Genomic DNA, 144,179 nt, shown 5'->3' with positions numbered 1-144,179 from the left:
CTACGGTAGTTTTTAAGTTTCTTGAGAAATACGCACGGAGTTGGAGCATCAGGGTTAAAACTATAAAATTACCTTTCTCCCGTCAATCTAACACTGCCATATCACTCCGAGTTCAGCCCTAGATAGCATTGTGCTGTATGATTCAGGGTTGAATCGGATTCTTCGATTGAAATAAAGAGGAAAAACTGGTGCTATATACAGTGTTCTGAGGGTTGAATTACCGCCGAGTGGGCCTACCGAGATGTGCCAATCGATTACCCAGCTTATCTTGCTGTTTCTTGCAATGGACATCAGTTTCAAGTACCGTCGTCTAGGCTGTAGACGCCACGGAAAACTCGGCCCTTTTAAACCCAGATTCGGGCTCAGTTGTCATCGATTTCCCGTTCTGCTACCAAAATTTCTTCCTGAAATGACAGTTGCTTTTGAAGTTCCTTTTTCCTTTATTTGAAACGCACAACCAGCAATGAAACGAAAATCACGTGCTTGTTTCGTACGGTATGACACCACGTCCTCCGTCGGAGAGTATTAAACAACGCCGTACTTGGCTTACAAAGTTACATGAGATTGATTTGAAGCGCTTGAAATAAGATCCATACGGGCATTAGACTTGCTTACAGTGTTACAAGTGTAATTGCTCTGTACTGACATATGATAATTGAATCTAGTAGCCAAAAATCAAAACTCAGGCAAAAAATAACCTTGTTGATATCATATTCCACTAAATTTATACAATTTTAGCTTTTACAGAATGGAAAGCACTGGACAGTTCTGACCACGATATTCGATTGCCGTTCGTGCGCGTATATTCCAACTTCATAACTCGATTCCAAACGTGGTATATAGTTTTCTCCCGTAATAGTATCCGGACCAATTCATAAAATGTAGACGAACATTTTCAGAGCAAGTAAAGATTGCATTATTGGAAGGTGTGACACGCTGGAGTCGTCTGGACATAAAAAATTCCGAAGGTTTTGTGAAAAAAAATAAGTCGTTCACTACATGCACGCCTTTTGGGGTGTATAGGCCTATCACGCTAGTGCCAGCGGAAATTATAGCGACTCTTCCTCCCTGAATGAGAATTGATCTAGCCGTCAATCAGCACCAGAGCGGATGACGAGAAGCCAATTCGCGAACAGCTTTCGTCAGGTACCCGGGCCGTGGAAGCTTCTGGACAATGATGACAGATCCTTCAATCAAATATTCACGACTTGCTGAGCAATTGAGCATGAACCGATGGATGCAGCGATCGTCGATTTAACGGACAGGGTGTGTTTGCTTTGCGAGTTTGGGTGGAATGAAAGTTACAAGGGAAATGAAAATAACACATGAATTGTTGCAAAAGACACTATTCTGGAAGAAAAATATTGAAATATAAAAGCTTTTCATCTGCACAGATGCAAGTGACTTGTTTTCTTATCATGTAAGTAATGACCTCTTCCTTACCACAGTCAACAATGCATATCAGCAGCTAGGCTAAGGCTGTGTCAAAGTTGCAGTTGGAGGTAGGCCGGCGTTTAGGGGCTGCCATTTTGTCATCATTTTCAAAAGCTATGAAATGTAAACTGGGCAGATGGTTTGGGCAGAAATTTAAGAAAGATTCTGGCAATAATACGTCTTTTTTCTTCGTCTGTACGCTCAAGGAGGGTTCATGGGGGAAAGTTGTATCTTCGTGAAAAGGCACGTCTGTCACTACAGAGGGCGCTGTGTCAGCCTTTAATGCACGGCTCTGCTTTAACGTAGATTGGTTCTCAGCTGAATCAACAAAAATTAACCCAAGTTAGCTGTTGACTGTAAACATAGAGGATGGCATTGCCTAGGATATCCCCTTTGTTTTAAGGTGCACCGTGCTCATGTCTGTTAGGTTTAAACAGTCAGCCTAATGAAACTTTCGCAAAAGTTGAGGTCGATATGCAGAAAAATACAAATGGAAATTTATCATTTTTTTTAATATTGTGAGGCATGTTAAGGAATCTGCAAAGAAAAGCTGTTTCTGTACTCCAATTATTCACGAATATGGAAGACATTGCCCGAAAATCAACGAAATTGGCTTGGAAATTTTCCGCTTGGAAATTTTCCGTTGTGGAAAAACCTTTGATGTGGGAACCAGGGTACCTTCAACGTAGGCCAATGAAAATGCAGGTTGGAGACCAACCTCATCTGTTACAAAGGCCCATGCATCATTAAACACTCAGCAAGATATCGAGATCCCGACGGAACCATTGGTGAAATAAATGGAAAAGGGCGAAAGTATTTGCATAAAAATAGTGCTAACGGTCAACCATTTGCCAGTGGTTTTAGGTGATTTGTGCCTCGCGTTTCAACGGCGAGTCTCCAGTACAAGCCTGTATTTATATAAATCAGTTAAAGCCTGTTTTGAATATTGATTTCCGCAGGACTTAAAGCCTACCAATTAAAAGTTGAAGGAACATTTAATAGTTTCCTTTCTAAGAAATAGCCCGTTCAGCACGTGTGCCTTCTGTGAGCAAGCTTCATCGCCTTTACACCAAGGAAAAAAATGCAGGCGCCAGCTGGTTTTAGAACAAAAATAGCATGAATTCTTCCTTGCAATCCCAAACAGCTGCCAAAATCACACTCCAAGGGACTTGTGAATTCGGTCTCAAAATCCAGGAAAGCCACTGACAACTCCAACGGGCCGACTTTAAGCGTGCCGCAAACAGCGAGACACATCATCGCTCGCTTCCTAATCAGTAAAACGAAACCATGGGCCGATCCTCGTAATCCGCCGGACCCGTAAATATATTGAACAGTCGTCGAGCTTCGTGTGCCGTCCCTGTCTTCAGCATTTGTACCGTGTGCTGATGCCAGGCGACGGTATACTGTCTCGTGAGCAGCTGCGTCAGAGATTGGGTTCTCTGTCATCTCTGCGGGTTTCCAGGTACAGCCGGTCGGTAAGCGTCACAGATCAAAGGACGTTCTATCTTTATTCCTTTTTTCGCTGTTTCTTTCCCGAGGTGTCGCGCATAATGCCTTCTACTTGATGCAGTGCACCACGAGAGAGGTGCATCGTGTTTCCCGTTTCTTGTCGAATCTCCTTGGAGTAGTGATTAATTGGTTGAAACAGTTTGGATCAGTAGCTCTTTCTATATGAAACACACTTATTTTCCAGCAGGGTTTGTTCTTTTAACGTAACAGCCACATTTTTTGTCCACCAGTGATGAGTAAAACCGTGGCTGATCATCAAAAGCAAAAGAACAACTCTCTAACGCGTTTAAAAAAATCTCACGCTGCTATCACACCACAAAAATTATACAGGTTTTGCCGGCTATGTTAAATCGTCTGTCACTCAAATTCACAGATACATACTTTCAAAGTTATCCTATGGAATCGCTTTTTTCAAGCCCGATGTTTAATTTCGTCTTTTGTCTCACAGTTTCCACTGTTATTCAGTCGAGCTTAAACCATAAGCACGCAATTCTGAAGAAGAACGTTCGGTATCATTTCATTTTGCACGGAGCCGTGCCAACAAGGAGACAAATCTTTGCTTCTCCATTTTGTCGAACTTCATTGTGGCATGCATAAAACAGCATAATTGACTGCAGACGAAGTCGAATTGTATCTCTCTTCTAGTTTTCCTCGCAATTCATAAATGTCTTATTAGTTTCTTTAGAATAAATTTTCCTGGACTCATTCGAGTTGCACACAAAAGTAACATGGGAAACTAAGGGTCATTGACTGGTTTTAATGTATGCATTGCTATGTAAATCATCAGTGCGCATTAACAGGTCAAATCCGATCCTCTCCTTTTCAATACTGGTTTCCCACAAGGTTCAATTCTTGGACCTCTTCTATTCATTATTCACACCATGGACATTCCCTCTGTCATTCCTGTGGACTGCAAATTACATATGGACACTGACGACTGCGCTACACAGTTCATCTTCTGCGGAGATCCAGTCTAACCTTAACGAAGCTATGGTCAGAATGAACAGTTGGGCCATGAGAAATAAATTGAGCATTGATGCCTCTAAAATACGGTTGCTTCAAATTGCTTGAACATACTTATTTATCGATGGCTCATTAGTGGAGCTCAGCACATTCAAATACTTAGGCGTTGTCACTGATGAAACGCTGACTTGGTCTCCTCATGTTGATTGTGTTTTCAAGTCAATCTGTGCAGAATTAGGCATGATAAATAGAATTCGGCATTGTACTCCCAGAAACCACAAACAGCCTTCGCACGCTGGTTAACTGTCTGGTTCTGCCTAAACTCGATTACTGTTGCACGATATGGGAAGGCCGATATGAATGTTACAATGACACACTCCACAAATTGCTTTAATTAATTAAAGAGCAGCTAGACTGATTTTGGGGTGTCCATTTACCGCTTCATCTGCAGATATGTTTGCAGCCCTAAAATGGTTCTCTTTATTCAAAGAGGATAAATTTTATAGGAAAGGTATTCTTGTCTTTAAATGTTTAAACTCAGTGGCTCCAAAACATAAATGCAACTTCAAAAGTTAAGGTTGCCAAAACCAAATTACTATGCTCCACGTTTTGCAGTCGCTGGTGCAAAGATTTGGAATTCTCTTCCTGCCAAATTAAGAGTGATTCATTCCTTTTGTATTAAGAAAGATCTTTTAACATATGAACACGTTTAAATTTTTCCGTAAGTTAAGATTTTAGCACCTTACTTTTATTGTTTGTAGGTTTTTTTAATTTTTGTGTTCTTAGCGTGTATTTTTCTGTTGTTTTGCATGGTTCGATTTTGTCCATTTTTAAGCTTCTAAATTGTGTTTAGCTACCTCTTACACTACGGTTTTTATCTGTTGATCGTTAATTCATTCTGAAACAGCATGGCTTTGCTCATGTTTTTAACCCCGTTCCTAATCGGCTTTTAATTCATCTTTTGTTTTAACTTTTCTATTCTATTGTAATCTTTAAATGAGTGTTTGTATGTTAAAATGCAGTTTCGCAATGAAAACCAGCTTGGAATGTCTCGGCTACCCTGGATAAACAAAGGAATAAATCAATAAATTAAATTAATAAATAAACGCCACTGTTTACTACCGGTACTGTTTTCAAGTTCCCTCTTTTTTTTTACTAAAGAGCTTTATGTTTGGGAGATACTGTTAATATATTCACCATAAATGTAATTTTTCTGAGCCGAATTGTTCCCGAGGACACGGGACATGCTGAATAGGGGGACTTTGCAAAAGTTTTAAAATGATTGCTGCAAATCACAGCTTAGACTATTACATATTTGTAACAACAACTTTCTCAACACGGTGTTCAAATGTGGTGACAAACTTTAAAACTGAATGGTTTTTGGCTAAATTACTTTAGCACGTGCAATTTGTCTTTGACAAATTTGAATGCATGTATTCGAAGTCATAAAGTGAAATGAAAAATGTTTAAAATAGCCAGTAGATTCTGTGGTCAAAACTGAACTAATAATACTAATAATATTTATTAAAGAGTAATTATGGCAAATGTACATTTCCAGATCGAACCCGACAAAAACCAAGGGTGATATTTGTGCAAACTGTGGCCACCCGTACAGTAGCAGTCAATATGACGGGGTCTATACGATGTAGACTGCTTGCAAGCCATCTTTTGGGGAAGAGGACAAACAGTTGAATTAAAGATTAAGTCGAGTATGAGATGATGAAAGATGTTTCTAATGGGAGAAAAATGTGCTCAATGTGACGAAGTGGCTGAAATAGTCATTTTTGTTCCCAATGGAAAAATTTTGTAAGGTCAGATTTGAATGCCAAGCTAGCGTTTGTGTCTACACATCCGTTGCTGATTGGGTACAACTTGAACTGACTCACTATTCAGATTGTGGTGTCGATTTTAAACAAAACCTGTTTCTTAGCTCAGGATCAGACTGTGCGGCTTATTCATCTGCGAAAAAAACGACGAAGCTCACCCATGCACAATGACCGCTGACGGATTTCGAACTCATCCAAATACAGTGACTGAAGGGAATATGAGTTTCCACAGGGACCAATGGATTGACCACATGTGAGAAGATCAAAACAGCGGCTCGTATAAAAATAATAACGTACACCTTCACCGATGTACAGTCTTGAGGACTCGTGCTCGCCCCCCGAAGAATGTAAAATCAGCTTTCGCGACATGGTTGCTTGGTGCCACTTCAGTTACCATATGCATAGGGTTTCGCACCATCTTGGCCCACTGACACAATTCATGTCGGCACTCTATTTTGGATATGAGAATAATGATCCTGTCAAAGGATGTATCCGTTGGTTTGATTCATATGGCAAGAGCTGCACTTAGCGAGGGATACCTGAGTCGAATATACCCTGTCTTTTTTTTTAATATGAAGTGCAATGTGGGACTGGCATTATATAGTGGCGGGAGAAATAAAAGAGGAATTTTTTGGCCTCTCGTGGTTTGATTTTGGCGTGCCGTGTCGTTATATAAATGCCTTGAACTTCATTATCCGCTGTGAGAAAATAACGAATTACATGAAGTTACATAACGCCAGGACGTCGTGCGATGATATGCAAAGACATTTCCCGCATTCTCAGCCCGTGAGCTGTGGCTACACATACGGCCCAACCTGACATTTGCTGACAGTTCAAACTATTCCCAAACCTCCAATTTTTAATTTTCACTCATGTGTCCAAGATATCCAGAGATGTTTGAAAGTTGGCTGCTTTTCAGGCAACTTCTCAATATTATTGCTCTGTGTTCACGAAAATGGGCTGGGGTTTGATAATCCAATGATACAATGTAATATTGCATCGAGGCTAATATGCTTTAAAAAGTGTACAATTGCCGCCTTCAGACTGTAAAAACAAGTGATCACCTTTAAACGCCTTCCTGGTAACACTTTATGAAGATGTTGTGGTGTTAATCCAATGCTAAACACTTGTGGTGTTTATTTTTTAAACAAATACATGTTGATGTGTTAATAAATTTAGACAGAGTGACACATTTGAGTGTCAATAGCAAAACGAAAAAACACGGTTCTTTCTGAACAGTGGAACACGTTTATTTCCAATAAACCTGTTTAATTTTTAAACAGTTACATAATTACAAGACGCGTTGATAATGGGAGTTGGTTTTTACCGTGCAATAAAAGATGTAAGCTCTCATCATGAACAGAGGCAGGATAATGTAACTCGATTAATTGGGTTTGCCATTAGTAAAGATGAAGATAAATATTCACTTCCAAGTTTCATTTCTTACAAGTCCTCGGTTGGCAAAGAGACCTTTCGAAAAACAGATGGGAACATATCGTTGGTCGTATTAATCACACCCAACCCTCCCTTTGGAACATCAGCGTTTAGCTTTGCCCTCAGACACATCCATTCTTTTGAGGAAGTGTACACACAGGCGTGTCACGCGGCTTTTTTTTTTACCGCCCCAGCCAAAACACCCGACAGCATTAAAATGAAAAAAAAAGGTAAGACACAGTAAACACTCCATCGTTGCAGGGAGCGACGGACATCAATAATAAAAGCACGAAGGGCTGCTCCTCATCTCAGCGGATGATTCATTGTGAATTGTTAAAAAGTGCGTATATCAAATTTCAGTCCGAGCTGTTGTATGCTTGCTTTACACTTACACTTATGGAGCGAATCTTGCTTTCAACATAAGGTGGCCAAAAAATCGAACATATGCATGGGTATGCATCGGCAGTGGCAGGTTAAACTGGTTTAAGTTACTGCCTACATGTCAAGTTAATTTACCGAACGTGATTTTACAAAGTGCGTATTCGTTTGGGCGGATGCACACTTTCGCACCCATTTTGTGAACTTCCGGTGGGTAAGTGGATAAAAAGTCGATTTGATGTGGTATCGTTCGGCGTATGTAATGTTGATAACGTGCCCGACCTACCTGACGTTCATCATACAGTCCCACCAATCACTGATCACCAGGCACACCGACCTTGATGTGAAGGCAGACGTTGCCTCGCAACGTGAAAATCAGTATGTGATTAGTCGCATAAATCGTGATTCGAGGATCCAATCTCATTTTTTTGACCTACATCTTGCCAAAGTATATTTCGCGAATGTATTTTAGTTCCTTGTTAAAGAAAGACCCTTTCCTTTTCCATGTTAGCCTTTGACGAATTCTGTAGTGGACCTCATATGCATTTTGTCTTCTGGATTTTAACTTTTGAAGCTGTAAAAGTGAAAGCTCCTAATATGAGTTCAGGTTTAGCTCCACTTTTGGTTAGTCGTCAAGGTAGGATGAACCTAATCCAAATAAAAAGAACTGAATATGACAGAGAAAAAAATTATGTCAGTAAAGTTTTCAAACCACACCTAAACTGGTTGACATTTCTCACAAAAAGAACTCAGGCAGTTGTTATGAGTCTCCTCACCATTTTTGTCCGTACAATTCAACGCAATATGCATAGTACAAACAGATACGGGAACGTCCTTTCCTTCAATCATCATTAATTTATCAATGCTACAAATATGAAAATGCTTTGCAGATTAAGTGACCTGCCATTTGGTTTGTTTGTTTCTTTCACTCAGCAGCTGTTGATAACATAAATTGCGTATAAAGGTCATTTTAGAGCCAGCATGGAGTAGGTTTCAAGTGTCTGGTGTGTTTGTAAAAAAGCATTGAAATTATCATAAAGCCCTCTGCACTTGGGATGGGGCCCATTTTGATTTAGAATTCGTGTGGGCCACAAATTTTCTCAGCGAGTTTACAATACGGCGGCAAAGGAGCTTAAAGTCGAATAGACGAGCAATCATGTTATGCCCTAAGCCCAATTTTGTGGGTTAGTTATAACCACAGAATTCTGAGATTACGATCAACACTCTGCCCTTACAGGCTAGCAGATAAATTCCGCGCTAACCGAGTAAGCATGGAATTCTTATTTCCGGGATATAGGCATGCGCATGCGCTTAACCCACATTTCCTTGCAAGCCTGCTGATTCCGCTAACCGCAAAGAAATTTGGCCGAGGTAGCAGTGAGGCCTGAGGCCGATCGAGAGTGTTTCTTGTGTCTTAGTGAGGGCGCCATACTTGTAATGGTGGGCCCACGCACGTCAAAAAAGTCTGGAATCGGTCATTGAAGCCACCAGCAACCATTTCACCTCGCCGAATACAAAGCTAATAACTAAGTGACCTATAGTGGTAATCAAATATCAACAAACATGGTGTCCTCCTATCGCAATGTGTGTTTTAAGTGTTTTTTACTCAAAAAAGCCGATTTTTGGTATAAGACTCATTACATCAGTAGTCTGAATACTTAACCGACCGTCAGCTTTTTCTTTTTTTTTTTTTTTGGTAAATGACACTTATGACACACTTTGCTATCAGGGACACCTATGTGTATATTAATGATATTTCATACTGTAACAATTAAAGTTATTTTGTACCAGCCTTAGCAGCTTTCAGTTCAAATGTTTTGCATACCATTGCCTGGCTTCGGCCAGAAGGGCCCCTGGCTGTGGCCACACAATGGGATACCACACAAGATTAGACATTCTTCATATTTATACAACTGGAATCTTCTTTTTGTTGGACCCCTCATTGCTTTCCTATAAAACCATTGTGTGACCACAGCCAGGGGCCCTTTTGGCCGAAGCCAGACAATGGTATGCGAGACATTTGAACTGAAAGCTGCTAAGGCTGGTACAAAATAACGTTGTTGCAATACCCACTGTAGGACACGTGACTTACTGGGCGCAATCAGTTCATACTTGCGTTGCCAATGGCACGCCAGCCAACGATCACCTTTGTAAGAGCCTCAAGCTCAAGATTTGGGACGGAGAGAACCTCCCCCACCTTTATGTTGGTCATTGTTTGATCGGAATCTCAGGAATTCTTTGCAGATTTCTAGGGGGGATAGGTTAGGTATCAATAGTCTAGAGTGTGTATAGGGATTGGACAGGTAATGGGGGGTACCCCTCCGTCCCATATCTTGCCTAGTATACTCGAGCTGGTCAGAGATATAGGACGCAATTTTCCTAGTAACGGAGACTCCTTTGATGGGGACTGGTCTTCACTGGTTTACAAACGACTTTAAAGGGAAGAGTCACTACCAACAAACAGAACACCCCTCACCAACATCGCTCTCTTCAACTGATGAGGGGGTCTTTCAACTCGAGGCGTATTAACAAGGGATTGTGAGTCAAGATTTTTCTAATAGGACCTACGACGTCCGTGAAATGATCAGGGCACTTGCCTGGTATACGATGCCTATTTGTACTTGAGGGAATGTCTAGGCAAACCAGCGATGTTCGTGTCTCATTTCACCATATACATTCATTTCAAAACCTGTGCATGAGAAACACTGCATGGAGTCTTTTTTTTTCTAAATCCCAAGTGTGTTAAATTCACGCAGCAATTTTATGTCAATTTGTCCCTTCATTTAATATGTGCATGAAAACTCGTGTTCAGCTATGTTGCCAAACTTTGTACAAGCCATATCAGAGCGTATTGCTGTCTCAGCTCTCTCCGTGGCAATTAGTTTTTGAATTGTTTGCAAAGTTTCTTACCCGAACTTGCTCGATTTGCGAAGACAAATGATGACATCATCCTCGGAAGAAAGCAAGTAGATTCAGTTCTGTCAGCTGTAACCAAAACAGTCACAGCCGAAACGACTTCGGAGTAATGACTGCTCGGAGTGAAGGGCAGCGTACGTGTAGATAAATTCACTACTCGAGCATACCACGTGAGTGTGCATATTGGTTTATCAATAGCTTGAATCTATGTCCACGAGTAGGTGACCCGGTGGCAATATCCCCAAATTGTCCGCTGTGTAAATTCGACAATCGGGCATAAGGGGGACATAACGTAAAACCAGGGGACACTATTAATTCACTTTAATGACCATTTCTGCTTTGTTTAGTTTATTCCCCTTTTAATTGGCTAATTTTTTTATTTTATGAAAAATTACCCAAAGTACCCAAATAATTTCAAAACGTGTGGTTGAGTTGATCCAATGGCCCCTTTACCAATTAGTCACCTTTCCCACACACCCCCTCGATTTATCATGCCCATGCGCGAAGCTGCAGCAAGTACTCGCAGCAAGTATCAAAGCCAAGTCAATAAAGGGTCCATTCACAGGAAGGAAGCCATTCAGAGGGCAGGCCTTAGAGACTTCGTCGATCAGTACCGAGCGATGACTTCAATCATCCAAGCAATCTTCAACACCATAGTTGGTTGACTGGGCATAAATGCCCAGGATTAAGACTGTGCAAACACAAAAATAAATACACTGGACAGAAAAAGAAACTCACCACTTCTGTCAAAGGCCACACATAAAACTTCACTCAATAGAAATAAACAATTTTTGTACACGGGTATGCTGCAATACCCCTTACAAATCACATGTCCAAAAGCAAGTGATTATCTTTATAACAAAGAAGAAGTTGACATGCACAGCAACTTGGTTACTGAATCAAAAGTCACAGAATGTAACAGAATGAGCCTTAAGTTTTACACAGAACTCAACGTCACGGGACGAAATAAAGAAGTCAGAATCATTACTTTTCATTAAACCCTTACATTCCTCAATCCTTCACCTGTTGGGGTTAATGTTAGGGTTAATGTGTATGCAAAGTTAGTAAGGATGGCGTCCCTATACAGAAACGACTCATGCACATCATTTTGACAAAACAGGTGTTCATTACATGCACTTTTCAATAATATGTATACATAGTCAATAAGGATGGCATCCCTTTACAGAAACCACTCATGCACATCATTTTGACAAAGCAGGTGTTCAATTTGTCATTGGTAGTTTAAAACGTTGTACATTCATGGATCATTTTTGCTTGGTGGAGAGTGCTTTTGTGCGTGATTTTTGATTCAGTAACCAAGTTGCTGTGCATGTCAATTTCTTCTTTATTATAAAGATGATCACTTGCTTTTGGGCACGTGATTGGTAAGGGGTATTGCAGCATACCTGTGAACAAAAAATGTTTATTTCTGTGGAGTGAATTTTTATGTGTGACCTTTGACAAAAGTGGCAAGTTTCTTTTGCTGTCCAAGTGTGAATTGCTTAGGATTGTAGACATCTTGATTCGAATCGTGCATCATTGATATGCAATTCAACAAATTTGATGGGTGATACATTGGCGTCATGTGGATGAAAAGCAAAGCTACCAAGAAAAATTAATGATTAAGAAACAGTAAGAAGGTGAGAGACACGAAGAGTATAGGGAAAGGGTGGAAATAAATTACTTGTTGGAAAATACCTTGAATGGACCGCCTTCCACTATTAATGGTTTTGCTGATGAGCCCCCCCCCCCTCCCCCAAAAAATAAAAATCCAGGGAACGCCCATATAGTCATAGCATTGATGTGATTGGATGAGAGTGGAACTTTTCATGTTGGAGGTAGCAACTAGATAGGTTTGCGGTAGCACCACGGATATACGAGTATCTTTTTTGAGTATGTGAGGTTCTGAAAAGGACCGGTGGTACTCAGTGACGATGGACAGAGCATACTGTCCAAAACGATGGACAGAACATATTGTCCAAAACGTTGAGCACCACCGGTTCTTTACAGAACCCCGCATACTCAAAAAAGGATATATCTATGGTGCTACCTCTAACCTATCTAGTTTAATAGTCGTGATTGGTTGACATGTAGGAGACGTGTTCACCAAAATCACTGGGAGCAGTAATTGCCGAGTTGACACTGCACGCATGTCTGTCATTTTTAGGTGGCAAGTAGCTTTATCTCAAGTATGTGCAAGAAGTGGTGTGATTAAAAAAAAAGTCCGCTCGCAGCTGTTAAAAGAGTGCTGTCAACGCGCGCGCTTTCATCAAGGTTATGAAAGCGAACTTTCCCGTCACCGATACCAAAGTTGTTGATGGTCTGGCAAAAAAAAAAAAATTAATTAACCGTCTTCGCGCACAGACTGAGACCGTGTGTCACGTGGAGACGACCTGAAATCTGAGGCTGCAATCAGATACGATCATTCGAAGGAAACCTCGAGAATCACACCAAGGATGAAGCAGATTACCGAGTGATAGTATTCAAGGGCTGTTCTAGACAATGCAATTCACAGTCAGTCTTGTTTTGATCCATCCTTTGGCAGCTGAGCTAGCGTGCCATAAAGCCTTCTATCCAACCCGTCCTGAATACATTATTTTTCGAAGGAATGATTTTGATCAAATCTAGCGATATGAAAACAGTTGTTCCAATAAATTTGCTTTTTTACCAGCAAAAAGCCACGTGTGAGGCCCGGAGGCTTGTTGTTATCTGAGACACTGTGATTTTTTTCGGCTGGGTTATATTTTAAATCCTGTGTATGTGTTGTTTTTCCCTACGTGCCATATCTTACTCTGACATCAATGGAATGAACGAATGCTCTAAATGAACGAGCAGGTAATGGATGCTGTTGGATTTTAGATAGCAAGAGATCTTATACTAAATATCTTGGTAAAGTATTGGTTTTAGTCTACATCCCAGGGACCAAAGCCCAGGGACTTGTACGTGTTACTGACAGTAACACGTCTACAACTGTCATCCCTACCCTGATAAGAAACATTATGAGTCAACTGACCTCATAGGCTCGCGCTTCGTCGTTTGAAATAGCAAATGTTTCATGCCTGTAATGTTGTATTGGTATTTTTTAGGTAAAAAAAATCTTTTCATGAGAATCTTTGATGTCAACATAAGAAAATATTAGTTGATCCCGAAGCTAATCAATAAAATGTCGTTGTCGCAGTTATCAATAACAAAAATGTAACCGTTAGGCAGGTGCGCGGTTTCTGCAAAGAAACGCGTTTGTGAATTATGTACATAGCAGCTCTGTCCAACCTGCCTCACGGAAAACCACACAGCGACTGATGTCAGAAATGAGAACTGTGTATATAAGGCCTTTTGGTCATTTGCCTTTAGTGCCTCCCAAATAGGCAAATTTCATCTCAATTTTAGTACCGAGCAGGGAGCAAATGAAAAAGCAGATGCAAACATTTAGTCTTTGGATTAAAAAGTCGTCAAACATTGATACCATATTGTGTTTACGTCCGTCAAGACACGTCAGCTGGCACTCACCGTACTTACAACTGGGCAACCGCTGAGCGATCCCTACAGATCTGGTAGTGGAGAGTTGAGGCGGGCTCATGCAATTTCATATTCTCAAGCAGGGACAAAAAATCAGGGCTCATTATCTGTTACTCAGTCAGATCAACAGAGCTCTAATATCTGTCAACCAAACCGTTGACAGAAGCCTTTCGAAGTGAAATCCTATACCGCTTTCGAGAGCCTAAAGCCGGCGACTGACTGTGAGAAGCGTTTTGAATGCCTGCTTTGCCCTTGCACTGAGTTTGCACTCGCCCAAATGCTCATTGCAATGGTTATTCAGTAGGCACAGTACGCACTGTGTCCGGAGACTTCGAAAATGTGGGGGCCTATATACGAACACCATGAAAATTCAGGGCTTGTGGGGAAACTCCACTATGGTGTACTTTTTACGACAAACATTTCTCTCTCTCTTTAGTCAGGCGACGCAACTACATGACTCGACGGCACGACGGCTCCCTTGCGTCGGGCCGTCGGGTCGCACCGTCGCCTTCTTGCCATTACATTTGTACACACACGACGCGTCGCGTCGTGCGTCGCGTCGTGCCGTCGCCCGTCGCGTCGTGCTGTCTTAGGTCCTTTCCTTGTTGGCATGTACTGTGCAAGCACAGGCCGGGGGGAAGGAAATGAAAGAAAACAGTAAAAGCGCCCTCTGTAAACACCATGAAGTAAAGGGGACAGCACAACAGCATGACGCGACGGGCGACGGAAGGGGCGACCTGTAGGCAGAAATAAATGCAACATGGAAAGGACCTAAGGCAGCACGACGCGACCGGCGACGGCACGACGAGACGCTTCGTGTGTGTACAAAAGTAATGGCAAGAAGGCGACGGTGCGACCCGACGGCACGACGCAAGGGAGCCGTCGTGCCGTTGCGTCGTCTGGTTGCGTCGCCTGGAGGGAGGCAAGAGAGAGAAAGAAATGTTTGTCGTAAATAGTACACCATACTCCACAGCGTGCTTCCGTTTTTGATTTTGGAAACACTTCATGCTACGGAACAGAGCTTATTTGCACAGCTCAGGATCAACACGAATTGTTATTCCACGGTCATAGATAGTGAATTTTAAGTAGGTGCAAATTGATCACGGGATACGCTACAAACGCGCATGTGTCATTCACGCGTCCAACGCACTGGCGATGTTGCTGGGCCACAAAAAATGATGGATAACAGTGATCTTTAACACAGTTGATATGTCCTGTCTACTGCGTTGTAATTGCGTACTCATGGGTACGAGGGTGGATAGCCGCAGTGGTACTATACACGACAAATATTTTAGGGGATGTGCACTGTGTGGGGAACATTGAAGCACTGAATGTGCTACGCTCTTCACTATGACCATGACGGAGACCTGCGGGTTATTAAACTTCAGTTTGTGCACCCAGCTATGCCCATGGAACACGAGTATGCTCTGATCACTGTTTCTGCTGCGATCGCCTTGCTATTTACGTAAGACACTCATGCCGTTGTCTCTTCTCGTGTGCTCTTCAATCTTATTAATACTTCTCAACGGAATTTGGTGTAAATAATGTCTTGAAATTCAACCAGTCGACAAACCCCCCAGTGCTTTATGAATCCCAGGTTTGTCTAGTAATCAAGTCGGTTATAAACCGTAGACCCCCCAAAAAATTGTCAACAAAGAACCCCACAATAAATGATTTTCCTTGAAATTGTATAACTTAATTAATCTAATGTTCAAGTGTTTCAATTTGTCAGACTGTTTCAATATATCTTGCTATAAATATGCTAATACACGTATAAGACCGTTCCAGTGAAAACAAAACAATTATTGCCTTCTGTGATAGGGTCCATGGGTTTTGTACATCCTTGGGGGCAAATGGCACTCTCTATATCTATGTATCTACATGTATCGAATCAAACCGAATCCGTTCCATTCCATTCGATTTTCTATTTATTCTGTAGTCGACTCGGTACACTTTCTAAATCGAACCAGGGTGGAGTGAACAATTTCAATTTAACGTTAACGCAAACGTTAGGCCTACGTGTCAAACTCCTTTTTCCCTTTGCTTCAAAGACATGTTATGTTCTTCTTCTTATATCTTTTATCCTTTATATTAGTAATCTTCTTTTATTCACTTACATATGTAATTCTTTTCTTCTTTCTAATTTTCTAAGTGGCTCATGAGTTAGTGCGAATAAAGATATTATGGCACCATGAAAATGGGCCGCCTGCTGTTTGAACTCGCCCCGGGTTTCCGTGGTAACAACTTGTTTGCATAATGTTGGCATTCGTCTGGTCAGTGTTCGCATATTTATGGTTTAATGACCAGCCAATTCATTTTGCAGCATTTTGATCACTTGCCTGTCTGCAATACAGTCTCATTTGTCAAGTGGCTCCTGAATGATGAGTACATATATATATGTGGAAAAATAATCTGCTGCTAAATAACAACTGGCGGCAGGACTGCTTGCAATCGAAACCTGCAGTGACGTCATCAGTGACGTGACTTCAGATGACAAGGGGCAAAAAATCAATGCAGAGTCATCGAAGTACTATATCTCATCCTCGATGGAGGTATCCCAAAATCAAACGTGGAGGAGGAAAGAAGGGTTTAAAATATATTCAATGTTATGAGGTTAATCACCCCACTGGAAACAGAACACCGGAGCCGTAGGCGTCTGCGAAATCAATACTCCTATAGCGGGCTAATTGACTTAGTTTACGACCAGGGCCGGGTGGTAGTAAATAAATGGGCACAACCTTGCACTGATTGGATCCTACTGATTGGGCAAGCGCAGACGCTTTATTCTGTAATATTCCGCCGCTTATACAGCAGCATTTCCAGCTGTTGGTACGGGAGGGGGTAAATTCAAAAGCGAATCCGGCTTCGGGCTTATTCAACATTATGTTGGGGGTAAAAAACTATCAAAAGCCTTACTCAAGCAAGTTGGATGTGTTTTATTTCTCTTTGATTTATGTGACCATTTGCGGTAGGAGACAACCAACTTCTCGTTTCTCTTCGGACACGTATGCTCGTGAGTGGTTGTGCTTATGGAGAGAAACGACCAAGTTGTGAAATTATCATCATCATCTCACTTCTTTATCCTTTAAATGTCATCGACTGGCAGACATTCTGAGAAGATTGAGTCTCGCAGGGAGCTACATCATGAAGACAGAATCCTGCTGTAAGTTCGCAGTCGTAGACTTTGACTTTTTAAAATGTGAACTGTCTCATGCAGACTGCGGCTTCATCATCCTTGCTTGAAGAGATTCCAGCGTATGATCACCACATTGTCGAAGCCTAAGTTTTTCTGCAGCCTCTGTCGGGACTGTCAGTTAATTTCGATTCAAGCCATGCTGAATTAATAATAATAAATATTTTAAGCAAGTCCCTGAAGTACGATAACATGTCATTAAGCCAAACGGCATGCACACAAATGAAAGGCACCGCTAATCGGAGTGACCCTGACGCTCTTTTTCCCAGATCGTTTTGACCGTCATGCCCTGTCTTGATGTTGATGGTGCGGGTTCGTTTTGCTCGTCGCCCAGCGCCGCAAGGGCTGATGGCCTTGCGAAGGTTTCAGTGAAGGAAATACGTCACACGATGTCACAGCAAACGACCCGCAGCGCATTGTGGGTAAATTTCTGCCAGGCACGCAAGCTCGCTCAATGCGTAACACGAACGCCGGTGATCAATTCGATGTTTTTCTTCTTCTTCCTCAATACTTAAAATATTCTCACTACAATTTATCCGGTCATCCAAAATTGATCAAGATAACCAATTATTTGAAATATATCGCAAAAAGACACGTGATCGGTGTGATACTTAGTGAGAAGATGAATTACTACACTATGATTGTACTACGGCCATTTTTTTATCATAAAGCCGACAGTTTGCCTGTACCAAAACATTGCCATTGGCGAATCAAAAAAATATAAATAACGCTTTGCTAACAGAAAGTGATAACCTCGCTGTCACGGGTCGTGCAAAACGTAGCCAACTACAGTGCAAAGCCATCGACCCTTCTCAGCGCCCTGTTCGGGCTCTGGCGATGAGGGGAGAGAACTCGTTCTCAATGTGCAAGCCACTTGCTTTCAACGATCAACTGCATGGATCGTGCATTCCCTGACATGTCCTGATGGATTGGATTGGCTGACCCACGTGATCTGATACGATGTATCCACCATTATCACATAGGCAAATACTGTTGCGCCGGGCACAGCATCAAGAAAGGCAAGCCTCGAAATTCAAAGCTTTGTAAATAGCAAAGAGTTTGAGCCAGCACCCAGAACTGGTTTGGTTTGACAACGACAACCTTACATCGTACAAGCGGTGGCCATTAAGAATTCGTGGAGAATTTGGGGGTATTTTACGTGAAAAGAAGCTTCATCGCTGTAAAGTCCGTGACGGAAACCGTGAGGTCATAATGTTACATCTTTTGATTGGCTCGACCCTATTTCAACACAATGGTGTATCACACTTCGAAAGATGACGCTATTAAGACCACATATAGGAATGGTACCAGGTGATGCAAAGAAGTGTCGTAAAACTTTGTTAAACATGCTCAATCGTTACTTTTCACACGTGAAACGCTACAGGTAGTAAGGGATCATTCATTTTTTGACCTTCTCACAAGAGTCCAAAGCATACTCCTTCCCTCTAACCCCTCACTCAGAGAAGTATTCAGGCAAAGGCTGATGGCCAATTAAGGTGACGCTTGAACTTCCATGTTGATGGTTTATGTGCTTGATAAAATGAGCCCGATTTGCCGGGCAAAATTATGATTATACACTTCCAGTTACTTATGCAGTTACCTGTGTATTTAAAAATCATATTACTAGTAAAGCATTTAAAGACTGAATCTCTCAAGCCTTTAAGTCTGTGCATGTTTAATAGTCCAAGTATTCTTGACACAAACACATCAGACTGTGTGAGGCAATCTCAGTTTCTGACCTTAAGGTACACTTCAATTGTCAAAGGTTTTTATGCTCACGCTCAGTACGCGTAACATACATAACAAGCAAAGTATATTCCGTGCAATATATCTAGCCTGACTAAGAATTGCCATCATCACCATGCCAACACAATCCCAGGTTTAGTACTGCAGGAATGCAAAAATTAATTAAACCCAAGAATGTATCCACACAACAGCAATGAGATTACTTCGGCCTCCGTCTCGCGCGTCAAAGATTTCACTTTGTTCCACTTTTCTATAGGCCGGGGTCACTGCAACACGTCTCTTTTGAATCGCCATGCAGAAAGAGATTGCAGATGCAATGTAGTCTTTTATGGCATTTCTTGGTCGCGGATTCTTTTAAGTCAAGGAGGTTAAGCGCTTTTGGGTACTGAACGCCATTTGTTATAATTTGAATTTACATGTGAATTTATTGTGGTAGCTTCAGCACACATTCTTTCGTACATTATTTCGAGCCCTATTCACACGGCTGGCCGAACAGAGCGATTTGCGCATGGGAGTTTGTTTCTGCGTTCAATTGGGGACCCTGAACAATAGAGGACAATAAAGTCCCCCATTGACAGAAAGTCCCTGATTGACAATTGTGGGAGGTCTTCCAAAAAAGTTAAAGTACAAACAAAAGAGGAACAATAGGGGGTCCCCAGTTGCAGGCAAAATCACACTTGGGTGTGTGTGTGGGGGGGCACTTACAGAATCTGAAAGCCTACGAAGGCTGTTACCCCTCCCTCTTTAGCGTACGTTTTGTGTGCGCTCGTGGAAAAGTCTAGAAAAGGTCGAGAATGAGCAATCCCAGAGTCTGATATTTTGCTTTTTTATTCCAAATGACCACTGTGGCATATCAGCTAGGGAAAACCTCTGCAACATGCATGTTAGAACATAAAAACATGCATCTATTGTTGTTAAGGGAATCACTTTGCATTATGTTTGGCGCCAGTATGTCTTATAGTAACAATCTGGCCAATTGTTAAAGTGTCACAGCTGTTAGGTGGACTTATACGTCAAAGAAGACCTCTCACTAAATCGGGTACATTTGCGGTATTTTCTATATTATCTAATGGAATGGCGACAAATGGCCGTTTTGCAGACTACAACCGGAACGAAAGTGCACAGGTTAACTCCCTCGGATTCATGAAACAAGTGGATCGGTATCTATCGGTTGAGAACTATTTGTCGCACATAAGCCCCGCCACAGTATATTAGGATTGGCATTCGATTACTCTTCAGAGGGTCAGGGTCAACTCCTGTTAAACTTGTGGTATCCCTGGAGGTATGATTCCCTCCCCCCCAAGGAATTAGATGAGGCAGAGAGATTTCAATTTCGGCATAACAAGTGAACGTCACCGATTGTTCGAACCCTTTCTCTGAGTCAGTGTCAGAAAGTTGACAACCGGCCACAGGAATGCCTTGGGCTCTCCTTAGAATTAGAGTGACTGACAGTTTTAGCCTTCTGGCGTTCAGATGTTACTGCTCGTTGCTTATCACATGCCTCGTGCTCGAGCCTCGACTTGATACGCAATCACGCTGCCCGCACACGCATTGAACCAGATTTTATGACATGTAGTTTTTATGTACGTGAATACTGAATAGTGTTTTGCTGGGAGTTTGGGCATGTATATTGCCTGTTCAGGACCAAGGACCATCCCGTACACAAACCTCCTTCAAATACAAAATAATCTCATAGGAAGAATTATTGGAAACATTCAGCAAATTGTAGATGTAAGTACAAAAGCAGAAGTTGACTGTTTCAAGAATACTGTAAGGAAAACTGTGTAAAAAGTTGATACCTGTTCGAGTTAAAGTGAAGTGGTTTGAAGTTTTCGCGTGCCGGCCACGCCCACGAAAAATGTTCCCTGGCGTTGCACAGAATTGGTGTGTACCACAATTTCAAACGCTGTCCTAAACCCTTGCAAATAAATCTGTTTCCGTTAAGGTAACAGCCTCCAACAGAAAATGCGTTTGCACCAGTGCAAAAAGCACCTCTCTCTGTTTAGAGATTGCCGTCCGAAATCGATCCCTTTACCAGCCTTGTCTCGTGACCTGTGGAGGTAAGAAATCGAAGAATCTTCCAGCGGATATCACGCTCATGAAATTGCTGTGCCTATTTTTCTAACTGACGATTTGAATCTAAATTGACTGGCTCATGACACTCAATACATGCAAGTTAGCATACGCGAACTGGTTAAACTGATGTGACGTTATTATGGCTGGCTCCCTGCGATCATTTGAGAGAATTATCCTTTTCCCCCATCAGAGCAATTATTGTAGAGTGCAACTATTTGGGCGCCGTGATTTTTAAACTTCGTCCGCTCCCCACCACACCCCACTGCTATAGTTCTTCGAGCTGAAGTTGCTGCTGTCATAGCTGCTGTGCACGTTGAGCTTCAGCTCTCTCGTTAGTGTCATAATGCTGCTGAGATGCTGCTGGTACCACTGTTGCTGCTTTTATGTAGGCAGCTCTTGCTGTTTTATTCAATGTTGCTTACGTGCACTTTTTGCTCCAAAATGGCCGTGGAGGAACAGTTTTTGGCTAACCGATGGAACTGTCTTGGCCAAAAGGTGTCAATTACCAGTATTATTGTGGTATTTTGGAGCTGCACTATATTAATCTCAGTTGAAAGATTGTCACTTTGTCATCATCACTGCTGTCGCACCATTGTATCGCATTTAAGAGTTTGTTAGGTTAATAAACTTTATGCGAAAACAAACTGAACCCAACGAATACTTCAGCCCCTCATCAAAAATGGCAGACTGATTTGTATTCTTTGGCTCAGGGCATGTTTCTGATAAAATCTTGAGTTCTAGATTCAGGTGGGGATTTGACTTTCGTCGGACATGGCATATTAATTCCTCCCATGTATATATATTCAATCCACAGCGACAGTGCTAATCTAAGGTCTAGCTTACGGCGGGCTCAGTGTAAAGAGGTCTGCTAAACAATTTGGGGCAAGTCCCAGGATCATCTTCTAACCCTCAGTACATTAAAGTGGCATCTCTGTCAGACAGTTAAAATGTCAAGCAGCACTTTTCCCCAAGCAGAAAGGATTACCCCCAGATGAGTACTTCGTTTCCGATGCGTACAGACGTTTTTCTATATGTGCCATTTTCCAGCTTTCAATGCAAAAGAACTGTTGCCTTTCAATTTATGAGGATTGTCTCGATGCTTTTAAGTCATTACCTTTTTCCCCCTTTGTGGGGTAAGAAGAAGTGTGTAACCCTCACGTTATCGTCGCAAATCGCAGACTGACAAGCTTAATGTGGAGAACCAGCGCAGTCAGGAGTTGTCGTTAAGTCATTTTCTTCGCTCAGTTCCCCTTGTCAGTGTTTGGATTTCGCAGTAGGGCCAACTGGCCGCACATTTTACGTCCATCGTTATTTAATCCCGTGGGCTTTACACACCCAGGAAATAACGTCACATTAATGAGGAGGGGAAGCCATATATCTCGTCTCCTTCAATCAAAATGCTTGACCCGCAGCCATGGTGGCTGGACAATAATCGGTTTATAGTGGTTTCATTAAGAAAGTGCGCACTCGGGGAGGCGGAAGTTAATCATTTTCTCTATAACATACATACACCACTGGTGTAAATTGAAATGGATGTGTCCGAGCGTGTTTGAGCGGTCTTTTTCCTACCTCCATGCTTTAAAGGTGATACTCGTGGCTTTTCTGCTCTAACCGATGCTTTCCGAATTAAGCACGTATTAGCCTCAGCTGGGGATATTCAACTTGTGTTTATTCAGGACCATTTCAAGAGGATGCAATCACTTCACGAAGTCTAAACAATGTTGCGATTCGATTCGTGTGCACGGAGCAGGGGGAAATTACACCGAATCGTGATTTCGGAGGGGGAAAAACAGACCCGGATACGCCAAAATTAAAAACTCACCCTCTGTTAACTGTTAAGTCGGCAATGAGTGTACGTGGAGTCCTACCCATAGCTTTCTCAGCTCTTAGTCATAGGTGTTTCTTGCCGGCCATGCAGAAAAAAATAATAAGTCTAGGGAATCAGTGAAACTTAAGTACAACCATAGAGCTACAACGGTACAACTAAGAGCCACAAATGAAAATGATCAGGAGATGAAAACATTCTCCAATGATACTGCAATGAAAAAAATACTGAAACGCCTCACATGCCTCAAGAACAATGCATCAGTAGGGCCTAAGTGACTGCGGACTTTCTTGTCTCTGTATCTCTATAAGCATAACGACTGTCAGGTGACCGTCACGCGACTCTTCACTCATGTATGTCTCCGTGATAATCTACCATTTGAGAAAATACAGGTTGTTAAGCGGTGGAATGTACTACTATTAACGACATACGACCCTTACGACATACTCATCGTGTCTCTGAGACGACTTTGCAATCATGAATGCGCACTTAAAGGTCGTTTTCTCCCCCTAACGATGCCATATATCAAAGTGGAACAAGGGTTAATTTCTTCTGTTTTGTACCGCATTGGACTGTGCATATAGCCTACGTGACTGCAATGAAATTTCCTTTTACGAGGTGGCCAATTTCTCACTTGGAGACAGGCAAATTTGTACTGCCTAGATGGTCAAATATGTACCGGGATATGCCGGTGCGCTCTTGACCCTCGATACACAATTCTTGAATCGGCATTGCTCCCATTATTCCCATCCACGTCACCTTGTCTTCCAACTTGCCCGGAGATCTTGAAGTCTCTTCCCTGACCTCACAATACCAAAACGTTATGTATTGCACGGTTTAGGTATCCCCAAAATTCATGAACAAAACAATCCGGGCGATGTCCAAGCTCCCTGTTTCCAAGCATGAAGCTTGCATATCGGCTTTTGGAGAGGTTGCATAATATTAAAACTTACACCAGCAAAACGCTTGATGTTGTCATTAATGAACTTCAAAAAAAAACTGGAATCAACACCAAGAACCTTTCTCATTTTGTTTTGTTTCAAGCCCGTAATCATCTTAGGATGAATTTTGCTGGAACCAAATCGAACTACTTTAAACTTTGGCCATGTTTCATACAATTTAATAAACAGAGACGGATTGAGCTGGAAGGTCTCAACTCACCATTTCTCATTATTCGGAAAACACGAGTCGATTCAAGGCAGCTTGTAATGAACTGCAAATTCTAATTACGAGTTCATCAAATTTCGGACAGTTTTCGGAATCAGCTTTGTTCACCTTATAATGACGACTGCCTAACACCCGTTTGAATTGGTTTGAAGCGTCATGACAGGGTATGTCCAAGCTATCGTACATACGCAGAATCCAACTAATCATTTACCTATGTCGCAATTAAGACAAGCTGCGTCCAAGTCCTGAGTTCATCAGTACTGCTGTGGCATCTCAGTGCCAGGCGAGGTTTCAGTGCTTAGCAGTGCCACGAACTTGTTAGGGTATGCCTGATGCCCAGGAGTAAGGCCTACAAGCCCATGGGAAACCAAGGGTGTACGGCACACTTAACCCGGCCCTTATGCCTAGGGACTGAAAAGGCGTGCTAGACATCTTTTACATTTTTTAAGCATCCCTGTACCTGATATTGTGTTTTACGTTGTCACTGAAACTCAATAATGCTACGAAGCGACTGGAATTCTTAAATGTCTGGCGCACAGAAAACAGTACCACGGCAAAAACAATGATCGTGGCCATTACATTCAAATGGGCAACACAGTGTCATTGCACATGCCAATACAAACCAACGTTTGTGATACCAAAATGGCCGGTGTATTATGTTCGAACATGCAGTACATGCCGAGTGTTTGGTTTTTCCCATATTTTACATTAGCAACGTAGAATAAACATCGGCCATGGCAGCATGAAATAGGATCCTCAAGTATTTTAGAATGTTCAGTAATAAATCCCATCGACTGGAGAATCCGCACGACATCGCGTTGGCTTCCTGTAATAACATCTGATCTTGTCATCTTTGGTTTCATGTGGAGAGGGACTGTACGGTACATTTTCGCCAAAAGCCCTGCTTAGCTATAAAAGTTCAACCCGAATAAAGTTTTGTTTTTAGATTGAGCAAAAAGTTTTGTTTTTATTTTGAGCAGGGGGAATTGTCGCCAGATTTTTCGTGTGCTTGATAATTTGTAATGCCGTAAGTCAGTTCCTATATCTCCTACTCATAAGTCTGAAGTCGAGTCGGCAAATCGATTCAGTAATTTCTTTAAGATAAGATCAGCAACTTACGATGTACGAGTAGTGTGGGTCAAGGATATTTTGATAGTCAAGATCCAACCCTCCCTTAAGGATGTAAGCTTAATTTAGGATCCACCACTTGTGCCACCATAGGCGGAAACAGCTCTCGCCCGCATTCAAAATGACATTTGGAAAAATATGGATGAGGGCAAAGTTTCCATTTTGCTTCATCGATTAAGGACACATGTTGGAGTCTCACAAAATACCTTAGATTGGTTTTCTTCTTACCTTAGAGACCGTTTACAAAGAGTTCAGATTGGGTCTTTATCGCCTGATGGTCGGAGTAGATCGGATGTCGGAACCATGAATGACGCCTATACACTTAAGTACGGTGTCCCCAGGGCTCTGTACTCGGACCACTTTTATTCAGTGTGTATATGTTGCCATTAGGGGATGTTATTAAGCATAATGGATTGAGTTGTCATTTTTATGCAGATGACACTCAGTTGTATTTGTCAGCACAGCCAACTGCCAGTGACATACAGCAACAAGTGTCCATTTTAGAAAAATGCTGTGACGACATCAGATGTTGGATGGCGATTAATTTTTTGAAGCTAAATGATGATAAAACAGATCTGCTTATCATTGGATCGCATATGTCGTTGAGCAGAATTCCTAGGACTGTTGTGAATATAGGTAATCACAATATTACCGCACGCTCTGAAGTCAAGAGTCTGGGTGTGATTTTTTACAACAAAATGAATATGCAATCCCACATCAAGAATGTCTCTCGCACTGCAATGTGTCACCTGTACAATATAAGCAAAATTAAGCGTTATTTGGGTCAGTCAGCCAAGGAGCAGATTATTCATGCACTTGTTACGTCTCGCATTGACCATTGTAACTCTGTTTTAATTGGTCTATCAGCGTCAGCCCTTGCTCCTTTGCACAGAGTCCAGAATGCTGCAGCAAGACTACTCACTAATGGCAAGAAATTTGACCACGCTACTCCTGCGCTGATGCAATTACATTGGTTGCCAGTAAAATACAGGGTAATTTTTAAAGTGTGTCTCCTGATATTTAAATGTCTTCACGCCAGTGCTCCAAGTTATTTAAGTGATTTGCTTGATGTTAGGATTCCCAGTCGATTCACCTGTTCCGCGTTGGACTCGTCTAGGCTTAGTCTCCCAAAAACTAGGCTGTCTTCTGCTGGCGAGAGGATGTTTTCTGCGGCAGGTCCCCGTCTCTGGAATCAGCTTGAAGTTCAACTTAGACAGTCTAGGAATGTGGAGAGTTTTAAGACCGGGTTAAAGACGCACCTTTTTTAAACAAGCATTTTTAGTTTCTTAGTATTGATTTTAACTTTGGTACATGTAGGTTGTATTTATTTCTTATTTATTTATTCATTCATTTAGTTATGTATTTCTTTATTTATATGTATACTTATACTGATGTACAGCGCCTGGGAGCAGCTTGATGGATTAGGCGCTTTATAAATGCCAATTATTATTATTATTTTATTATTATTATTGGCTCTCAGATAAAGACAACGCTCCCAGTATCTGTGGAGGAAAATTCCAATATCACCCACGGCCTTCTCTTGAAACAATGCTTTCTGAAATCTGAATTATGTCAAAAACTGAACGAATGTAATTCTTTTTGGCCTCCTCAAAATTTGCTAAGAAAATAAACACATTCCCCTCAGTAAGCACATGCAAGTGCAGCGTATCAACGTGAAACGTGTCTCCCCACCCTTTAATAAGCGGAAATATCGATTTCCCGTAAATCAACACCAGCTCTGCAGAAACATCTCAAGTTACCTCTAGCATGTAGCTCTGCATGTACTCGGATTGAGTCTGAATGTCTAAGCCTCTTAAAAGACACCTCAACAAAGACATCCGATTCGGGAAAAGCAGAGAACACGTTCGCACGGGAAGACTAAGTTTCTTGTCATCTGGAAATGAAATTCGACGGTTGTTCCCCTTTGTGTGGAAAGGGGATTGCCTTGTCGTTGACCGCGAAGGGAAATCAAACTTGGATTTTCGTGGGAGCTTTTTTTTCCTAGACACCCTAATCATGTGTAATGGAAAACATTGGAATAGTGTGTTTGTTAAAAAGTAATCAGCCGAACACTACTCTGTCGAGAGTATGCGGCGAATGCTGACTTTTCAGCGACAAAATCAAGCAAACATGAAAAAAAAATCTACTTCTCCTCGGTTTAGGGGGTGCTAGCTTGTTGTTGCATTTTGACAACGAAGCATGGGCTGTCTAAGGGGACTTCTAGAGTTACGGCTATGTCTAGTGTCAGCGTATTCCCGGCGTGTATTCCTAACAGATGAAAGCCTAGCCTAGACCTGTACCCGGCAGAAGAGCGTAAGCGCACTGACGCCCTTTCGCCGGAAAACATGATCACAGCAGAAAAAAATATTCCCGGCAAAAGGGCGTAAGAAATACACTCTCTTTATTTAGTAAAAGCGGATATAATTTACTACAAAATCAACCTGGGCTGTACAAAAAGCAACCTTTGAACACCTTATTAAAGGACTTGGGCTTTTTTTTACTTTTTGCCAAGAAATCTTCATATTTCATTATACTTTCGTCCTTTTGCCGGGAAAGGTTTTTTGCAATGATCTTGCTTCCCGGCAAAGGGCCTAAGCGCTTACGCCCTTCTGCCGGCCACATAGTCAAAAATCAGAGGAACCAGTCGCAAGAGTCATGACACAAGACAACTTGACTGGTAACCCACTGTTTTAATAACTGATATGCTTGGCAAATATTGTGCATAGTAGTCATGTGATTATTGGACCCGAGCTAGAATTTGTTTTCTGTTGGCTTATCATGTGAGCACGAACACTGAACTGTTCAAGTTCTGGTTCATTTCTTGACTTTATTTATACCTGCTGACAAGCCCGAAGCTGGGGCACTCTTCAAGCCATATGACATTTTAAGGCCGTTTCTGAGGATTTCAACTTTTCCTTTTTTCCTATCGTCTTCAGGTCCTTATTTTCTCTTTTGCTTGGTCTTTTCAGGAAGTAGCAACGTTTGAGGAACAAAGATAAAGGGGACCCTCGTATAGTAGTGTCGCTGCTACCCCTAATAAACATAAAAATTCATTCATTAAAAAGAGACAGAGTGAAGACTCTCAAATTTTCTCGTTAGAGGAGAAAGGAGATATCATTAAGGGGAGGGGTTGGAAGATTGCTACATATTTCCAAAATTATTTGAGTTCTCAACACAGAAGTGTTAGGAAAACATTGAATGATACACAATATATGCGCTTGACACCTGGTAACTATACTCATCTCAGGTTGGGAGTCAGGTCGCTTTCCACCTCTGTGGTCCCGGGTCCGATTCCCGGCCCGGTCCCCATGTGGATTGGGTTTTCAGTCCCTACCTGACGCCGTGGGTTTTACCCAGAATATTCCTCTGGGGTTTTCCTCCCACTTCTAAAACTGTAACTGCTTCTTACTGTCTCCCTTTACTGATGTCGGTGAATGTGGGTCGTTTGGCGGCTGCCCGAGGCGCCTTTGTATTTCATCGGCTCACAATTTAAATGTATTCATCGTTCCATGCTTAATATCTTCATTGTACAGCGCATTTGAACATATCTATATGAAATTTGCGCTTTATAAATGAATAAATTATTATTATTAATTATCTCGGGCTGTGTGTGATACTTTGGATGAAACACAAGCATCATACGCCTTTTTCTATTCCGGCGTAAGCCAGCAGTGATAGATACCATCGTGTCCGAGGCTCTTATAATCACCCAGCGAGTATATTTTTCATCCAAAGATTTTTCTATCTCAGTTGTCTCCTTTCATTTCCTTTCCTTTTAAACTACCCGGCCCGACGCGCGCTTTGGCCGGAGTCTTTCCGCAAATGAAACACTCGTGCTTGCACTGCCAAATCGCTGGAGCGAATTGATTGTCGCACTGACATCTTTGGGCGCTAAAATCGAGATATCTCGGCGTGTATATAGTGTACACGCAGCAAAGAAGCGTATCCACTCGGAGGTAAGTGTCGAATCCGATTTCTTGGCAGATTGACACGGACTCGGGAAGTTGTTGGTGTGGGTGAAAATTCAACGAAGGATTATTTTGCATCTTTCTGAAGCCGAGGTCCTCAGAGGATTGCAACACCGATTTCTGATTATGGCTAAGAGCAACTTGAAAGGCAACATTGCGCCCAAGCGATATCTAAGCGTGGAGGAGGTAGGGAAGAGTTCTGTGCGTCATGTGTTGATGGGAAAAGGGGGTGTTCAACCCTCAACAGGGTCGCTGAACCAGGAAAGCACGAGAGGACATGGGGGAACACGATGATGCGGTCCGGGAAAATGCCTCAAGGGGAAGTCCTGGAGATCAAAACAAGTGGGTTGATGTTACGAGGATGGTAAGATGACAATTTAGACGAGGGGGGTTTAGGTAATAGTGATGGCTATGACACGAAGACGCCATCCGGCAGGAAACCGCCGAGAGTAGCCCCCCCCCCCCACAACCACACACACACAAACACGCTCCCCTTCTCCTCCTTGAAGGGTTCAGAAGACGCAGGTGCAATGCACGGGTTGATGGGCATCCTCTCGGTAAACATTGCAGCATGTTTTTTGGCTCGAGAAGGAAGGCTTTTTCTGACCGGAAACGTTGCTTCAATGATATGGACGGGGGCTTGAGCGCACCTCACTCTCATGCGCCCCTGGGCTTGGCAATCAAGGATCAAGACAATATTGATCGCTTTATGAGGAATGTGCCTTGGCTTTCGTGTTATTCTTCATACTAAGCGTCATTACGGCCTGACCCTGTATTTTAGGGGAAATTTCTTGGAAAAACATCGATTGAAGTCGAAAAGGTAGATCATTCTAAGATATGAAATACGTAGAATTGTAACTTCGTGTTATCAACGCAACAAAAAACCGTTGAACTAAGTTTTCCCCTTTTCAGGAAGAAATTATTTCCAACAACGTTTGGTCGATCAACAATGACAAAGTATAAAGAGACAATGGAGTACCGTTTCTTAAAGATGACCGCTCTTTTTTCTCAAAGGTTTTATTACTATTAACTATCAAATTTCTGAACATCACTGATTATGGACAAAGGCACAGGTCTAACAGTTTCGGCGACCTTTTGTTTTCTGCCATGATTACAGTTAAATTTTGTAAATCAGAAATTCTTCACAGGAGTATTGTACGTTCGAAGCCGACCTACTTATACGATGTTTATTTTGTTACTCGCGCAGCTGCTCGAAGGCGACTTTTTTTTATTCAAGATGGCCAAGGACTTTACTTTGATTTGTCCATCAAACCTCGTCCTGGAATCCAGTGCCTTCCGGTCAACACAGCCAAAAATTCAATTTGCGGAGGAATTTCAAGAGTAGGGCATGTTGAAATTGGCAGGCCCGTAGGTTGGCTCTGCCAATTGACACAGGAAGGCAAATGGCAGCTTGTCACCCGGAAATCCGCGTATAAGTGGATTTTTAAAACAAAAGTCAACTTTGAGTTGGGGACAAATATACGTGAATCGAATAAGATACGAGGTAGGTGGCGTGGAAACTAACCAAGCCCACCCGCCACCAGGCCAAATATTAGACACCTTACAACGAATGGACTATCTGGAAACAGAAATGCACGACATTCAAATATGGATAAAATACAATATATATCATATAACGTTTGTGTCTATTTCTTAAAAAAAGGTTTGCTTTGTTTTCTTCAGATTGTATTACATTAAGTGTATTCAATTGACCTGCTGGCTTTTAGTCCTAATCGAAAGTTGCACAACATCTTTAACAATGTAAACTCTTCAGCGTTGAAAATTGGGCTACACTTTCAACAAGCTTGCGCGGAGAACGCAAGCTGGAGAGTAGTTGCCAGAAAGGCCACTGCACCTGGTGAAAATGAAAAAAATAAAAAGGTGAATGATGAAAAGGGGGGAAGAAAGAACGAAAAGGAACAGAGGAACGTAGCCTGTTTCCGTGCAGTAACTTTGTAATTGATGCCCCCTCCCACTCTTGATGGTTTGTCAATCTGCCACTGTGGAGTGTCCCCACCCCAAAAGAGCTACGTCCCCCTCCTCTTGGTGACACACTCCTGCGTGGTTTTAGTCGACAGTTGTCTCAAAACAACTGGTGTGTCATCTGTAATAAAGGAAAGAAACTAACCGCGGGTCACAATAACTGGTTGAAAATGATTGACATGTTGCAAGACAGCAAAAGCAATCGTCGTGATTCTGAACAAACATCCGGTCCTGAGCGTGCCACCGGAGAAGTTTATTAGCAGTCGCAAACGCACGTCCCATATTCAAGATTGACATGTGGGTATATCATCATCTGATGGCCATGACGCAAAATAGGGAAATGGAACACGAGTTGTGGCGCGTCCCGTTTCGGGAAAATGATGTAGTGTTGATGGTTTTACCACTTGCATCCAGAAAAAAGTCTTCAGCTCCCGATACTGTCATCGCCAAACCAGTTTAAAGAGGACTGGCGTGGACACGCCCGTCGCATGCGTCCAGCTACGCCTTCAGTACCTCAAGTTATCATGATGTGAGGAACCGTTATGTTTATTATACCGTGGCGCTGAGATCGTAAAACCCTACGTGATATTGATGAAAGTCTTACTTAAATATATCAGGAAGATCCTAACCCTAACCTCAAGAACCCCTACATGATCGAAGTGGACTATCCGTCACGCTAGCCCAACCAAACACGTTGCTTCGCTGTTTAATCAAGTGTTATCACATCAGTACTATTAGTGCTGTCGACTGATCGAAGCTTCAAGGTTTCAACCTACCTTTCAAGGTGTTTGCTTTTTGGATAAAATAAACTTTTAAGTCTTTTACACTTTTTTGAAAGCTCTTACAGATGGCAATACATCACTGTCATTTCTAAGCGCTCAATATGATTTAGTGGTAAAAACAAAAGTTGTAAACACTAAACAGAACAAGAGTTAGAAGAGAGTTTCGAAATTTAGAAAAGTGGCTAACGCCTGGACATATGATGCATTGGAATCGAAAGTGGGCAGAAATCCAGCCGAGATCAATCATCAAGTCCGGCCAAACAGGGTAAAACTGAAAGACACGGTAAGCTGAACAATCAAAATTCAGGTTTGGTGTGAAATGTGGTTCCAGCTTGAACTTCAAACCACAGAGAAGGTAATTCTTCAAAGGATCACTCGGTAGTTGAGGATTAGAAACATTTGATGAATTTAGCAGCTGACGAATTTTATTTCGTGAATTCTGCTGAATTTCATTTCGTGAATTCAAAACTTTCTATTTTGCAAAGAGCAATAGACGAAAAAATGTCACCGACGAAATATGTTAACGAGGCGAATGGCACAACTTGATGCAGTCAGGTTGCAAACAAAACGAAGAGCGAGCTTGGATTCTTGTGAAGCGTTTAACCCTCACAGAGCCAAGACAGAACCCACCCTTCGTTTATTTTCTCCAGCTGAGACCATGGAGTGGAATTTACTCACGGCTATGAAAAGGTAAAAAAACAGCCCTTTTTAAGGTTTAGTTCCAGTAGGGAAACTACAATTTTTAAGGGGCCCTATATTTTTAATCTAGGTCTTATGGATGCTTCTTTGTGTTCTATTAAACCTATTTTTCAATTGTGTTGCCCTGACAGGCAGTTTCATGCGTTGTAGATTTGTATGCTGATGTAACTTTGCTTATTTATGAACACTGTCTCATTCAGGGCAGAAACCCTGTTCTCTAGCTATTTCCACACCAAAATGTACGCAAATTTAGGATATTTTGCTGTCGTTAACATTGCTTACTTTTGTGGTTTGTTGTCCGGCAAGCAAAGTTTTTGCACGAGTATTATTATAATGCAATTTCTTGATGAAAAAAGGAAAAGCAAACCCCCCAAATGAGCAACGTCTTTCTGTAACTGCACTGAATTAGAAATGTTTAAAAGTTCACTTTCAACAAGAGCAACCAATGTCTGGTAGTTTTGTCGCATTTACGAGAACAAATTTGTACAGAAGATAATGCATGCTTTCATATTATGAACCCTTTGAGCTAGGCCTATGTGAAATTCATTCCTCATAAAGAATAATGATAAAGTGTATCTATATTGGAAGAAGTACGTTAGTGCCTCGAAATAATTACGGTTTGAACCTCAACCTCGTATGAGCTCGTTATGTCTCTTTAATAACAGCGAATGATGACGTGCAAGGCGTAAAGATTTTTGTCTAGAATTATGTTTGAAAAAGATTGATGTCCGACACTGTGGTTGCAGCTGCATGCAGAACGACTCATATCACTCAATTCCTCTGCCCACAATGAGCTCGAAACATCGTCCCCCGATGCTTTGAACTGTTCACCTGCGCCAGTTCTGTGATTAGGAACTGGTTTATTTTTAAACCTAATCGGGCTGCTCGTCCTCCCGCAGGGTGTCATCATGAGGGATTACTTTCTTTTACTTTCTTCATGTCTTATAACTGTGTTGCCTGGTAGACCAGCTTGTCCGCGGTAAGTCCGTTGCAATTGGATAGATGGACGAGATATCCACACGAGGGTCGGCTGCAACAGCTCACAAAATCGGCTAAGCGGTGGGCATTTATGCTAAGCAGATGTGAGCGTTTTGCTTGTGAGCAGATTAAATGGCGTACAACTTGAAGGGGGCACCAAGTAGGGCCTCGTTTTTGGGGGGGTGGGGAACTCAGCGGAATCGATCAGAAAGTATGAAAAGGTCACGTGATACAACAATTCAGAGGTTTTCGTCTTCTTTCCCAAATGCATGCTTCTTTTAATTAATTGGGGTGGTTCAGGGGAAGCTCTGCATTTAATCGGAGTTGTTTATAGAGAGAGTTGCGACACGAGTGTCTCAGCGTTGGAACCAAGATGGTGCACGGCTTATGCGCCAGAGTGCGCATAGTCAATTAGCACACAATAGCTGCATGCTGTACTGCCACATACTCATAACGAACAGCGATTATTTTTGGTTCCTAAGTCTGAAGTTGCCGCGACTCTTTCTACATACAACTTTGTATTTAATATGTCATGGGCGCCGCCTAGGGACGTTTCTAAAATTTGAAATTTGGATTTTGACTGAAGAAAGGAAACGCCAACGTGTTTATTTTTAGGCGAACCTGTCCAATAATGATATTTTTTTACATGTAAAATGTTCCTATACGAAACCCTTTTATTATCACTCATCAGGACCCGGAATGAAAAACCAGAGATATCAAATGACATTCGGTGGCGACATACACTGCTCGAAATCGCTGGCAGAACCATGGATAGACGCCGTGACGTGTCTTCTAGGCTAACTGAGGGAAATACTCGATAATCTTAAGTACAATTTGTCGAAACAGTTTTCTCATGTGTCACTTTGATGAGCAGGCGATGATTCCTTAGAAATTCGATCCAACCATCACAAAACAAGTCTGGAAAAGTCTCCAAGTCGTGTTAGTGTGGCCAGTCTTTGGGTTTCCGAAACAGAATTTTTTTTTGGGGGGGGGTTAATTAGCATCTTTCAGGAGAAATTCCATCTACAAGCCTACGGCCTTGTCCAGAAGATTTGTTTTTGTAAGTGTAGTGCCCAGGACAAACCTAACATGTACTGCTAATATTGGGAAAGGCTTTCCGCTCAAAGGAAATACGCAAATTAACCAAATTGTGATTGAGGTTTCGATTTTTTTCTCAAGAAAAAGGTGGTTCGCGAATCGGACCAAAACCAAAGATGCCTGGAGCGTCAAGCAGCCTCGGTGCTGAAATTCAAGGTTTTTTCTCAAGGAAATACAGGCGATGTGAAAATTGCCCGAGATTTGGAGTCGGGCGCTGAGCGAACTAGAATCCGTAATTTCATAAAGTAACAAGGAAGGACCGAAATACCGAATGGCCCTGCGATGAAAAAGGTTTCCAAGGCAAGAGGAAACTCGTCGACATTAAAAAAATTGGTAGACATCTCGCAAAGTATTTCATTCTTCATGTGATCTTTTTGGCCCCTTTGTCAAATGTAATCTCGGCAATGGATACTGACATTGTAAACGCTGTTATTTTTAGCGTCATGGGCTGACTACGAGGAAAGATCGATAATATGGATTTTCATGAGACGAGAAGTGGATTTTAAACTGGAGACTTTTACACGGTATGCGTGTCAAGATGACAGCATCCAGTGGTCACAGTACCAGCTGGATAAATAGGAATGGGTAATCGTCGTGTGTCCTCGAAAAGCATGGTGCATGACAAAACTAAAAATAAATACAATTATACGAAGATTGAACAGATAAAGCACGCTGTGAAGACTGACATGGACGACAGAATGGACACCGTTCTACGCTGGAACTATTTCGTCACCGTTTTCACGTACAGATTTTGAAGAAAAACTGGTTTTCGAGAAAAACATCTGCTAAGTTTCTCTCGAGGAAGTTACTGCTTTTCCCCATATTCACGAGCAAAACTGTGATGTCATCTCAGGAAGAAGCCTCAGTGTTACTCTGGTTTGTACACAAACAGTCTTTCAGTTTGGTAGATTTGGCTGGACTCAGTGTCTCTTCCTTACTGATAGCTTGTTTATGTGAATACCTATCAGCAAGCATCAATCCCTTTCTCCGAATTTTTTTCAGTTAGTAAATTCAAATTCACAATATGAACAGAAAAACCTGTGCACTAAAACCATTTCTTCCCTAGATGACATCATGACAACAGGTTGTCCAGGAAACCATGGATAATTTTAAAAGTTTTAAAAAGTGCGTTTTTCAATGCTTTTATCCAACTGAAAAGAAGTACAAAGTTGCAGCAACTGGTGTGAAGATACCACAACTGTTTATAAGGCTGCATTTAGCCAACTTCTTTTGTCTATAACAGACTACAGTTGCTTGTTTAATCAAAGCTATTCTGGTTGAGCAGGAGTTATCTAGCTCTAGCAGAAAAATTACCCGGTGACATCCGTGGAAATCCTTTTAATACAAAGCACTGGTTGATAACGCCAGAGTGTTCTCCTCCCCTGCAGTTTTTGGGAAAAATGTTTACAACAATAAGTCTTCTGCGGTCTTGCAGGTCAAAGGCATAACCCTCACGAGTCTTTCCTGTGTTCTTTCCATCTTTGGGTCAATTTTCAAACTGAAGACTTAAATGGTCCACAGGAAAGCAGAACACACCCAATCAGAATTTCCAGGCTTTAGTGACGGCAGCGATTTCCCTTTGTTTTTGTTTAGTTTTGTTTGAATTTTTTTCTTTTTTATCTTTCACTTTCCTGAGTGGTACATCGATCAAATTAAGACAAGTGCTAGGGAGTTTGTGCCGTTATCATGCACTTTGAAATAACGGTGGATTGAGGATGGTCCTTCCGAGGTCCCAATTCCGCGGACCGTGACACTCAGAAAGATGGCATCTGTCAGATTTTATTTCTGTGCGGCGTCAACTTCTTTTTTGTGCGCTGCGTTTATTCCCCCTTTGGGAATTGAGCTTAGAAAAGAAAGAAGCAATCTTTTCTCCCTAATATAAAGGGTGCTAAATTAGACGCCTTGCTTGACTCCGTGCAGCCGTCCCCGACATTCTGATATCCGCTCCATCGTCGGCGTCAAACACCTTTTGCCGAGCGGGCGACCATCTTCTTTCACACCTAGGAGGTCCATCTCGTTGAATTGGCTCTGATTAAGTCTGGCTCCTATCAAGGGACTCTTTGCGGTTAATTGATGGTAATCCTTGAGGCAATGCGACCGCCACTTAAGATACCTAAAGTGTGCATTTAATATCTTTGTTTGACTTAATCGTTTTATACCTTTTCCCAATCAAACAGAGTTTCCATCACCATTGCCTAGACGTTACCACGTGACCTGGTCACTTGAGACGTTGCCTGGATATTCCGGGGGTTAATTGTTTCTTCTAGGAAGCCTACGGGCAGCACTAGCAAGATTTTAGGATCTCGTGCACGCTCAGGTTACTTGAATGGACTGGTTCCATCCTTACTAAAGTTGAGACCGATTAAACTACAAGCAGGGGTACGTGGCTCTACCAGTTGCCTCTCCCGCCCAGGCTCGAGCATAAGGCTGCATCCGAATCTGTTGTCTAAAGAGCTGTAGGTCTAGGACTTCAATCCATTTGAAATACGCAGAGACGAGCAGACAATAGACCTGACCAACTCTGGAAGCCGGTTTCAGACACGTTTGACGATGGTCTCCAATCATACTTTGTGACACCTGTCTAATGTAAAAAAAAAAAAACACCTGAGACTTCCAGACTGAAAAGGAAAGTCAAGAGGGAAGGGGCATTGGGTCCCAGGCTAGCAAAGAATAGTTAAAGTTGGTCCCTCGCATATCTCCTTCAAGAATTTCGAATGCTAAAGTTTGACACTGGCCTTTGTGTTGATTCACTGATAAACTGCTGAAAATAAACGTAGTTTTACCGCTATCGATTGATATTAAAAATGGACTAATGATCGGTTACTCAGTGGGTGTGTTTTATGTTTCAGTATGCTCCCCAAATTGCTTTGACCATGAAACCACGAACCTCTCCCAAGTTGGGCATTGTGCACAAAGTAAAGGAGACTTCCTACAGTGATTCGCACTCACACATGCGAATCACTGTAGGAAATCCTTGGTTTACCGAAAGCAACACAGTGTAAGTTTTGAAGATTCAAGTTTGACTTAAAAACCAGAAGTTTGCAACCCTCATTTGGCCTTTTTTCCCTGTTTATTCAAATGTATTCCTGGTGGTTGTCTCGTTGCCTCTCAAATAATAGAAGTCCATTCCAACTCCAAATTTATTTTTATTCAACCATATTAAGTTAAATCGAAAACAAATGAACAAACAAATGCGTGTACTTTAGGAGAACGCAAGGTTTATATTTAAAAATCAAAAGGAAAACACCACTAAAACAGAGGCATGGCTTTTTGATATCTGATAAAAGTTGAGCTTTAATTGACTTTATGCAACAATGGATAATGTATAGAAAAGACCAGAAATTGGTGCAGGCAGTCAGCCATGAAATTGTAAATTAAAGGAAACTACATACGGTCTGCTTAATGGTTTGATGTCCATAATCCTTTTAATAATTCGTTTGCATAATAAAAGTGCACGCAACATACCATGTATATATGTACAGCGAATCCTAACCGACCAGTCGTGCTTTAAATTCTGTAGGTTATTTCATCTGGTTAAAGTGTTCTTTTGTATACCTTATTTTTGTAATTTTTCGATGATTAATGCTGGCAAATGTTTTAGATGTTAGATTTGATTTTCTAGTATCTACTTCAGCGGCTTTACTACTGCTCCACTCGTGCGCAACCTCCCTCCCATAGTTTCCTCCACAGCCGTTTATTCTCCCATATAATGAAATGCATAACTCGATGACCAGCACTATATACATCTTCAAACGTAGGGTTCGAGCTTCAGTAATTTGCTCATCTCCCGTCTGCTCCTTTTCAATAACTATAAGCGGCTAATTTTTGATGAAAAACATGCCATCACGAAAATACAGAGAAAAACCTCGGGAACTTAACCGTCCGTGAAATTACAAACAAGAGAGCTAAATTGAAAACGGGGAATCGTTTCGTAATGTTTCATCTCCGGCTCTTGGTCGCTGCTGGTAGTAGCTAAGTGTCGGTGCAGCTGTTACAGCCAGTAGTCCCTATGGACATTATACACGTTATATACACGGGCATCCCAAATGCGCCCCCGCTGACATGTTGCCAATTTTCCCCCAGCATTTTAGATACGGTACTACCACCTTTCGGGGGGGGGGGGTTGAGGATTCTCCCCAGGATGGAGATAAGCCTCTTTTGAAAACAAAATACATTTTACCTCCACCCAAGATCTGGATAGGCTGGCTACAGTCAAAGACTATCGGGCATACCCGAATTCCTTCGCGTTCCGATTATGCGCCGTCTGGGAATGGACACGTGCATCAGGCTTCGCGTCAAACCCCCTACAGCTGGTGGCTTCCACAGGTGCTTGTGTTACTTCCAGTCCTGGCAATTCGTCTAAAGCCTCCTGACATGAATTATCAGATCATTCCCTTGCTTCAGTCTGGTTTCGGTATCGGTCAAGGTCACCGCCTTCCTTTTATCGTCGTTATAATGAGTAACAAAGATAGGTGATCGCATTGGCGTTTTGTCTCGAGCATGCTGCCCCTTATACACAACCATAATGGATAACTTTATTAATTTTTGTTTCATTATGAAATTGCAAATAGACAAATTCAAGTAATTACCCTCTTGTTAACAATCCCGCCCGATGGTAATTGAACACGCGAGGTTACATCAACCATAACACGGCCGCGCGACGCCCAAATGGCGCCTGTTTCCCGTATACAGTCATTAACGGTTTCTTCCCATGAGTATTTGTGTGGACATGCATTGTGTCGTTGCCGAGGGCCAACGAGACCTAGCTGTACCAGAACTAACAGAGTACAAATGGACCTTTAATGCTGTTTTTTTTGGGGGGGGGATATGCGAAGGCCAGAAAAGATTCTCTGAAAAGAGTTCTAGCTCGCAAATTTACATTTAGCATACAAGAGTTGCAACAAATATTGAGTCTTTTGACCTTGGCAAGTAATCAGAAGCAGCAGACTCCCTTTTTTAATTTTAGCTATACCTAACTACTCTGTTTTGTTTAACAGAGTGGGATAATACAGTGAATTTATCATGTGTTGCAGTATATTTACATGCTTCGTAATCATTTTGTACTTCCAGTGATTAATTATGACATATTCGTCTTCGTTATTTTCGCAAGCAGCTTGCAATAAAATCGCATATGCTGTTCTCGTCAGTTAAAGGTTCAACTCATAAATTTTACATTTCACAGGGACAGAGCAGTTTCATTGAAATCTTCATAAAGTATTTCTTGGTATAAACATGCAACCAATTATAGGCAGCGACAGTAAACGAAGGGACGTATAAGCCTATACTTGCAATTTCCATGCACGTAATTGCCTAGATGGGATTAAATGTATAGCCAATTAGAGTAATTAAATTAATATTTTGAAATGGAAGTGATTAGTTCATTTTTTGATTTGGCTAATGGGCCCAGTGGTGCCCACTATAGTGTGTTAAAATACAGATAATTAGAATTTAACACATGAAAACAAAACGACACTCCAATGTGATACACTCTGGTATTAAAAAACCATGTTAAAACGATTGGCATTGAAAGATTTTCTTCTTTCTGTTTTCGCCAAACGACCAGAGTCGAAGAAAAACGTAAAATTTCTCTCCAGACATGGAATCTCAAGACGTGCGTTTAAAGGCATGTTTTGTATTTTATTCAATATATACAGCAATAAATTACACATTTATGATCAGCAAATATCTGCGGATGTCCTACTTTTTTTCTTCTTTTTTCTTATACAAATATATACACCAATTTTGCCAGATGTTACAAACCGATGTAAACATTTTTCAAAAGTTGATAATATCCTTGCCCTGTTGAAAATAATCCCTTTTGTGCATGTTTTCCATGCGTGCCAATTATTGAGAAACATAAAAAGGCTGAACTACCGTATAAGCACAGTCATCAATTTTGTAAATGTAATATTCATTGTATCCCGCATTGTTCCTTTGGATGTACACGCGGCTGAGCTAGACAGACGAATATCGGCTATGGCCAGAAATAATGCATGAACCTATGGACAGGAGTTACCACCAGCTGTTGTCAATTATTTTTTTAACATGACTGCTGAAGACAGCATTGTAAACTTCGGCTCTGAAATACATTACTGGAGTGGCCAATTCAACCTTGAAATGCATTCCTCGGGTTACCACATCAACAACAGCAAGGACATGGCCAACCAAGCAATCACCACAGTGCTTTGGCATCAGGGAATGAGTACATAGTTCATTATAATATGCAAACACATGTTCTGGTGATTATTCAGTATACATGTACATGTTTTACATTCACCTCACTCGTGACAAAAATAATCTCTGTGTGCAGGTGGCGAGGCAATGCTTGCAGAGGGAGGGATACATAGTGAGAGTAACGTGAAAAAAAGTTCAGTCGAAACCTTTCTTTGCGTTAATTATGCCACCCAAAATATGGGAGAGTGTAAAGTGTAACTTTTAGTATGACCCTTTTCAATCCTCCATCAAAGAAAAAATATTTAAGAGGGGAACATTTGTTAATCAACGGATCTAAAGAGCAATGGCACAAATCGTCCTTTCTTTGTTATATTTCAGGAAACTGCGTTTAATTTATTGGCTATGCGCCCTTTGTCCTCTGCAAGCCATGCCTTGCTATTATTCACAATTCTTTACAAACAATATTGTACAGCGAAAAAATAAAGAATCTTAAATGTTACATACGGCCCTGTTGGCCGTTACAAATAAATACAGCCGTTTTGGAAAAGGGAAACCAATCGGATGAACATGGTAATGTATTACAATGAGGTGTTATCAATTACAATGCTGTTAATATTTATCAATCATTTTATTCTGAAATATCTCTAATTTATAAACTAAATGGTGGTTGCAATTACTTTCAGATTTTGCTTGTCGTAGGGAAATGTGTCTCACTCGGATCATTACTGTCTCACAATACCATCAATCATCTTTGCAGTTACACCCACAATTTACATATATTATGAATAAAGTTTAATTTTGCGACCACTGCATATCGCCCGCGCAACGATTTGGATATTTTTAAATAGGTTTTCCCGGTCACTTTCGGAAAATACGCGATCTAATTTGTAACATAAAATTCCATTTAGCGGAGATTTTGAAAACGACTTCAAACAGGCATTCGACTTTTTGCATCCTTCAAATAGAAGAGCATCCTTCAAAAAGAAGAATGTGCATTGCGTTTTATTAAAGAGACTAAAAAATACGTGACAGGGATTTCGGATTGAAGTATTCCTTGCCAATTACGATAAATGTGCATTCTTATTCGCTGAAAATCTGGTCTGTTACCGTGACCCTTCAGAAGTGAGTATTCATTGTCTTTTGCTGTAATTCAAAATCGCAAAATATACGTTCAATTTGATTACAATATACAAGGTTACACAAATCATGACATCACTTTGATAATAAATGTCATGTTACTCATAAATGTTACAGTGTGTTTTTATCAAACTGTAAAAAAATAAGGTTTCTGTGATTGAAACGCAGCACAAGAAGAAGGTTCCCTCAGCGCCGGTGTTTATAGGTTTCCTATGGTAGTCGGTAGTTTCCATGACATTATGAATGTTTTATTGCCATCATGAATAATCAAGCATTTAACCAATCAAGTGAACACTTCTAAGAATGTAACTTCCGTTTAACACTTCAGGCGAAGTCGTCTACACATTTTCCGAAAAAGCTTGAGTTCAAATTAAGATGAATGCAGGTTTGAAGAGAAGCATTCAATTTCGCGCAAAAATGAATACCAAAATACTAAACCAGTGTGATATCAGGAAATTGAACGCTGACTCCATACGACTGAATGCACCCTCCTTAAAATAGAATTTGTATTTGTTAAATTTAAACAAGGATTTGAATGTTCGTTCTATTTCGCTTGAAAACGAATGCTGCTATAACAAATTCATTTACACACTTTCCAAAATCGGCCAAGAAAATCCTATAGTAAGAAGTTGAAGCGCACTTTGAATTACAAATAATATAAAGTGTATGCACAGAACAACGTCAATTCATCAAAATTGCGAGTTTCGGCATTTTCGTTTTGAAAAATTTTGGACCTGTCACTTTTATTATTAGCCTTATTTTCAAAATGCACATTTTCACAAGCTCCAATAAGCAAACTCGTCTCTTGGACTCTCTTTTCAAGTTTCGGGGAGTTTAAGTTAAATAGAAAAATACGTATTTTTAATGCTGGTGTAACGTCCAATATCAAAGATATAACCGAATATTGGCTGTCGATGCCAACACCCCTTGGTATTCGCCTCAGTTAAACAGAAATGTTTAATTGCTTGTTTAACAGTCTTATTTCACCCATTTTTGTGGATTGGGATACAGTGAAGAATTGACTTCACTTATCGCCAGGAGAACTCTGAAAGGAAATTTTCAAGTGAGTCTGCCCAGCTGGCGTGCTTGCCATTACATGGAGCTCACATACTCTACTCACATGCGGGCAAACTGAAATCTCAAATCCTCCAACACACAGACACTTCCCAAAGGGGAGCTGAAAGATGTTATCACGATGGCATTTATCTTGATGTTTTCAAAGCGTTCAGATGGTCGTCCAAATCAATTTATTCAATCGTTTGTCAGATTTATGCTCATTATATGAAGCCCCCGCAAAACAATCCGAAGTTATTGTCACTTGTGGCTTTTAAAGTTTATCATGATTTCAAATACTTACTAGATAACGTTAGAGGCTTTAAAGAGTGTTGACAATACGAGGAGATGAACGACTATTGAATCCGATCACGTCTTCATGGAACGACACGAAAGAGCAATCCGCCGAGAGGGATTTCGATTACAACGTACACGTGATATATCTTGTATTCTTTTGAATGCAAATGTGCTTGTTTTGTCTACTGCTAGACCAACCGATGAGGTGGGATTATCTAACTGGAAAAGAGCAGACAGGGTGAGTGTCCTTTTGGTTTAAGCTGTTGCAAAGTCAGCTGAATAGTGTATTGTCAATTAATTTGGTCACGCATCACAGCGGTTATTACAGCCATGTAACTTGTCATGCAGGCGACTGACTTTAGGACGAGTAAGCCTATATGTCAATGAACTGGTTTGTTTCGCATGGTTTGTGATCCATCCATGAATTGCGATTCAAAAACACATTCAAAACACAAGTGGTCTAGACGTTCACACGTCAGCACATCCAAACCATGCCAAAGAAATCCATTACTATGCGCTAGCGCGGGAGTAAAGTAGATCAATATTATAGAACATGTCAACCTTTGCTGAGCGTGCCTTGGGGGTCACAACCAAACAAAGCACGATAGGAAGCCCTCTCGGCATTGAAAAGGGCGAGAGGAAATGAGCATCGATATGTCCAAACGAACGGGAGTGCCTACCTATAGCGGTCATGTGCCGTCTTGGTATAATTTCAACCCTGCAAGCCGCGCTGATATTGAAACACGCATGCGCGTGAATGCGTGGTTCGCATAACATTAACGTCAGAAAAAAGAGGAGTAGGTCTGCTTTCCAGCGCGCTTTCTCTGCACGTGTACATTGCGCTTTTGTCAGCAGAAGGTTGTAAGTCTGAAGCAGTGGAGTTTATCTTTCATTGCAACACACACGTCCATCATTGCACTTTCAATGGATGCGAGGATTATTTCTTGCAGCCTTGATTATAGTCTTACATTAATTACATTAATTTTCAAGGTAAATTCTGTGTTAAACAGTCATTATAAGGGCTGGCTTACAGCCGATGGATTTTACGCCCCGTTTACTTCTGTTGCTGGGCCTTCGTAGCGACAGTAGTCGTCGACTGATGCGGTTTGAGCACGTTACGCACTGGCTCGAACACCTCTTCCCCTCTGTACGCATGGTGTACGCAACGGCACCAACCCCCCTCCCCGTGTGTACGTACTTTATGGACGGCCCTTTTTCCATTTAGCTATTAATTCGTTTTATATCTCCGCACGGTTCGTCACCGTTTTGACGAAGAGAGAAAAGTGCCCCAAACCATGTTTTTTTTTTTCAAATTGCTTTTTTGAAGCAAATCAGCGAGGTTAACTGCTGCCTGCAAGGTGGTGTAATCATTTTTTACCATATTAACTCAAATCAGCCAAATCACGGTGATCTCGATGGGCAAAATGGAACTTAATCCATATTTACCGTTTTCACGAAGAAAGAAAGTAAATTGTGAACGTAAATTGTCCACAATAAACGTAAAGTGAATTTACGTTTAGTAAAGTAGGTGCATTTGACTAGATTCTACGTGTTGACTCGGGTTTAACCTCGTCCTCACTTTCTCGCTTGTTTGACACCGCCCGCAAAGCCATCCCCAGGTCAGGGATGCTTGGCGTAAGCTGATGGAACGCATCCCCTGGAATATTTTACATATCACAACACCAGGGGTTAGGATGGCATATGCAGCAAGGTATGAGACGGAGAGAACCCCCCCCCCCTGCTTTGTGTTGGTCATTGTCTCGCAGGAATCTGGGGAATTCCTTTCAGACATCTTGGGGGATGTGTTAAGTAACAATAGTCTGGAATGTGTATAGGGGTTGGACATGTTGGGGAGTACCCCTCGGTCTCATTTCTTGCTGGGTATATAGGATGGCGTCTCTGCAAGATAACAAAGCGCCCCCTTTCCTCTGAGTTCGGATCCTGTTACCATCGACCTTCATTGACAAGCCACGTTAGCTCTTGCCATCTCAGCGTGGAATTGAGCTGCAAGATAACGTTATTATCTGCCGGGTATCTCCTATGCCCCTTTGTGATGAGTATACTCATAATTGAAACGGTAAACATACCATATTCAATTACTTGGGAGAAGAATAAAATGCCAGGCCAGGATCAGCATAATTCATTCAGGCGACAATACCGATTCTAGCCCTGGTGTGGATTGTTGTGTCCTTTCTCCGGACATGACAATGTGCGGGCCATTGAGCTGATAAAACACAGGCCTGGCCATTACTGCGTCCACGTCAGCACTGGGCAAGACGAATATGAGGCATGATTACACTATGAACTTTCAACACCGTGAAAATGCAGTTTTACAATTAAATCACCGTGAAATTTTTGTCAAGGCAATGTAAGCCCGTTTTCACGGTGGAAAGTTGATCAGCTTGGGAGCGGATTAGCTAACAGCAGTTTCACGGACTTTTCACGTCAACTTCTTCGTAGCTTATGGTCCTATTGTTATTCATAACGTACACCCCCAGTCCAGCTTCCCACCGTGGAAGATGGGAAAACAGCGGTTTAACTGTCAAAGCGTAATAAAAGATTAGTGTGATAGACAGCCAGGAATTAGCGTACCGGTTACCAACAGAAGGAGCGATTGAATACCCCTGTTTAGGTCTGGGCCTCCGGGAACCAGCGGAAACCTTGCATGAAGCAATATTGCGTGCGTGTTTTCGAACTACCGTGATTAGCGAAATGCGAAGGGAACTTGTGAAAACCACAAAACTTTCTTTCCACATGTTGTGAATGTAAAGCAGGTGTTTTGTGAACACAGGATCCCGTCTTTCCTAGAAAAGACAGGATTGATTTTTTCTTTTTTGAGCTGTGAGAAGAGATGGATACACGTACGATGGCTCAAATTTGCCGGATGCAGCTGAACAGTTGATAAGCACATTTTGCTTATGTAGAACCATGGAGGAAGGACACAAGTTTTTTTTCCCCAGCTCTAAACTGTGACACGATTCATAAAATTCCACGAAACTTGGTGTTAGATGTCACAACACCCCCCCTTGACCACATACCAGAAGACATGTGAATATTTCCAACTTTTGTGGGCAAAAGGCACATTGAGTGGTGAAGTTGTGAAGTTACCACATCGAATTATGGAATTGCCAAAAGACTGTGAAACTGTATACAAAGTGGTGGAATAACAAGCAGCAGTGATGGCTTTTTACTAGTCTTTAAGCAGAATTTTCACTAGTCTGCGTGTTCCCCCAAATTTCAACATTCTTTTTGGCACTAGTGTTTTCTGCTCCAACATCATTCATAACAGTGTGCACTCGGTGCTGACTGTTGTTTAATTGTCGATGAGTAATCATAAATGGCCATGGGAATTATGAATTTCAAGAATATTCATGAGTATAACTCTACTCAAGCAAATTAAATATAAATCACAGATATGCCCCAAAATTGAAATAAATGTTTCTGTGAGGTGACATAATTCGTGGGGAGTCGTTTTGCTGAAGTCCCTACAATGTTCTCATTCAGCTACAGGCCATGATGTAGTGTATGAACAACCTGGCCGGGATTACATGTACATTGCAAGGATGCGAACATTGTGATTGGGGTGTTCAGTGTACATTTACACCTGTCACCACCACAGTAAGAAGACAGATAATGGTACTTTTTATGAGACAATGGGTCCTTAAAGAATTTAAAGGATTAGCCCCACCGCAAAGTTAATGAGGAAGGCCCCCTAGATGGGCTCACTGCATTTTCATGGTGTTTTCACTTGACCTCAAGGTGTCGGCAAGGGGTCATATCCGGAATTATTTTCACGATGTTTTCACCACGTGAACTGCCATAAAGTTGCAGTGAAAAAACAATTTCACAGTGAAACTGCAAATTAACTGCAAATTCATGGTGCTGAAATTCATAGTGTTAGTGGGTTTGTTTGCGCAGAGCCGCATTCAACGCAATACTCTTAGGCCCTGCATTCCGTGCACAAACTACACTCACTGTGAAATAGGCCTACTCGGATCGGTCGGGCCCTGGGCAGATTTTCATACTGCGGTTTTTAAATGCCTGTATACCCAAAAATTTCCTCGGAAGCATGCTTTGAGAGTGTATGTATACAAATCTAATTTTTGTCCAGTCAGGAATTATTACAAGTTGCGTCAACACTGCTTGCTGCGACCATTAAGTGATCGCAGATTTAAGTGAGGCTGAGGGATATCTGCTCAGTTCATGCTAGATAGAACAGTAACTCGGTTTCTGTAGCGTGCATGTCAGGATAAATACACGATAGACGTTACCATTTTGTTCAACCTCACAAAGAGTGAAGCTAAATCACCCAAGTGTTTGGAGATTTTGTATCTTAGCTTGATTTCGCGCCCAAAATACCCGCGGCATTTGAGCTCTGTTTTACGCCAATCTCTATCATGCGAAGCGGAACAAAGCAGCAGCGCGCCATAATTCCCGTGTGGCGTTTGAATTCGCGCCCTGTGGGTGCTATTACGCGCTCAATTTCTTCCGTGAAATCGAGGGTGAATGGTGCTCCAGTGCTCAGGCAATAGCAGCATCCGGCAGCGCAGAAACCCGCGCTTTTTCGGATCTTTGGAAGGAGGAAGATGGATCGATGAGGTACCGTGCAACTTGGCTCTGGCCGGTCACAGATCCAGACGTCCTCGGGTGGCTGGAACCCGGCTGAGGATCAATTGACTCCTCACACCACGACAGGCAAAAACAGCCCCAGATTTCTCGTTGGGAACATTTCAGAAACTGACCTCTGGCAAGTGAGCGTACCGATCCACTCCGTTCGTACGATCTTCGGTACATAACTTAAGAGGAAAGGTGTTGAACCACGCACGGATATATTGAATCAAGTTCTTGTACTACATGCACGTAATACAGTCATCAATGCTGTAAGGGTACATTTCTTTCTTAGTAGAATTAAGATTGATAACGATAATACGGAAAGTCACACAAACATTTCTTTCACGTACGCGAAATATCACATACGCACTCAATACTTTCACATACGTACATGATAGTTTTAGTTTCACGTACGTGAAAAACATCACGTAAGTGCAGGAAACTGTCACGTAAGTGCAGGAAACTATCACGTAGGCCTACGTGCGTGAAACTATCACGTACGTACGTAATTTACGTACGTGCGTGAGACTATAACACGTATGTACGTGAAATATATATGTGTGACGATAATACGTTTCCGTATGATAATGCCATCGTATAGCAATTGCAACAATTTTGACGTAAAAAAATAAATCAACATTGGAACAAATATGTGGCTACCACCTGGGCCTGTATTCCACAATCTAGAGGACTACAAGGTGGAATTTAAAAAAACAAATACAGTTCGGGTGCTTACGCCATTTTGATATAATTTTGTTAATCTTTAAAAACGCGTATCATTACGACCATGTCTATCACCATTTACGCACATCAGTCCGGTCCGCCACACCGATCTAGTACCATGCATCGACACATTGTCAAATCGACTTCAGGGCTTAGAGACATCAGGACGCCGCGCTCAAAGTGAACTGACCCTGGGACTCGTTTAATTTCAACAAAATGCAATCCTCCGTATTAACACTCAATCATTGTAAAGTCTATTATTTTCCATCCAATTTACACTTAATTGATGTTTCTGTCACAAAAGCCACTGTGCGTCAGTCCGTTTGTCTGTCTGCGTCGTCTTTTTTGTCGAGGTCACGATCTCAGTTTTTCCGGGGGGGAACCAAAAGAAATGCTACAATCGAAAGTTTGACCCTGGTTTGTGCACCTGACATCTCAAGGTGATTATTTCGACCAGACCAAACCTCTAGGGAACAACGCGTGGCGGAACGATTACCCTCTTTGGTTGTGATACCATCGTTTGATTCGAGACCGCACGTTGATTGCCTATAGGTACGCGTAGATATCTTCCTCATCTCTTACAAAGGCAATTTACGTCGGGGAGATGTGAATTTTTAAGAACGGGTTTTTTCCCTTACACTGACGTATATATGAAACTAGTGCAGACGTCTTAACCACTCGATCGGCAAGCTTTCTGAGGTCGGCTGGCCGGGCTAAGTCAGATGTAGCAGCCGGTAGCGCAAACGAAAGATGGTGAATTTTTCGCAAGCTCTTAGACAAAGACTCAGTATACGGTGTTTATATACATGTATACGTCGGTGTAGCGGCAAACCCTTAAATCTCGTATGCGTCTCTAAGAACTTGGCGTTTATCTGAACAGTACGCCCAACATGCGCTTTAGCACATACTACTGTAGAAAACGATATGAACAGTACATTTCGTACAGTGGTTCTGTGACCATTAGGCCTAAAGTGTCCCAAGGATGTTGGGTGGTCACATGATCAGGTTGGTTTAACCATTGATCTCTAACATATCACTAAATAATACATAAATACATCATAAATACACAAACATTATTTACATGTTTTAAAAATCTGGCACAAGTCTGTTACCAAACATCAAAACGCCCTGGAGAGAACCATGGCATCGCAACATCATGAAACGAAGTCACTTTCAGGCCTCGGTTTCAACTTCGTGATGTCACCAATGTCAAGATGTCCAGTTACGTCCGGTCGTTTTCTTCAGTTTTTGTCAACCTGTCACGAGTTCTTAACTAGGATGGCTTGGAGGAGGCATTTTTACCTAGATTTTGTTGTTAATGATGCTGCTTGTTGTTTCTGCTCGGCAAACACCAAGTGAGAGATCTTTAGATACATTCTACCTGCCTCAATTTGATTCTTGAGGAGGGTACCGTAAAGTTGTTGTGAGCACCGATTTCAGAAAACAGACGAATTTTTTGTTTTATACTACATTTCATTTGGTCAGTCCAAAGGTCACATGTCCACGTCATGCATGGATGCAGTATTAACAATGGGGGACACGAGCTCTAGGATGTGACCTTTAACGTAGATTTAGCCCTTAGAAAATGTCGGAAGGCAACGTCAAATGTGTCATGTATGCAACAATGTACGAGTAAGGTTTAGCTACGGAGGCCCTTCCCTGTATAGGTAAATTTGACGAGTTGCTTCCACTAAACCCCCATTAAAAATTTTCCCCTATGTTTACCTTCACTTTTTTACTTCCCAGGGTGACGGATTGAAAATACAAAGTTAATAGCAACAATCATTTTGATACTTTATGTCTTGCAGGTTGTTTTCTACGTTATTGCAGACTTCTTTCACATTCCGTATCGGGGCTGATGACACAAGGAGTGACTTGAACGGCATAATACGAGACATTTTTCTATTACGCTTGAAGGATTGGCCGTGTCATTTCAATTGACAGTTCACTATATCAACTATTTCTTTCATTTGGGATTTAGACGGTATCACACATATAGTAAAGATAAAGGTATTAAAAGAAATACCACCGCCAAGGCTCGTTTTTTTGGAAGCTGATTCTATTCCGCCTATCGTTTTTTGAAATTTGCATATCACTTGACAGTTAGAGAGTAATAAAGCTCCCAGGGAATATGGCTATCGCGGTGTTGAGAAGACATTCCTACTGCGAATGGAGTACATCTGTTCAGACGAAAAGGAGACGGGAAGTCGTTTATTGCAAATGGTAGAAAGCAATGTGGAGACAGGATAGGACATGGAAGTCGGCACTTGAGGCCGTAAGTGGGCAGTGTATGCGGGACGTCGACGTGTGGGATGACTTGAACCCTAGAGGACAACCGTTGGGCGTCTTCATTGTGTCCGCAGGGTGGCAGCACTCACTCACACAAAAGATGGCAAGTGAGGAGATGAGTCTAGCCATCTTGAGGGGTATGCTTGCGTTTAGGACGCGGGACACATGCAGAAGCCGAAGAAGAAAACCGTTTCTCGTCACAAGTGCGGCAATTTTTATGGAGACCAAAATCTGGCGGGCGGTAATTGACAGTCGGCGTAGACTCTTTTACTTTTCAAGAACTTGTATCTTGCCTCTGAAACTGGTACACTTTCAGAATCGATCGGACCTTGGCCGATCGGATATAGTAAATCGAAATCACAGGTGTAATTAGTGCAGTGTGTTTAATGTACCCGTGGATGTCTCGTTCCCGATGGATATGCTACCCTAACTAAAGCCCAAGATTTATCCTTGGAGCCACATGGATGGTCCAGATTGTTTAATGCCATTCCAATAGAGTCATGCTGTGAACACATGGTGCGTTTTCGCAAGGCAACGGCGTCCATTTGGAGCGACACAATTAGGGCAGGTGCGTACAGGCTCCCGGTCGCGATGTTTGTTTTTTTCGGCCCCACATATTTTCTATACTTAATTTAACGTACTGGAAGGACTGCGTACTACATTATACTCTACATGTATAATGTATCCTGCATGTATTATTCGTGATCTTCTGTGCACATCTCTATACACCCATAGTGAATAATTATGTGGTATGGAAACAAAAAAGCGCCACCCAGTCCGACTATACCCACGGCCAATGAACGAGGCATTTAAAACAAAATGCTATGTACTAAGCTTGCCGGTAATATATTACAACAGGCAACTGAATTGGGTAACAGCTTAAGCGTTATTATGAAAGTGTCGTGGGCACAAAAAGAAGGGCAAAAAGAGAGTTGGATCAAGTTGGTTTGGAAAGTGTAGTGAGAAAGGAAAGGGGTTAGTACTGAAGATATCCGTAGCTCGAGTCCCAAAGGATACATAGTTTCCTGCTGGCAAAAATCAATTTTGCAAGTAAATTATATTTACTGCCCGTGTTTGCAATCTGAAAGTTTGTTTTATTTAAGGGAAGAAACGCTCACTTCAACACGCTATCGACTAGAGCCTATCTTATTAGCATGGCACCTATTTCACATAATACATGTACGATGTCCTAAATATTGACGCTGTGCTGTAAAACCCCCGGTTTAGTCAGGCGGTGGGTAGACAGATCGGGTGGTACAGGTTGGCGTGCGAAGTCTGAACGGTGGCTTTCCACAATGTGCGATTCACTCGATGCTATCTACAATTTACGTATATACGGGCCACGACTCACGTGGAAAACTAGCCCATGATGGGGCGCCTTAAGGGCAGAAGACAAGTTAGAAATAGAAATGTATGATTTGGTTCCCTGCCCCATAAAAAAACAACAAATCTCGACACCTCTCTTATGCATGGACAGATAACATATGCCGCGGGATATCGGGAGGTCCATTTGAACATACAGAAAGAAAAAAAATTCCAAAAAAGTTTTGCATAAGCGGCAACACGTGCTAAAAATAAAATGTAAGAAATAGTGCACGTAACTAAATCAGAGGAGTAAAAGGCGATTTATGTAGATTTGAGAGCATTTCCAATTATTAACATCAAAAGCTAAAAATCTGCGAAAATAAATTCGGAAAATTTCGGAACCTTTTGATCTTGGAACCAGACTACAATTGAAACAGTCCCTGCCTCGTTTTCCTTTGCAATGGAGGGAGTACTTGCATACACTGAGAGGGCACATGCGATAACAAACCAATATGGCAATAACTTTTCAACTGCGCCGGGACAATGGCTGTTTTTACATTTTACGTCATTTAATAGTGATCGTGTATAATTATATTCAAGGAATGTGTAAAATCCACTCCGAAGTCTAAAAGTCACGAGTTGCCCGTGGCAAAAACTTTCATCAAAAGCTTAATGTGAGAGAGGAGAGAGCAAGTACGGAATCCAACCACTGCCTTGAAGTTTGCATTTTTGAAAAAGTGAAGTGTAAATTTTTTTTTTAACGTGGAGTAAATTTATGGAGGTTCATTTTTATGATATATATCTTTTCCAAGTTCTTAGGCACGATGTTTTTAAAACTACAACTCGTTAAAATGAACTTGTGAAAAATATATCTCACACAGACGAACTTGAAAAATATACCTAATTTTTTGAAAATGGCATAAGTGGGCTTTCGTAAGAGAGACTGATTCCAGTAACGTTTCCGCAGGGAACGTCAGTGAGAGACGGTAATCATATGGTACGCACGTGCACGACGCACGCACTGAATGTCAGACAGCCGTCTGATACAAAACCTATTTCTGACGGACGAAAAATAGGCATGCTGTCTTTCTGCTTTTATGTGTTTCGACCTTGCTGCGGATTAAGCGAGGTGTTACTTGAAAACTTTTCAGATCAAATGCTGGAACTTTTTATCTGTACAACAGCTCACTGTTTTGCACAGGAAATTGAAAGTCAACAAAACGGAATTCGGCGAGATGAATCCGTTTACGGATCCAATTAGTCACTGACTTCACTTTATCCTCAAACATTTATTTCGCTCTAGTATTGCTCCATCGTCTGATCTTTGAGCGGCCACAAAATTTATCCTTTGAGCAAAACACATTTTCTAGGTTAATGTAACAACCAATGACCTATGATGTCATAAATCCATTGTCAAGTTCTTCCGCGCGGCTTTACATTGTTATTCATAACCTATCGCTGGCGCAGTGCAGGAGAAGCGATGCCATACCCCTTTGATTGAATTCACCATCAGTTTTCAGGCAAAATCCCGCAAGTGTAATCAGCCGTCTCGTTTCCTCTCGTCAACAACAGTATACTGTCTGGTCAATATCAATGTCTAAAATGTGGCTGACATTCGTAGCTCGCCGTCTGGGCATCGTCCAGTTTCCCGTTACATTTAGGTACGTGGTTTCTGAAATTTTACTCACTTCCCGTTTGATTGACTTTAAATTTAAATCTCATCAATGGTACGTCTCCATTTGCTATAATCCATGTGCATGATAAAATCTATACATATGGATATTGGTTTCAAGAGCAGGCGAAGTGTTATTTATGACAATGAACACCGGTGCGGCTACTGACAGGGTTTTTTATGTGTAAAGTGCTTTAGTAATAAATCATTTGATGTAAATGTTATATTTTAGAAGTTATTTTGGAAGGGTGTGGAATTTTATAATTTGAGTGAACGAAAGGTGTATATCGCTGCCTTGTAAAATGAGAATTAAATATATATTTATATAGTTTTTACTATATTTCTCACAAAATTTTATACCGTATCATAATTTTATAATTTTTACACCGCCATGCAGCAATTTAGCTTAGAAAAATGATAAGTAAGAACAGAAATTCAGATCAGTTTTCGGTGTAAACCTGAAATCAGGTCCAGTTACCTTGTTCCATGTTTAGTTTTAATATTAATCTCCAGCTTGGCTTGTTGATGTTGCGTGCAGGATGTTTGTTGCCAAGTACCGTCCTATTTCATTCCAGACGACTCTGTCAACTCGCTTGACGTCGAAATATTTTTAGAACACTAACAACCATGCCATAAAATCATAACCGAGTACGGTTTTTAATATATCAGGCATTTCCTTGTTTAGCAAATTGATTCAATTTTCCAGCTAGTTCACGGACGAGACTGAACGACGATGCCATCTAGTAAAGTACGTATTAGAAAACTTTTTTCCCAACAAACGTCTACGACAGAATCATTCTATTTTCAAACAAGCGCTAAGAATGCATGATTGGAAACAAACACTGACCCAGGTTACAGCAGTCAATCCAGTTGGTCATGGCGAAACATACCTTTGGCTTTGTCCTCGAACATTGACAACTGCAGACGCCGTCGTCGCAATCAAATTTCAATTTCAGGCAAATAGCTGTATGTCGCCGTTGATTCTTCAATTCAGAATCGCTTTCAGTCTTTCTAACGACAGCCCCTACTAATACCTATGGTGCACCAATACAGCCTGATATCTTGAACGCTTAAAGCCCTCCTCTCGTTTTCAGCGAGTGACTGAGGATTTTATCCGCTCCCGTGTAAATATTTTGCCTGCACTGCATGAACATGTATTTACATTCACTGTTTCAAAAAGTAACTGTCGATGGGCTGCCCCCCCCCCAAAAAAAACCAACATTGCCGCAGCAACGCACATTACTGTTTTCCAGCAATCGGTGATTTCATATAACCTGTCAAGACCATTAGCGTGATACTTCCAGAGTGACATTACACTGCTTACGGGTTAGCTTGATGGACAGTGTAACTTTAACTCACAGTTAGCATGAGGTAATCTCAGGTTTTGGCAGACTTGGATAAAATTTGATCAATCTTTCAGAGGAAGTGATCCCAGAATGTAGTGAGAATTTACCGTAGTTTGTCTGTTTTACCGTGTACCGTAGCATCCAATCGTTGTGATGAAAAATTGTAAACAAAAGACAAATAGGCCTAGTCCCAATGGTATCGGTATTGCCCAAAGACTGTGCTCTATCGCACAGCATTTTTTAAATTAAATTCAATTAAACCAACTGTGCTTTTAATGGATTACCGTGTTCATTATGTGGCTTGAAATCCGTGTATGTACTGGGTAGCAAAGTCTACCGAATTAATAACATTTCCATGTTTGGTCAAGTACAGCGTCCCTGCAAAACGATACCGATGTAAAGGTTGTGACGCTACATGACCCCCCCCCCCCCGCAATGAATTTTGTACGGTCGCGGAGGAGAGGAGTATGCCTTCCATTGATAGTGAAGTGTTGATACGAGGTTGTTTGTATGAGTGAGATGGTAATGGTCAGTGGGAAATGCCAAGGCGAAAGTGGATCCGTGCGAGTAATAATCATTAGTACCACACTCATTAATAAAAAATAATAATACAGTCGTGTCCTTCAGGGTAATGTGAATGTTTTTGTCAAAGCCAAATTGATCCCCGCCGCAACCAAAGAGGTGATGACAGTTTCGGGCTAGGCTTGAAAGATTAATTTAATTTAAAGTCAGTTTGCCCCCCCCCCAAAAAAAACGTATTAGAATGCACATAAATCGACGAAAGCACAATACCTTGTCCTTGGAGTACCTTGCTTATGAATAGAGGTTGTGCATGCATGGCGGCCATCAGAGTCTTTTGTTCCGGAAAGATATTCATGCATCATTAGTCGACTCTTTTGTGTTATTAATCCAAGACAAAAGCACTTACTTGAGAAATGGTTGCTATGCGCAACCTTTATAGCAAAGTGTTACCGACATTTAACAAATGTGTATTGCGTATTTTTAAAAACAAAACAACAAACCCTTTCCTCTGACATCTGTGTTAAATCAAAAAACAAGACGGAACGAAAATTGCAGCCGCATGTCATTATTAAATCGTCACCGTTCTCACGAAGTGATGCTAATGTCCAGTTAGTTTTGTCAATTTCCTTTTTTTTCAACATTTCCTTCAACAATATCGTTCTTGACCATTTTGACATGCTCCCACAAAGAAAACATCATTAATGCCATGGTTACATTAATGTTTTCAAGGTCAAACATCTTGAAAACAGCATTTTGCGTTTACACGAAGAGACGCAATGCATAACGTCCTTTGAACATGCACGAAATGTATTGCAAGGAAACGGCTGAAAAGTAGGTCAACCGGGATTTTCATTTTCACCAAGTGACGTCAGCTTTGTTACATTCACAGTTGTTTGCGCATAAAGACACGATCACCTTCCCTGTGATTATTATACATTGAACAGAAGGACGTTCATGTACAAAAACGTAATTTTGTATTCACAAAGTGACGTTAACCTTTGCTAAATAATTTTGGCCAATTAACCCGTTTTCATACTAATTACTCGGGTTAAGTGAACGATCAGACATCAGAGAATCGTTTAAGGGATTTTTGTTACATGAAGTTGTCACAAAATACTAATTTTCTTAGTTTTTATAAAGGAAGAACTTCTCTAGCGATTATCTCGAAAACCTGTTTTTCCTTGGCAACACAAGCGAAACTTGGTGGTGGCGGTGACGAAATGACAAAGTGAATGCCGCATTGATCATTTCTGATCCATTTACAGTCCGAGGAGTACCAGGATTTCAAAATAACCAATTCCAAGTTAGGAGATCACGCATTTTATAGGCTAAGCATTGGGTAAGAACTTCGAACCCTGCTTATGTATGGTAGGCTGTCATGTTTAAATACATGAACATGCAAAGCTGACCTTTACACTTTGCAGTCAGTGAATTACATTGCTTGCGACTTGTCTTGAAGGTGATACTTGCACTTGAAATGGGTTAAATACTGAGCTGAGACTACAGAAATTGACATCAAAGGCCTAGACCGATGGTCGTTTATGGTAATTGAAAATAAATACTCAACAACAGTGGACGATTGCAGACGGCGTCTAAAGCTCGCTGGCTGACAGCAAATCGTTAGTCGCATCTGGCAAGTTGGCTTCAGCTACGGTCAACTTCAGTCTTCTTGCCTTTCCGCCACAAGGGGTCGTGTGCCCCCAGCGACCGTGCATAATGCATGTAAAGTGCCCATTTACAAAGTCTGCCCGTGTGAGAATGCGTTGTCTTTGACTTTGCTTGTCCCTGTGTGTCCGTGAGTTGGGAATCGTACAGAGATCAGTTCCGAAGGAGTGGGGAGGGTTTCTTGGTTTTGTTTTCGTTTCTTTTCTTTCAAGTCACGTTGGTCACAAACACCGTTGAAGCTATGCTTGTGACTTTATGAAGAAGTAAAAGTGCACGCAGTTTTTTCCAGCTGTGCAGAGTATTTACAATTGTACTATTTAAACGTTCTAGGTAACTGTCATCATTTTAATGCGGTACGTTGAGAATATAAAGCATTGGCGATCACAATGAAAACTGTTGATGTTCTCAAGCAATGGCAATCGCAGTATGGTCCATCTGTACCTGCGCCAACTCACCATTTCTCGGGTAATTAGATTCGGACATGGCCGAGGTCACTGCAGTGGCCGTCAGCGGGTACTGGTTATTCGTACCAGAGATGTTCTCGTCGTCTCCCTCGTCGTCGTGCAGGCGGAACCGGCCGCCCTTTTTCTTCGGCCTACCCCGCCCCCCGTTCTTACCGAACTTCCAGCGGCTGGCGTGGGAGGCCAGGCTGATCTCGGAGCGGCTGTCGCCGTCGCAGCACCACGCCTTCTGGAAGCTCTTCCGGAAGTTGTCGCTCAGGAAGGCGTAGAGGAGCGGGTTGATGCAGCTGTTGAGGTAGCTCAGTCCCATGCACATCTCCGTTATCACCATGCTGCCTTGCCAGCCCCTGAAGTCTTTCCAGTACAGCGACAAGAATCGGAACAGGTAGAACGGCCACCAGCACACGACGAAAGTGATGACAACGATGAGGACCATCCGGTTGACCTTACGAGACTTCTCGGGTTTGCCCGTCTTCTTGTTCATGTCCCTAAGGCGCACCATGATGCTGGCATAGCAGGCAATAATGACGATCAGCGGCACCACGAATCCTACGATGAAGAAATAAATCAGGAGATATCGGCTCATGGTAAACATCTGCCCTTCTGGGAAGGTGAGAAAGCAGTAAGCCGGATCGAATTCAGTTTCCTCGTGATATTGTGTGAAATAGATGATAGGGATCGCCGCTAGAATCGCCAACACCCAGATGCCGCTGTTCACGGCGGTGGCCACGCGGAGGTTCCGGAAGGCTCGTGATTTCATGGCGTGGCACACCGCCACGTAGCGATCGATGCTCATCGCCGTCAAGCAGAACAGGCTGATGAACATATTCATCCCGTCGACGCTGAAGACCACTTTGCACAGGACAGGGCCAAAAACCCAGCCCTGATCCTGCAAGCTGGCGACAGCCAAGAAAGTCAGGAAAATGAGGAAGAGGGTGTCTCCCATAGCAAGGTTCATGATGTAGCAGTTGGTGACTGTCTTCATTTTGGCGTAGCGCAAAATCACATAGATCACCGTGCCATTTCCGGCAAGACCCACGACCGTGATAAGAAGGTACAAGGAGCCCATGACTATACCGATTACACGAGTCACACTGTGGCCGTCCCCCTCATAGTAGGAGTTCGACCCGTTGTTATCTCTTCCCCATTCGGTCTCATTGATGGGAACGAGGCTGGTGTAGGTCTCGGTCACGGTATCAGCCATCGCGTGGTTGAGTCAGCCTGCCAAAATCCCCTCCAATATCAAAAACCAATTATTTAAGGGGAAAAGCAGAACTTGTCCCTCACCGAGATGAGGGAAGAATCCAAGACAATATCTGACAACTTGGATGAGATGTCAAGCTCTTAGGAGATGTATCGGTTGCCTATCCCCAAGCCCCAGGGAAGCACGGTAGCTCTCGCGTTTCTTCTCCACGGCAACACAAAACATTTGCGGCTCGGTTACAGTCGCGAGTCGGCAGTCGTCACTCCACGCTGACAACCTCCAGCTAGCTACACGAGTTGTTGGCGAATACAAGCAGTGTCTCCGCCCGCTAAGGTTTACACACACCTCGGGTGCCGTGCACACGGTTGCAAATATAGCACTACGCAGCACAGCGCTGTTTGCAGCGATTATATCAACCGTCCAGGGCTGGGGAAGAGGGTGGTGCAGTGAGGTAGCGCCACCACGGGCATGCGCAGGCGTTGGGAGCAGGTGCGATCAGCTCCGCACCACATACTACTAACGCAACGGTCCGTCATTGGGTGACCGTGTACCCGCAACGTCTGCCGCCGTTATATAAAACCCGTCGACGGCCGTCCCCGATGGCTGTGTTCCAGCGCTGCCTGCCGTTAACTAATAGGCCTTCTTCTGTAATGATAAGCGCGGCGAGCTTAAGATGTAAAGACTTTATCACTGTCAGACAGTCAGATATAGAAGGGAAAAAAGGCCGGTTTTGAAAAAAGTATCAAAGTAGACACAGGCTGCATATGAAAGTCCGTAGGGACTTGTCCGATGTCTGTGCTAGATATATCCAAGGACATTTTGAGAGTTACGTCCAGCTGTCCGAATCGGGCTGCAAATTACGAGGACTTTTCCCGCCAATTTCCCTCTCGCAACACTCAATTTAATTGAGGGAAAAGGTCAGTACATTAATTTACTCTAACTTTTTTTATTTAATTCCTTGGTTATTTTTCGCAGACGTCGATAGAGTGAGTCCCGCGTGTAATTAAATCAAGCACGGGCGGACAAACAGCAAAATCGCCTTGATTAAAAAAAGAGCGTGGCATGTGCGCAGGATATCGAGAGAACGATTTGACCACGCTTTACCACCTCGACCGTGCAGGCTCAATCGATCCTGTTTTACCCGTTGGGATTTTTTGCTGAATTTCAGATTAAAACCTTATCAGCAGAGTGATTTGTATGTCTTAAAGAATACCAAAAATGTTAAGCGATTGTGGTGTTTTGTGTCTGCTTTCAAAAGATACTCAACACCATCTATTTTTTCCTTTCTTTCTTTCATAAATATAAAAGTAGAAAAATGACAGTTCGGACCTTGGGCAGCTACGAAATGGAACCTGTCATTTGGTACGTGCCGTGCCTTGGGCACCCCCCACTTGCGCCCTCTGTTGGTAAATTTTCGTAGCAGGCTGTTTGTTTATTATTCCTCTGTGTGATGAAAAGTCGTCGACGAATATTTATTTTTTCCAGTACAGACCATTCTATTCACAATTTTCCCTTGCTCTCAACCAATAACTCTCGCGAAAAAAATTAAACGCTGAGGGCGCTGCTTGCCGATTCAGCTCGCAAGGTGCAGTCCCCCCCCCCCCCTCGTTCCCCGAACTAATTTGTCCACCTTAATTGAACAACCCGAGTATCACCCCCAGAGCGTAGGCGTCCTGCTGCTCTTTTCGGTGGGCTTCTAAAGAGCACTTAAGGGTGATAGGTTAGTTCAACGCCCGGATGAGTATGAGAATCTTCCCGCCAAGAGAGCCCTGGAAGTCGGTACCAGCGCATACACACAACCCTTGATTCCCCATCCCCCCTCACCCACCCTGGGGTATGCTTTGATCCCCACCGCCCCTCTTATTGGATCGATGCCACTTCACGCGATCCTCTCTCCTCTGTCGTGTTTTTATTTTCATCAGCATCTGATTCCCGAGCCGATGGCCATGGGTTGACCAGGCTTGTTTGGTTTATTTTCCCCCCTTGCCATTCGAAGAGAAGTCAGAATAGCAGACAGCGGATTTAAACCCATACACCGATAATGGTTGGGGTGTTGATTGGCCTGTTTCCGTTAGTGTTTGACGCCATAATGGATCAATTGACCGGCCTTGTAGGTGCACGTGCCGGGTCATTTCTCCACCCTCGTTAAAGTTATGAAATGTCAATAAATATTGTAATTAGATTGGACAAATCATCGGACAACAGTACTCTCGGTGATGCTCATTTTGAGCCATTTTTTTTTCATCGTTGGAGGCGGTCTAGACACCTTTACATTGAAGTCACGCAGAGGAATAAACGGTACCTTGAGAGACCAAAACAACATCACAAGAAGATGCAAAGTCCAACTCGGTAGGCTCCTGTCAACGAGCCAGTGGATCGCCGAACAAACAGGCGAATACGTGTATTGTGGTAATGATTAAATTGACTCAATACATGCATACAGCACAACGGTTCAATAGCGAAGAATTCAGGCCTTCAGTCAATGTCCTCTGAGGATTGTACACCACGCAAGGAATCGTGCAATGTCTATCGATAACATATTTACCACACGGAGCTAATGAAACCCTGCATATTTTCAGCAAATTACTTACGTTGTGATATTGTCTAAAGACAGGGATGCCATGATGGCACTTCAATTCCTTCCCAAAGAATTCTGGAAGAGCGTGGACGCAAGCAAGCTGATGTGAATACCATTTTCGGCAGTTCTTTAAATGGCACTGGAGCAAACCGCATGATAAATTAATAAACAGTCATCACAATCACTAAAACCTTTGTCCAGATCACTTGGACAGTAAACATTGCCAGTGTTAATAAAATGGCAGTTTCTGCGGTGTATTGCCACACAAGACATTTCAGATGGACAGATGGTCAGACCCACAGAGCTTTATCACTGACCACAGATTCGGAAGGATATACATTTCTTCATACTTGCAAAGTTAACTCTGACTTAAACCGTGGTTCACATCCACGGGTGGCACAAAAGGGGATAGGATGGGGTGTCACCCCCCCCCCTCAGTCACGGTACTAATGATAAGAATGTTGAAGGATGGGAAAAGGATGGGAGAAGTCACTTAAGTGTCACGCAGGCTGAGGGGTCAGACTACCATTGCACTCGTGAAATTTGCCGACGGTCCAAATCGCAAATTTTAAGATGGCACCTCCTCCCCTCTTGGAATAGTCTAGCCACCCCCACGTTCACATCTTTGGAAATCTTTGGAAGTTTTTTGTCACTAAGTTCAAAGGAAAGTCTAGATAACGATAACATGCAATTTTGTAAGCCTGGCGACTTGAGTGCTTTTAATCTCTGCATCTTTGACCTATGCTTTTCGGTTCGTTTACAAAACACCAATTGAAGTGACGCGTCGTGTATTAATCTGCGCAGTGGTAGTACCTTTATCAGCCTTGTGGATCAGCTGGAGGCGTAATGAGAATTATTTACTCCAGGGTGAGGCGTCCTGGGATCAGTGCGTGTCAGATTTGTGTTTTGCTGCAACGGGCATGCTCTCGCGCCCGCTGTGGCTCGATACAATTGAAATAGCCTTGTGTATTAGAAATAATAGCAAAATGAGAATGGGGGTAATCCCAGAACTTCCCACTGATGTATAAGCAGCTTTACAGCGATTACAGTACCTCCGGAGACTACTCAAGCAGAGCGCTTTCTTCTATCATTGAAAAGCAGCTGCTCACAGGAAAAATTGCCATTAAAGATTAACACCCCGTGATAGACTTGTTTTTTAAGCTGCGGCGCATGCGTGGCTGTAGTGTATCCGTTTTCAATATCGATACTGGGCACGTTCTATGGGCTTTCAGCGTGTGAGTTTGCATGATGGCTCAGCAATATCCCGCCAAAATTGATGAAGTTAAATGTCAGCATGTAAGTTATTCATATGAGCACAAGTCAGTAATCATTGAGATTATCTTGGGGGTGATTCATTTTAATGCATGCACGTGGCATTTGCGTGTCATGTTGTGACTTTTCATATATTAAGGCAAAAAGCTAGGTGATTAAAAGACGTAAATCCAGCAGAAATAGCTCCCAAACAAGTACCGTAGAGATGCCTTTTGTGCTTTGATAACCAGCGTTTTAAAACAGAAGTTGTGGTTCCAAAAAGTGTTTTGATTGTGTCAGGTCGATTGTCTCATGTAGTACTGCGAGCTATCTGGGATTCATTAGTTACAGGGGAAATGCTAACATTAAGGCCAATTTAGCTGCACAGTTATGTAATTTGTTATTGTTATTTAAACAAGGAAATGAGGGGAGTTTTTAATGAGAGGCAGTGACTCTCCAAAATGGCGATGAGAGAATCGCCGTCAACGTGTTCATTCATGCCATTCCGCTGTGAACAGTTGATTAGGTTCTCCTGAATCAATAATGTCTTATTCTTCTCACTCAAAAGCTCAAAAGCTTCCAGGAACTGCGTGTTATTGCTTTTTTTTTTTAAAGTGGAATCGTGAAGGTGTTTTGTTGTTATCCTTTCACACTTTCACCAACCACTTCAGGCGTCAATTTGTTGCAAAAAAGAAGCCACTCTCCGCGACGTGCAGTCCGTGGAGATTTCAAGATTTTTTTTGGTCCAGTTCTGCAGTAAAAAAAAAAGTGGGAGTGCTTGGCTTGGTGGAAGCCAGCCTTGTCCTCCTTACCCGTTTAGAATTCCCCCGTTGTTTCCTCGACTGCTCCCTGCAGCTAAAAGTTCCATCAGTACTCGAACTTTTTCTGTCCCCCTTCCTTTTCCCTTCCATCTGGAGAATGGTCTTGTTTTGTACGGTCTTTCCGGGATGAGTTTCGGGCCCGGAGATTCTTCCAGCGTGAAGAAACTCTTAATGTGTCTTCAGCAGCACAAGAAATCGGGTTAGACTCAACAATTTTGTTTCATCAGGGACCGGACAGCCCGAGGACATTTTTAGCCGGCGACACGACGTTGTCTTACGTGGGGGCTTGTTCCAACAGCTCTCCCCCGTCGAAAGCTCATCAATTTACCGCCTCTGTTCCAGTTTCTCAGTTTTTTCTTTCCTTCTCTCTCCTTTTTTTTTTTTTTTTCGTGTGTGTTTCACGTTGTCGCGAACCATTCCCAGGCCGGGCTGAGAATACCCAACTGTGAATTGCGCAAGCGCACTCAAGCAGTTGGACGTGTAAATACGTCACGTGTAAGGAACTTGGTCTTTTCCTTTGTCAGTCACCGATTTCTTAACTATCTCATCTCCGGCCTTGATCTGGATTTCGACTATGGTTATTTGTCCTGGCCTTTCATGTTCCTGTATATCCTTCTTTAGAACCCCCATCCCTCCTCTCAAATCCCTTAATGCTAAGAACACAGAGACGCAGGAGTGCCATCGTGTGATCTTGCATACTGAGTTGACGGGCTTCGATGATATACAAAGCCACACATTACAAACTAGGGCGTAGTAAGTCTTCAAACCAAGAAGCCTCACACTAACGTGAGTAGGGTTAGATTGGAGGGGAAACTTGGACCTCCCGGGAAAATATAAGTCACTGTTACCATGGTTTCAAATTTAAATAGCAATCTGAGTAAAAGTCTCCAATTTTTTATTTTTTATGGAGCGATTTATTTTGGAGATTTGTATCAACAGCAAGGCGGCCATGCCTCAGCGCTGCGCGTTTTATAATGTTACCAGGTTAGCAGGTTGCTCTCTGCGTTCTTCAAAAGAATGAAACAAGAAGACTATAAAATGAAAAATAGGGACTAAAAAATTATCACGTCAGTCGATTTCACATTTATCGGTGTATAACTTCAATGTCTGATAACGAACCTGGTCAATTTATCTTGACTACTGATCGAGAAAATTTAAATATAACTGAGAGTCGTTTATATGGGTGAGCCCTCGCGGTCTTAAATATGCCGTAAGTTTGGGCTTGTACAGTTCACTGTGTTCGGTACAAGGGGAAACCTGGGCTAATACACAAAAAATGCATGGCTGGATCGTCTACACCATGTAAGTCTTCAATTCCTTTCAAGAGAGAGTTGTACATCCTCGTGGTGTTAAATTGGTCACAGTTGTCTTGGCTGTGCAAAGATTTTTTGAAAATCGGAGATCATTTACAGATTTTGGAGAGGTTGGAAACAGAATACTTGGTCCTTTTAAGTGGTCGAATCGGAGTTGTGTATTTTGTCATCAGATGACGTCCATTCATCGACAGTATAACTGAAGATATGTCACTAGCCCCCGGGGAGCTTCGTGCTTCTGTCAGCAGCACGAGCAACTCCGGATCCCTTCAGACGGGGGCTTTCAGCGCCGAATCCCCCGTATCAAAAGGCATTAGAAGCACGCCGGAATCTTTGGGGTCGTCGCCGGAGGCGCACGGCGGATTTACCATTTAGCCCCTCTCGCGATCCATCCCGATATTTGGCGGGATCGGGAAGCCCTTTTTTATTGAAATTTAATGGAGAGCGGCCGGTCTCCAGGGAGCATTGCTGGGAACTTGGCGGCTCGCAGAATGGCTTAAAGAGACGATACATATTCAGCCAGCGATCAAAAATTCTTGACTGTTTTCCCACATTCACCTCTGGTGCACTTTCCCCTTCTAATGTATATACAGCCCCGTAGGACCGCGGAGCCTTTCTTCTGTGCATCTTGATCGTTCTTTATTAATGGTAAGATAAAAGACAGATCTGAAAGCCGGTGGTTAAAAGGTCTGCCGGCTCCTGATACTTGTAATTTCTTTTGTGCAAAATGGCATGAATTGCTGTGAAACCAAAAAAAAAAAAAGTAAAAAACCACCAGGGGAGAGGTAATGCTCCCATGTGATCTTCATCGGCAGCGCCAGTGGAGATCAGAACCGGCCGTGGCAGCTGGGTTATAAGGGGCCGTCATCAACTACAGCAAAGGACGTCGATAGCGTGCAGCTTACGTACAACACAGTTTCCAAATCTGTCGCTCTTATAGGTCAGTCGACGGCATTGTTAAAAAAAAAAACCAAGCAACACTTGCAAGCAAGGTACAAGGACCATGTTCTTTAATTTCTTCTCTTGTTATTTCAAGTACCTAAGTTATCATTTCGGTGGCCTCTTTAATAGAAGATGGTATAAAAACTCATTTCGAGAGACCCATTTCCAGAGAACAGAGCCATAGCAACACGACCGCGCATCTTTTCGATCGCTTCTTAAAATGCAAATTAAATCACTCTAAACATCCCCTTGTATCCCAGCGGTGGTTGGGGCGTCCTTTTCCCCGGTCGTCGGGCTCAGCAACAACAATTTACACACCATATAAATCTAATTAGTTGGCCTCTGTGATAAAGTAGGAACGGCTGTTATATGGGTTAATTGGCATTCGAGAGTTACGCAGGCCAAAATTATTCGTTCATTTTTTTGGGGGGGGAGATTTGGAATGTTCTCTTTTAACCTTTCATGATCTTTTCGAGAGTGAGGTTACACTTGGGGACATTTTTACACGAGGAAGGGAAATAAGATTAACAAAAATGTACGTTTCTTTCATTTTTGTTCTAAAAATCTGCTAGTTTTCTGAGGGGCTTGGCCTTGTGGATCCAATGGCGAAAACGTGGCAAACAAATATTATCGAAATCAGATCAAGCCAAATCAACTATTTCTGCCAAATGCAAACTTACCAACTGTAAGCCCTGATCACATTCACAACTGATCAAACCGTAGATCTATAACTGGGAACTGGGAATCAAACACACGTGACGATCGGCAAATACAACCTTACACTGTACACCATGGTTCAAACCAACCGCCTGACCGAAACCAGACATGAAATGAAACATTGGCAAAACGCGCATATTTTGCCAATTGGATGAGAAACATCCTAAACTGACCTAAATCCATTTCAGTTTAGGACATCCCGGTTGGGTGTTAATGGGGAAAAATATCTATCACACGGAAGATGTGTGCAGGGACCCAACTACCCAAATATCATAAATAATTTCCAAATTTCGAATTTGTTCTGGGAGTGGCTTCTTTCCGAGTAAATGTGGTTTGACTTTCAGTATTCAGTACTTTAGCATTTATTTCTGCAGTGTCCGTATTCAAATTACATGTAAATCTATGTAGGCCCATAGTTAGCAATGTCAAGTAGGCCTATAGATACTGCAGGGAATCGGAACCCATGAGGAAGCAAAACTTTTTAACATGAGCACGTTATTAAACAATAAACATTACCGTAAATGGGAAATACAAAAACACCTTTATGTCTATTCTGTCCAAAGCTGATTTTTAAAAACGTCGATTTGGGGTCAGTAGGATTTATTTTTATAATTTCTTGGCAAAAATACTTTTTATTGACCTAAACCCACAAAAGTCGGGTAATCATTGCAAAACCTGGCAAACCACAACAAAAGCGAAGCCTAAATTTGGAGGGGAAAAATCGCACAAGAGGACACTTGAGGGCGTACTTATTTAAAATGGCGACAGTCGTCGCATCAGAAATGTTTATGTTCGGATTTTCATATGGTGACAGTTTTGGGGACTTACCTGGTGTATTTGTGGGCGGAAGGACAGTCTGAAATAACTGAGTGTTCTTTTGTTAATCAAACATGAGTGCTTCGGACTTAAAGGAGCAGGGTAACCGGTTCTACGGTGCTCACAAATACGAGGAAGCAATCGCTTGCTACTCCAAAGCAATTGTACGTAACGTACATGTATATGTAGCCTAGGCCTACATCAACATGTCATGTCAATTTTTATTGGAACAAAAAAAATAGTACTTTAGTAGGCCCTAACGTGGACTGGTTCACGGCACGACAGAATATACATTTGGTATGAATTGTCCTTAGTATGAGCATCATCTGCTGAAGGGAGCCACCTACATGACCTAGTCTCCATCATGTCCGGTCCTTCCTCTTGTTCATTTTTGCTTAGGCCTAGTTTAAAAAATGCTGTGGCTGTTGTTATGGCAGCCGTAACACATCTCCCATTCTCTATCGTTATGGCACTGCAACTACGCAAGCGCGCCAACTTAAGCGCAGAGTTCGGACTTTATTTCCCTTTAGAAAAATCCTCCAAAGCCTCCAATGAGAAAAGAAAAAAGATACCTGCTTAGGCCTATACAATTAGACACCAATATAAAAAAAAAACCGATTATGGTATAAAACATGAGATTTAGGCAAAATAAAATAAATGGTCCAAGCACGGATTCGAACTCACACACCAGTGGTTCCATGCCTTCCACCTTGACCACTCGGCCACAAGCATTTAGCGATCAAGGTAATTTTAAAATATATAAACCGTCGTGATGATCAGCTATGTCATCGCACATGCACAGTTCAGTGCCGTAATGATAGAAAAGGAGAAATGCGTTATGACTGCCGTAATGATAGCCACTTCGTTTAAAAAATCCTGTCGAATCAAAAAGTGTCATGCCTGAGTTAATTTTGTGTGATTTTGAATACATAACATGTTCCAGCAAATGTGTGGTATGTGGTTAATTTAACATGGTCCTCCCTTCATGCCTTCAAAACTGCTTGACTGCCCACAGTTAAAGAACCCTTCAGATGTACGTTTTTTCACCAACCGGTCGCTATGCAAGTTGAAGCTTCGGCGCTGGGAGGCGGCAGCAGCTGACTGCCGGGCAGCTCTAGAGCTGCAACAGAACAATGTCAAAGCCCACTTTTTCTTGGGCCATGCCCTGATGGAGCAAGAGTTGTATGATGAGGCCATCGCAAGTCTTTCAAAAGGTGCTCGGCATTTCTGTACTTTCTTTTTTGGCTTTTGCCCAAAACGAATTTTTTGTTCTCTGTCATGTCAGTCCCCCCAAGAAGAGTGTGTTCAGTTTTATATTGTTGTTTATATTTGGTTTTGTGTTGGTTTGGCATTTTTGTTTTTTACATGTTTTGGTTTATTTTATTTTAGGGGGAGCATCATTTCAATATAAGAAGTGAAGATGCTGGGTGCGATCAATCAATCAGCACAATCAGGGATCATGTTGCACTATCAGTCAATCTAATTGACCTGCTTTTTGTAAGCGTAGAATTTGTCGGGTGTTAAAATGTAGAGAAGAAAGAATTTGAGTTGGAGACCATCTGAAACTAACTGAAGAATTTATTGCATGAAACAGCTCAGGATCTTGCCAAAGAGCTGAAGTTGAACTATGGAGATGATATCGCCGGTACCTTGAGGCAAGCCAAGAGAAAGAGATGGTCGTTGATGGAGGAGAAACGGATACAGCAAGAAATCCATCTTCAGTCGTTCCTCAACAAGCTCATCGTAGAAGACAAAGAAAGGTCAGAAGGGGGACATGTGGACTTTGTGGAAAAGAATATTTTTTTATCCTTGTGGGAGTAATTGTTTCTGTTTATACTGACCCTTATCTTGGAAGCATTTGGATGGATAATTCTGACAATGCATTGCTCATCTTCAAGTGTATGGTAGAGGTGCTGCCTACATCGCACTCTGACTGGCTCCCTGGTGGGCTTGTTGACAGACTAACTGAGAGACCGACTAGCTGACTGCCCAACCAGCAGCCCAGGCAACTGTCTGATCAACCATATGACTGACTGGCCTTCTGACCAACTTTCTCACTGACTGTCCGACCTATGGTGTTCCATATGTGCCGTCTGGTCGGATTTTTTAGCCGGTGTTGCATTTTAGTTGGGCGTGGTATTTTTCAGCCGGCGTCGCATTTTTCAACAGGTGTCGCATTTTTTGACCGGCATTGCATTTTGCAACCAAAGTAGAGACACTGCTGCGATAAACTCTCCCTCAGGCAGCAATGTGGAGGCTTGTTTCAAGGAAATTCAAATGAAAAGTGATGAATCTTACATTGATTCAAAAAGTACATTATTCATTAATCAATTTACAAGGAATAGAAATTTACAACAGGGCATGAAGTATTGTTCATCTCTTAAATCTTGGCTGGAGATACTCCCAGATGTGAGAAGCTATTATAGTGATCATAATGTACAATTGTGTGCATTATTGCAACTGATTTGGTATTGTTGGTATTGTTCATCAACCATCTGCCGGTCGGTACCAGATATTCGATCAAATTTAAGGTCGACTATTCAAATAGTGAATTATTCAAATTGACTCAGCCCTACCACATACACACGCGCATAACACACATATACCATAGCGAACCAATTTGAACAAGGCAGTGTTGCATCTGCTTCCATCACAAGTCCAGTCAGGAGTCCAGTCACAAGACCAGTCCTAAGTAACAGCATGCACAATGACAGAGGAACGCTTTTGTCACAGTTCACTGAATAGACTAACTTGTAGCATAGCTTAAAATTGGATGATTGTAGGGGTATGAACGACCCAATTGCAACTCCGGAAGAGAGGCCCGACTGCCGATTATTTATTTTTTTCTCTGTGTCTGTTCTTTGCAATGTACGGGTCTGTAGTACAGTGCGTTCATAGCTGATCATAGCATGACCAAAGATAGTCATTCTTGTATCTGAGCACTCCTTGCGGATTATTGCATTTCCAGAAAAAAAGCCGAGCTGAAGCTGGACAAGGAAAACGAAGATTCCAAGGAAGATATTGAAAAGAAGAAACAAGACGTGGAGGCAGATTATGTGAGTATTCCTCCGCAGTGTTCTAGCTAGGACCATTTTAGTGCCGGGTAAATTTTTGGATTACAAAGCATAGTGAGTGCAGTTCTTAATGCTTTCTGATGCTTGAAATACGATGGAATTGGTACATTTAAATTTTCAGTAATATTTCAGTTCAGTTTTTGGAAAATCTGTGCTGGGCGGCACAGCCATTTTCAACCCTGAGTGCTGGGCGGAAATTTGCAGTACCGGGTGGTGCCGCCCGGCACCAACCCCCGCAGCTAGAACCCTGTTCCTCTGATATGGAGGTTACTTACTTGCATGCAGTGAGCGCAGACTTCAGTGTTGTAATCAAGTCATTCTTCTTCAAGTGAAGTCACAAGTCATTTTTGAAATTTTTTTTAACTTCCCGTATTGATGGTGTCCCCCATAATGCTTTGCAAATCAGGTCTGACCTACATGTACAAGTATCTGCCTTTTTTCTATCATAATGATATTTTTTATATTTTTGATGATAAAATGTAGTATATGAAAGGAGACAGGTTTGCTTTTGCATGTGAAAAGTTACACATACATATACCTTTTATTTGTACTTGTTTCAACAAAGGTTGGTCATTTCAACAGGTCAAATTTATTCATATCAAGTCACTAGGCACTCTCATTCCAAGTCGAAAAAAGTCTAACAAGTCCGAGTCAGCAATTCCAGCCAATAGCTTTGCAAAACCATAATGCATGTGACGTCATCTCTCGGTTTCTTCCCCGAACTAACTTTCTTAAGTAAGCTGTTTCTCCCTCAATTGTCCAGAAAATCCTGATATTAGCAGAGGCTAAGTTTATATATACTTCCTGGACTCGACCTTTCTAGTTAGATGAAGCTATTTACCAGGGAGACTGTTGAAAGGTCCATATCATTACCCCTTGTGTGCACACAGGTGGTAACCCTCACTTTCCAGTCTCTGTTGGCAGGTCGTATTGCCTGTAAACATACGATGTACCGGTACCCATCAATTCTGTCAGTGCTGGTGTTCCAGCACTTACATCTGCCTTGTTGCACAAATGTGAGCCACTCTGTGAAAACGAGTCTTAAGTCGCCAGAGCCACTTTGGAGTAAAAACTCCTTTAGAATAATTTGCGCAATGTAAATCAATAGGAACCCACAGCATATTTAACCACGGAGTATCCACTTTCATCAAGATGCCAAACTGAGTGATACATCAAAACAAAAAGCTCAATTTGCTCTTTCCAATACAGATGAAAACTCAAAAAGTGGCTCTGGCCACTTGTGACTCATTTTCGCAGAGTGGGTCACAAGTGACCTTTCAAAGAGGCACATGTATGTTGAGGTGTAATGAGCGGTTCTGGAAAATGGGTGAAACAACAACTCATGCATGGTTTTGGAAGTCTGGCAACCGCTGTAATCACTGTAGAATTAAACGAGGGAAATTTGTTATGAGTGTAAAAGCACTTTGAACTGTCTAACGAATGCATCCATGTGCAGGCAGTGATAGAAAAGTGTGAAGGCATGCTCATTGGTGCTTGAATAACGGCATCGGGAAACACTCTGCACTTGTGTATACATAAACACGTAGAGAGTTTTATCTATACACGCGATCAGTTTCCCCCAAAAGTATCTGTCAGCGATATCCAACGGCCTGTAAAATATGACGCTGCCAGTGCACATTATAGCTAATCCTTATTCTAATAATTGCTTCGCAGAGAGAAAAGAAAAAAAATCTGCAGTGTGTAATTGTTGATGTGATTGAGTTGAGGGCATTTAGGGGCCACCAGTGCTTAGAATCAATAAATAAGATTGCCGTTAGATTGAAGTCTCCCAGTCTGAGCAGATGTTGGATATCAATCAACTTACAGTGCATTTAATTTAACTGTGCAGCAAATGATTCAGTAAACATTTACAATAAAGTAAACAAAAGAATGGTTCAAGGTTGTAACCCAATGAAAATTATTATACTGAGGTTTTTCTTCAGTATGCTGGGTCCTTGTCTTTTTTTAAAGCAATTTTCAGTTAGATTGCAATTGTTTACCATGAAGTCAGCCACCAGCTTGAAAACAGTACTTCATGTTCGTACCGTATTTCAATTTTCCGTTTGAAAATTTTGTGGAAAAACAAAGCCAAACAAAGCAAAATTGGAAAGTGTTTTCAACGTCTTTCAGTTTCATCAGAGTGGCAAGTTTTAAAGTTTTCTAAGATACTGTTGCGTAAAAATAATCATTTCGCTTGTGTAAGGAAGATACAATGTATGTGTAGTTTTGGTACGTCAAATGCTGCACTTGTGCAATGTGCAGTCATTATTTGGGGCTTCAATTTCATTCAGGGGATGTACAAGCAATCCTGACGAGCATGGTGTCTGAGATCCAAGCTCATCCAGCATGCACAGTTGGATACCACAGACGTGGTCCAGAGACACTGCTGTGGACAGTCTCTCAGGCAATTCTCAGCCAGTAAGAACTTTACAGGTTGTTTATACAGTCGGTATTTTGTCCAAATTCACATTTGCCCAGCGGTCACGAAGTTCCACTTATTTTAGTTTCCCCCGAAAATCAACCTCAGTGGAGTTTAAGAATGTCTGAAGAGGGCCTGTGTATGAGGTAACCGGAGTCAAGAGGAGAGGGCCTGTTCTTTCTCTTTGATGCATTCTGTCATCATTCTCAGAAATTACTGAAGCACCACAAGTACAACTTGTTGTTTGAACCTATTGATATTCACTCATGTCAGTGTTGAGAAAAAAGGCAGGCGTGCTTCATTGGAATGCAACAGCCTTCGATAATTGTTCCACTGCCGTGCAGAAGGGCAGGGAAGGCGTCACGGTGTCTGGCTGGGCGATGTTGTACTCTGCATGTAACTGATCCCCTCCTCTTGATCTCATATGAATAAGTGAATGTATCGGTCATACTCGTCCCCTACCCCCTCCCCCCCCCCCCGCTCCCCACCCCTTGATACATGACAAGTGGGACATTCCCCTTTATTCCAACTCTGTCTCTCCAGGGGTGTTAGGTGACACCCCGGAGGTGAACGACTGAGTGTGACGGGCACTGCATTATGCATGAACACTCCGGCAGTAGCTGTTTGGATTGTTGTGTCTCTTCAGCTGAGCAGGATGTGTAAGCTTGAGCGATGGGGGAGAATATCTAACACGGCTTCACAAAGACGACCTTTTCCACGCTCCATCAAGAACAGAGTGGACTACTAACCCTGACCTAAGGCTTTGAGTTTACTGCGAATGAGCCAGAATCTGCCACAAAGTAGCCCTAAGGCATTTTTTTCTAGGAACAAAATTGGAACAGGCTCTCTTTTGTCTGAGGATCAAATACGAGTATTTTGTACCACAGTCCTGCAACAAACAAACAAACAACCCAACAAACAAACAAACCCAGAAACCTGTAAACCTGGCTGTGGACTTGGATGTACTTACTGACGTTGTAGCTAAGAAATGCAACAAACGTCAGAAGCATTTCAAGGATATACTTTCCCCAGAAACATGGTTAACCACTTCCTGCCGGGGACTCCGGAATCGGAGACGTATGGTTTATATGTGTGGCCGGGGTCTCCGAACTCAGACAAAGGAAACAGGGCCCTGTAACAAAAGACCGTACTCCGAACAAAAGACCAGGCTGCTGGGCATTTCCGACATTTTTCACTCTCAAAAGTGGTGATAATCCAGCCTTGGTTTGAAACCATATACCAGGGTTTGGGGCATTTATAGCATGCGGATTACCACCGGGGACAAAGGCGCTCCACCACCGCAGCAATGAGCCACACAGCACTGCTGCACTCTAATCTGGCCCCTATTGAGAAGAGGTCAGCAGTGCACTGAGCCAGGTTCGTGAACAAAAGAAAGTTGCATAACACCGCACAATCTGGGCTCTGTTTACAAGGCTGCAGGCCTGGCTGAAATACTCGGGCATCAATGAAGGTCACCTGTCAACTTGGAGTAGTGCCTAAAGATTACCTCGTGCAGCTATAAATGACCGTTAAATGAAATGATGAATTTTTGAAGGATTTTGAAAACGGAAAAAATGATAGTCATGCCGGCCCAGCATCATCAACATTGAAAAATGCCCCTGCATGAATTGGTTAATGTGAATTTCCTCATCTTCACATTTCTTGAAACCCTACTCCCTGGGCATCTTTTGGTCACACAAAGTGCATGCTGAACCCTGCAATATTTTAATGCTCCCATGTAAAACTTGGATGCAACTTCCCACGTCTTCATTTTCTTTTATACAAACCGTGTCATGGGTGTAAAGACAAATGGCCCATCTGTACACACAGCTATGGATAACAGAATGAACTGCCGCACATGCTTGCTGGATGTTTCAACATGCTAATCACCCATTTGTGTTTGTACATGTACACGTACACAAAATCATGAAAACCAAGAAGCTTTTGGAGGCGGACCATGTGTTGAATTCCATTTTCTCACCCCAGAATGTTAGACAAAATTTAAAAATGAGGTTGTGGTAAGAACTGTGGCACAAGTACTGTTCAAACGACTCTTGTGAATCAGCACTTGTGGCATTTGGCTTTACTGTTGAAAATTGGCGCTTAGATCTTCCCTTTTTCTTTAAGTTGAAATTTTTGGCCAAAGATATTACCCGCTGCAAGTGGTTTGTGTGTTCTTTCGTGGATGTGATCATCGCTTCCATCCTTCAGAATCCTCCAGCACTAAACTGTCAAAATGTGGAGGCGGCATGAATGACATCATGGAGCCATACAGATGATTTGTAACCCAATTAGACCGTTATTTATGCATGGCTGAGCAAGATCTGGCCCGAAACTTTGATGCAACCTATCTCTGTAACTCAGCAAGTAGTTTTTGTCACATGCGTGTCATCTTACTCCTCTGAAATCCTCTTTTTATACACGGAGGATTCAGGAGGGTTATAAATTACCCCAAGTGTGTGTGTGAAGGCCATATGTTAAAGCAGTGAGCCGAGAAAGGCCATTCTCAGAAGCAGTTTAGCCTGTCATTAAGATGACACCTTTTTCTCAATTCATCAGTAGGCGTGTTGGAAATCAAGGGAAGCCAATAAGGAACACTTATTATTTTTCAATCCTCTCGCAATTTTCCCTCGTTATATCACTACAGACACTTGTTTTTGACCCCTCTATTTCTTGGAATATTTCCTGAAATGGCATTCTAAGTAACTTTGCATATGTAGGTCACAAATTTTTGTCAATTTATTCAACAATAGATTCGTCAGTTGCTTATGTTTCTGGGTAGCCAGTTAGTTTGATAGGAATCCAGTATCTAATTAATCAACTGACGAATCAGTCAGATCCATTGATATATATATATTTTATAAAATCACTTTCCTCAAAAAATGGAGGACTCAGAAGAATTTGGTGATACCCAGATAGGACGAGGCAGCTCAGGTGATATTGCAAGTTTTTTAAAGTTCAAATCCAGCCCCACTTTTGATTAATTGATTTCCGTTTTTATTTTTCTTTTGCTGGATTTCAGGATCAACATGTGAAGGAACTGAATGAACTATTTGCTACTGTGGACGAAAGGCGAAAAGTAAGTTGGCTTTTCGTCCGACCAAGTTTACATTTCAAAACCTTGTCGAACACAGCATATCCTGTTGTGATTTCCCCCAATCAGAACAGGCCAATCCATCACATGCAACATTTACCTGTATGAATTCTTCAAGCGTTCCTGAGGAGACGGTGTCATCCTGTTTGGCACAGCTACAGTGGACCTCACACATCAACCCCTTGCCTTCTTACGTCTGAAGTTGGCCGTTAAAAAGAATCATATCAAATCAGTGAAAATACCTGTAATCCTTGAAAACCCATTCCCAGACTTTGCAGTATTTTGTGCGCGTGGGGCTTGGTGTGGATAGAATATGCCAATAAATTACTGATAGGGGTTTTTTTTCAGAGACCTGGAAAGCCCCTTAATGCCTTTGGATTTGTGCTTAGAAGCACACCTGAGTTAACCCTTAAACTTGATCCCAAAATGTTAATTTAGGGGAGCTCACTGTGCACTCCAGACAGAGAAAAACTAACAAGCCAAACATCATAACCCAGTTTGAATTCCTTCATAGGAGTCTTGGCAACCTATATTTCTTACTGTTGCTTTAAAAGTTCAGTTATTAAAAGAATCTTCAACTTTTAAAAGAGTCGTCAAATGAGAGATGTCTCCCTTTCCACATGTGTCATCTGAAGTACCGCAAAGTGTTTTCTTTCGAGCTGGTCCTGAGTGACCCACTTTTAGCCCCATTTGTCTGGCCCGCTGATAAGAAATCAAGGTTGGTTCGCCGAACCTAATGTTCCCGGTGTCACTTTGATGTTTTAACAATCTGTGAAACTCAAATAAAGGAGGAGATTCTTCGTTTCCTCCTGATGTTGTCGCGGGCGGCTGCCCTCAAAGACGGGGGAGCCTTGTTTGTCGACGGCAATGGGGGTGAAGCACTCGACACACAACTTCCCGGCGCAATTGCGGGAACCACTCAGGACTGTTTCCAGAGATAAAGGGAAGGGAGGCCAGTCTCCAGTCAACGTAAGGTTAATGAGTAATTGGGGCACATATTAGCCAGACCGGCATATATCCGCACTAATCACAACATGGGAAGACAAATAAGTGATTAATAACGTAGATTGTCACATTGTCGGAGACATGGTCAGAGAAATTTGCCCGCGATCTCGCAAAGCAACACTAGTATCCGTGTTACCATGTTAGATGTTGCCCCCCCCTCCAACAGAACCAGTAATTACACAAACCCCCGTTTGACAATTAATCACAGTGTGGGTGCCAAATCGAACCAGATGATTCCCCGTGTGGTTTGTCTTTGTTCAAGTGTTGTCTTTCGCAAGTGAACGTTGAGCTCACAAATGAGTTCAAAAGTTACTAGCAACTGGTTCACTGCCTTGCTGGGAACAGCATGGTGTTACTTTGCGTATTGTGGAAGAGGTTAATGCAGAGTCATCATTCAGAATTGAATGTCCAGAAGTTTTCAATACTGTCTTGTAAGGCTGAGATAAATACTGAAATAAAAATTACCGCTAATGGGTCATTAGGGAGACATTCCCATAAGAACGTGCACAAAATTTTTCCAACTTTACTGTCCTATAATTCAATATTCCCTAATCTGATCTGAACCAAACTTTGTATGTTTTCATTTTAGGCCCTAAACTATCATTTCTCAAAATATGGACAAGTAAAATTTGGCCTCCTTCTGGTAGTTTGAAAATAGGGAGACACTGAAATGTCTCCCTAAAAGCCAATGTCTCCCAAATGCTGAAAAATTTACCACAAAATGTCTCCCAAATGACCTATTTGTAAATATAAATGTTTCACTTTGTCAGCAAACAGGATGGACACAACTCGTCAATAGTGTGGGACAGCTAAAATGGTACTATTTAAATTAAGAAACAATGAAAACTCAAACCTGATGATGTACAGATAAACTCTGAGTCCCCTGCCCTTTCTGAATGCCATCTTGGCGTGCTGCACTTTGATAAACATCAGAACATAATGATGTACACTGTATGTATAATACGTGTACATGCAAAAGAAATTTACCATCGAATCCTGTCAGAGCGTAAATTATTTAGCTTATTTTCCACACAACTTTTTAAATGTTTCATGGCCGTCGCTTCATCGTGTGAAAATCTTTCTTTGATGCATTCAGAGTATTAAAAGAAAATTTAGTTGTCCATTGCCTTTGTAACAATAGTTATTTTAGGCTTTTTATGGCCTTTTGATCAGAGAATTTATCCATGAATTGAATTTGTCAAATGAAAGGAGAATAAACTCTCTGTCTTTTGTCAAGACCAGGAAGAAACCCGTTTCCTAATTCCTCCTCAATTGTTGGTTAACTTTACAAAGGTTGATTCCAACACCAATGCAAAAACAACTTTAACGCTGAGACAAAAATAACAGAGTAGTTCATATCAACCTTCCCTAAAAGTCAGAAGTGTGATTCATTTAGAAGTGTTGGCGTACATGTAAGTACTGTACTCTAAAATAGGAAAAAAATCCCTCAGACTTCAGTATACAAACGTCACTTGAGATTCCCAGCAGAAAATGTCAGGAAATTCACCCTCAGCTTCACCTCTACAATACCGAAATGTCAAAGCTTAAAACACTACCACAAATTGGGGGGGGTAGTTTACAATTACACATACGCAACCTGTACTTTGGTCCCATTAACTCTCAACTTGGCCTATTGCCCGTATCGTTGGATATTCCACTATCCAAGGGAAAGACAAGTGATAAATGGAGCCGGCGTTTGGTAATTGTCAAGACTTTTTATGTCCCTCCCCTTCTCCTTTTTTTCGCCCCCAGCATCGGGAGCATCCATTCAATTAATTCTTTGCTTGACCCGAACATCTTTTTTCGGCCTCCCTGGACAAATATATTTACTCTAATAGTTGAAGCATGCCCGAGCATCTTTTCCTTAGGGAGGGGAGGGGGGTAGTATGGAGAAATCATGGGCTGATGGATCTGTCTTTGAGGAGGCAAAGCAAGCAATGGGGCCGAATATCTTTGGAAAGGTAATGCCCCAAATTCTTGATGCTTCAATGCAAAAAAAAATTCTGAAATGTTTATTTTATTCTGTTGACTAGATGAGGAGGAGGATCAGATTTGGAAAGGAATATTGAAAATTTACGTTGCTACGTATTTTCATAAATTTGGCAAAAGTGTAAAGAAAATTGTGTCTTGTATTGTTCAAAATTAAATGCATTTTTTAAATTTGTCAATATGTTAATCTCATTGTACATTTAGTCATCTGGACTGGGGGGAGGGTTTCCATGTTTTTGCCAGTTTGCATGTATCATTTTCTTTTCTCTTTGTTTTTCTACTTTTCAATTTCCTTTTTTAATTTTTCTCCATTCAGTTCCCCTGTGTCAGCTTTTCCATTTCTTGGTGTTGCACTTCATTGTCCATTTGTACGTATGTTTGCATACTGTGTACTTTATCACTCAAATACGCAGGTGTGTCTAGATTTGCCTTTTTACCCTCTGCATTTGTGGCAGATTTTGTTTTAGGTGGTGCTTTCTTGCTGGGATTTTCATTTTTCTGGGTTTTTTTTTGGTTTTTTGTTTCTATCGGCAGACAAGGGAGGTGCCCGACTACCTGTGTGGGAAAATCAGCTTTGAGATCATGAAAGATCCGGTTATCACACCCAGCGGCATTACATATGACAGAAAGGACATAGAGGAACACTTACAGGTAATTAAATCTATTTCATAGCTGAATCGATCATGCACAACAAAAGTATCCCAGATTCCATTGCAAATTAAGACTTCAATCATTTGCTTTTCCTGTTTTGTTCTGCAGCAGTAATTTTTAGTAGGACATATGTGTACAAACTAACCTGTCAGTCTACTGTCAGAATACTGATTGAAATGGGCACAAGACCTGATATGTAGTTCTTGCATTCAGGCGTGTCGTTCACCTAACAATGCAAGTGTACAGGTAGGACATCATGTAGCTTGAGTTTGCTTTCTGTCATGTCATGGTTTGATTCATCGAATCATAGGATCTGATGGTATAATCCGAGTGTAATCTTTCCATGATCAGAATATGATTCTGCTAACTTTTGACCTGTCCTCTTGTGTATGGATATTTCAGGTCATTTTAGCGCAGAAGTTTGCCAAACTCCATGTTTTTTGTTTCTTGATTATATTTCCACATGATTGCAACGGCCCTCGATCCTATTAGTCTGCCAGTATTCTCACTTGAACTTGGTGTGTCTGTCAACCAAAGCTTGCTGCCTGCATTGTGTAGCATGCTGGCCATGGCAGATGTTCCATTAACTGGAACATTGCCTGTGTCAGCCGGAAAATGCAGCTGGAATGTTTCAAGGGGAAAGCAGATGGCTCAGGCTGAACCTGACTCTATGTGACTGTCAAAAGAGCCGCCTTAAGATATATCTTAGCTCTTGGCAGCTCGGAAGCTCTGTGATGTAAGTCGGGACATTTGAAGGTGGAAATCCAAGGCAGCGGGGGGGTGGTAGATAGCCCTGGCCTGTCAGAAATTATGTGCTCGTCCAACTGTTACTTGACAAGCCGTTGAAGGCAGGGACTTTCAGCCTTTGTAGCTGGCATAATGGCAGGGGGAACGGAAATCCTCTCCACTCCTAAGTGCCCCATTTGAAGTTTTGAAATGCACGATACCTATAGACAAGCTACAGTGCATTTGCTGTCAGTGACCCTCTTAAAGAAGCAATCCTACCCAAGATTCTAACCCCCCCCCAAAAAAAAATTCACCCAGTAACACCGATGAATGTTGTCCTAGCATGGATGTACCGTGTTCACCTTTTAAAAGAATGCTCAGATTGCCGGATATTGCATTTCTGTGGACTGTTTGCACAAGCACCTTCTCAGCGGTAACGACAAAAAACACTATTGGTCGAGGGTACTCTCCCGGTGTACGGCACATTGATTGCTAAGTGTACATGGATGAACAACAGAGCGTGAACCATTGAAATAGAAGTGCTCTTTATTCACTCTCACCAAGTTACATAGTGCCTGTTTTTCCCCTAGTCTATGCACGTGTAGCCCAAAATATCCATCATTCTGTGGATTATTGCATTGATATGGGATGTTTGTCAACTTCTCTTCATTGAAAGGCATGGCAGATCAATTGGTTGCTTCGGAAACACTGAATAGTGTTATCCCAGACAAGAATATCAGCTTTCATAAAAGGAAAAACCAAACTCCAGGAAGGAGTCTTCTGCACTGAAAATTTACACATCAAGTGCTTTTGGAAATGCTAGAAATGCAGACAGATGCCACAGTTCTCAGGTGCAAGAGAATTAATTAACTGGTGGAATATGGAGGGATGGCAGCACCTCATCAAGCATGCGGGGCTGGCCACATGCTCATGAATAATGCATCAATAATTCATCAGATATGACAGTTAAGCAGGTGCAACATGCATGCCTCCTGGCGTGCCAGGCATTGAATTTGTTATTTCCTAGTTCACTGACCTAGGCGCTGGGACATTGTCCTGACCCAACTTGGATGAGTCTTTTCTGCCGCAAAAATTTACACATCGAGTGCTTTTGGAGTTGCTAGAAGTTGCTAGAAGTTAAGACTGACAGCACATTTCTCCAGTTCAAAAGAACTGATTAACGGGCACAGTATGGAGAGATGGAAGCACCTCATTCAGCATGCAGGACCAGCCACATGCTCATGAATAATGCATTAATAATTCATCCGAGATGGCAGTTTAGCAGGTTGCCTCTGTGAAGCAACATGCAAGCATGGAATTTGTTATGTCCTTATTTCACTGACCTGGTCAATTAGGATATTGTAGAGAATTTCCTCAAGAGAAGTGCAGCATCAGACCCTTTGGGCCCATGACATCAGTGCCTTCTAATAATACATCAAGTGGGGAGAATCTGCATCATTCAACAATACTAAAGGCCATCAAGTTGTAGACTGATCTCCTTGAGTTCTACTCATTTGTTCTCATACATAATGTACGAGCATACCTTGGAGATAATTAATTACATGTAGTCGCAATGGAGAACCTGGTCAACCACGTTCTATGAGTGACCTTTGGTAGCAAAAGAGACACGCCCCAAAATACTTCTAAGGGTGAAGCCTTCGGAATAAGCTTTATTTAATGACAAATTGTTTCAGAGAAGGCAAGTTGTTACAAGTTGTTAACAAGTTTGCTAAGTCCAGTTGAAGACTGTTGAAATGGTGCCTCAGCAACGTCCTAAGAATGATCCCATAGATGATCCCATGGACATCAAGTACAGTTTAGTAGCAACGACCGATATTTTTGTATAAGCAGCATGCACATGATTGATAGCACTACAGGTGTCATTTGAACCTGTGTAATAGTCACATTAGTCGCATGTTGCAGACTGAAATTGATCCCTAAAAGGACACATTGTAATGAAATCGTGCTATCCTTAGAAATAGATTATTGTAAAGTACAAGTAATGACACCTGCAGAAACATAAGAAGCTGTCCTGGTATAAAATGAGGCTTTCAAAATGACAAATGGCTTCTTGTCTGGACTGTCCTGATATAAAATGAGGCTTTCAAATGACCAATGGCTTCTTGTCTGGACTGTCCTGATATAAAATGAGGCTTTCAAATGACCAATGGCTTCTTGTCTGGACTGTCCTGATATAAAATGAGGCTTTCAAATGACCAATGGCTTCTTGTCTGGACTGTCCTGATATAAAATGAGGCTTTCAAATGACCAATGGCTTCTTGTCTGGACTGTCCTGATATAAAATGAGGCTTTCAAATGACCAATGGCTTCTTGTCTGGACTGTCCTGATATAAAATGAGGCTTTCAAATGACCAATGGCTTCTTGTCTGGACTGTCCTGATATAAAATGAGGCTTTCAAATGACCAATGGCTTCTTGTCTGGACTGTCCTGATATAAAATGAGGCTTTCAAATGACCAATGGCTTCTTGTCTGGACTGTCCTGATATAAAATGAGGCTTTCAAAATGACCAATGGCTTCTTGTCTGGACTGTCCTGATATAAAATGAGGCTTTCAAATGACCAATGGCTTCTTGTCTGGACTGTTCTGATATAAAATGAGGCTTTCAAATGACCAATGGCTGCTTGTCCCTTCTTATGTTTCTGCAAGGTAATAAGTCTCAAATTTCAGTTGACTTACAGAAAAGTGAAAACCAATCAACTAATGCATCCATAGCAAAGTACATGTAAAAGGTTTAAATTTTCAAGAGGCATCAAATAAAAGGCATACCGGTATGTTGAAATAATTATGTTTCCCTTCTCAAGTGGCGGACACAGAATCGTAAGTCTGCAATTGTTCCAGAGATCCCATCCAACCTTTCCTTTCTTTGTTTTTTGATTCTTGGCTGCAATTTTGGGCAGCTGTCCACTATGAAAGAGTCAGACTGTCAGCAGACCTCTTCACAAAGCGACAAGGGTTTGTAAGAGTCTGTACCCAACTGTAAGATGAATACACCCAGCGGAGTTGGCCCGCCCCAGAAAATGTCTAAAAATTGAATTAATGCAAGAATTGGGTGTCACTAGATGGAAATTTTGCTTTTTTAACTAATGGTTCAACCGATATTTGTAGACAGATATCAGTTCAATGCACTTCATTATTCAGTGTTTTGATATGGTTCCATGAAGGGCTGTTCATAAGAACTAGGTGCTATTGAGGTCAGGCACCTGTTCCAAATTATAGGCTTATGTACCCTTAATTAACCACACAAATTATTTACCTGCAGTAAATATTCAGACGAAGAAGGAGAAAGTTTTTAAGTTTGCATTTTTCAATTTAAAAGCATGGTGAAAGGAATGGTAAAACATTTTAATGTCTAAACATCATAGGCAAGGATTGTTGGTAAGACAGGGGTGGTGCTTTAAATATATTTTTTTTCTTATTTTTTTCCCTTTTCCTTTGAAACTTGTCTCACTGGTACCCGGTACTATTGGTAGACATGTACTTGAGGTGGGTACTAGGAATGCACTATTCCTATTTTGACTTGCCAAGATGCACAACTGTTACAGCACTGTAACCTCTAGTCATTAGTCTGAAGCTCTACTTCTTGAGCCAGTGACTCCGCCTTTAAAAAATAAGACCCTCAAAAATTATTCCTCTAAGTTCCCCATTGGTCAGTGTTTGTACAACTTTGATTCTGAAAAGAAAAAAAAACCTTTTGTGGCAAAGTGTATATGCTCAGTGACACAAATGCCAGGTAGATGGGACTGGTTGGATCTGGTTTATCAGTGGTGATTCCAAGCACAGTTTGTGTCCTCTTGCTACCCTCAACGAGCTTTGGCCACCGCTGACTCATTTTCTTCAGTTGCCTCTTCTATCCAGCCTTTCCATCTTGAGATTTATGCAATAACTGCAATTTCATCTAAACCCAACCCTGTATTTATCACTCCAAATCTGGCTCAATGCATCATGCATTATTTTCCCACCATCCACTTGTTGTTGGTCTGGTACGTAGCTCATCACCTGCCTCTTTGACCCTGTTACCCAGATCGTGTCTGGGGAAAAAAAATCATGCAGATGTCTTTCATCTGTTCCATTTCTCTCTGCCTGTTTTACCCTGTGGCCTGGATCTTTTTGTAAAAAAAATCCTTTATTTTGCCTTGCCTGTTGCATATATTGAAGCCATCCAGAGTAGGCCGGGAAAATTCACCATCCTTCATCAATGTTTCATAGACTTATTCCCACTGATTGGATTGCTGTGAGTCAGATTTTCACTTGGGAGATTTTTCTTGCTTCTGAGAATCTATTATATATGAAACGGGGCACAAGCATCAGAAGATGAGGGAGGAAGGCGGTGAGCGCCCCCCTTCTTCCTCAAGCAGTTATTGTTAATTTTGAAATATGACAAAAAAGCAACTTGAGGGAACAAGGTTGTTTCACTTCCTCACCAAAGGGTGTAAAAAACCCAAAATTTTGCCTCACCTGTCAAGAAGGCCATAAAAGGTTACACCCAGAAATTCCCAAATCTTGCCCCCCCCCCCCATTATTAAAGCCCTGTTGAAAACTGAATTCTGGATCCACCTTTGGGGACAAGTAAGGTACCACGATCTGCTTCCCTGAAACAAATGACTCCAGTTATTCCACCCAAATCTGCCTTTTTTGTGTAGGACTTCTGTTGACCTTTTTTTGTTTGCTTCCACATACCCTGTTAACATTCTGTAAAATTGACGGGCAGGCTGACAATCTTAAAGACCCTGTGAATAACATTTCCTTCAGATTTGAGACCTGTAGTGTAGGAATTTTTCAAATCATGTCAGTCAGGGACCTTTTCTAGTTTAATAGTACGCTTCTTAGCTTTTCCTTTTTGTACCCTTTTAATGCACAAATCGGAGTAAAATCCTGGCACCTTTCCCTTCATGCTTCCCCATCCCACTCTCCCCACCACCTGCCTTTACCCCTGAATGTAAGGTGTAGAACAGGCCTGCTATAATGTCAGCGGTCATACTGAGGAGGAACAGTCTGCAATCAAATCTCTTGAAGTCTGTTCATTTGAGGAGATTTACAATATCTGGCATAACAAGACTCTTGCTTTGACTGTTGGACAGTTACACTGAAATCCTCTCGGGTGTCATATTTTGAGGGACAATTTTTGTTATGTTTTCTTTTCTGAACCCCACAGCGGGTCGGCCATTTTGACCCAGTGACCCGGATCAAACTGACCCAGGAACAGCTCATCCCCAACCTGGCCATGAAGGAGGTCATAGCGGCATTCACCAATGACAACGAGTGGGTGGAGGAATACTGAGGCCAAGCATCAGGAGAGGCCGAACCGAGGGGACCACAGAAATGTTGAGGGTTATTTTCAGCATGGCCAAAATGACAATGAATTTGCAGGACTTTTTTTTATATCCCTCCCTCCTTTTTTTTTTCAAACGTTGGCTAAGTTGATTTTGTGCTCCTTAATAACAGAAAATTGGATGAGTAAAGCCTGGTTTCCATATCGACGCAAGAAACGCAGAGAGAAATGCAATGAAGGCGCAAATGCAAGGCAGACATATGGAAACATGCCAAACGGAGGTGTCTCCTACAATGCAGACAAATGCAAACCAGCCCGCGAATGACCGGTAAAGTTGAGCCAGGTTCAACTTTGCCGACTGTCTGCGTCAAGTAGCAGTGGTCGCAGTGATATCCTCATATACAAACGCATATGCTGGCAAAACGGGCATGCAACGATAACCCTCCCACTTAGTTCCACGAATTTTGCCCATTTTCACCTTAATGCTTAAATATTTCCCCCCAGCGATCAACTAAATAGCTGACCGTCAATGAAATGCATGAAACTGGAGCAGAGGTTTGGCATCATGAGGTGGTACAGTCAATGTAAAAGCACACTTTCTGTGAAAAATCACGGAATTTCGAATGCAATTTGTTTCAATTTAGGGGTGGAATGACGTCATACACCGTCTCTTCCATTCATGTCTGCGTCTTCATGTCTTGCGGACCGTCTGTGTTACAAATGACCATATGGAAACCAGGCTTAAAGCTCCATCTTCTGTACCAGAACCATCAGATCATGTGACATAAGGCTAAAGTTTCAAATGTATTCATATGATTTGGCTTTTCATGGGAGACTTCTAAATCATTCTTTAGAAAGATAGGAAAATAGCTGAAACTGGATCCAGTGTTGTATTCGAGTCCATCTCAGGTCCGTCCATAAGTCCCTTCTCAAGTCCAGTCACAAGTCCCTTCACAAGGCCAATCATAAGTAACAGGGCAAACGATGACAAAAGAATGCTTTTGTCACAGCTCATTTGAATGGCTTGTCAATTGGCTTAAGACTGAAAGACTTATGATGGACTTGTGACGGACTTACAGGGACTTGTGATGGACTCGAATACAACACTGAATGTATCTGAGGTTTGGAAAGTAGCAGTGCTCTAAAACAATGTCAGTTGGGCCTTCAACAGAAAAAAATGTGTTTTAGAATATATGTGTCAGTTTCACAGCTTCTTTTCCAAAACAATTCTCTTCTAATAACATAGTCATCAACTTCCCCTCAGTGCAACTGATATATATTCCAGCAAGTAGTTTAGGAAGTGGAGAAGGTTTCATGGCACAAGCTTATTTAGTAATGTGGCCAACAATTAGAAACCACTATTGCATGGGCACCACCGGCGCCAATGCACACACACATCAAACTGAAGAATGTACATGCGAGCATGCTACCAGTGTAGTTCTACCTTCTCAAATAGTCTCTACATGTATAATTGTGCAAGTCATTTGTTATATGGTTTACATGCTGCTATTTAAATTCCTACCATATTTTTTATGATTTTATTCAGCTACGAGCCACATTTATTCAAGCGTCTAGCTTTCCACCGTGGTAGACAGAAATATAATCAGCATGAATACTTGTGAAATGGATTTTTTTCGTCACTTTGTGATGAAAATAAAACAGGGTCACAGAAGATACCGTAGCCAAATTTTTATCCGGGAAATTGTTCTTAAAACATGAACCGTGTGCAGTTGGATGAGCTTGTGTGCAGTTGTCGAAATCCTGTTGTATTCTGAGTGCATTTGTTGGACCTCTGAGCATGGAATAAAGCATGCGGTTTAAGAAAATAGAATATTTGATGCACTGATTCAGTGATCACTGTTCCAAGTTACCTTTTTAATGAGAGAAAATTGTTAATGGGGGCGCTATTTATCTGATTTATGTCAGCTAGTTGTGCTCGTAATAGGGTTGCATCTTTAAGCGGTCCCAACCAAGAATCAGCTCCGTTGAAATTCATCAGAGATTTTCCTTGGAAATTTTAATTGGATAAGAATTACACGATATTATGTAGTACTCAAATCCTCAAAGTAACGAACCAAAGAGAAACAACCAAACCTGATCTTGGTTATGACTGCCAAAAATGCACACTAGCCTTTGTTTATTGCATTGTGGAATGTTCAAGATCTAATTGGGTAGATTTGATTTCAGCCTATTTTGAATTCCTGAAAGTTGACCAAAACTCCAGGAAATTCAGATGAGTATTTTTTAAGTAAGCCAAAATCTGTGTCTTATTATTTTGAAATTAGCATTTTGATCATAATTGAGGATTGTCAAATGTGAACTTCTTAAATTACCCAAGGAATTGTGTGTGAACGTATTGCAAGTAAGTACCGCTGTCTAAATTTTAATTTCTCTGTGTGAAAGATGTACTGATGGGTAATGTGAATGATTAAGATGGAAACCAGAGGTATTGTAGGAAATATATTATTTAGAGGCTAGCAGTATCCTTTCTGCCCAAAAATGGAGACTTGTGAATTATATTTTGGCAACTAAGTCCACCATAATGGGCTTATAATTACCAGCCGTGAGTTTTAGCCGGAGTTCCAAGCATTTTGTTGTGATTTAAGGAGCTAAGCTGCTGGCTGACTTTGATGAAGACTGGCATCTTTGAAAGAAAAAGGTTGAAGTATTGCCAAAGGCTTAGTTTCAATTATTCCAACACTATTTAAAGATATGCATGCATGTCATATATTTATTTTTGTTTCCTAGTTTGACCGTTTTAGAATAGTTTCGCAATTCATCAAAGGAAATGACCCCACAGGTATACAGATTGTCAATTCGTGCTGGCACATTTAGCATATAGGACGTTCCTTAAAACTTTGATGGGTGACTTTGATGTTGGCTTACTGCTCACTTCATAGCTGCCCTGTGAAATCCTCAAAAGGGGGCATAATGTGTGCCCCTACATCAATTTATGGCTCAGGTAATGGCAAATTCCTTTCAGTTACGTAAGCCTAAAGGTAGTTAATATGAGAGTGTCGGTGGAATCATAAGTATACCATTAGTTATTTGTATATGCCAACTCTACTTTGCCGTACGGTTTGACCAGCTTTAATTTTCTTGACGGGAAGTAAGACTGTACATGTTGGAAGTGTAATAAAATCAGGGCTTGTATGATTCTAGAAATGACTCAGATGTTTGTGTATCATGGTGGTAGAAATTTATCTAAGACCCTCTAATCATTGAAGACATAAGCCAACGGAGCATAGTTCAGAGAAGGGAGAAGTAGCTTTGTGTGGGAAATTGTTTGGTTTGGTCTCAAGCATGGAATCAACAGTGCTTGCTACATCACTGTTGGCAAAGGATGGTGAATTCAGAAGCTACAGAAGCGTATTGCTGCCACCACAAAAAAATTATTTTATCTCATTTACCTCGTTAAAACGACTTTTCGACATCGTTTAAATGAGACAGCTATGTCGTTTGGCATTGCTATAACTAGAGATAACTAGATAGCGAAATCACATTTAAACAAGATAGCCAAGTCGTTTCAACAAGATAAAAGAATTTTTTCGCGTTGGCATCAATAGGGCTCCGTAGGAAGCTGTACTAAACCTGATGCTACTTTGAAAGTGAGCAAACGTTTGTAATGTACAAAGTCTACGGCCACATATTGCGGATGAAGGATAGTGAAACGACTTGCGAGCAATTTGGAGTAGGAACTATTTATTAAAGCCATGGAGGAATAAGAACAAATCTCCATGGTAAAGCCAACGTTATTCCACACATTTCAGAAAGTAGTCAAGACAAAATGTCCAAGGATTGAGGGAAACCAGCTAAAACTATGGAGGAATAAGCCCGCATGTCTGTGTGTATTCATTAGCCAGACGGTAAGAAATAATACCGCCCTCTAATGGTTAACAAGTAGAAGTTTGTTCCTTTTGATCCGGTCATAAGCCCAGACCACAACAGTCCAGTTACACACACACAATGTAGAAGTTGGTCCGACTAAAACTGGAAAAAACGTGGGCCCGTGCATCAGAGATCACTAGTGGCGTACGTGCGTGCATGAAGTCGATACCTGTGTTTTAGCATGGCGCATGGAGGAAGAAAAAGGGTAGGCCTGTGATTCTATTTTATTGGTAGGCTTGTATAAATAATGGTGTTGTATTTATTTACAGACCCTAGTTTATAATTCAAGTGACTCAGCTTCACTCCAGCACCATGAATCCATGATCATCAGGGGTTCGTTACTTAGGTTTAGCAGCACCCTGTTCCTACATCATGTCTTATTAAATATAGGGAACAAATTCTACTTTTTCGAAATAACTTAGGCTATCTAAACAAGTTGTTGGTGATGCCCTCTTTCATATCGAAAAGAAAAGAGAACAGGGCTTTTGGTTTTAGAGGGCAAAACGGCAGCGTACATAACCGCCCCGAAGGTAGCTGTGAACGACAAATAAGGGAATTTATTTAGTCTGGTTCCCTGACCTGGATGGAGATCCAGGTCAGGGTCCTGAGTCGGTTAACTGGACAGAAAACGGAATTCGACTGAGTGGTTGTCCTTTGCCAAACTCGGGTTAGAAATTTGAAAGTTTCTTGCTTAAATTTTGTCAAAATTTACCTAAACTAGGCCTGTCATGACTGAGTAATGGTTCCTTAAGGTCAAAATGTTAGTTTGAGAAAGTGGACCTTTGTTTCCTTACTATAGGAACAGGGTGCTAATGGTAATGAACCCCGATCATTATGGCATTGACGTGAAATTCAATCAGTTAATTAGTGTCATCTTTGTCGGGGTGTTTGTTTACAACAAACATGACAGATCAATTCGGCATTGTCATCAGGTCATTAACCAGTTGTTGACTGCAATTTCATGATCCCGGTTGGAAAAGCCTGCAAGCCTAATGTAACATTGCTCAAAAACTCCTGTGTTTGTTCTGGATTTTGCTGGCCGGCCTAAATGTTCCCTTCTTTGATGATTTATTATAATGGTCCTTTCTCTGAAATGTTTCTTATAGAGTTGTAATGACTCGAGTCGCAATATCTGACAAATCTAGGCCTAATTGGGCCCAACAGGTAAACGACTTAACTCTTGACTGACTCAAGTCACTCACTGGGAGCACATGACTCGGCTCGAGTCACAAAAATTAGTGATTTATTACATCTCTGAATGTTTTCATTTATTAACTGGGGGGGGGACAGTTTTGAAAAGTAGGACAGACAACCAAATGTAAACTTGGTGATGTTTGTAACACTTGGAGGAAGAAGTTCCATACCACAACCAGATCACCATGATCCAATTTACAAGCTAGTACAAGTAACTTGAGGAGAGGTGTGCCACAGAGCCCACTGACCATGTTTACACTTCTAGAGCTCAGCCCTAGATCCAGAAAACACAAGAAAGTGACAGGATAATGTAGATGTAGGAATGACTGTGTTTACACTTTATTTCAATTGCAGGTGCTAGCTGCATCTGCTTGGAAACTCTCGGCCAGTCAAACCCACGGAACGCAGCTCTAACAGATCACAGCCATGTTTGTCCTGGCTGAGATGACAGACACTGTTCGCATTGAGCCTTGGCTGTTCAATGTAAAACTGAACAGTGCCATCAGCGAAGAATTGAACAAGAAGCTTGCCAACAAAGTGCGTATCATAATCACCGACTTATGCTGTTTCTAGCAAGCTTGGATGAATCCAAGCCAGTGGATGCACTAGATTAGGTGTTTGAGGGGAATGGTTTTGGCCCAGCATTGAGACCCAGTTCCCAGTGAGGATGGATACCAGTGGAAAGGTCTAAAGTTACCTTTAGCAAGTTTCAGACCTTCAACATTTTTTGAGGGTCTTAAGCACACACCCACTTGCATCACCTACCTAGTGAGGTGATTCCTTTGTTTTGGTGTAGTGAAGTAGATTTGGCAAAAATATTTATTTTTCCTGCACCGTGAACACCCTTTCAAGCTTCATTTTTGTTGATGGTTTCCTTGGGTGTTCCTCTTCCTTTTGGTACAAACAACCTGGACCCAAAAATGCTTCTACAACCGTTTTCATAAAGGGGTTAACATTTATGGATCTGGCTTAGTCCACACAAGGTCGTTGTAACCTGCATTATGTGGACCCATTTTGTTCATGGGTCCACATTAGGTATACATAAGGTTGACACCAACAAGTTAGTCCTATGTTTTTTGAACCTGTTCCCCTAGACACTGTGAATCCTATTTCCTTGATAAAATTCCCTTAATGGAATAGTCAGATGCCTCCTTTTTTAGCATTTTGATGCATATACCAATTGTGAAAGTCCGATAGGGAATTGTTCCTCTCAGGGATCTGAGTGAGATGAGATTCAAACTTTGAAATGTGACCTCCAAAATTACGGTATTTATGCTCTACCATCAGAGCTATCAAACAAATATTTGACTTCCAGGTGGTGCATAGTGTTGGCCTGTGCATTGCCCTACATGACATCGTCAAACTGGAGGATTCTCACATCTTTCCTGGTGACGGGGCCTCACATACCAAGGTGAGATACGGTATGATTACATAATCTATCGTGTTGGGAATACCTGTTGGGATTTGCGCATTTGTACTTGTCCTCCAAAGCCTGTGACCTGGGTTCAAACCCTGATCTGAGGGTATTCATAGGGAGGGGAGGTGTATGTCTCTTTAGCATTGCTTGATACATTTCTTGTAGCATTAAATGCTAGTCTTAACCACTTGCTGCCAAGGTTTCCGGAGCCAGACTCCTAGGGTTTGTATGCATAAACGGGCTGCCCGAAATCGGACAAAAGAGCTGAGCCTTGTAACAAAAGACCATACTCGGAACAAAAAACCAAGCTGCTGGGAATTGCCAACATGTTTTCAATTGTCAGTAGCGGAGGAAATCCGTTATTGTTTTGAATGATTATACCACTGTTTGTGATATTCGGTGTGAGCGGATTACCACCGGTGACAAAAGTGCTCCAGCACTCCAAGGATGAGCGATACAATACCGCTGCATACTAATCTGGTCCACTTTGAAAAGATGCCAGTTTGGGGAACAAAAGAAAATTACGTAACACTGCACAAGGTTGGCTGTCTTTACAAGGCGGCAGGCCTGGCTGCAATACTTGGGTGTCAATAGATGTTGTCTGCCAGATTAGAGTAGGCATCAGACAGTCATTCGTGTTGGTGTAGACATCCAGTAAATGAAGTTATGAACTTTTGAAGAATTTTGAAAACAAGAAATCTTGAAAGTCCCCGGGGTATACATCATGCAACTCCAAATTAAACCCGGCAGCATATGGATAAAACCTTTAACTAGAATAAATTCTGTAGTGAAGACAGGCAGGAAGCAAACTCCTCATAAAGTGTACAGTTGATTGCTTGCTTTGTTTCTTGGACTTAGGTGCATTTCCGCTATGTAGTTTTCCGCCCCTTCATGGACGAGGTTCTTGTGGGTAGGATACGCAGTTGCAGCCGAGAAGGTGTACACGGTGAGTCGGAGGGAGCCAGTAGTGGGGTTAAGTAACCAGAAGTAGAAGTCCGTCACTGCGGTGGCACAATGCTCCTGGACAGGTGGTACGACAAAAGCACGCCAGCGTCAAGCTTAAGAATGCGCGTTGGTCCATAGATTTTGTGTCCCAGCCCTCAGTTGTTCTTTGGTGTGATGCGTTGATCAGGACTGACTTTGAGCGGGTAAATTGAGCCATTTGCTGTGAGTACATCTCACCCTTGAGTAATGGTTTGTTAACCACTACCAGCCGGGGACTCCGAAATCGGAGCCGTATGGTTTATATGTGTGGCCGGGGTCTCCGAACTCGGACAAAGGGCCCTGTAACAAAAGACCGTACTCCGAACAAAAGACCAGGCTGCTGGGCATGACCGGCATTTTTCACTGTCAAAAGTGGTGATAATCCAGCGTTATTTTGAAACCGTATACCAGGGTTTGGGGTATTTAGAGCAAGCGGATTACCACCGGGGACAAAAGCTCTCCACCACCGCAGCGGTGAGCCACACAGCACCGCTGCATGCTAATCTGGCCCCTATTGAAAAGAGGTCAGCAGTGCACTGAGCCAGGTTCGTGAACAAAAGACATTTGTATAACACCGCACAATCTGGGCTCTGTTTACAAGGCTGCAGGCCTGGCTGAAATATTCGGGCGTCAGTGAAGGTCACCTGTCAACTTAGAGTAGTGCCTGAAGATTACTCTGTGCGGCTATAAACGACCGTTAAATGGAATGATGAATTGTTGAAGGATTTTGAAAACGGAAAAAATGATAGTCATGCCGGCCCAGCATCCTCAACGTTGAAAAATGCCCCGGTCCGAAGTGGTTAACATCTGAGCATAACTTTGTCCACTTTGGACGCTGTTGCCTGATTTGTGCACCAGTGAAAATGTGCAATGATGTGAAATGGTTAACGCACTGAGGAATAACACTTGCAAGACAGCACGCGCTCTTGAAGCTGTGTCAAACAGTGTCTCAGTGGTCCCAACTCTAAGCTGATGTATGCCAGCAAGGGCTAATCCTAAGCTGTACTCAGAGGTTGCATTTTTCATTTGTACCACACTAACTCACTGTGCATTCCATTGCAGAAAACTCAACTAAACACAAGTGTTTAAAGTATGAATTATTCAGACCTTTCCCTTGCTTTCACAGAGCAAATGTAAGGCTGAGTTCAGATATTTGGGCCTCACTTTCCATTGCAGTAACTCTGGGATTCTTTGATGACATCCTGATACCACCAGAAGCCCTACAGCAGCCTTCCAAATTGTATCCTTTGTAAATATAACAAATATCAATATGGGTCATTCCATAAATTTGGGGGCCAAAGTGTGACATTTTTCCGTCCCTGTTACCTCTGGCATGTACACCATCTGACAAATTTGACAAGGGATATGTCACTGAAATTGATTTCAAACTATTTTTATTTGGTTGGCAGGTAATTTGCAGCATTTATTCAGTCTTGGAAATTAAATAATGAATTCTAAACATTAAAAATCAAATGCCAGACGTAACAGGGACGGGGAATAAAATGGACCCCAAATTTATAGCAGGACCCATATGATTGTGTAGAAACACTGCCTCAACATGGGAAGTAAGTAGTTACGTGTATCTTTAACTATCTCATGATGTACTTTGCATCGGGGAGATTTAATTTTAAATACAGGTTTTGTCCTTACTTGACATATACTTGTACATGTATATATTTATATATAAACACTGCATACTCAGTGCTTCTCCAAGAGCTTGCTCAGCGCTCGTCTGTGAGCACTGAGTATACACTGTACAGTGTTTATATATATACATCAGGTAACGGCAAAACCTGTTTTAACTTCTTCATGTGGGTATTATTTTTATTCCCAAATCATGTTTCTGCAAAGAAGCCAACATTTACTAGAGTCAAACACGTATTGATTGTGTAACTTACCAAATCTTAGATGGTCATTCGTATGGTATAGATGTGTGATACTTTGATGTTAATTAGTTGGTTTTCACAATGCACTCCATGCCTCGTTATGGAGCAATTTTTCTCTGTGACGCTGGGCTGTGTATGGCAGCCACATGGACTCCTCATTGACTTGTCAAACAGTTCAAGTGAGCAGAACAGATTGGAAAAATGCGGTTTGTCCACAGTCAGAATCTCAAGGAAAAAAAATTAAACTCATCAGCCACTCCTACCAAAATAGATTGTGTTCACACACCTTTGATCCTGAAATGGTTGAATTTATGAGCTTGCTATGAAACCCAGTCCAGTCCCAAATTTTTAATGAAAGTCGGGGACAGTGTGAGGCATCTTTAACTCCAAGACGTTGCAGTGACGAGACAGAGCAAGTGTGGGTGTGGCAGTATGAGACGGAGGAGGGCACCCACGACCTCTTCATGGATACCAGTGAGGAGATCCGGTTCCGCGTAGTGGATGAAACCTTTGTGGACACCACACCCGTCGGACCGTCCGACATCAGTGAGCCAGGCTCGGAGATTGTGGTGGACGATTCCAAGAGCAAACAGTCACCCTACAGCTTAACGGTACAATGCTGTTTCTTCCGGCTTCAAATAGTTTGTTCTTGATAACTTGAACACTAATGCATCTTTTTAAGTTAAGTTTTAGTGAAGTATGTAGGTGTATATGGGTAACTACAGAAATCAGGGGTCCATTTTTTTTCGTGTCCCTGTCACATCTGACATGTGATTTTATAAGTTCAGAACACAGTTTCTAATTTCCAAGAGTGATGAATTAATGCAAATTACCTGCCAAACAAATAGTAATAGTTAGAAATCAATTCTGGTGATGTTTCTGTGTCAAATCACAAAGGTCAGATATAACAGGGACACAAAAATGTCACACATATGAACCCTTAATTTGTGGAATTACCCAAATATGGATACATGGTGGTTTGTTCTGTCTTAGTGCCCATTTTTATTGCTGCAAACATTATGAACCATGTTAGCTGAACATAATGTAAAATTTCCGAATTTAAACATCCGCAAAATCCTTGTTAAATCCATGTAATCAACTTTACTATCAGTTCTACATGTACTGCCGCACAATGCTCTGGAGGTTATCAGGTTATAGGTTCGAATCCCACTCCGCTCAGCTTCTTAGTTCGTGTCAATCATAGTTTTACGTGTGTTTTCCTGTCTTTGCTTGTTTCATCTTGCAGGGTTCAATCAGCGAGCCAGGGCTGGGCCTGCTCACCTGGTGGGCCAGTTAGCAACAGACAGTCCCATTTCACACGGTGGATATTGAGTGGTGAATACTGCTAAACTATTCCACTGGCTAAGCAAATATCGATGGGGAACTGGGGCCAATTTAATAGAACTGCTTAAGCACAAAATTTGCTTAAGCGGGAAAAAACTTTGCTTAATAAACAAAGATTACCAGCAACTCTATCTGATAATCATGCTAACCAAAAAACAGCTTAATACGATCCCAAAGCAATATACATCACATGGAGTTTGGCTGGTTACCTGATTTATCAAGTAAGGTTTTTTGCGCTTAAGCAAATTTCATGCTTAAGCAGCTCTATGAAATTGGCCGCTGGTCACAAGCACAGCATACGGCACAACATTTTTGCTTGTAACCAGGTATTGTTAAGCGGACGTTTTTCATGCTGAGCAAATCACCATGCGTAGCTAGTCCATGGCATCAGCTGAGGTGATGTCCAGAACCACCAGAAATATCCAGAGAGTGGAGTGATCCTGCATGCAGAGCAACAGCCCAGAGTCCAAGTCAAATGAAGCGAGAACTGCCAAGGGAGAGTCCATCTTGGTGGAGGTTTTTCTGAGACTGTCCGACCAGGTAGCTACCAATTGCTCATGTGGGAGTTACGGGGGCCCCGTGTTGTAATTTTCAAGAATTGAAAGTCTGGATGAGACTGAACGTAAACGAAATTGCATTTGTTGATTTCTTTGTTAGTGTCAACATCTTAACAAGGCTTGTAAACACCAAAAGATCCTACAACAACAAAATGGAAAATTTGATTTGATTTGCTGCAGCTATGCTCTAATCATGTCTGTTCCATCACTGACCTCATATAATGGCAGAGGGTGGTGTTGCTTTGCAGCTGCGAAGGATTGTAGTTGTTCTCCTGAAATGTGGTAAAGACAACGTTTGCTAAGAGCGATCCATGCAACTTCATTGTTTGGTGTGACATTTATCAGGCATTTCTACCCTGTGCTAATTCAGAGTCATCTTAAATGAAAGCTTTGAATGGGCATAAGCCATAAGTTCAGCATCACACATGGTTGTCTGTGTTAGTATGGTGTAGCGCCCTCTAGGGTTGTATTGCTGAGGAGTTTAATACAAAAGGTCGTGGGTCACAACCACTGCATTTTCAACTAAAAATACATGTAGATTTACCCTCAGTTGCACGGGCGCTCATCTGTTGCAGAAATTGTGCTTTTTTCTTTCTGAATAAATTTCTGTACTTTTCACTCAGATGAGGTGATTTCCAATTTGCAGCAGTCTTCTGATGGCTCATTTTTTCTGTGTAATATGTTGCATTATGGTTGCATTATCTGTACCATCAAACAGGGTTTTAGATTCTTTTGCTCCTTTTGCTCAAGTAAAAAATTCTCATCTTTGTATTAAAGGAAAGAGGCAGGTTTTTTAAAGACAGCGGATTATCGAAGAGGGCAGATACATTTTTGTTAGTCTTGCTGATACTTGTGTGTCTGAAGCAGTTTCACCATGGCAACAGATTTTTAAACTTTTTGATCGCTTGTTAGGGAACTCTTAATACTTTGTTGACTTAAGAAAAGGGGGGGATGACTGGGAAAAACAAAGCAGATGAGTATGTGAAACTGCTTGGTTTTAAATTCAATTTTGCCGTGTTTAATTCAGGTTTTGTAATTGGGCAGATCCTCTTCAATTCTGGTGAAAAAAAAAACCTGGCACAAAGACTCCAAATAAGATCATAGAGCCAGCTTCAGTTTGCTGAAAACAACAGGACGTGGTCAATTTTATTCTTCTTATTCACTTGTGACACATAACACAGCACGCGGTTCCAGCTCCAACATTCATTAACATTGAGGAATTACAATAGCATAACAGGAGGATCTGCAGTTGCCGCAAAGCAGACAACTCAACCAATGGCATTAAGCAGGCTTTTATCCTAAACCAGTTTGCTCTTGATTAAAATGGATTTTTGTTTGTATTATTGATAACACCAATTTTTTAATCATTCCATCAAAATTTGTAATAACCAACATCTCAAAATAAAAACACCTGTATTTGAATTACCTTCTCTAAACAAATATGGAATCTTGTCAAACCTATGCAATGCCAACAAAAAACATCAACAAGGACTTTCAACTTAGTGAAATTTTGAGGAAGCATTTTTTTTCCTTCCTTGTGAATTTCATAAGTAAAATAAATTTGACTTTTACTGGTGTTTTTCTGCTTTCAAAGCAAATTAAGTCATATTTTGTTGAGAATAACCTTAATGCAATGCAGCACGTAATGCAGTAGGCAGCACTCAAGTTGGTAAATTAAATAACCTCAGATCATGAATATGCATGACCTGACATGAATTATGCACATGACTCCTGAATAACATGCATACAACATGATCACATTTGACATACAAATCACACACTCATAGTCGCTATAGTATTTTTATTGACACAAATTCCTAAAAACCACGAAGGAGCTGAAAGAGAAGAGTCAGGTAACAAGTCAATAATGAGTAATTGTAGAAGGGGTGACCTGAGGAACCAAACCACAGCCATGGTCTCTGTTGATGTCCAACATAACAAAGTTTCCTCGCGAAATGAGGCATGTTGTAATTTAGGCTGGACTGCAGTGGCGTAATGAGGGTTATACAGCTGAGGGGGCACCCGGGGATGCACAATTTTTTTTCAGGGGGCACTGAAAGTAATTGAACTAGGTGCCTGTCTAAACGCCTACATAAATGGACATAAATGTCCATTTCAAAATTTCAAATGGGGGGGGGGGCATGGGCCTCCGTTGGGGGGCACGTACCCCCCCCTCCCATAGTGACGCCACTGCTGGACTGTGTCAGTTTTTCTCTTTTTGGAAGCACTTGAGAAAGCAACAAATAACTGCAGTTCAGAACGCCCCCCCATAGCCAAAATGCCACAAAATGAATATTTTGCTCTTGATAAGATTAGAACAACGGTGGTATCATCAAACCGTATATGGGATTTGTATGCAGTTGTGGCAGGAACTATTCGAGATAACCCTAACCCTCCTCAATCCTTCACCTGTTGGAGGACTGAGGAGTGTTAGGGTTAATCCATGAGGTATCTGAACTGAATAAATTGAAACAAATTTATCCCTTGATTGTGCCGTTAGTTCTCGATAATAAATTCAGAATTGGACAGCTCTAAGTAAATCAAATTCTGCATGTTCACTTTGAGTACACAGATATACATGTATGTAGCTAGTTATCTCCGCAGGTAAATAGGGCATAAGTATACATATACTTTTCATACATTTAATTGCCTCAAAAATTTTTTTAGCTGCTGTAATGCATTTTGGTCGCAATTTTGACCGCTTATCAAATAGGGAAGAGCCTGTTCTAAGTTTATCACCATACATATTTAGTTTACATGGAGTGGGATTTTATTGGGTTACACATAGCCTTAATTTAACGCTGTAACTGGCAACTTTAAAGTAGGCCTATTACTTGAAATCTCTTTGCTATCTGCGATTGAATCTCGGCTACCCTGGCTGACTGGGTCAGTTGGTACCCTTGATGTCTCGGTCTTTTTTCACACTATGGAGTCAGTATGGGTTTTTTCCTTATTTTAGGTCACTCCAAATTAGACCGTCTGCCAAACTTTCCTGTGCTGTTTTTCTCCCACATCTACAGTGTTTCTCTATGAACTTGTAATGAAGAGGTTCGTTACTGATCCAGAAGCCATGGATTAACTGCTTATTATAAATATTCATACCATTTGCACAGGTTTAACACATTTACCGAAGTATTCGTAATAATTCAGTGACTTTGACATTATGCTTTGTGACATCAGTTGAATTTACGAAGTTTTTAAAGCGATTTTATTTTTATTCACTTTCTATTACACATACGGAAATGTTTCAGTTAAATACAAATGCCATCACGCCTCTCCATTTTATGTTTTTTACATTTCTGATTGGTTTAAAAATCATGAATATGCATAAGAATGAAATGAGTGGGTCGTGTTAACTGTGTTTGCATGCTTTGCAAAGTTTCTCTTCATTGGTTGATTGAAGTTTAGCTATAAATATTCATTACATTTTACATAGGTAACTTTTAACACTCAATTAACTATGTATCATCGTATTTGATCGGGCATTCTTTCAACACCCTCAGATTTTAAGAAATGGTACTTTTTCCATCAGGACAACAATGCATACATCATGACAAACGTGATAGAAAAATCTCATAATTTTACCCGGAAATTCCAATTTTCTTAGACAGTTAAAAAGAATAGTGTTCACTTTTCTTAAAAAAATGGATTCATGGAGGTTTCCATATTGTAAATTAAAAACCGAACTGAATGCAAATTCGGCTGAAATGAAACTTGCGGTGTATGTAAGGAGGAAATCCTGGAAAATCAATTGTGTAGTGCCATTTTGTTGGGTTTTTTTTCTTGACTAAGATAAGCTTCCTCTACAGTTACAGCTGTTATTGTTGAAATTAAACAAAAACTGAAAGACTTTACATGAAATGAGTACAAAATAACTACTTCCAGTCATAAAGAGTAGAGTTATAAACGCAAATGTTGAAGAAATTTACATACTGATTGATCTGTCCACAAAGAATTCCCTTTTCGCATAAACTCCGTTCAAGCAACTTTTTTTCAATGCCTTCTATAAATAAATAAAAGTTTCAAATCTCTCTCGATATCATTTCCTTTATGATTAACATACATATCTATTTAGTAGATGCTTCTACGTTTAAATACATCTAACATAATTTTCTCAAATAAATTTGATATTCATGTACATAGCTCTAGCAATAATTGTTCATTTACTCAAAAACTATAGCCTTAAACTTATTCAATTAGATGATACGTGAGGATCTCCGATAAGTCCAGCTCTTCCCTCCGTTTCCCCGGAGAAATTGACAAGTGCACAAATAATGCGATTAATAAGGTCCAGCCTTTTCAATATTAAGCGTCATCATGAACAAAGCTTTCATGTGACTTGGTTAATGTGTGATGTTAACTACAAGGCTTCCTTCACCAAGTGTTTAATGTTAAATGCTAAATTCTCTAGGTACGAATGTGCTCTAGATAGTAAATACTTCTATCAGATATTAAACGTTCCTGTAAACGTTTCGCCGCTCCAGGGTCCATTCCAAAGTTGACGGTTCCATTGTCAAAACAAGAACCACATGTCCTACGCTAGTCTATGTAGGTTTCATTCACAATCTACATCACTGGCCAGTGAGCTACTGATGTCAATTTACACCGATTTTCAAAACTACCGAAATAATTTTGGTCCAACTTTAAATGAATCAATCAATCAACGGCCTTAGCAGTTGCTAAACATTCCTACATACAATTGCAGTGTCTCTCTGTTTTACAGTTTTCGTCGATTATTTTGAAATATTAACAAAGGTCACTTCAGCGTGATCGATTATTATATATTTACAATGAAAACGATCGTTCTGACATTTGCATCCTCAAAAAGCATTAAACCCACCGACGGCAAGACACTATTCTAAATGAAAGCCTCTCAAATAAGTACAAGTGCTTATCGGTCAATTAGAAATTCTTGACATGCACCAAATAGTGAATTTCATTTTCTATCCATTGCTCAAGGGTGATGGGTTCTCGAACCTGTTGCACGTGAAAAGACGAGACTTGTACATTGCACTTACACCGATTGGAACATGCACGATTTCTCCGACTTAATTTTTTGATTTACATTCCATTCTAGGACTAAATCGCAGATGCTAAAGCATCGTAACCAATACTTATCATAATAAGCTGTTACCATGTGCTGAGCTGTGCTTAGAAAGCATTACCGGAGCTTTAGACTGGTGCATCTGTCTCTTTAACATAAAATAATTTACTTTCACATCCAATAACGTCAGAGCTGCTGAAAAAAGGTGCCAAAACCAGCGCTATTTCGGCAGCCACACCCGACCCGCCTTTATATTCTCCCCGCCCCATATCAAGTTAACTAACTTAAAAAGTTGAATCCGACAACGTAAATTAAGGCTTATTTCACGTACATTATGTACACTCTTACCCTACCACGTCCATTTCTTGGCCACCACGCCCCTGTCCCATCCGTGTAAATACACAGCAGCATAATGGCCAAATTACTGCAAAACGCCACTAATTGATATGGATTGAAAAGCAACCACGCCCATTTTAACGTTCTGTTTCCACCTACCACTTTGACCCCACCCTTTGGCCACACCTACCTTCTGCCACACCCACCTTCTGTCCCCGCCCACCACTTAATCCCTTGGCTCCGCCCAGTGGTCCCCTTTAAACCGCGTGGACGATAGCACATTTGAAGAGTTTGAATCTGAAGTTTTAATCAGCACAGGTGAGAAGCCGGGACAGTTCGTCGCCATTCCCACGTTCTGTCTCTTTTACCCACCCCCTGGGCCACACCTTCCACTTCACTGGCCCCACCTTGATCAATGGACAATGGCATGCTCGAAGAGTTTGAGGAAAAAATTATACAGTAGGCCGAGTAAAGGATGTGGGACAGTTTGTTGGTCACGCCCACTTGGGTTCTCAGTCGACTGATCCCCCTTGGCTCCACCTTCCACCTCTTTGACCCCGCCCTGATCAGTGGACAATAGTACACTTGGGAAGATTGAGGCTGAAATACTGCAGTAGCTCAGGTGAGGAGCCGGGACAGTTGGTCAACTCCAGTTCCTCCAGATTCTTGAGTTGGGCAAGGCCTGAGAGCCCAGCGGCCGTCAGCAGAGGACAGCCTAGAGGAAACAATCGAAATGTTATCAATGAAAGAGTGTAGAGAGGAAACATTAATGCCAGGGAGCAGAGAATTGGTTTAAGAAGGTATGCCCTCTTTGTTACAGTTCCTTTTTCACAGGAGGTTTACTGCCGCCTTATTTTTTTTTTCTTTTTGTTTTAAAGTACATGTGCATGTATTCATTACTACGTGGGCTTGTTGAGTGCTGGGAGAAAACTCGACTTTCTGCCTGTTGTCCACTCACCGCTACATTAACTACATGTAGGCCTACCTGATGCAGGACCAACGGACATTCTAGCAGGTTTGTGTGTGTGTGTGTGCTAAACATACTACATTTGGACAGAACTCCAAGTAATGCCCGATCCTTGTTTTTCTCCAAGATATGATCTGAACTGTTTCTGGGGAAATGTTCATTCATACCTCGAGCAGTGTGCCCAGGGAACCCTTTTAAGGGTCCATCCATTGTATAAATGAATAAAAAGATGGTGAGAATAAAGCCGTCAAACTAGAAAGTGTGGTTCACGTATTCAGACTTTTGATAAGAGGCGGAAATAGCATTCGAATAAAAAAAGAAAATTACATTCAAAATGTTGAGAGTACTTTCACAGGATCTCAACATGAGTTGACAGATCCAGACAGTTTCACGCTTCATTCACCTTCATCGGCCCTCAATTCATCTTCTTCGAGCACTTAACGTTAATAGCATATTTTTAATCAGGATCCCCGTTCGAGCGCAGTGCATGTGTAAGGCTATGGGATTAATGGCTGTCAGAGTTTCGCGCGTGGTGCAATGATGTTCGAGGTGTTAAAGGGGCTCATCATTTTGGTGATGCGGTTGACTCCTGTATGCGTGCAACTGAAGCTTTCAAGTTTAAAGTTCTTCTGGTGGGGCAAGGACATTGCCATGTGCATTTCAGACTTTTGATCCGACTAATGGATGAATTTGTGATTAATCCTGTGAGCACTGTCAGTGATGAAGTCTAGTTTAACAAAATCCAGTAAGGCTGCACGTTGGGGGACCGGTGTCGGAGACTACGCCTTGTGTGGGTGCGCGTGTGCATGTGTGTGGGGGAGGGGGTGCGTGAGTAGGGGGGATGATTGGTCAGATAGTCTTACCCCGGACCCACCGTGCACGGGCGTGATCAATCATGCATCTCACCTGCAACGGAGAGGATGGCCAGACTCTTCATATTGTACAGATGTTGCAGGCCAAAATCCTGCACTTGGCAACACCAGCGTAGATACAGCGCCCTCATGCAGTTCATCGTAGACAGGAAGCCGATGCCTGTGTCCGTTATCCGAACGCATCTGGACCCAAAAAAAAATCGTTTTAAAAAATATTTGAAACTTTTGGCACTGGTATTCCAAATTAAAAAGAGGAAACAACAAATCACAGGGGATGGTGTGTTTCAGAAATATAGCGAAAATGTGTTGGTTCTGTCGGAAATTTTAAAAAAATCCCTTCGTAATTTATTCTATTGTGATTTTAATTTCACACGGTTCCTTGTATCCCCGTTATTCGTCGATAAAATTCAGGCAGAATGTACTTTCTCTACCTCTATGATTTTCAAACGCTCAACATTCTAATTTATTTGCTTACACAAGAAGTGTTTATTCCCCTCACTCCAATACTCTCTGTTTGAATTTCAAGGGCTTCTTTTCCCAAAGCCCCACACCAAGCTGCATTTTTTTCTCGGATTACGCTCCAAGCACAACTGGGGACTTTCAAGGCAGACGAAATCATGCCATACCTTTCCCAAGGCACGCCTTGGTGGGGCCAGAAAACACACGAACAGCCGTTTGGTTTCATTAAAGCTTTTCCGCTTTTCGTTGGCAAATTCATCAGTCCAACCGAACGAGCCACGAAAGGCACGGTACTTTCTGTTGAGAATATCAAGCGGTCAATATGCGCATGCGTGACAGGAATAATCTCAGCTATATACCTACCCTATTTTCTTGTCCCCATAAACAAACGACAAATAGTCCCATCGCGTGTGTGTCAGCAGAATATTTTTCAGAGCCATCGAACTTTATACATGAATGCCTCGTGTTTATTTTATTTCAGGCTTTTACCACATGCCTACCGGTACTTAATGCGTGTGAAGAGTGCCAAAAAACCCCTGATATGATGCAGTGAAAAAGAAGCATCTTTGTGTATTTTGAGTCTTTTCAATCAGTTACTGTCTATTAGAACGAAAGTCTACAAGTTTATGTACATGATTGTGGCTATGAAGCACTATTATACGTCACGCCCTAATAAAACTGTGCAAGAAATTCCCTCCAGGCAAACAAATCGGAATAACCTCCCATTAACAGACCATTCCAATGGACAATGTCTTCAGTGATTTTGGTGTCATTTTTTTCACTTAGTTTTTTCAGTATACACAGTCCTCCAGGAAACCTTCCATCCGCCATCTTGAAGGACAAGTACGGTAAGTCCCTCGCCTTAGAAAAGTACGTCCTACATTTGTTGTACAACGTGGAACGCACGCCTTGTCCTAATGCCGTACATTAGGCCTACAGCCCTCGATTCATCTTGATAACCTAGCCTACAGTCGATCGTGAACTCTCCAACTCTCACAGACGTGATCGCCTCTCCAGCGAGTAAATAACGGCTGATTAAAAATACAAGGCGACACGAAACACCCGGGCTCACTCAGTAAAAATTAATGCTCGTGTCCTGTCGGCACCACGGATCGTGCGTTGTACAAATTAATGGAGAGACATTTTTCTATATGGAAGCACGCACTCAGTTCGCTGAACGTGGTCGCAGTGCCATGGGAAAACTGACAGACCGTCATTATGCAAGCTTGTGACTCTTAGCTATTTCTCCGAGAGAAACATGTCCACAGGTGAACATGCCATTATTCTGTGTGCCTTCCCCGACGAAGTGAATTCGCTATCGGTTTGCAGAAACCTACAAGAGAAGGGGCAAGCTTCAAGGTTGCTAAGTGACGTCAGAAGCGATGCTCTCTATCTCCCATAGTAACGAGGATTTTAACTGTCAGTAATTATCAAGCCGGACGATTACTGCTGGTTATTCACAAGGCAATCTCATTAGTGCACAAAACTGATTCCTCCCTAGCTTTCTAATGAAGAAGACATGTAATGACGTTGTAATGACATTTCCGAAGAGAATATCCTAATTCTCAACCATTTTTGGTTAAGAATTGTTTGGGGGAAGCATAAAAACTTAAGCATTGCAAAAATTTGTTTTAGAGATCAGTCTCCCCCTAAATATGCTCTTGAAAATCGCAACTGAAGTAAATGCGACATTCCTTATCGTTTCAGTTCTCCATAATAATCTTTGTACAAATTAATTGAGAATACGGTTAAAAAGACAACTTGCTCTTGTGGACTTCGGTTAGCTCGTCCTGAATTCATTCTTGTAAATTTCGTCTGAAACATACTCCAAGTGCAACCTCTTGAAATACATTTACACAAGATAAAATGTACTTCATTCGGCTTTTGCAGGCCTACCAAAGCGGAGAGGTGTGAAGGAAAGAGCTCACTTTCATGTAATACGGAGAATTTTGCACTGTACAGTTTGTGGTTCCATTTTATGCGAATTTATTCGTGTCACGTGGGCTCGATTACCTCAGCGGTCAATTAGCATTTCAATCGGTACATTCATTAGCCGTGGTAGCCATTTGTAATTGGTTTAATGGCCATCTGGTCAAACAATTAGAGTGACGTCATCACTCAATCTGCATCAGTCAATACGGTTTGGTCAAGTTTTTATTCGGAATAATATAGGGGATCTTTGTGGCTCGACTAAACTTAGGTCATCCTTAATCCAATTACTTTCGGAAAAAATAAACTGCACTCCCAGGTTTGGATGGCTCGTCCAGATTACAATAAAACACAAGCGAGTAGTAACAAGACGAACGTCATCAAACTACTCTGTGGTGAATGGTCACAGTTTGAACCACTTAAGCTTTACTCTGTAATTTCTGAAGAAGAAAAAAAATGTGATGTCTGAATGACTTATAACTGAATATCTATAAGTCGAGCTGCCAAACGGCTTCACAAGGATTTCGATTATGTTAACTGATGGAACGTACTTCGTTACCGGTTTTCATTTGATTTCATCCGACTGCGACAGTATCAATATGTAGTTACCAATACTCTAAAAGCATGCGCAAATTTAGTTTCTAGTCTGCTGGTTTTTTTTTCTAGTTGATTTTTTTCCTGAACGAGAGATGATGCAGTGAAAGGTTCACGTACACTTCTCACAGTTACGTTTTCAGCTCGTTTCATGTCATTCCCGAGGGGACAACGACACTGCAAAACGACCCTTCCTACCGGCACCGGCTCGTCCGAGCAGGTGAGAAATCCTCTCGCCTCGGTGTAACCCAAGATCAGCGTCCTCGAAGAATTTCTTGTGGAAGGTAATCCATACCAGCAAGCTTACACACTTTCAATTAAAATGTTGAAAGGGAGAAATAAGAAAAAAACCTTGGAGCACGACATCGCTACAAAATTATTTCGGAGATCGTTTTATATTTTGGCGCAGGGAACCATTCTACATCGGCTTGAAACGGTGCCCATCAGACAGACAGCTCAGGTGCGACAGTATGTCCGTTTGATGTGTAGCTGTTTTTCGCGTATCCTGCTAAGCACAAGACGTTGATTTATAGGCAAGAGGTATAAACCTAGAAAGGCAAAAGCTGAATACGACATGGGCAATACCCGTGTCCTCAAGATGTGACTCAGAACTTCAATGAATCTCAATGTGTCATGTCGCCCTGCAGGCCAGAGTGAAATGAACGTGGTGTATGTGGGGGTGGGGTATTGTAGGCCCTACATGTACTTCTCGTTTTGTGGCTAGGATTTAACGAATAACTCGGGTAATATGCACGACCTATCCTACTTGTGCATAAGGACCATTTTAAATTCTCGGATCAGTCATCATGGGAAACATCATTATGAAACCTTTGATGGGGACAAGATAAGCGCAAACATTCTGAACGCAAAAACAAACAAACGCCATCCAACCCACACAAAAATCATTAATTTCTCAGAATGACGAGGGGAAATAATGACGTGTCTTCAATATTAAAGAGACAGAAATCGACTGGCACCCTGCTCATGGCTTCTGGATAATTATTCAGACGAAGAGGGGCTCTCTGGAGTTCACTAGAAGTTGATGATGGATTTTTTCAGGTTTTCTAATGCAATGCGAGAGGATCCGAGGCCCGTAATCGAATGTATTGGGCTAGTCAAATTCCCTGCCCTGGCAATGCCTGAGATAAGGATGTCAAGTGAAATTTGGACCCTGTAGGAAATTGATGTCTTTTCCTTTTGTCTCCCGAGTTTCAAATGCGCATGTTGGTTGCATCGTTCTGTGCACCTTCAGTCCTGCGCAGTGACTGTGTGCACCTTAAAGACATGCGTAGTGACTGTGTGCACCTTAAAGTCATGCGCAGTGACTTTTTAATTTCGAGTCCAAACTTCTCGCTGTATCTGTTTCTGTTGAACCATTCAAACTAGATTGTCAAACTTTCAGATAATAGACACATCATTATATTTTCGAACAAATTCTGCTGCTCGTGTTGCAATTTGTATAATTCAAGTCAACAATACTGTTATTTTCCTTGTCCTCTGCCTACTTGTCAAGACAGAAACTGTCTTTTCATGCGTTGCCTCATGTATAAGGCCTACATTTAGCCTATTGTATGTCCTTGATAATATTTAGTGTGAGACTGTGAACTAGTTAAGTCGAAACAATTGCAGGGTTTTTGCACCATTAATCCCAAACTATCCCACATCTCAGTGTATGCAGGACATTTTTATAAAGGAACGTTTCTCAATATTAAGGAATTTCACCTGAGGGCCATATCGAAAACAGAAGCCAGAATGATTGAAATGGATCGTTACGGACAGGCAACAGCCTGGAATTTCTCTTCGACTCCATATTCGAACCATACGATCGGCCCACAGCTCTGTGGCGTGAGATTTATGGTGACGTTTTGCTGACGTCATTCTGTAACGTCAGACACACTGGTTTCCTGTCTTGTCTGGTCGCCTGGTACGACATACGTTCCGGAAGCATTCGCCTGTAAGCATATCGCCGAGAGCTGGAGTAAGACACGAGCTCGTGATGTCGCCATGATTAACTATTCAGTTCTGGATGCGTTCTTGGAATTGGCATTATTTTTACATGATTGCTGAAAAGTAGAATCTGACGCTGAGCGACTGTGTGAGGTGTGAAGAGACGAGTTACCGTTGCTGTTAGAATATTGTGAATGTATAAGCGCAGTTAAATGTTTGCAGTCAGGTGCACTTTTGAAGTCAGACTATGGATAAATGTACAAGTCTTTTAAACTGACCAAGTGAAAAGTTACTCTGAGACGTATTAAAGTTGAAACAATTTAATTAGCGAGTCAGGTGATAAATAAAATAAGGCGGATGTTTCCGCTACAACTGGAAAGATCTTAATACTGGTGTTTGGAAACACCTGTCGTGTAAAATGGCTGATTTAAGGCGCCTTTCCATAATGCGTGTCGACACTTGCGCCAAGCGTTGCGTTCGGCCGTCAAAATCGCCCAGGAGCGATTTTGACGGCCGAACGCAACGCACACGTGTGTTATGTTAATGGAGTTGATTTTTGTGTCCGTGAAAGTAAAATTCATGAGCACATCGTATCCGTAACGCACCCAAAAAACCCTATATGGAAATTCGCCTTTATACAGGGTTTCAGAGCCGATTGCGGAGACTATTTACAGTCTGGGATGGAGGTCTATGAGGACAGACAGCCAAAATGAGGAGCAACATATCCAAAGGTCTGACATAAGGGCAGGGTAGAGCAGTATGGGTCGGGGCCGGAGCTCTGCTGAACAGAATGGAACGCAGTGGAGCGCAAATTTCAGTGTGAACGAATTTTTAAAAGGGACAACGTGAAAAAGAGCAAGAAAAGGCCTCGTATGCCTCAATATTAAGACCAACAGGGAAGCGGAAACATTAAAGGGTAAAACGAAATCATGGGAAAACTTAAGGCACGCCTACCGTACATAAGTAAGCGCTTTGTCTAAGACACGTTCATCGTTATCAGAAGTAAAATGCATCACGTCTGCTTGGATATAGTGTCTCGTCACAAACAACAGTCGCGAAAGGTCAGTTCGCGCATAAGCGGACCACGTGTTTATGCCATCTTCAATATTCATCTTGGATTACTGGTGATTTTCGGAGGGATGCTTTCATTTCAGAGGGAAATCAGGTGGAAGACGATAGCGGTAATTTCTCACTAATGCTCTTGGAGTGGGTGTATGCGGTCGTATATACAAACACAAAGAAATCTTTATTGTAATCACGTCGCGTTGAAGTACATAGCGGAAATTTCAGCGATAACATTGAGATTACTATACATGTGCCAAGAGTGCGCCGTGGCATGCAAGAAGCACTTTTTATTTCCCACGACAAAATATATTTTAAAAAGAAAAATCATTCACAGGTACTATGAAATAAACATTACACTTCCAACTGAAAATGTGCAACTTGCTGGAGGACTCTTTTCCTTCCCGGTTTACAATACAAAAGCGCACTTCCGTAACCGCTTTCCTGATGGGGGCGGTGTTGCTGATAAGGGTGATGTCACTGTAGCCAGACACTGTTCATTATCGATTTTTATTTTGTTCAAGTAGTATAAAACACAAAAATTGCCCACTGGTCTTCATTTATGCTCTCAAACAGCAAAGAGACATAAAAATAAATTTACGACAGAAGAATACCAAAAACAAAAATTCTCATAAATTTCCAAGCAGAAATAGTTGTAACAGTGAGATTTTCCATGAAATGACATAACCCTTTCGTTATTCAGACTGCATTGGCATAAAACAGTGCCAAAAATGCCTTTAAACTGCAAGGAAGGAAAAAAAGCTGGCAACCAAACGATAAAGTTCGATGGGTAAGACACAAACCTGCATTAACAAGGACTGCATCAAAGAAAAACTACATTGTATGGGCCTTTTAAACGAATTTATGTTACCGATTTTGTGACCTTACTTGGTTAGGAAAAGGGTCTTAATTTCATTTATGTTATTTCAAGGTGTCTTTTTAATGAAAAAATATATAATTATGAACAAACAAAAATGGCCAGTGCATCTGTCTGTACTTTGAGAAATTTAAAAATAAAAATTGGAATTTGAAAATTGCAATTAGAATATTGTAACAATCTTTATGAATTATTAATGTGGTTCAGCCCGGCGTGCGTCAATTAACACAGTAATAATTTCACAATTAGAACACTTGGGTAAGGTTTCGGTTTTCCTCTTTTGTTGTTCATACTCAAATATCAAAAGAACAGAATCAGTCAGGTCTGCCTGTTAATTCATTTTCCGTGTAAAAGTGACCACCGAAATTAAAATCCAGAATCGCTCGGCAATTCTGTGTTCTCGAAACCACCGAGACGTCGCATCAACAGACGCAGACGAGACCACACAACGGCAGCCTCCTCGCGGGTAGAACAGATCCAAAGATAGCCCAATCCCCATGACGTCACCGAGCGCACAACTTGACATTTTCCTGGGAGAATTTTCACTTGGTAGAGTGACTTTACAGCACATGAGAAAAGACCAATCTGGTCGGCTGTAAACACATCAGTATTGCCAATGGGGGCGTTTCCACATTAAACCTGCTTTACTGGCGTTTGGGGCTAAATCCATGCGCGATGCTAACTGGTACCCACGGCTGTTTTATCCCCCTCTGGTCGTCCACGAGTGTCACCAAAATGAATGGTTACATTTTACCGTGGTAGTCAGTTGCAATTTCCTTGGCAGGTGAGAAAACACTGCCTGCCGCATGAAGGTGTTAACTGTGTTTTTATCGAACGCAATGGACAAAAGGGAAACAGACATCGTGACCGAAATAACGAATATTAATATCAATAAGCCTAGTAAGTGTTGCGCAACTAACATCTGGAACCTACTACCACGTTGGTTTCTTGCCGGAGAAATAGATAAAATTTTGCGGGGACATTTTGAATCTTGAATTATCATTAATCCTGCTTTATACATAAACTGATTTCATCAGTCCGTCAAGCAATTTTTCCAGAGCCTACGGGCGCACACATGATTGAACACGACACAAAAATATTCCTCAAGAATCCATACAGAAGAGGGATTACCCTTTTCAAAGCATTACAGACCATAACTTGTGTGGTAACAGTCTCGCCCCGGTAAGAACATAATCCATGCGGTAAAAGTGCACGCCTCGTTAACCACAGTCGGGTGCCTCGACACGTGCCGGGCACGCGCCACACCTTGAACGCAAGATTCAAAACATACACCGTCCAAACGATCGTTCTGTCCATTCCAGTACCACCATCACTGCATCCAACGTCCTTATCGCTTTTGAAGTTACCTGGTAAACGTGTATTATGAGGACTTTCGTTTTTACTGGGATGCTAGCATGGGGCAGAATAGTCATTATAATGATATAGTGTACTGCGGAGTATATTCAGACCGAGCGTAGGCCTATCTCAAATGCAGACAATGGGGGCGATAGCCCCTCTCTGACTATGTGAGAATGTAACAGTCACATGAAATAATTAGAAACCGCGGCTTGGCGCCATTTTTGATAGGAGCCACATACAGTGACATGATTATCTCTCTTTGAAGACAAGACACGGTCTTTATGTCTAGTGGCCGACGTAACTGTCGTCTCCAACGTGATATTTGTGAAATGCTACTTACACCAAAACAAGAGGGCTGTGTTCCGACCTTGTACAACCGTGAAGAGAATGCAAGTTTAAAGCAGCGTTCATGTATATGCAGCTCGTAGCATCAAACTGCCAAGTCCACGAGGTTACTTATAATATTAAACGCGCTTTTACATTTACATTTGGGCTTGGCAGTGGAACTTGCTTTGTGTACACGCCTTTTTCCCCTTTGCTCGCTCCTTTCCCATTGGAAAGAATGGTCGACGCCGTCAACCCTGGTGACATTTTAACCACGTGTGACATTTCGGACGGTCGCCAACTGCAGCAAACATGGCATCCGTCATATCCATATCCGTCAGGACGCCGGGAGGATGAAAAAAGAAGACAGCAGAACAGAGTGTTGCTGGCGCGTGTTAATGATTGATCAAGAACAATATCAAAAAGAGTCGCTGGAGTAAGAGGAAACGTGTGTCGTGTTTACCCATAATCTGTCAGGGAAGACAATGCCCTGGGCTGTGATTAATACGTTCAGTGAATACTTTCTGAAATTATGACAAGTAGTAATGGATACATCTAGACGAGAAAGGGGACACTGCCTATTTTTAGTTCTTCGCATGTGGCCCGGTTGACATTTTTAGATACAAGTTTTGTTTATTCTGAAATTGTAGTTTGGAGGGGGCGTTATTATGTAGGTGTATACAATGCGAGAGAAACTTTTTCCGCCTGAACACAGAGGTGTGATTCTTTAGAGTATACTGAGTTTACAAATCATAACAATCCCACTCTGAAAACGATTTTCAAGAGTGCCAACAACTGTGGAATCTCTTTTGTTTCCGAGTAAATCCCTGTTCCGAACATCTCGTATAACAATTTTACAAGCAATTTTGTATGAAAAAATTATACAATTGTTAAATTATGACAAACTCATGCTGTATCAGTCCTAAAAAAATAATATGTCCTGTTAGCCATGATCACTATGTGAGATGAATTAACGCAACAGCCACCATCTCTCACACAATGTCAAGTCACGGCAGCTTCCTCGGACACGGAAGCCCGTCAAAATGCCAACGAACTGCCAAAAATAGCGTTCCATGTCAACCACCGAGGACAGCACAAACAACTCGCGTCCTCGCTTTGGTGTTCATTTACCAATTTGCCGTCGACGCATCTCGCCGGGATCATCCTGGCTTCTGGTCCCGGGAGGCCAGCACGGCAGCGCACGGCAAGGGGAGACGAGTCGCGGCTTGCTCCACGCGGCTGTAATCAAGATCTTCATCCTCCCTCAGCGAGTCTCCTGCCGTCAATACATTAAGATTCTATTCTTAGAAACCCCTCTTGACAATGTTGGCTTAGGGATGACTAAGTGGGGTTTTTTCTCCTTCAGATCTCATTATTGGAAAACTTGATTGAAAACAGCAGTCGGTTATCAGTGTTAAGTGTTTGTTAGTACTGCACGTTTAGATCAGTGCCACAAGCTCAACTCGAGTAATTCGACAATATTTGGTTTGCTTGTTTTTTCTTGAAACTGAGAATGTAATAAGTACAAATTTCGTAAAGTGTATAGTTTAATAATTTATTCATTTATAAAACGCAATTTTCATACAGATGTTGTTCATATGCGCTGTACGTTAAACGTGGTCGAGCCACTGGCATACAAGGGCGCCTCAGGCAGCCGCCAAACGACCCACATCTTCGCAAATCAGAAGACAGGAGACAGTAAGAAACACTTATAGTTTTAGAGGTGGGAGGAAAACCTCAGGGAAGAAATTTCTGCGTAAAACCCACGGATTCAGGTAGGGACTGAAAACCCAATCGCCACAGAGATGAAAAGTGAGGAAAGAAGTACTTTGCCAATCCGACTCCCCCCACACTATCACACGAATGCAATCTTTTCACAATCTGATTTTTGCGCCCAAATTTTTGTTTCTTCTTTTCTCTAAACACACTGCAAATCCGGCCGATAAGTTAAAATTTGGGGTCGACACTGTATGCAAGTCGTGTAAGATACATCAAGATAACTGCTATAGCGCGCTTTTATACCAACTACACAGTTCTTGAATCTTTTTATTTTAAAAGGAAACTGCTTGACAACAACAGTGAGTTATTGAGGGTCTGGGCACTGTCCTCATATCATGCTGCTTACTGCCAAGCCTATTTTATTGGCAAAACAGACTATGGATATATATAGAGGGAGGTGATATCTCACCCTAGAACTGTCCCCGGAATCGTCACATACATTGCTTTTGTTATTATATGCGTTCGTGCCTTCACATCGTCTCAAGCAAGACAAACATTCTCAGTGTCAAGCGTCCCAGATGGATGTTAGACTGGAGTCCTGTCCTATGCTGTGGAGCTGCATTGTTGGTTACGACTTGAAATGATTATCTCACTGACTGATTCTGCATGTGCATAAACCAACAATGACACACGTGCGTCTCCCACATCATGACAGACTCCAGATGAATATACCAAATGCGTCGAGACAGTCTACCAAGCAACTGTCGTGGGCGAGCGTGGCAACAAGTTGTAACCAAACACTGTTGGCAGTATCTGGCGTCACTCATGAGTATCACTGCGTGACGTAGGGGTTTCCAGGGACTCAGTCCAGCAACATCCTCCAATCAATATTGTTCTTTGAGGGAATGGAATGAGGTTTGGGGGATTCATGTTAACAGCATTCTGAATGTAGCCATCAGGGGCCGCAGGCACGCGCGCAAACGCCACCCAGACTGACAAGAGACTGTGTTTCTCTTGAAAGTGGTAATTCAATTTTGAAGGCACCACCTCATCCCCGCACACACACACACACACGCAATTTGGGAGTCTCGTGCGCAAGTCGTTGGCACGAAAGCCTGTTATTCTTGCCGACGGTGATGTTTTCGCGCGGGATAAGGTTCCTTCGACATGGACAGGTGAGAAGAACCGTCAGAAAGAATTGTATCTGGCTGCCTTGGGCGGAGAAAAAAAATATGCCTGACTAGAGTGCTGATATTGGGGGGACAGGGATCGGATTACCGAACTCCAGAGCAAATTCTTCAAACGTGCAAAGAATCTAGTTTCGTACTTTTACGCTTTTCAAAAACAACTTTTCCGCTAGATTTTCAAAATACTGCAATTTGAAAAAAAAGAAAAGAAATTAAGCACTTTAACTTCAGAGTCCGTAACACGTAGAGATGTTTAGGATGCATATTTTCAAGACGTTCATGAGTACTACAACCAAAAATAATACACGTCCGTAGCTATTAAGTATTTTTTTAGAAATAGCTAATTTGCATATCAATCGCAGTGAGACTTTCGGGCTACTCAAACACCACACTGATAATTCATGTCGTGAAGAAACTGGCGAGCTATGAAATAACTTAAATTTGTCTTGACATAGACCCTGACGATATTTATATTCAAATAATTTTAAATCAAAAGCAATAATAGCCATGTATAAAAGCAGGCCACTCCTTAACCTTGGTCGAGCAAACTTGAACTTTACGTCAATAAACGTGTAATGCATGTAATGCACCGGGGGTTGCTCTCTTGACGTCACATTCGTGGTTTTCCTACATATGGCTGGCCGACAGTACAAAAATAAAAAAATAACCCACAAAGTGTTCAAAATCCCACTCGGCTATCAGAACACCAGATAACAATACAAGTACTACTAAATCCTAAATGAAAATAAAACCCTATTTCAAATTGACGGGACAAATGTCCTTTTTGAACAAATTTGAGGTAAATGGAAAACCAACCAAAAGGTGATATTTCCGTAAAGCCTGGCCACCCCTAGGCCTACAAGTTATAGGCAAAATGAGAGTGGTATTAATACCGGGAATGACACACTTTACCTTTATTAAACCAAATTTAAGAAAAGTTAAATGAGACTTTTACCTGTCTAGCACCAGTTCCTCTAACTTGGGAAGATCACAGGCCACATATTCCAGAGCGGAATCGGTAATTCTCGGACACCAGGATAAATCCAGAGATTTCAGCTGACTCATGTTCTCTGCGATCAGCTCCACTGCCTCGTCAGTGATCTTACTGCACCCGGACAGGCTCAAGACGCTCAGCTGCGGCAGGCACTGGACGATATTGACCACGGCATGGTTGGTCAGCTCCCAGCAGGACTTCAGCCGCAGCTTGGCCAGGCTGCTGTTGGGCCTAGCAGGGAAGTAGGCCAGCAGGCTGTCGGTGACGTGGTAGGCCTGGAGATTGAGTTCCCGCAGGTTGGGCAGCCGCTGAGCCACGGCTGCCACGCTCTCGTCCGCCACGCTGATACAGTCACTGATGCTGAGGGAGACTATGCGGGGCTGAAGGCTGGACCAGAGGCCGGCCTCGGTGAAGTCGTTGCACCCGCTCAGCTCCAAGGATTCCACCGAACCCAGCTGCTCCAGCATCACCTCCAAACCGGCGTCGGTGACTGTGGAGCGCTTCAAGCTGATCGCCTTCAGAGTCTTCTTCGTCTTGGGGCAGTGGTCGATGAACTCGCAGATGTCCAAGTCGGAGACGCTGACCAGGCACACCGATTCAAAGCCCCGCTGCTCGAAGCTGGCCAGGGAGGTGAACGTCTTGTGACCGTCTTCCGTTTCGTCGTAGAGGTCCCTCTTGTGGATGATGGGGACGATGTTCTTCCAGTACTGGGGCTGGTATAGGACATCCTTCCACTTGTGGCACACCTGGGGCAGGACACATTTCTCAAAAGGGGTGAAACAGGCGAAGAGTTTCTTCAAGAAGTGATCGTCGAGCATGAGTTCGCTCAGGCTCTTGGCGTTCATCATCCGACAGAAGGACGGCCTCTTGGCCCTACCGTTGATAAGAGTCTTCTTGCCCACTGTCTCGCTTCCTTCCACCGGCTTCACAATGTCCGGCGAGTTCATTTTGGCGTTGCCAGATCCTCGGCGGTTAATGTTCAGACTTGTCCCGGTACCTGAGTCCGCGCCCGTGTCTCCGCCTACTACACCCGCCCTGGTTGCCCCAGCGTTCAAGCCGGCCTGTTCGGCCGCTGTTCGACTGCTGATCGCGCCACCTATCTTGCCACTGGTCGTGCTAAGGTTGTTGTTATCGGGGTTAGTCACCGAGACAGCGTTCATCATTATCCCCCAATGCTTGGTCTGGTCTGCGAGCTCAGAGAAAGCACTCTTTCCATAGCATAACCCTGGCCGCCAGACTACATCATCATCACCCTCATCATCATGGCCGAAGTTAAGTAACGAGTTGACATTCCTCTAGTCATCACAAAATGATCGATCTTCAGGCGCGATCCGAGCTCATAAATATCCGCACCTTGCCAAAACGCCCGTACACTATGCGTACATACGAGCGACCTGATTATGAATCAGGCAGGAGAGAGGGAGTTTCCCACGACAGTGTGTCTATCGTGCGGTGATGGAGAACCACAAATCTATCAAGCAGCCCAATATGTATGGAATATACGGCATTCATACAGCTCATGTACAAAATTTAGTTCCCTCTAAGATCGTACTGTCTCCATGTTAAGAAGACCACACAAAATTATGCACTAACCTCTGCCCATAGGTTGTCACACTAACACATCTTCGTCTAACTGACCGATTTCACTGTCTCCAGGAGCAGATGTTGGGGGGGGGGGGGGACAGAGTTAATCCTCCTCGGTAATGTGACAAACAGCCGAGACAACAGGCTCTTCTCGTGCGCGCGGGATGCATTCACGTCGTTGGCGTAAGATGTTTTTCAGATGATGCGGTCCGGGCCGTGCAGTGGGGCGGGCACGCGAGGTCAACCCGCGTCTGGCGAGTACATAGAAGCTACGATAGGCGATGGCTCCGTCTCTCTGCGGCGTAGAATATTCGGCCACGAGCCGGTCGCGTGCGGGTGTGTATGTGCATGTTCACATGCGCTATCTCATTGCCGTCTTCAGCTGGCAAGCAGCCGGTAGATAATTTGCGTACTCGCTTCGCCCGCGTCAGGCTATGACGTCAAGGCGAGTATTTGGTTAACGCATGGTTTGCATCAAGGGCCAAGTCTATTAATAATCCTGGATGTGAGAACACGTACATCTACTCCAATGAGCAGACACACCGATTTTTTTTGGTAATCTCCTTCTATGTGCACGCTTACTGCTATAACAAATGTGTAATTTGACGTATGCAATTTTCAGTCGATTTTTCAAAAAGATTATCTCTATGCTAGAATTTACGATCACTCTGAGCCTACCGTTGATTCATCTGTGTTTCAATTTTTTTGGGAAGTATTATTATAAGGCTTAAAATAAACCCAAAAGATCGAACCTAATGCAACAACAGATCTAAGAAAGTTTTCAAATAACATGTACAGTGTATGTAAAACGAAAAAAAATGTTCTGAGATTTTGTCAAACGGCGATGACCCAAGAAAAGACCCGTCTGGTAAGATATTAACAAAACACCAAACATTCCTTCAAAATCGCTGGACTACTACAAAACCTGAAATTTCCTAGTTGTACTAAAATCAACCCCAACAACCACACGAATCGGTGAAACATGAACACAATCTGGAGATAATACTAGGAAAATAATGGCAATCAGTTAGGAAAGGTAAGTGAAGGGCCCTAGAAACTGAAATCTATTTCTGAGTGGCCCCAATCCCTGTCCTCCCCCTTCTCCAATATGATGAGTGTGCGGTTGACGGCTGCATCCGTAGCCTAACAATCAGATATTACGATGGGCTTATAATCTACATAACATTACGCAACACGAAAATAGCTCGCTCTTATTTTCTCTTCATTATAACTATATCAACAATCCCACTGTTTGAATTGAAGAGGCGAGGTTTACGATTCCACAGTGTCCTTCAGCTCTTCATGTTCATTGTGAATGCATTTCATGTTTCTTAAACACATACATGTACTATGCCGAGCGTCAAAATCATCCTTAAATCAAAAGAGAAAATACGTAGTTCGGTAAACTTTGTCCAATAGACTTATCTACATTTGCTGGAAATGTTCTAGAATTATTAGGAAAGTCGTTCAACAATTTTCGGCACGCAGTTTCATTTAGCTGGGGTTATTTTGGTGGAGAGACCAAATGATCCATACCTCCTTACACATGTTGACAGGTCAACTAAATCTCTGATAATTTACTGATAATGGTAAAAAGGCCATCAGGCACACAGCCGGGGCGACGCTGATGAAACCCATAGGCCCCCTATCGATGTCTAGTCACCGGGGCTATGTACATCCGTGCGTTACTTTCTGTCACTTATTGGATGGACATCTTCAGAGTGAGAGAAAACCCACCGGAATCCAAACCGAGGACTGACCGAGCTCATCCTTAACAAAGCGAAAATGGACGTCTTTGTTGTTTTTCTGTTTTTCTTTATATTTAATTGAGTTAAGATAACTCATCACTCATATCTACGCAAACGCGCAAAATGTTGACCAGCCTTCCGACAAGTATTGAGTAGCAATCAGCCGTGTTTTTTTATTCTTAATCTTAAGTGTCCTGAGAAGAGACGATGCCTACATTTTCTACGAGTCGTCAACGCCATGACCTACTGTTCAAACTCATCAAGGCCTTCGAGAGACTGAACCAGTACAATTTTTCTTGTAAATGAGCCCAGTAATAATACTCATCGAACTCATAATACCTCAAGCTCATTAAATACTCATCCATTGAACATTAAAAAAATCACACGAAACTAGGGCTCAGTCTTCAAGATGTCTCATCATGAGATAATCTAAGACAAGTATGTTTCTTTACTGTTGGGCCCTGTGAAAGAAATGGTTTGTTAATAATAATAATAATAATTTTACAAAATTTGTAATGCGTTTTCCACAAGGTTTCAAAGCTTCATTATTATCCCTGCGCATTGGGCTCACACATCTACGAACATTCCTGAAACCATCTCAGCTCCATGGGGAGAGAACTAGCGCGGTGCTGCCATTTCAGCGTAAACGGCTAAACATAACTGTGTCTGCCCTCACAGGTACCCATTTACTCCTGGGTGGAGAGAGAGGCACACAGGGGTAAAGTAACTTACCCACGATCACAACATGCTGCCACCAGCTGGATTTGAACCCCTGACCCCATGATCAGAAGCTACAAACCCTAACCACTAGGCCACATGCCTCCATAATCACTGTGTCCAAATTCAGTTTTAGTGATCACATGTAGATTTACTGCATAACAACTCTTTTCAAATGGAACGACACCACACTTATACTCCCTCTTATCGCAGGGACGTACTTAGGTCCTGACAATTTCAGCCACCAAAAAAGTCTGGGTGGCGCGTATGATTGGTCACTGCAGCTGACCCTTACATGTATGAACTCTACTTACGGTATTGAACTATTCAAAAACAAACAAAAACGAAATTTCCCACATTCCATCCTCCCGGGTGATAAACTAATACTTAAGTTCACGTACCCGGTCTTATAAAAAAAAAAAACAAGTTTGTTTTTGGAGGCAACACCACGCTCTAACAGCACCTCATATTTTGTCGAAGTCTAGGGATGTAATCGAATATCCGCCAAAATGTATTTCAAGATAATCGCCTAATTGCTAGGCATCCGATGCGCTGTACCCTCAGCTCCTTTCGGATTCATTTAGGATGTCAGCTAATTTCTCGGTAGGCAAATTGCACTAAGACTGGCATAACTCCGCTCTAAATATAGGTGGCTATTTTAAGGCCTCTGTCCTTAATTCATAAGTCGTTTCAGCTCTCGGACCAAAGATGCCATAAATAGCAGCGGATACCTCCAAGATTTGTATGGAAACCCGACCTATGTTGATCGATTTCACACAACGGCCTAAGCAAATAAAAGATTTTACTGGACGGCATGGTAGCAGTCCACCCAGTTGTTTTTTTCTTCAGATAATGATTCGCTTCGTCGAAATAAACTGTCTCTGCAAATGTACAAAATGACCACACTCGGCCGTGTGTGTCAAAGTCAAGTTCACTCAGACAATTCATGGATTCGAGATCATCATATTTTGGTATTGTAAAATTATTCTCAAATAAAATAACACAACAACCAAGAATGAGTCACTCGCTCGTGCTACACATGATTGTATTATATCATTTAATATATATTGTCTTTACATCATACTTTATGACTGGTAATTTTACTATAAAAATTATAGATTTTTCAATATAATGCGACATAAAAGCACTGTGCAACCATGATCGTCGTGTTTAGTGTAATATCTAAAGATTTTCAAAATATATTGAGTACCTGAATCGAATTACTGAATTTTTTCTATATCACATTTTAAACTTGAGGCAGGAATTTGAAATCAGAAGTTTTTTAAATGACCGTGGGTACTGCGGTATTGTCAGCATACTGATTAGTAGTTGAGCACATTTGAACAGAAATAAGCCATGCAGAGGCTTAAGAGATGAATTGGATAACCTCAAGTTCCGTTCTTAAAACCTCTGGCCCCCTCAACTCTCTTGGGACTCTCACTTCTTGCCGGATGCAAAAACCAGACATTACAGCTGTGGAAGCACAACAGGTTATGCCGAGGTCGTATCTTCGTTTGGGGGAAGAATCGATGCATCGCCCAAGATCAAAGAATTATTGCATTAGAAAGAGTCAATTGACAAATTTTGTTTAAGTGTGTGTGATTGTATATCAATAAATGATCAAAATGATTCACAAGTCGCCACAGCCACTTTGAGTTGAAAACCTTTTCAAGAATCTTGTACAACACAAATGCCAATTCTCATCAGGATAACAAACTGGGCAGAATATCAAAACAATGAGCCCTGTTTGCTCTTTCTTATGCAAACTAAAACAGAATTACCGAGAGCTCCAAATAATGCCATTTATTTGGAATGGTGTCAGACATGGCACTAGAAAGACATTATGCCAAATGACACCGTCAAAAATTCTTACTGAAGACTTTAGTGTGAGGCAGTGAAAGTTCATTATGCAATTTCAAATCATGATCGCGTATAGGCGTTACCTAACCTGTTTGAATGGAGACATCATGACCACCAATTGTGCATTAGGGTGCCGCCCACAGCAAATGCAACCTAACACCTTCTAAAATCAGGTGGTCCTGTTCATTGTGGCTAATACTGATGGTACAAAGAGTTTGATCAAAATAATGCCAATTTTTACCGACAGAAATGACCCAAAATACCATGAGGTATCTGGGGGGGGGGCATTTCAGCACCGACAGACTCTCAACACCCCCCTGCGACCGTTGACCTTACTCGTTGAACTGAGAAGCATACTGCAGAACCATCTCAGCCTGATGCTTGTACACTTCCTTGGGGGTATACAAACATTGGTCCAACCATTTTGGCCACTACCAGGTTTTAATCAACCACAAGTATTAAACCCTCTCTGCCCTCACAGGTACCTGTTAATACTCCCGGGTATACAGAGAGAGGGGAGCAAAAGTTACTAACCCAAGGTCACACCTGAGCCTTGCACCTACGGTAAGAAATTACAAACACAAACGACTAGACCACTTGCCCCAAATAAAAACGGTGCTACACATCTCTTGTGACTCTTATTTCTGTGATGCAAAAACCCATCATCAACTTGGATTGCACTTAACTTTTTTCAGTGGGGGGGCTCTTCCTTTGCATTTCATCCATTTTCCACGAGTTACTCATAACAACTGATTTATTCTGAGATGCAGTAAAGCGCTGAGCAGCTTTACTAGTAGCCAACTGGTTCCCCATCCCCTCGAAAGTCACTTCCTGCATGCAGCGACTTACCTCCGGGCTTGCTGGCAGAGAACCAGTTGCCCCGGGCAATGACCTGCCCCCTACCAAATACTCGTCGGTCCCATCCCTTCACCGGTCCCACGACATTGTGGCCTTTGCTTCGCAGCTCCTGAATGACGTCGTCACCGAAGCCTTCCTCCAGACACACGTTACCTGTGAAGCCACTTTGCTCCACTTGGACATAGAGTCGTGGCTGGTCCAAGGCCCGCTGTGGATCCATACCAAATTCAGACATACTCAACAGAACCTACAAAGCAAGAGAAGGTCGTAAATGAGATAGCTTAAACTACATGTTGTGACATTGGCCCATATTTCCTTGTCATGTCAGGTCCCTCAACGTGACAAGTTTGATGAAGTGAAGTTGTTCTGTTTGCCTGGAGATCTTGACTCAAGTTGTCATGTAACTTTCTAGTGTCCATCCTGCGGTTAGGTATGGCAGCTGTTGCTGCATTGCACTGCCTCATAGCCATAACAGAAAAATCAAATACAATTTCTGAGTAACAATCAATGAAAACAAAGCGAAGCAAAATTTGATAGGAATTACATCCTTCAGAGATCCCATTTTCACAGTGGTTTCTTTTGGATTTAACACTGCATTTGGAACTCTGAAAGCAAAAAATAGACAGCAAACAAGGTCATCTAAAATATTCTAGCACCTTTAGCAAAATAAATAACCTATGCCTTTTTCCCAAACCTCAACTTCGTCTCCATTTACCTCTAGATTCAAATTTTCATTCTCTGAACGAAAAGAAAACACTACAAACCTTTGTCTCATATAACCAATTTGATGTTTTGGGGGAAGAAAATGGAAAAAGGATCTGCTCAAGGTTTAAAGGGGCACAACCTGGGGTACTAAATCCAAAGAAGTGAGCGCGAAGATGGGGAGAGAGCTGAGATTTGGAAACCCCTCCCTTGACAGATGCCAAGAGCGGAGGAGCATCCTACCTGAATTTGTCCCTGGGGCTGCATGAATGCCCCCATGACCCCAAAAGTCGACAGTAGGTCACCAGTCTTGACATCAGTCACCATGGCAGGAATGATGGTGTGGAAGGAGCGCTTGCCCGGCCCAATGACATTTGGGTGGCCCGGCTGCAGGGAGAAGTTGGAGCCGCGATTCTGGGGACAAGACCAGGTTACTGATAGTATCATCCAAAGACTGGCTATTGTAAGGTTGCACATGGTAAGCTGAATCAGAAATTTCACTGTTGTAAAAGAACTGCTAAGAAAAACCCTAGTTAGACAAAGGCAGGAACGTCATGTTTTGCTAGGAAAACAATAATCATCAAGACATCGGGGGCATGTTCAATTGTGCAACAGAGGCTGTGCAAGGCAGCCATTTTTTCTGGAAAAAGCTTTTATCCCGCAGGGATACACAGGAGTAGAACATTTGTGGTATCCGTCCTTGACAAAAGCAGTTACCGGAAAGATGGTTGTCATGCACAACCTCTGAACGTAGGCCAATATTGGGCTATACCCACGTCTCGTAAGCAGATTGGGTTGCCACATTTGTTTCTAATGACAACTGGTATGCTATCATTTAACAGAAAATATAGAGTACCAAAGTATGACGTCATTCAGAATCAGTAAATGTCGTACAAATGAATGGAATAGGCACCCGTGCTGATTCACAGGCCGGTTCTGGCGATAATGCCTTTTAAACACATAAATGTGTCTCGGCCCAGCAACTGAAAAACGAAGACCAGTGCACTGACTTCTGTCTGTACTCACATGCAACGTGAAGCCACAGCCCTCGGGTACCAGACCTGTCCCAAAGTGGCTATAGTTACTATTAATGAAGGAGCAGGCATTCCCAAGCTCATCCATGACACACAAATACACTGTGTCCCCTCCACCTTTGACTTCACCATTTTTAAAGTCCTCTCGAGCTCTGCAAAATGCCAAAGGGGGTTGAAGTCCATATATAAGCCAGACAAAAGGTTACTGTCTTAGTGAGAATACTTGCACATTAGCATGAACAGCACACATAAGTGAAAGGCTTATGTTTCATTGTAAGGAAATAAAAAAAGGAGTAAGCATGAGAGTTTCTGATTTTTCTACTTTTTGTTCCAATTAATGCTTAAGCCAAACTCATCTGAACCACTTGCTGCCAGGGAGCCCAGTTTCGGAGACGTTGGTTTTATACGCATTGCCCGAAATTGGACAAACGAGCAGGGCCTTGTAACAAAAGAAGGAGGAAATCCATCATTGTTTTGAAAGATTATACCACTGTTTGTGGCATTCAGTGTGAGCGGATTACCACTGGGAACAAAAGCGCTCCAGCACTCCAGTGGTAAGCGATACAATACCGCTGCACACTAATCTGGCCCCTATTGAAAAGACACCAGCAGCCCACTGTGCCAGTTTCGGTAAATAAAAGAAAATTGCGAAACACTGCACAATCCGGGCTCTCTTTACAAGGCAGCAGGCCTGGCTGAAATACTCAGGCATCAATAGCTTAGAGTAGCATGCCTGCTTAGAGTAGCCACCAGAGGGTCAATATCACCGTACAGCAAGTGGAGCATCAATTCCTAGTTTTGGCTTACCTCAATTCAGAAGTCAATTTATAAAATAGGAGCAATCTGACAAAACAAAGTATCGCATTTTGTAAACATTTTGTTGAGTAAAAAGGTTTGTGGTAACACCATGCAAGGATATCTCTTTTGTGAGTACGAGTGGGTCTGAAGAGAACTGGAGGGTAGAAATGTTTCTGTCCACCATCAGGAGACACTGAGAAACGTTGGGTACCCTCCTGTTGTCTTTAGAACCACACAAACTCACAAAAGAGATATCCTAGCAAGATGTTACCACAAACCTTTTTACTTAACTTGCCACCTTCGTCATGAAAAGCTTCAAAGCTCAAGTAGTTGGTAGCATAATACCGGCCACACATTAATTCGAATTGGCCAGCCAAATCCAGCAAGCTCAGTGGTCAAGTGCTGAGACGTTTACAAGAGGTCGTGGCTTCAAGTCCCATCCCAGTAAGCTTGTGAATTTTTTTCACAAGCCTTCGGACAACTCCAAATATACACTGTCCGAAAAAAACATTTATTGGTGAGCAACCAGTATGAAAAGTGTAGCATTGTTCAGACTAAGCCCCTCCATGAGGCCTCACCTAACGGGATCTATGAGATTTCTCCTCGTGGCTGCATAATCCTTGGATAGCAACTGGTTTACAGGAACATCCACTTGGTCAGTGTCGGCACAGTACCACAGACTGTCGGCAAAGCTCAGCTTGATGGCCTCAATTAAGGTGTGTAGGTACTGAGCCGAGTTGTGCCCCATGCCTGCAACAGCCAGCATATTGGGAACACATGTCAAAACGTCAACTTCACTCTGCCTTGGATTTAAAATTCTGTCTGAACATCTAACTTCACTCTGCCTTGGATTTAAAATTCTGTCTGAATATCTAACTTCACTCTGCCTTGGATTTAAAATTCTGTCTGAACATCTACAACCACCATGCTTCCCTTGACCAGGAACATTCATACACATGTGCGACAGCTGAGCTGAATCTCAGATGACTGCAATGCATACCATTGCTAAAAGTCAAAAGCCCCCGGACAAGCTGTTTACAAAGACATCTCCAAACAATTGGTAATTTTGTTATGGATTCAGAAGTCACTTGATCTGAGACGACAACAATCCCATGAACAGATTTCACAGAACTACCCAACAATACTTTAGTCAAATACTTCACAAGCACTCTTGTCTATTCCTCAAACATACCATAACAAGTACTTGTGCTACAAACAGTGAGTCATCAATAACAAAGGAATCATTTATTGCAGTTACACATGAATAGTTTAAGACTTTTCTTGTGCCTGAGGTACTTGTGATGCACTTGTAAACACCTGTGATTACTAGTGAAGTAGCAGTGAGTACTTGTGAAGTAACCAACTGACAGCACTGTCTGTCAACAATGGATATTTGTAATGAAAAAACACTGACAGTATTCTTTCTGTATCAAAAGACTTGGCATGAAATAGATGCCACTTTACGGAAAAAAAAAAGGAATATATTTACTCCGTTCATCCAACAGGGCATTAAGTGCCTGTTACAGAATGATTACAAAGTGCAATGAAGACAAGAATGAAGAAATGTTTAGTTTTTAGAGGTGAGAGAAAAACCCCACATAAATACTCCAGGGAAAGCCCATGGAATCAGGGAAGGACTGAAAACCCAATCATGCTGATCTAGGTGGCATTTGAACCTCAGCTTGCAGGGGTGGAAGACAAGAAAAGTACCACTATACCAACCTTGCCCCCCAAAAAGGCTGACCCCTCACCTTTCAGGTCCAAGCCTTCCAGAATGTTCAGTCCCATCAGCGTGGTTATCCCCTGTCCGCTGGGTGGGATCTCCCACACGTTCAGCCCCTTGTAGTCGGTGCAGATCGGCTCCACCAGGGTGCTGGTGTGCGTCTTCAGGTCTTGCAGTGTCAGGGTACCCCCATGGGCCCTCACGACATCCACAATGGCCTGCGCCACACGACCCTCGTAGAAGCCTGCCTTTCCGTTGACAGCCAGTGCCTGCAAGTCAAGCCCGAACAACACTGCTAACATATTTTGTTGTTAGCACAACAAGACAGGAAAGCACATCACTCGTCCAATAGACATGGAGACAGGTGTGAGGCAATTATCCCTTATAAGCCACTGCAAGGAAAATCTGTGTGATCTGCAAGATCTGCCTTCGATGACTTTGGATACTTGTAGCAATGGTATATTCAAGTTTGATCACGGTCAAATATTGTCATAAGAAAAATCCTAAATTTCCACCTGAAATGAACCATCGCAGCTCCACAGTTCCAACATTTCCTCAAGGAATCATATCATTTTTATAAGCTTTTCTTCTTAACTACAATTTTATTCATCCAGTCGGATTACTTCAAAGGCAGTTCAGTTTGCTGTGTGACCCACGCACAAAAGCACATTTTATCAGTTCTCTCATGATTATATAAGCACCCCGAGAAACAGCTTTAAGAGTTAATAAGGAAGGCAATGGCTGTTTGACAGAGTGCAGAACGGCAGCCCTAGAGGAAAGCACAGTCTATGCCCTAACTTTTGCTGAAACAGTCATTTGACTCGGACTGGCCAGCTGACCCCAGCAAGCTCGGTGGTCGAGTGGTTAAGACATCTGCACTAGTAAGCAGGAGGTCGTGGGTTTGAGTCCCACCCGAGTAAGCTTGTGAGGTTTTTTCGCAAGCTCTCGGACAAGCACTGAGCATACAGTGCTTATTAATATATGTTGGGTAAGGGAAAACCCGTTATATATAATTAACATCTCCCTAACGCAAAAAATACATCTTGAAAATACATCTTGAAAAAAATTCACAGACAGTCAAAAATTCTTTCCACTTGATTTGCCACAGTACACAGGAAACCTGGGGGCCATTTGACTGATTTTGGCTTATAGGACAACTTTGTCAAGAATGCATCTTTGCATAGGAGAGTTAAATACAGGAACTCATACGAATAAATCTTGAAAAAGGGCGCGTCAGTGACAGTTGGCATGTGAGCTGGATGCAGACCTATTTGAATGAAGGGGGCACTGTCACCTTGAACGTCTTGGCAAGTAACGGTAGGTGCATGGTTTCACCGGCCCTGGGAGCCCGTTGTCCCTCCTTCAGCAAGCACTGAGCGTGTCGGTTGGTCTCCCGCAGCAGCTTGTCTGCATCGTACTGCCAACCGTTGGCTGCCACTGGCTGAACAGTGAAGCCGCCCTCAGCTAGGTCAATGGCAGGCTGGAGAATCTGCTGCATGGACAGCTGTGACGGACCACAGTACAAACAGGGTGAGAAACAGAGAGGGAATGTGGGAGGGGAAGATCTGGGCAGATTCAGATTGGGGGGGGACCCAAAATGAGTGACGGAGGGGAGGAATCAGAGAGGGGGAGGAGACATCTGGAGAAGGTAAAAGAAGACGGAGTTGGGCTAGTCAGAAATTGAAAGTGGGTTCACAAAGGTACCTGAGTGGGTACCAGGGCCAGGAAGATTAAGAAACTGGGGATGTATTTGTCCAATGCTGCCAGGTGCTTTTAAAAATGCCGTGCAAACAAACGGGAGATTTTAAAGATTTTCAGTTTTCAAAATTCTTCAAAAATTCATCGTTTCATTTAATGGATGTTTACACCCACACGAATGACTGTTTGGTGGCTACTCTAAGACAACAGGCAACCTTCATTGACTCCTGAGTATTTCAGCCAGGACTGCTGCCCTGTAAAGAGAGCCCAGAATTGTGAGGTGTTGCGTAATTTCCTTTGTCCCCAGTGAATGTGAGTGGCATCTTTTCAAACAGGCTGGATTTGCATGTGTGTCACTCATCAATGGGACCATGGAGCAATTTTGTCCATGGTGCTAATCCGCAGGCACACTATGCCCAGAACAGTGGTATACTGTTTAAAAACAGTGACAGATTACATTAAAAAAATGCAAGCCAGCAATTCCCGGCAGCAGGTCTTTTGTTCTGAGTACTGTCTTTTGTTACACGGACCAGCTCTTTTGTCCAATTTCTGGCACCCCTGCTCTGCGTATAAACCCATGGTGTTCAAAACAGGGTTCCCCAGCAGCAAGTGGTTAAGGGATAAAAGGCAGAATGGCGCAGACAGGTGGGGAGGAGTTCTGGCGGAGGATGAAAGAGGGTAGGGCTCAGGAAGGGATCAGGGTGTGGAAGTCTTGGGACAAAATCACAAGGGGAAGGAATCACAAAGGGATCAACGAGGGCAGGAATCGGAAGGGGTTGAATAACAGAAAGAAATCATAGGGGGGGATTGAGGAAAAAATGAGACATGTTAGAAATCAGAATGGGACCAGAGATTAATTCAAGTTCCCACACACCTGTTTGGTTGTCTTGCTAAGCTTGCTAACGTACAGACTACACTTAGTCATTTTGCTAATTTACCCCATTCATTTACTGGAAAAAAACTTAAGCTTGGCCTTACTTTGCCAGAGCCAAACTCTGTCAAGGTATCCACCCAGCCAGCTGCTGTCCCAGGTACAGTCACACTCAAACCGTGCGTCACTGGTATGGGATTAGAGCTATTGAAACCTAGTTGCTGGACAACGTCTAGGTTGACATCGGTCGAGGAACGTCCACTGTGACAAACAGTAATGTAAAATTAATGAGAGTATTGGTTCCCTATCCTTCCACTTCTTTCTCCTCCCTACTTCAGGCTTTTATAATCTATACCTGTACAGAGATAATCCAGGTTGAAAAAAAAATCAGGGTTTCAGTATTGTGTGCGCAGCGTCTTGGAACTTACATGAATGGAAAACATCCAAACTAGACAAGCAGAGTGACATAATTTAGCCATGTCAAGTAAAATGTAACAAAAGAAACATCTGGTACCTAGTCTCCATCTTTACACAATCTGTTAACCAGCCTTTCCACCATCACTCAGTGGTCTCCTTTTTAGTCACCAGAAATTTTCATTTAATCACAATAAAGTTACTGCATGGTGCAGGAAGGAAAAAATAAACAGCTGTGCAAACAAATGCAACCATCCCTATCAACCAATCACTGATTCAGCAGTGAAAATGTTACCTGCCATTCAATCCTTTGACAGACTTGGTGGCAGCTTCATAGTACAGACAGAAGCAGTCACCACCAATCCCAGTGAAGCATGGTGACAGGACATTCAGTGCAGCAGCAACGCCGACGGCAGCGTCTGCTGCATTACCACCAGCCTTCAAGAGACCTGTTGGAACAGAACACAACACAACAGATGAGACAGGGACCAGACTGCATCATGACGCCGTCATTATGCAGCAAGCCCAGATACATGTGCGCTGCAGCTGGTTGCAATTGTTGGTGTCAGAGCCCCTGCTGTTTGTCGATATGGTCAAGGATCTTCAGAGAGTTCATTGTGCACTCGGGCAAAAATAAAATTTCATTGGAACATTATGAACAGGAATGTTTGGAGCTTGATGAAGTTTTTCCTTCCTGTGAAGTCTGAGGGTGAAAAATCAATGTCTGCCGCATTAGGGACCATACCACATTAGGATAGGCTCCATCAATAATAAATTTATCTTTTCAACGTTCGCAATACATCATGGATTGGATGACAAACAAGTATTTATGCACCATCCTATGGAAGAAATGTACCGACAAAACATTCATCCTTTTCCATTTTATAAAATACTTCAATTCAAGTCATTCTCGTTTGACACAGTGTTGCATTGGGTAAGAGTTCCATCAACGGAAATCACTAATGTTCCCTGACAGTGGTTTACAAGCCATCAGAAAGTGAGAAGATTGAAGCGTTTACTTAGGAAACACAGACCAGTCTCATTAAAGGTTTGTGCACAGGGTGTCAAGTGATGCCCGTGTACGGAACTCTGTCTGTTGCATTGTAATGACTTTAGATTTGAGATACAGATATTCAAAGACAGTAGATTTCAGAGCTTACCAGCCAGCCAAGCGGATCATTCACAGAAAGCATGTGGTCTCTGCACATGCATGCTGACGACTGTTTCCTGACCGACACAACATTTGGTAGCTGTGCCGCTCAGGAAATAGTTGTTAGCATGCGCATGTAGACCCCACATGCTTTTTGTGGATGGTCTGCTGGGCCAGCACATCATGATGTCGCTCTCGCAGACATTAACATACAGTTTGCAACGCAACATGAAAAAGATGGCAACTTCGAGCTCGGCTGACGAGCGTTTCTGATTTCCATGGCAACTTTCTCTTTTTATCCCATATGTGAGTAAACCTTACCACCTTTGTAATTATCTTGTGATTCCCACTGAATTCCAAAATGGGCCCATTAGGAAAGTTTCAGGACTGTTTGGGGGATGAATTTGAAGGATTTTGACTCAGTGTATGAGCCATTTAAAGTGAAATGAATTAATGGGATAGAAAAGCCTGTGGATGGTACTTGGACTCTAACATTGCCTGACCATGTCCAAAGGTTTAAAAAGGCAATTTAGAAAGTCCAAGTTACTCAGATTATTCCAAGAATATGGGGGATTGTATATTTGGGGACCCTTCCCCAGTTTTTTGTCAATTTAATCTTGTAAAACTGGTCAGCCCCCCCCCCCAAAAAAACCAAAGGCTCTCATTATTGTGCTGACCCGATTTTTTGGAAAGTTCCAATTGTAAATTGTGAGAAAATGTGACTTTTTTTACTGATAATCCGGCCATACAATGTGAATGCACCATGTCTACACTTGTCATGTGTAAACACTCACCAGCTCACAGTTCACGTCATAATTTCCCTTAAAACTCAAAACCCTGCCCGCTTTTCACAACATCAAACCTACAGTTATTAAGCACGATGTCATACCTGTAGTCATCTACCAAGGTGAATCCAAAAGTTAAAACATGTAAAATGTAGGTCTACCTTCTATAACAGGGTCCCCATGATGTAGGCCTAGGCCTATCTGGTGTTCATTACGATTAGCCCCCTGTTCCTATAATAAGGAAACAAAGTCTACCTTTTTGAGACATTTTACCTGAAGAAGTTGGCGGTGATATCTTTTTTCATTATTAGAAAGAAAAGAGGGAAGGCTTTTGTTTTTGAGGGAAATTATGGGGTAAAATGGCAGCATTCATGACACAACAAAGAGCTATGAATGAAGACGAAGTAGAGAATGTAGTCTGGTTCCTTGACTAGGATGAAGGTTTTCTATGGTTGGGTCGGGTAACCAGACTTGAAACAAAACGACTTGATGCGGTCGTCTTTCACCAAATTCAGGTAAAAAGTTCTGGTTTTCTTGCTTAAATATTGTAAACATTTACCTAACCTAGATCTAGTAGGGCCTACTACTACTAGTTCTTTAGTGGAGAATGGATCCTCAAGGTCTGAATGTAAGTTAGTTTGAAAAAGTGCCAAGTGGACTTCGTTTTCCTAATTATATTATAGGAACAAGGTGCTACAGTACTAAAGGTAATGAACACCGCCTATCCTGCATGTACTGTAGGCGCATCGCGCAGGCCTAGGCCATATCATGCAACTGAAAGGAAAAAGGAGCAATCGTTGCCCCCTTTTCCTTCCGACAACGCCTTTCTTAGCACCATTGTGCAAAATCACCCATGCAGTATTTATTTGCGATAAGGCTTAAGCCTAGGGCAGGAAGAAAAGCTAGGCCAACATTATGAACGTTACATTATCTGGGGGCCCTCAATTAAACAGAAGTTTCATGGAAAGGCCTTACCTAAGCCAATTTCTGAAGCTCTCGTTTGGCTGGATGCTACACAAGCATTACCGAAACAAACGGTGCCGCCACGTGTGCCGTACGGCGAATTCGTTTGTGCAGTAGGGCCGTCCATCTTTGTTGTGAGTTTTCTGAGCGCCCTCAAGTGACAATCAAAAGTCAGACACCAACAAGGATGGTTTTCTATTCGGCTTCCTTTCAGCGTCGCCTAGATTTTTTTATCAAAGACTTGGATGCTGTTAGCGCAATAAATTCAGAATAGTGTAAAACCAAACGCCAAAATGCATGTCACTAATTCAAATATAACAGCATTTATATGTCATTGACTTTTAACACTGCTAGGCACAAGCTTAAAAGCGGTAATTAATTTTTAAAAAAATCTCCAATGAAACAAAGAAGTCGACTTTTGGAAAACCCGAGCAGGGTTCGTTTGTTCGTTCAAACAACCCAACACTGCTGACCATATTGATTTAGATTGTTTAACACAAAGACATTGACATTCAAGCAAAGCACAAAATAAAGGTTCATTGTATGAGCTACAACTTCATCTTTAAAAATCCCCTTCTTTGTAGGTTTTTATGTTATCGAGATTAGATATAATTTTGTCCGATATTATAACCTTCATTCGATACACAATGTAGCACATGGTTTTGATTTTTGAATCCTGTACGATCTGAAAAGGGCGTATATCCCGAACCAGAGTTTTAGGGGAGCGGCATGATCGTTTGGGGGGCCGAAATTTGGAAATTTCTATGGCCTTTCTGGGGGATGAGACGATATTTGGGGACTGTTTGGAGGGATTATTCGCTACACGCTGTCGGGAAAAGGGGTGAAAAGACCCCCCCTAAAAAAGCTATGTTTTTCCTCCTTGGAACTCTAGGGGGAGGACCTGGCCCCATTCCCCCATCCTGATCCAACTGTGACCAGTCACTATCAATTAAGCCTTTTCCCCCCTTCAAAATTCTGATTCCTTTAATTAAAGAATAATTGATTGAAATGTAGACTCTTTCTCAACATAATACAGCCCAGGCACAAAAAAAAACTGTCTGGGTTCGCTGTGAAACGTAGTCTCTCCCTCTGGTTGCCTTCTCAGTGGTCCCTTCACCTTTGTGTGTGAAATAAAGTGAAGTGAATGAATAAACAACACGGTATGAAAAGGATGGCCTTGCGTTATTGACGAAATGCCCACCCTAGTTTCTCGAGACTGATAATTAGTAACGTTGATCCCTGCACTGGTCGGTCTGTGGTTCGGATGGGAAAATTGTGTGATATTGTTAGTTCACTTGAAAAAATATATAGCTGTCTCCTGTGTTTCCTTTCTTCGTGGTCTCTTTTGCGTTACAAACTTAATACAAGTTATGTACGGCGGCCATCTTCCCGGTCAGTGTTTTTGTTCCATTCGGTTAGTAAGTGACTTCGTCATACACGCGGGCGCGCCACGATTTGCAAGCTTCCATTGGGGTGCACCCTTGCAAAAAGCCCATTAATCTGTCCGCCAAGCTCATTAATAAAAGTTATAGACTCAAAATATTCTATATTAGAGGGTCCTGAGAGCCATGGAACTGAAGAATCGAAGAAATATGGCACTGAACCTCTAGGCCGGACTCGGGGCTTCCAGTTCTGAGCAATTTGGATGCAATCGGGTCCGAAAGTGGCACTATTTGAGCCATTTTGCAGAGGGCTACTTTCCGGGCAATGAAATTTCCTTCGTTTTAGGGGTGGTCTGCTTTAGGTGAGAATTTCTTAAAAATTCATTGGTCAACCCACTAAAAATTGAAAGAAAAATGAAAGAGTACATGTGGAACATCATTTTTCTGTGCAGCCTGAACACCTGTGAGAGTTGTGAGTATTTTTAAAATATTTGTGAAGTATGGGGATTTATCACTGCTGTCTATGAGAATTCATTTGTAGTGGTGCACCCTTGGACGATCGCGCTGAACTTGCGCTTTAATTTCCGGTTCCATGGTTCCATGTACATGTACGTAAACGGCGATCAATGTAAAAGTACATGTGCATGTATGTACATGTACATGCATATTAACGCTATGTGCAGTGGGCGTGATTTAAACAGAAGTAACGTCACACTTACGAACCGGATCTACGCATGAGAAGAGCTTTTGTGTTCATAATGATATCCGAAATAATTAACAACAGCACTGACCAGGAAGATGGCTGCCCTGCGTAACCTCAATTTTTATTGGACAGAGGGCGAGACGTAATAAGGTATTGAATAACTTCTGAGTCCATAAATCATCGAGGCTGGACAAAATTTTCTCCAGTTGTTTAGGGTGTCCACGAGCGAAGGTTTTCAATTTTTGTCTTGCCCACTAGGAAGGCTTGATCTGAATGGAAACCGAGTCACCAACGTATTAATCCAAATCTGACACTCCTCACAACTCGTAACTATATCGACCGGGTGCTCTCTCAACTGTTACTTGAAAAAAAAAGGCTGTTCATCTTATGAACTTATAGTCTTCCGTTACCAAACTTGCTGCTGTTTACCACCACAAGGCTCATTAAGACTCTCTTACTCCCCCCCCCCGAATAGATGTCATTTACACTGGCCCAAACCCAAACAATCCTTTCCGAACGGAGGGGGTGACAGCTTCTCCCAACAATAAGTTGTACGGTGGCACTGTCCTTTGATGACTTCAGTCTTCTTTTCGAAGACGTGCCTGGTGTATTATGACAACCCAGTAGGACACAATGTACAGAAACACTTTTCTCCGCTGTTGGCATCATGCCGGAGTGTCCCCGAGAGCGATGCTTGAGCTGAACGGGTTCAGCGGCAAAAATCCGTCCGGTGGGAGAGAAAACTCAGACCCATGCAGCCAGCTGGGATTTGGCAGCTAAATGTATTGCTAACTACAGTATGACAATATGTCGAGTTCTTTGGGGGCAAGGGTTTGACTCTTTATTCATATAAAGGTGGGAAAGTAGCATATGGGAAAGTTGCCCGGCATAGTTAGATGTTTGCATCGCTTCTCAACCTTGTGCATCATCTTCCTCAGAACTTGTGCCGGTTTGCCTTGCATATAGCTTCATTCACCTGTGTACGGGGATCTTCAGGGACAACAGTCATACTGATGAATGGAAAGAACCGCTATTCATCCTTCGTCCAAGTAATTTCAACATTCTTCATGACAATGATAAGTGCAATTGTTTGCCCTCCATCCGTGTGATCGAGACTCTTGCCACTTCGCAATTATGGCGAGAATAATTACCATTTTGTTGCCTCATCAAAGACACCGCGCGTCGCCGTTTGAATACTGACTGGGCTGCCAGGGTACGGCCTTTGCTACGTAATCGGTGAGGTACCAGTACCAGGCCCTTCAGCTATTTATAGTTGCGTGGGCCGTGTCGAGACAGTGTGGGACCGACAGATTCATTGACAGTTTGGGTTTTATAGGACGGCAGATTATTCTCTCGTGGTCAGATAACTGAGGATGAGAGGAAGACATTTATCAGGATGTTGGTTTCGCCAATATTTGTCGTATTCACCTCTTTAATTGTCACACGGGACGATCCTTCAGTAAACAAAATGATTGCGTTGGGTGTAATTTAAACGACACACATTCTGTGAAAGGATGTCTACAAGGGGAGGGGTGGTAATGATAAAATCATCAGCCACAGGGGATTTGTATATCGTCGTCCATGTATAGTCGATAAGTAATCATGTTTGATCCTTGTCAGTTACTGACGAAAACAGGAGCCCGTCGTTGTTCACATCGAACGCCAACATCCTGTGCAAAAGTTCTGGACACTACTGTACAACATTTTTGTGTCAAACGTTATGTTTGGCTGGATTTTTGGACGGGATATGCGCTTATGCTGTTGACAGTCTGTACCCCGCCTCGCACGCGATTATCCCAGACGTATTTCAAGATGACATTGAAGGAAATGATCGGCATCAATATAACTGAGGACCACATTCAAGATACAAGCTCCTTTATCCCCTTTCCAACTCTCAGTTATTACACACAACTACATTAAATTTTGGGCTACCTACGTTTGGAAGTACAATAACGTCTCGAAAGGCGAATTGATCTTTGAAACTCTGCATTTACTCAAGAATTGATTATTTCTTGAACGAATCGATGATGTTAAACGTCCTCAAGCACGTCAATTAGTTTCATTGCATGAAGTAGGTACTGCTTGGTACTCTGTCGAAGAATGGAGCGGTCGAAGTAACGAGGGGCCGTCCATTAAGTACGTACGCACGAAATGCTATACCACTACCAGGCACGAAATGGGACAATCCAATATACACACTCCAGCCTATTAATACACCCCCCCCACGTCTGAAAAGAATTCCTCAGATATCAGTATAACAATAACCAACACAGAGGCAGGGGGTCTTTCTGTCCCATAGTTTGCGTCAAATGTGAAATACCGACTTTTAAGACCCCCCTGTACCTATGGGTACGCAGTGCCCCCCCCCCCGCATACGCATTCCACAATTCCAGAGGACGCTGCCGGTCTTTGTTGTTGCGGTTTTATACTAATAGTGGGCGTTGGCACAAGAGGATAAATCATGGTGACGGGGTGGACGGTGGAGGATACTGTGGTTGAATGATTTTTCGATGCAAAAAGCTAATTTTGGTTTTTATTTGTTTTGTAAAGGTGTATTGATATGATGAAGATTCATTACAGGCAATTTTTCGGTTTGCGTATACAGTACGCACTGGCTTGAACGCCCCTCCCCCTTCGTACGTACTTCGTTGTGGACTGCCCCTTACAAGTTTAAACCACAGACGTTTGTAAGTATATGTACATGTACATGTAGTCTCGTACTTTCCTGTCAACTCCTCCCTCAGCATCGAGTATGCATCTTCAAGTGGAGAACCCAATTAAGCCTTAGTGTCTTAAGGGGCAGTTAGGGGTGCTCACATTTTGTAAAGGGGCACTGGAAGCAACTGTAAGGTGACTTGTTACCCTCTCTACAACCTTCCTCCGTGCATGCACATGGGCTGTGTACTTGTTATAGTTTCAAATGGGGGGGGGGCGTGGTGAACTGAGCACGGCAGAAGTCCTTCCCTCCCTGTTACGCCACTGCCCAGCCTTACTACGTTTCATTGCTTGAAGTGACCTCTGTAGGAGCTGATCTTGGATGATATATACCTCAGGGAAACAGAAATTTATCAATATTACAGAATTATTCACTTTTATTCATATTGATAGAACGTGGACGTGCAGTGACGATAGGCTGTGTAACGGGAGCTCCAATAGCGCGGATTATTATAAAAGCGGCCAAGACGGTTCTAAGTCCTTTCCATTGCTCCATTCGTAATAGACTGTATTCATTTGTCTGCCATCTTGAACTGAAAGTAAGATTAACTTTTCATTTTGAGAAAAACAACAGCAACGAAATAAAACTTTATTACAGACTCATGCCAGTTTACACTTAGAATGATTTCAAGTTTGCGATAAATTATATCTAAGTGCTTCAAGCCATATTTAAAAAAAAATTGAAAGTGAGGTCCGGAACCCAAAGTAGTCTGGCACAATCTTATTTAACAGATTACATCGAATGTGGTAGATTCAGGGAACACGATTAAAAACGGCTTCCCATGAATTAAGTCTATTACCAACGTGGTGCACAGTCAGTATTTCTAATGAACGAGTTACCGGTTCATCAAAATGGATTCACCTTTTTTTTCTCTTTTTTTATTAGTGGGGACACCTGGGGGAGGGGGCACCGGGACTTTATGGGGGGCACTTCCCCGGCCCCCGTGGCAACGCTCCTGGGTTTAGGGTCATTTGGGAGTTTTGCCAGTGTTGACGACACAGGTCCGTGCCGACGGCCGCAAGATGATGATAATCCTGGTCATCCCCACAGTGACATCAAGGACGATGGTGACATATTGACTTTGTTTGCCCATTTCAAAATAATCTCGAACAACCGTGGATTAAAAAGAGAAGGCAATTGGCTGATGGCGGAGTTATCGGCATATCATGCATTAGGATGGACAGATCGCGTGAAGATCGAGCTCTCGCATACCGATTGCACGAGTGCGCCCAGCATTGTTATCACCGTCAAAGGAGTAATTCTCAAATGTGTAATCATTTGAAATTTCCATCACGGTGAACAGTATCCGTCTTTGCAGTGCACGGCCAACCTTTACTTTTCAGCTATCAACCATTATTCCCACCCCAAGCTGAGTTTTGTTGTGTTACCACCATAAACATTAGTATCTGTTATATTCGCTGCTATCTGGAAGCCACAACGTTATACGAAAATGTTTGCGTAATTACATAAGGCAAGGAGAGAGTCCCAGCATAAAGCATCGGCGGGGCACTACGTTGATTTCAACCCGTTTACTCATCCTGGTAACAACAAAGATTGCCAGAATTCCACAGTTATCTAGTGACCGGAGTCGCCGACTGAAAGCGGCCGTTCGGCTGTGTGGTTAGAGTTTACTTGGGGTTCATTTTCTGCCTGAAGAATTTCCGCTGCGGAGAATCCACCATTTTGGAATCAAAGATTAGGCCCTCGATGGGTGGAGCTTCAACGATGAAAATGGCAAAGGTTTGTCAGCGTTTCTGCCTTGACTGATAACTCGTATTCAACGGTTGAGGAAAACTGGAGTCGGATCATTGTGCGTGGTACTTTGGAAATGGTGTTTCCTCAACCATCTCTAACGTGGATTTTCCCCTCTATTCACACAGACTGACTTCTTAACCCGCATTCTGTCAGCGAAAGGAGCGGAAACACAAGACGGCCTTTGTTGCGGCAACAGATTAATCAGTATTGGGAAGCTGAGAGATCTGGTATCCCGAGTTATTTAGTCTATGGATTCCACTGTTGCCATGTGCAATGAGGCGATGGAATAGCCCTAATCGGATTTGACAGGAAATTATCAGGTTGTTGAAAAATTCACAACTCAGCGTTTTCCATCCTTCGGTTGAAGTGTATGTTATTTCAGCTTCGTTATGCAAAGCAAACATGGCAGTAAGCAAAGTCACTGGTTTCTGTTTATAGTTTTGTTTTTCTCTGTTATCACTTATGGACACGCTTGACAGTAACAATGCTTTCTTGAGCTCTGCGCAAGTGTCTCTTATACGTCTAACAAAGTAAGCTAGGAGCACCTTTCTGGATTAGAAGCACGCCCTGAGTAATTCGCCACAGGGCCTCCTCGCTCTATCAGGTTACCGCTGCTGAAGTGAAGGGGAATAATTGGACAGAGACCTTCCTTTTCAAGCTGTCTTAAAAGCCGCCTTTAGTCATTCGGGGGGCCACTTCAATACCCTTCTTTTTCTTTCAATTTGCATGCACTCGTCAGCTTGGGTCGGTGCGATAGTACCTTTTGGACTAGCTATACTGCTGTGCCCATTGCCGAGGAAAAGACAAGAACAAGAAGAGCCGATTACGTATTGGCGTGGATCGATCGTACAGCTTAGGTGACTACCTCCATGACCCAGGGAGCTTGAACCTGCCTAACACGATTGCACGATCAGAGCTGAGGCTAGGAGTAGGAATATTATCAGCCAACTATCAAATCGCAAAATGATACTGAAGGTTTTGCTGCTGGCGTTGACCGTGAGCGCTGGGGTGTTGGCCGAGACTCAGTGCCCAGATGGGTACTGGCGGTCCGGTGACGGCACGCAGTGCTTGCGTGCCGTCAATGACGCCATGACGCTATCAGACGCCGAGGCCTACTGCGCCAGTCAGGCCGTACCAGGCCAGCTCTTCCTACCCATGGCCAGAAACTCCGGTATTCTCAAGGAATTTGCGGACAGTACGTTCCTGGCGAATACCTCTCTGTGGGATCGGTACTGGGTGGGGCTAACCAAGGACTTGTCCGACGCTTGGCAGAGAAATGTCGTGGACGGTCAAGCTGGAGGGCCGTACTGCGTGGCACTGGACTATCGTCGTCCCATCAACGCTCACCAGGTGTCCTTTTACGGCTACGAGAGCCCTACATGCCGAAGCGACGTCAAATTGCCTGCAATCTGCTCTGCCGAACCGAGTGCGGGGATCCAAGAGATTCAAAATCCGGAGGCCGTTAATGGGGCCGTGGAGGAGTGCTCATGTCCGGAGTGCCCCGTGCCTGCCTGCCCAGAGGTGCAGTGCCCAGCAATCGAGCCATGCCAGAATGACATCCCCCCACCCACTCCCGTTGTTGAGTGTCCCCCGACCTGGTTCACCCGCCGGGGGTTCTGCTACCACTTCCTGATCGCCAGCAAGACGTGGGAGGAGGCCTCGCTCAGCTGCCAGAAAGATAGCGCTGAGCTGGTCACCATCAAGGACAAGGCCGAGAACGACTACCTAGCACAGATCAGCGATGAGCTCTCGGAGGCGTCGCCCACCATGCGCCGGTATTGGATCGGTTTGAACGACCGCGATGAGGAGGGGCAGATGAGATGGATCAGTGGCGAGCCCGTGAGTTTCATCGCATGGGGACCGCGACAGCCTAGCATCCACAAGAGACGCCGCTACGACGAGAACTGCGTGGTCATCAATAGCCAGCTTCCGGGTTTGTGGGATGACATCTCGTGCTGGCGTCGTCATCCATACATCTGCAAAAAGGCTGCTCATCTTCTGAAAGAATAACTAATTAAATTAACATTAAAACATGCACTGTTTATGTAGGCTACGTACTTTAATTCGTCCAGGTTCAGTTCTATCTGGCAGCATTTTTGCAAAGTTAATGATGATTGTTAACTTTCACGTCAATAGGCATCTCTGTGTGATTTCTTAACATTTTCCCAGAGAAGTTGGGATTTATCAGTGAGATAGAAATGTATCCACTATAGGGACGTACCAATATGTACATGTATAAGTCATTGGGACTAGTTTGTATAGTGCAGGTCTGGAACTATGGTGTATAATTCGTCTCGGGAGTGAAGCCTTTCAATTTGAGGTTCCATGATGTGACCAGTTAATTTTCTTTTAAGGGCTGAACGCTGTTGATATCAGTGGTCACAATTCTCTATACACCTGAGCATTTTAATATAATACTAGTATACAAAGTGGTGGTTGCCGCGATGGCTAGGGCTTATAATATATGCATGGACTTTCCCGCGAGATGGAATTTGCAGTTTTATGGATAGACAGCCACAGCGATCGAAGCACGCACTGGGGCTTTCGTAAAAGGAATAACGATAACACTGTTTGTCTAAACTAGAATTAGGCGCTTATAAATGTCACCAAATCAAATGTTGGTCAGATATGTTTGGCCTTGATTAGAGTTTCTGGCACAGATTAAATCACAGAAAATGCTTCAAGGACCAAGCAACATGGGTGGTCCAGCAATCCATGCACGACCTTCAGCTAAACTGCTTATTTTAACACCTACGGCCACTTTACTCCGAAACGGGGATTCATGCTTTGGATGGACGCAATCAATTTGATTACCTGACACCTCCCACTAACGATTTCTGACTGCTGTCAATTTGAAATTGCTGCTGGTTTCAAGGGAATCGTTGCCAGACCAGTCGAGATTCATTCCAAAATAGCACCTTTAGGCAACACGAAAAAGTAAATTTTCTTTGAATGTTCACGTTTGTATGGCCCTTCCCACTGCACCGTGTTGTTTGACTAACTTAACTAAAGCTCTTTTTATGTACTTCATTATTCAATTTTCTATTGGGAACAATTTTGAACTAATCGTGGACGCATAAATCCTGCGACATTGACGTAAATGTTAAAAGGACGTTGCGCTGTTCCATGATAATTCAATTTTTGAAAGTTTTTCAAACGTCTGTGTTTTCTTTTGCACAATAAGAAGGAGAATTAATTTGTACTATATACAACCTTTTTAAGTATACGTAAAATTTTCAATGCAGTGTAATCAAAAACTTGTAATTAATTTTGAATTAATCAACAAATTAAAAAATAAAGTAGAACTCTGCATCTTTGTGAAGTTCTTGCACTCCGTTGATAAGTAAGGAATTTTTTGTGAATAATATTACTTAAATTGTTTAAACTGCACACCTCACACAAGTTTAACAGATAATCACTCTTCAAGCCCTATTATGATAATGGTTACATAAGAAATGTCAAATCTTTCCAATCAGCTCGTGCCTCATTTTGCTAGTCTTATCGGACGCATGGTTATACGTGTGAATGTGTCGCCATGATGGTAGAATAGATTGCTGTCCTGTCATTTCCTAGGTTCAGTCAATAAGATTGATTGACGTGTGTGATAACAGAAGGACCCCGTCCAATCCCTCAAGATTTTGCTAATTTGGCCCCATGATGATCCTCCGTCTTTTTCTTTTTAAATCACAGTATCAGTCCTTAAACTTTGGTGTATTGAGGATGCATTCCGAACCAATGTGCCCCTCTCCGTTCCATTACACGGCAGGAAAAATGAGTAGGGCGACCACCACAAACCTATAACTCACACAACCCAGGGCCTCCTTTTGGGAAAATGACAATACATGTATAGTCAACTCATTGACATCATGAGCCTTGCCAGCTGTGCCGGGCCGTGGAAGAAACTAAATGTGGTCGCCTGCTGAAAAGCCTGGTGTATCATACATTTTCAGACTGTAAAATTAATATTCTGAGTTATAGATTCTTTCGCTATTTTTGGTAAAGTTACTGTAAC

The 144,179-nt window shown here is 42.2% G+C and overlaps 6 protein-coding genes across 8 annotated transcripts; 3 read left to right on the top strand and 3 right to left on the bottom strand.

The window, feature by feature from the left end:
- Positions 1-39,531: 39,531 nt before the first annotated feature.
- Positions 39,532-59,498, bottom strand: LOC110980913 (somatostatin receptor type 2-like). Its single transcript, XM_087139187.1, has one exon. The coding sequence runs from the start codon at positions 59,076-59,078 to the stop codon at positions 57,819-57,821; it is 1,260 nt and encodes a 419-aa protein (XP_086995313.1). The 5' UTR covers positions 59,079-59,498; the 3' UTR covers positions 39,532-57,818.
- A 7,936-nt stretch (positions 59,499-67,434) lies between these two features.
- On the top strand, positions 67,435-88,931 carry stub1 (STIP1 homology and U-box containing protein 1). The gene is made up of 7 exons (XM_022237986.2): positions 67,435-67,680; positions 68,532-68,730; positions 69,111-69,276; positions 70,485-70,572; positions 76,032-76,088; positions 79,632-79,748; positions 85,650-88,931. Exons 1-7 carry the CDS (start codon positions 67,591-67,593, stop codon positions 85,773-85,775), a joined length of 843 nt encoding a protein of 280 aa, XP_022093678.1. The 5' UTR covers positions 67,435-67,590; the 3' UTR covers positions 85,776-88,931.
- A 679-nt stretch (positions 88,932-89,610) lies between these two features.
- Positions 89,611-97,675, top strand: polr3h (RNA polymerase III subunit H). 3 transcript variants are annotated; one of them, XM_022237882.2, is made up of 7 exons: positions 89,611-89,632; positions 91,203-91,385; positions 92,164-92,259; positions 93,124-93,211; positions 94,426-94,489; positions 95,536-95,746; positions 96,382-97,675. In XM_022237882.2, exons 2-7 carry the CDS (start codon positions 91,275-91,277, stop codon positions 96,430-96,432), a joined length of 621 nt encoding a protein of 206 aa, XP_022093574.1. In that variant the 5' UTR covers positions 89,611-89,632; positions 91,203-91,274; the 3' UTR covers positions 96,433-97,675. The 3 variants fall into 3 exon arrangements, with proteins under 3 accessions (XP_022093574.1, XP_022093571.1, XP_022093573.1); XM_022237879.2 differs by lacking the exon at positions 89,611-89,632 and adding an exon at positions 89,709-89,859; XM_022237881.2 differs by lacking the exon at positions 89,611-89,632 and adding an exon at positions 89,764-89,884.
- A 472-nt stretch (positions 97,676-98,147) lies between these two features.
- fbxl16 (F-box and leucine rich repeat protein 16) lies at positions 98,148-118,700 on the bottom strand. Its single transcript, XM_022237876.2, has 3 exons — positions 116,668-118,700; positions 104,290-104,438; positions 98,148-103,131 (listed from the first exon to the last, which is right to left on the bottom strand). The coding sequence occupies exons 1-3, from the start codon at positions 117,867-117,869 to the stop codon at positions 102,983-102,985; spliced, it is 1,500 nt and encodes a 499-aa protein (XP_022093568.1). The 5' UTR covers positions 117,870-118,700; the 3' UTR covers positions 98,148-102,982.
- Positions 118,701-121,798: 3,098 nt separating this feature from the next.
- On the bottom strand, positions 121,799-133,744 carry LOC110980857 (uncharacterized). Its single transcript, XM_022237878.2, has 9 exons — positions 133,624-133,744; positions 131,009-131,162; positions 130,407-130,560; positions 129,025-129,234; positions 127,759-127,999; positions 126,586-126,757; positions 125,202-125,361; positions 124,419-124,589; positions 121,799-123,720 (listed from the first exon to the last, which is right to left on the bottom strand). The coding sequence occupies exons 1-9, from the start codon at positions 133,736-133,738 to the stop codon at positions 123,406-123,408; spliced, it is 1,692 nt and encodes a 563-aa protein (XP_022093570.2). The 5' UTR covers positions 133,739-133,744; the 3' UTR covers positions 121,799-123,405.
- A 5,571-nt stretch (positions 133,745-139,315) lies between these two features.
- LOC110980931 (uncharacterized) lies at positions 139,316-143,489 on the top strand. Its single transcript, XM_022238010.2, has one exon. The coding sequence runs from the start codon at positions 141,131-141,133 to the stop codon at positions 142,175-142,177; it is 1,047 nt and encodes a 348-aa protein (XP_022093702.2). The 5' UTR covers positions 139,316-141,130; the 3' UTR covers positions 142,178-143,489.
- Positions 143,490-144,179: the final 690 nt, after the last annotated feature.

Source organism: Acanthaster planci, linkage group LG07 (assembly GCF_054643075.1).
Source record: "Acanthaster planci isolate LZ-2023a linkage group LG07, COTS_SCS, whole genome shotgun sequence".
Classification (NCBI taxonomy): Eukaryota; Metazoa; Echinodermata; class Asteroidea; order Valvatida; family Acanthasteridae; genus Acanthaster; species Acanthaster planci.
The sequence above is the reverse complement of the archived record's forward strand: the minus strand, read 5'-3'. Positions and strand labels throughout refer to the sequence as shown.

Excerpts from the sequence above, each read along its gene's own strand:
- LOC110980913 (XM_087139187.1), bottom strand. The coding sequence starts at position 59,078 with ATGGCTGATACCGTGACCGAGACCTACACCAGCCTCGTTCCCATCAAT.
- stub1 (XM_022237986.2), top strand. The coding sequence starts at position 67,591 with ATGAGTGCTTCGGACTTAAAGGAGCAGGGTAACCGGTTCTACGGTGCT. Across the intron at positions 69,277-70,484 it reads ATCGTAGAAGACAAAGAAAG|AAAAAAAGCCGAGCTGAAGC; the intron begins GTCAGAAGGGGG and ends TTGCATTTCCAG. Across the intron at positions 79,749-85,649 it reads ACATAGAGGAACACTTACAG|CGGGTCGGCCATTTTGACCC; the intron begins GTAATTAAATCT and ends TGAACCCCACAG.
- polr3h (XM_022237882.2), top strand. The coding sequence starts at position 91,275 with ATGTTTGTCCTGGCTGAGATGACAGACACTGTTCGCATTGAGCCTTGG. Across the intron at positions 91,386-92,163 it reads ACAAGAAGCTTGCCAACAAA|GTGGTGCATAGTGTTGGCCT; the intron begins GTGCGTATCATA and ends TTTGACTTCCAG. Across the intron at positions 93,212-94,425 it reads CAGCCGAGAAGGTGTACACG|TAACTCTGGGATTCTTTGAT; the intron begins GTGAGTCGGAGG and ends TTTCCATTGCAG.
- fbxl16 (XM_022237876.2), bottom strand. The coding sequence starts at position 117,869 with ATGATGAACGCTGTCTCGGTGACTAACCCCGATAACAACAACCTTAGC. Across the intron at positions 104,439-116,667 it reads GAGGAACTGGTGCTAGACAG|ATGCGTTCGGATAACGGACA; the intron begins GTAAAAGTCTCA and ends TTTTGGGTCCAG. Across the intron at positions 103,132-104,289 it reads GGCCATCCTCTCCGTTGCAG|GCTGTCCTCTGCTGACGGCC; the intron begins GTGAGATGCATG and ends TGTTTCCTCTAG.
- LOC110980857 (XM_022237878.2), bottom strand. The coding sequence starts at position 133,738 with ATGGACGGCCCTACTGCACAAACGAATTCGCCGTACGGCACACGTGGC. Across the intron at positions 131,163-133,623 it reads AGCTTCAGAAATTGGCTTAG|GTCTCTTGAAGGCTGGTGGT; the intron begins GTAAGGCCTTTC and ends CTGTTCCAACAG. Across the intron at positions 128,000-129,024 it reads TACTTGCCAAGACGTTCAAG|GCACTGGCTGTCAACGGAAA; the intron begins GTGACAGTGCCC and ends CTTGACTTGCAG.
- LOC110980931 (XM_022238010.2), top strand. The coding sequence starts at position 141,131 with ATGATACTGAAGGTTTTGCTGCTGGCGTTGACCGTGAGCGCTGGGGTG.